This window comes from Caloenas nicobarica, chromosome 2, assembly GCF_036013445.1.
Source record: "Caloenas nicobarica isolate bCalNic1 chromosome 2, bCalNic1.hap1, whole genome shotgun sequence".
NCBI lineage: Eukaryota > Metazoa > Chordata > Aves > Columbiformes > Columbidae > Caloenas > Caloenas nicobarica.
The window spans coordinates 49,979,019-50,122,417 of record NC_088246.1 but is presented as its reverse complement, the minus strand read 5'-3'; the positions used below and the strand labels follow the sequence as shown (position 1 = coordinate 50,122,417).

At 41.0% G+C, this 143,399-nt stretch overlaps 1 protein-coding gene across 1 annotated transcript; it reads right to left on the bottom strand.

Moving 5' to 3' along the window:
- Window positions 1–27,833: 27,833 nt before the first annotated feature.
- On the bottom strand, window positions 27,834–89,450 carry NPSR1 (neuropeptide S receptor 1). Its single transcript, XM_065629515.1, has 9 exons — window positions 89,187–89,450; window positions 76,279–76,411; window positions 47,642–47,745; window positions 47,192–47,285; window positions 42,221–42,422; window positions 32,376–32,452; window positions 30,318–30,407; window positions 28,038–28,218; window positions 27,834–27,927 (listed from the first exon to the last, which is right to left on the bottom strand). Exons 1-9 carry the CDS (start codon window positions 89,331–89,333, stop codon window positions 27,834–27,836), a joined length of 1,122 nt encoding a protein of 373 aa, XP_065485587.1. The 5' UTR covers window positions 89,334–89,450.
- Between the last annotated feature and the right edge of the window lie 53,949 nt (window positions 89,451–143,399).

The window sequence follows — 143,399 nt, the reverse complement described above, 5'->3', positions numbered from 1 at the left end:
AAGGTGTTTTACCCTTTGCAAGATCATAATCAACAATAAATCTGTAAATCAAGTAAGTTCATTTTTTTAATATGTGCTGGCCTTGACAGTTTAGGTACAGGATTGGAATACTTCCGTACCTGAAAACAGTTTATATTACATTCTAGTAATATTGGATCATATAGATTTGTCTGTTGGAATGTGAAATAATGCTTGCTTTGAGTGCAATAAATTCCTTCAGTACCATGGGCACAATTATTATACAATTCAGTATTTACCTTTTGATAATTGTGCAAACTAGTATTCAGTATGGAGACCAAATGAGGCACCTCTGTGAAACAAAGATGCTAAGTCCTATCCAGTCGTGCCTTGCGCTTCGTCGTTCTCATCTACCATTTAATAAATACAATTCAGCTTAAATATGAAACTAAATCCATTGGTATCTCCTGGATGTTTATGATAAAGACATGGAGTTCCACTACACAGGACTTGCTCCAAGTGAGGTAAAGAAAACTCCTTCAGCAAAAGCAAATATGTGAGGAAGAGTGTAAACATAGGGTTGTCAGAAATTAGCATTGTTGAACACAATTACAAGATGCAAATTATGTTTTCAGACTGCATTGTGTTGTTTCTATAAATGCTGTTGTCTCACTTAAGTTACATAATGTGAAGGACTTCAGTAGACCAATGTGATATTTTTAAACCCAAAAGAATAAGGTGCTGCTGAGTTGTTTCAGTGGCTGGACAAAGGAATCCAAATCCTAACTGATCGTTGTGCTTTTTTATATAAGCTTTATTGATGTACTGTGAGGAAAGAGTAGGATGGCAGATGTGGTGTGAAAGACTTTACTGTTTGAATATGAATAGTATTCAAATGTTAAAGAATAACTGTACTTTGGGTGAAGTTAAGACAGGGGACATAAAATGGCATGTGGAACTCCTAAATCTGAGAACTGGTCAGTGGTGCAGGAATTGCACATTTCAGTGCTACAATGACCAAATTCTCAACTGTAGCCATACAACATAAGCACTTTTATTTCAGTACAAAGTCAAACATGATAAAATGTACATATCAGAGCTTTAAGTTGACCTGTTGGGTTGGTGTAAAAGGATTTACAGGATTAGGCAGAATCTCCTTCCTTCTCAGCAGGTTGGCTTGTTTCGGATCTTGTGATGTAATTCTCCATATTGTGATGAAATTCATATAGTGGATGAAATTGTCAGTTGTTCAAGTGAGTTCATCATGTACTAGCTCGACAACTTTATTACTTCCTGTTACAGTGTGTATAGAACATTTACTGCCAATAGATCATGAGATAATAGATATCTACAGATTGAATGAATGAATAATACTGCTTCTGTATCTCTCTGGGGACTCAAGCAGGGTAGCCTGCATTTCAGCAGCGATTAGTGATTTCATAAGATAGATACCATACGATGCTAGCTGAGCCTTTGTAAGAATGTCGGGTCAGTTTCCCTGGACGGTGGATCAGGCGTTACAGCTACATGCCGTAAAGACCTCCCCGGCCATGTCAGAAGTGCACGGGAATTCATTTTTTGTAAAATTTCTCATTTTCCTGTTGGGAGTGAAGATATTGATTGATCACTGTGTAAAATGAGTGCAACTGATGGATCCCTGTGGCCGGTCTTCTACTCCATCAAGATTATCAATGTATAAATTGATTCTCGAGTGCAAGCAGCACATGTTTTGCCTATTTGGTGGGAAGGATGTGATCTAGCTTTTAGCTTGAAGAATCTGGAAATGCTTATTGGATCTCATTTAAAGATAATACTGAGCCTGAAAGAGGACAACTTCTAAACGGAAAACTTAACGTCCTTTTGATCTTCATCTGGAAGGAAACAAATCGCTCAAGTTCATTCTTCAGGCTTGACCAAGCTTATTTTCAAAGCCAGTGCCCAAAATTCTTACTTTCACTACTAATTATCACTGTGTTTAGACACCTGAGCAGTATCATCTTTATGTTACTGAGCAACTGGTTGCTCAGCTTCTCTGACTACAAGTCTCTAGGGTGTCTTAGGATGCGGTTAACAAACACTATTTGCAGGCAGTTAATGTTTTGCTGTAAGTATCTCTGCCTGAGTTCTGGAAAAAAAATTCTAGCCTCTTCTGAAGTATTGGCTTTTATAGTTTAACTAATTCTAAAGATTCAACCTTTTTTTTTTTTTTTTGGTCTAAAGGCAGGCAGCAAAGACTGAAAGTACTACAGAACAGGATGCCTCCTGTTTTACCCTGAATTAGCTTTATGATCATGCTTGACTTACTGCTTTGCTTTCTTTTTATGACTACGGAAATAATAAAAATCAAGTTTAGTAGCTGAGTAGAGTAGGAATTCTCGTATTCCTGAAGTATTTTAAAGGCCATTCAACTCAAAACATAAATTGTATTAAAGTGTTAGGAGTAGATGTTTTCCTTAACCTTTGTACCCTTTGGTCTAGATCCTTGCTGGATTTAGCTGCAGCTATCAGGCTACCGGCTGCTGCATACAAGATCTTTGCTTTGATACTTTTTGGCCATTTTCATGTTATCATGTAATTTTAAAGGGTGAAGTATTTTGAGAAGGGAGAAATGGTAACAAGATGGTCAAAAGTAAGCTGAATTCCGCAACTTCTTTATCCAGCATTTTAGTCTTAAGAGCTTACTACCCTCAACACTTAAAATCAATCCAATGTTACTCAGCAAGTGGTGCTGTCAGAATCTGTAACTAATTTTTCAACTAACAAGGTCTTGGCTATTTACTTGAAAAGTTGCAGAGTTCTTTCATCCATTTGGGTTTTGCCTGAAATAAAAAGAGACTGTAAAGACGCATTTGAATTAGGAGCCTGTGACATGTATTGCCTTCCTTTGAACCCTCAATGTGCAACCCAATTGATAATTGAATTTAGAAAGAAAACTGTCAGCACTGATGGTTTGTTTTGTAGGATTGTCCTTACACATGAGGAAGTAACAAAGTAATAAAGTTCTAATTGAAATAAATTGAAAAACTTAAATATTTGTAATGTCTAGATACAGCAGGATTGCCAAAAGGAAACATTGTTTCAATAGAATCAGACTGTATTTGGAATGTGCTTTTTCTGGTGTTTTGGTTTGGTTTTGTTTGTTTTCCTTGTTTTTTCCTGTGTTCTATTTCATCTTACACTGTTTCACTTCAATACTGGGAAATGTGATAAAACTGAACAGAATAGAATTGAGCAAAATTGAATAGCTGAAACTTAGAAGTTGTTCGTGTCTTCCAAATGTGACTTTTTTCTAAATACTATCAAAATTCTTGGTTATGCCAATGAACTAGGTGATGGAAACTGTCCATATTAGCTGGTGTTCCTGTACCAGGGTAGTCTTGTCATCATTCTCTATTGCTCTGCAATTCATTCATTAATGAGTTTAAAAGAACCTGGACTTATTACAAGGTTAAACCTGGACTACATAGCGTCATCAGGACCTCACAGGGTAACAGGACAGTTGGAGAAAAAAAACCCCGCATCATTTGTGTTTGTTTATATGGTCTGCAAATAACTTTCTTGGCTACAAATTCTATTTGTAGCAGATCGTATCTCATTTCTGTGGCACACATGCTCACCACAGTAAGCTACCAAGCGCATGCGATACTGTGCGGTAATGGTGGGAACCGAAGTGGAGATATTGCTGCTGTCATCACATCATGTTGTCTTCTGTGTGGTCTTGAACGAGTGACCTGGTAGCTTCCTCCAGACTATCTGCCTAACAGTAGTTACAGTAAATCTTGGAAGTGTTTCAGGAAAGGAATTTTTAGTTTTAAAAAGATTATCTGATCCTCAATGAGCACTTTTTCAAGCTGCTCTTTTGCTTTGAATGTAGGACTAGAGCTTGCTCATTGTTTTTCACTGCCATGATCCTGCTCTGAGGCTCTTTTTTTTTTTTTTCTTCTTCCTAAGGCTGTTGTTAAAGCACATTGAGACAAGTCACAGAAGAAGAAGCAGGAGGATATTATTCTGCTATGCTAAGTAGTTCAGTTGGAAAACTTTAGTGAAAGCTGTGCTTAGTGAACATGTAACCTGTGCAATCACCCCTACTGGTCTCAGAGTTTTTGAAACAGAAGATGACAGGCGTGGGGTGTTCAAAACCACAAAATTTGAATTGTTTGTGGTTGGGGATGTTATTTCATGGTATTGTTGCTTGCCAGCTTAACTGTTTCGTTTATCTTTGTACTGGTATGCTTTCTGAATTGTTTCAGATCATTTAGACCCTCCCAGGCAGCACATGGGTGTTGTCATCTTTGCTGTCAGTGTGGTGAGGCACAGGACCTCAGTGTTCCCTATTACCTCACACTGTTTCCCCCCTTTTTTTGTTACCACTGTGCTTCATCCAATGCTTTTGTGTTATAGCTAACACCCCACTCTGTGCAACTGAAGGGATTTAAACACCACCTGTGCAGGGCAGGCAACTACAAGGAAAGTTATCTGCTCTGTGCTCCTCTCTTTATATTTCACAAATAAATAACAACAGTGATGTATTTTTTGATGCTGCTGCCACTCTGTAAATGCCTACATTCCCTTCTGAAACTTGCTCCTGCAAATCTGTGACAAGCCAATACAGAAAATATACATCCAAGTTTTACTGAAAGCTTCGCAAATCAAGGCCTCTGATATCCTCTGATAAAGTCACCAAAAAGCCAAAAAGTGTTTTCTGACAATGTTACAGAATCATAGTGATCTGTTTTTGATGGGCCAGATTGCATTCAGTAAGAACCAAGGATGAGGGAAACACAAATTCTGGAAATGCAACTGTGGGTGAGCAGTATAGACACCATCAGTTTCTGGTCTCTTGATACCTTTTCATATTTTCTTCCTTAGGGCACAGTGTGACCACAGGCTGCCCCTCGCTATTGGCATCTGAGCTGATAGAATAAGTGAGCAGCCAGACTGTTTTAAGGGAGAAGGCAAATGAGACAAACTCCCTTGCTGGCTCACACTTACTGCATTTGCTGTAGCTGTTATTTCTGCACAGTCAGTGACAGATGTCTATTGCAGCAAATCCTTCTGAACGTTGCTTGTATCCTAGGAAGCAGACTTTGTAAATGAACTTCATTGATTCCTGTGTGACTACCTGATTCCCAACTGTGATTGAAAGGTGGGTGGCAGTGGGAGACCAATAAGGTCCATCCGAAAGACACACTCAAAGGCTGGGAAGGTCACATACTGTGCCGTGGGCTGTCCCCATGGAGCATGCTGACCTGCATAGCTGACATGCCAAATGTTCAATCAGATTTTATCTATCGCAGGTGTCACCGCCAGGTCAGGTGCCATTCGAGCGCCACTCCAGTGACTTTGGGGGGTTGCCCTCGGTTTTAGTCTACTTTTCCAGCACCCAGGAGCCCATTTTCCTCAGGCTTTGTTTCATTAGCAGTTGGATTCGGTCTCTTCACTGGATGAAACTTTGTTGGCTAATGCAAAATACAGGTATGAGAATTTAAAATACAATCTTCTAAAGGTTTTCTCAGCTCAGTGATTTTTAAATGGTCGAAAAATTTAGTTTGGCTCAAGCTGTAATTCCACATTTGTCAGACCAGTGTAATCTAGAGCATTACTGAAGCATTCTCCCCCAGCCTGCTAGCATGAACTTTCATGCAGTCAGTGCAGTAAACCAGATCAGGAATTGGTCCAGATGAAACTTACCTGGAAAATTATTTTTTTTTATGTCAGCTGAGTACATAATCTGATTCATCACACAGCTACAGGAAACCTTAGACCAATCAAGGAGAAAAAGCACCATGGAGGAAGACAGAGACAGTCAACACCAACTTTTTTCAGTGGCTGGATCACCTTACACTGGTTTAAAGTGTCTATGATGCTGGACATTCAGGATGTCTCCTCTCTGTCAGTCCTTACCAAAAAACTTTTGAGCTTCTGCCTAAGTTCGATGAAATTTGCTGGGGAGGTAGAGCTCAAAGAAACTAGGAGACAGCAGGAAGAAGGCAAGAGAGATCAACATCACTTCCCCCACTGCAAAACCAGCGGAACCCCAGCTGCCTGAATAGCCCTGACCCAACCACAACACTATTGTCCCTTGCCTGTGCAGATGTAGGAAGGATATAGTGTAAATGGGTTTTTTGTGGTAAAGGTAAGGGGAGGGGAATCTTAGGAGGACAGACTTCACTGTTCATAAGGTTACCCATTTTCCCTTGGGCAAGTACTTATATTTCAGAGCTTTTTCCCACAGCTCTGCACATAGGAGGGAGAGAGACCTTTAATTAGAGGGTATCAAGATGCCTACAAGGAATCCATAAGGTATAATGGTTGCATCTGCCTGAATTTGAGATATTACCCCCTCCAGGAAAAAAAGCCTTTCTCCTGCCTTATATCCGCAGGCTGTGCTCAAGGAGTGGAGCATCTCCCTGCCCCTTTCATGGCACCCACCATGCCTCAGGGGCTCAGAGGTGACCACTGCAGCTGCATCCCTTGCAGAGCACACCCATCCCTTGCTGAGCAGCACTGAGTCAGCACAGGTGGGATGAGCACCTGTTTTGATATGGTTTGAATGTCACTTGAAGAGCTATGGAAACTCCGGCAAGTCATCCTCTGGGCTGCAGTTCTCTTTCCAAGGGCACAGCAGGAAGACAGAAGGAGCTGCAAGATAGGTCCAGCCCTAGGTACTGCAGTAGGTGGCTCTCCCCTGGACTGGCTGAGGGTGAGGTTCAAGGGGGCAGGAGGCACTGGAAGGGGGATGTGAGGTTTGGAGCTATGTGTCAAGCCATAGGCCTTGGTGCAAGAATGAAAGGCAAGCTGTGGAGCCCAGAGGTTTCTGTGGGTCTTGTGCAGTGCACAGTTCAAGGGGGGACTGGGTGAGGACGTGAAGTGTGGGGCTGTGTCTTTATTTCTGTCTCTGTTTGACCTGAAGAGTCCCACAGTTCTGGGGGAGACAGTTACGTGTGTTTCTGTAACACAGTGGGTTATTTCCTAAGATGTGGTTGAGCCATATCTCACCCCCTTTATTCTTTGCTGATAGTTTAACGAAGTCAACCAAACTAAAGGACAAGCAAGACTTCTCCAGCCTCAACCCCTCCACTGATGCAAGTGGAATCTGCTGCAAGGAGTGCTGAGCATTCACAGCTGCCCATGAAGCCATTAGGAGGTTTGATTTGAAAATATAAATTTAGATCAGCTAATACAAAACTCCTGTGTCTGTAGGGCTGGAAGGATGGGCTTCTTCACAAGGGTGTCAGGAGATAATTTCATGGGTGCAGCTAGTGCAAGCTCATGGTGCAATGATGGGTACAAAATAAAAACCTAAGGCAGCACATCTGAAAAACATGGAGTAAAGAAGGTGTGTGGCCATACAGTGAACACTTGAGATAAGGTAAACTAATGAAAAATAATTAATCAGGGTAGTCTATTCCATGTACTATCTAAAACAAATATGCTTTGTGGTAGTAATTCTGTTCTATATTGTATTATGTTCGCAAGCAAGAAGAGTAGACTAACTGTCACAACCAATCTTAATTTTGGCTTGTGCTGGTTTTGGAGGGACTAACTGACACATTTGTGGGTTTTCTAGTGTCTGGACATGCATACCACTTCATTTGCGTGCTCTGCAGTCAGAGGACTCGTGTATCTGAATAACATGTCACTGTCAGATGTGACACTGGCTCACACTTTTCATCCATGGTACCCTTGCCTGCTTTGTCCTCAGAGTATATTTTACCAGACAATGATTTTGGAAAGCTTCGACAATTTGAAAGGCTGCCTGCTTTCTGGGTACAAAGTCAACGTCAGGGATCCTCAAGCAGCTCCACAAGCTGCTGTTGCTGCCAGAAAGTGTGGTCTGCTGGCTCTCACCCCCAACCACCCTTTTCTTGGGTTAGCTGAGGTGTTCGTGCAGCCATACAGGGAACTGTATATAGGAACTTGTTGATATAATATTTACTGTGTTGCTGAAATTAAAGCTAATTTATAGTGCTTGTGCAACGTAAGCACAGGAGTGGGCACATGCAGCCGCAAGCTGGAGATGAGGGAAACTAACGTGCTGGAAACCCTTGGCAAGCCTTCTAATAAACTTGCTCTACTTGCAAAGTCACAGCCTGAAGTGTTAGGCTTGTTTGTCATGAGGTATGAGGTCTGGTTTTGGTGTGGAAGTTAAGCATTTGTGAGACTAAGCAGTGTCAGGTTTGGATTGTGTCCTGGGTAGAGAACTGACCGTGGGTGAATACCTGCTCCCTACCAGCACCTGGGAGCTCTCCTGTTGCAGAGAGAGAAACTCCACATTAAATCTGCAGAATTTTTTTCTCCATCACTTAAAAAATGATGAATATTTCATGACAACTGTTCAAGCTTATACTCAGACTTCTTATTAAGAGAGGAAGGGGAAGTACGTGCTAAACGTGATAAAGACAGGTACACATGATAAGTATAGGTCATCATCTGAGTAGTCACCATCTTTATGTGTGCATGCACAGGAGGAGGGAAGTGTATGACATGAGCCTGTTTTGTAGAGTGAAGCTAAAATCATGTCTGAGATACCCTGCATACTGTAAAAGTTTTGTTAATCTCAGTCTCCTCCCACACTCTTCCTCAGAAATGAAGAGAATATAACAATTGTATGATATGTTTAGGAAAACCTCAGAGTGAACAAATGTCTCAAAAGAGTGAGGAAAAAAAAGTATCCAATCACATGTGTTGCCAACAGTTAACGCTGACACAGCTCTGAATATCCAGGAAGAAAAGCAAAGTGGTTGAGCCATGCCAAGCACAAGAGAACCAAAGTTCTCTTCTTGAGTTTGCTCATCTTCAGCTTGAACTGCCAGAGATTTGGAGAGTTCAGGATAAGATTGGTAGGAAGTATGAGAAAGTCTTTTGATTCCAGTACCTGGTTCTATTGGGCTGCTGTAGCAAGCACTGCTGTAGGTAGATGCCACCTTTGTGACAGAGGACAGGTACTGGATCCAGACTGTCCTTCCTGGCACTGGTCGGCAATGCCTATCCTGAGTAAAGAGTGTTTTAACTCAGTCCCAGAGTTCTGTAGTCCTTTAGCTGTTATTGTACCAGGCATTGAAGTGCTGAAAAAATAATGACCGATGCGCTGAACATGACCCAGTACCCAGTAGCAGCCCATACGGAGTGGGCCAGACCCAGTACCCTCCTGTTTCACTGGAGGGGACACACAAGGGCTTGAAGGAACCTTGTACACCCAGGACACTCAGCACCTCAAAATCCTGAATTACAGTGGTCTGGCCGAAAGAGCATGTAGATGTTGAGGTCAGTTTGCTGTCTGGTAGCACAGCACAATACCTGCTAATCATAGAATTGTTTTGGTTGGAAAAGACCTTTAAGATCACTGAGTCCAACCATTAACCTAACACTGCCAGGTCCACCACTAAACCATGTTCATAAGAACCTCATCTACACATCTTTCAAACACCTTCAGGGATGGTGACTCCACCATTCCCTGAACAGCCTGTTCCAATGCCTGAGAATTCATTTCTGTGAAGAAGTTTCACAGAATCACAAAATCACAGAATGTTAGGGATTGGAAGGGACCTCAAAAGATCATCTAGTCCAATCCCCCTGCCAGGGCAGGAACACCTAGGTGAGGTTACACAGGAAGGCGTCCAGGCGGGTTTTGAATGTCTCCAGAGAAGGAGACTCCACAACCTCCCTGGGCAGCCTGTTCCAGTGCTCTGTCAACCTCACTGAGAAGAAGTTTCTTCTCAAATTTAAGTGGAACCTCTTGTGTTCCAGCTTGAACCCATTACCCCTTGTCTTACTGTTGGTTGTCACCGAGAAGAGCCTGGCTCCATCCTCGTGACATCCACCCTTTATATATTTTTAAACATTGATGAGGTCACCCCTCAGTCTCCTCTTCTCCAAGCTAAAGAGACCCAGCTCCCTCAGCCTTTCCTCATAAGGGAGATGCTCCACTCCCTTCATCATCTTTGTTGCCCTGCACTGGACTCTCTCCAGCAGTTCCCTGTCCTTCTTGAACTGAGGGGCCCAGAACTGGACACAATATTCCAGATTTGGAAGTTTGTCCCAATATCCAACCTAAACCACCCCTGGCACAACTTGAGGCCATTTCCTCTCATTGTAATCAATTGGGAATGAAGCTCAGCCCATTGAGGAATTTGGAAATACAGAATTGACTGAACACACATTGTCAGTTTTAATCAAAGGGTAGTCAGTCACAATCCAAAATGTCTGGGGTTTGCTTTCAGTTCAATGTTTAATATGCTGTTATCTCTATAAATTGTGCATGCTCTAGCTCTAGAAAATTATGCTCAGCTTTTCTCGACTTTTCATATTCTCTAAATGTTTTCCTCAGGTAACTTCAGAAACTTAGCTCATTTCAGTGTAAAAGGTCCTATGTCAAAACACTGTCCTTTGTAGGCTGCATAACTAAATGAGATGCTAATATACAACCCAGAGAAGAATTCTCACTTTAAATAGAAATGCAAAAATAATGGAATTTCACCATTCTGGAAATAGTCTACTTTGTTTCTCCTTGGATTTAGGCTTATTTTAACCCCCCTCTTTTCTCCAGCACTGGTTTACAGCTAGGGAGCATTCAGGACCAAGCTTGAAACCTGCAGCACCGTGATGGTCCTTGACATGATGTTGCTGCCTGTGTACAAATGAGGATGGGATGGTTAAAGGCTTGAGAGCGTATCGACTCTGCAGTCAGGGATTTAAAGATCGCAGCCGGCATAAAAGCAGAGGCATAAAGCTTTTATCTCAGTGGCTCAGATGTCAAAAGCGAAGTAGCTGCAGCAGCACTGGTCCTGAATGTTCAGGCAGATATGTCTCCAAGTTGGGGTGGTCTTGGGAACCTGCTCGGTCAGATGAAAAGCCACCTTGTGTGCATCTGCACAGCCATGCTTGCATCCATAATATTGCACTGTCAGTGTGCTGGAGAGCAGACAGACACCCAGGGATGGCTCAGCTCTGCCATGACCTCCTGCAGCATTGAAAATGGCTGGGAATGTCTCAGGTCCACAGGGCTCTTGTTTGAATTGTGATAGGGCTGCGAAGTGCAGCACTGACTCTTACCTCTGGACAAGTTCACTTCAAAGAAGGTAAAGAAATGGTCTCAGAGTCCCGCAGCAAGCTCAATGCAGTGTGAAGTCTTCAAGCGATACAATTAAAGCGGAATTCAAAGTGTAGTCAAAGGTTATGCACTTTGCTTTCAGTACTATAGTAAAATAGAATTAAAAAGAGGCATATAAATAAAAAATCTGTGTGTCTTGAATTTAACAGCATTTTGAAAAGGACAAAGGATTCCACCGAATAATATTTAAGGTTTAGTATTGAAAATTGCTTGAATGAATAAAAATGACATTTTTAAAAGGTCAGAAATTGCTTCAGAAAGGTATCTAGTATTTAAAGTTGAGTAAAGGAACTCACTTTTTACAGCCATGCTTCTGCCAGTGTTGCCTGGGACTCACTTTCAGCTGAGGTGGGAACAGTGGTACCAACCCTCTTGCTCTGTGGGTTAAGATGCATCAACATGGATAATGGCCCTTTCTGTACCCTTTTACTTAACGCAAGTGACTGTGTGAGCTACTTGGTGAGCTCGACAAGCCTCTGGGAAAATCCATCGCTGCCCTAAGGAAAAGTGAGGGGGAAAATCTGAGCAGCCCTTGTAAACTGCAGTCTATGTGGCAAACCAAAAAAATCTGCTGTGGCTGGCAGATGTAGACAATAGCGTTTTCTGTAGGTGTCTGGTTGTCATCCTTTTCCTTCAGCCCTGCACGGAGCTTCTTAGTGAGGTGTCTGGAGCCTCCCTGCCTTTATGCTCATGGTCTTGGATTAGTGTTCCCTTTGCTTTCTGGAGGCTGTTTTGCTGTGGGTACAGGACGCGCTGTGGCTGTGGGGCTGGCAGGGTGCAGGACAAGCAGAGGATCCCCTGGCACAGGCAGCTTGACCTCCTGTACCTGGAACTGATGGGCTGAACTGGCATCTCAGTGCTCAGCCTGACTCCATTCAAATATACACTTAAACACGTTTTCGGTATCAATGGTGTTACAGACAGCTCAGTTAATCACATTTCGCCATGTTAAGGTAGCTTCCCTGCATGCCTCTTAAACCTTACCCTCTTGAAGCAAATGTCTTAGGGAGTGCATGAGGATGAGGTCTGCCAGATGGTAGCACGACCTTTAGTAGAAAGGGTAATTGGTGGGATAAAGTCATATTTTGAAGTACCCCTCTGAATTAGAGCTGTGCTGGTGGTGGAGATCGATCTGCTGCATGGAGGGGCTGTGTTTGGCTTACTTTGAAAAATGCAGGCAGCGAGAAGCAACGTGGTCCTCTTGGAAATGTGCTCATGCTCCTTCCTCCTCTCTCTTACTGCCTGGCAGCTGAGGAGAGCAAGTGAGCAGGGTGTAAACCATGCTGCCATGATTTCTACTGAGTTTAAAAAGGGCCATTGGAGTTCTGAGTTGTCAAACTCAAGAGTTTTCCACCTGGAAGAGGAGCGACTGAGTGGTTGTGGAACAGATCCATGTCCTCTGAGGTCTAACCTCCCCATGGCAAATTCTTCATCTTTCTTAGCTCATCTTATTAGCTTTTTGCATGGTAAGGGACTATGTTGTGTGGAAACTGCATATGTCGCAATGACCCTTTAATGGGTGTTTTCTTTCTATCAGTTTTGTGAAATTCCAAGGCACAGTTACAGTGAGGGATGAATAATTATGTTGCTGCTTTAAATGCCTATTTAAGTAATTATCATTACAGAGACACTATCAGCCTCTTTTCCCCTAAAGCTCTTATCCTGGTAAGGCTGTTTTATCACTATCATATTTTTGTGAATATATTTGGTCTTCTTAGCACTGACTTTAAAAAAAAAAAGGTTGTTTCTTTGCCATCACAAGCACAGAGCAGGCATCATCGGCATGCTTATCCTTGGGCGGAGAGTCCCTGGGAAACACCAGTGGATACCACAAGCTACAGGGATACATGTGGTTAACACTAGACCAAGGAACTGAGAGAACAGAAAGGCTTTGCCTGAGCTCATTGGCGAATTAGATGAGTCTTTGCAGGCTGATTGAAACACTAGTTGGTCACAGTGTCAATGAAACCTTGTTCATGAGCTGATTGGAAAATTGCAGTTTCCCTTCCTGTAACATTGAATGCCTTCCCTCCTTTCTACCCTTCTCCTGCTATTGTTTCACTCTGGTATTTCAGAGCTCGCTCACTGTGCCTGGTATTTCCAAATAAAGCAAAGTCATGTTCAGCAACAAAAGAAATATTGTTTGGAAATTCACTGTGGGAAGAGTTTTCAGAATCAAGTTTTTCTGGCAAATGTGTAAATAACTGAAACTTGGAGTTTGATAGACTGTCCTCATCTGTTTCAGGTGGGCTGACTTGGGTACAACCTTGGATGGATGCTGACAATGTGTTTTCTCCCCACTCTGTGCTGAGGAAGAAGTCAGCTCAAGGTCACTGTGTATCCTGGTAAGGCTGATGTTTTTCTTGTAATGGTGATGACCTGTTGTTGTTCAACTACTGAAAGGTGTAAAATGGCAAGCATGGTAACAGTTGCATAGCAGGGCACAGAAGTTTCACAAATCTCTGGACCAAACCTCTCCATCCTCAGTTCATCAGCAGTGAATTCATTCTTCAGAATTCATGGTGGGAAGTTTTGGTTAGGTCAAAGCAGTAAACCCATCAGCTAATTCGATGGCTGGTGCACTGGTCTGGTGACAGATGTACACTGTGCAAAGTGGGATGGCTCACTGTGGGGAAGTACGAAGTGGCATTGGGGCCTAACTCTGTTTTGGAGATTAGCCAGAGCTGGGTGTCAGTTCATTTTGTCTGTCTACAGGGTTGAGACTTTGGCGGCATACCCACTGCGTGTGAGAGAGGCAGGAACTTGCGTGTCATGAGGAGGTTGCTCCTGGTGCTTACAGTTTTGTGTTAGGTAGTGGTGCCTCATTGGGCTTGCCAGGGTGCAGGCAATTTTGCACGTGGATTTGTGCACCTTTGCAGTGATCCTGGTACAGATTCGATCTGTCGCAGCTGCTGCAGTTTGGACTCCCACCATCCTCCACACTATGCCCCCACCACCTCCCTGCATGCTAACACTACTGGTTCTCGGAAATGATCTGGCTAGAAACAACACTAAAAAAAATAAATGGTTATCTTTCTGGTGACTGTGGCACCTCAGATTCAGATTGGCTTCAGTAGCTGTGAGAAAATCCATTGGTTTCAGACCCCATGGAGGGTTGTTACCCAAATGACCTAACAAGATGTTGGCCTAAAAGCTGTGTTACATGATGCCAATGTTTCTCAGTATCCTTGCTTAGTAAGTACATGGAGGTGTGGGTGGAATTGGCTGCCCTGTTGCTATCTTCTGTGGAAATAATGAAGCTGAAGAAACCAAAGAAACTCAAGTAAGTGGGATTTATTCTAGCATGACCAAGAGCGTGGCTCATGCTTTCAGATGCTTTCCATTTGTAGAGATTATGGCCCAGAGAATTGTTAAGTGAGTACATTACTAACAGTTTGTTGTGATGGAGGATGGAAAAGAAATTAGATAAACCTTATCGTGCAGAGTTTGGGTGACATTTGAGAAATGCTAAATTAACTTTCAAAATGTCTCCAAATGTCTTGTTTAGGAAAAAAAAAAAAAAAGAGGAAAGTCAAAGACATTTAGTCTGCTTAACACTGACAATGAATGAGTACATGTAAACAAATTCCCTCAAGCATTAATGAATGCATTTCCTCAGCCACCAGTATTTCATCAGGTAATGAATCATCTCCACATCTGTCTTATTGAACAAAAAATACCATCGTCTGAGCTTGAAGGTGAGGAGGGAGCAATATATTTAAACTAAACCTGGATGCACAGAGAAGTTAATAAAAAATACCCTGAACACCCACAATATTACTTTTCTATTCCAATTAGAAGAAAATAAAACAGGCTTAACTTTGCCATTAGTTTGTGGATTCCAATTTCAGACCTTAAAATAGTGACATGAAAATTGAATGCAAAATTGGTATCGGTTAACTGTTGTGAAGACCCTTACCAGTCTGCCTTATTCCTGTAGGTGCTGTACTTGCAATCCCACGCAGGAGACGCTGATGCATGTATTTGTCCTTTCAAAGACAGGCTGTCTCTTGAGGACGGGTCAAACATGTTGGAGCTTCAGCATCGCTGGGAGAGCCATGGATGGAACAGATTTTTTCCTTCCTTCCCTGGGTCCAAGGGTCCCACTTGCTATGGTTCTCCCAGGGGGCAGCCTGGCCCATCGCTGCTTGGCTACGGGCATCCTGGCATTTAGACAAGGGCAGTTGTCAAGTTTTTCTGAAGCAGAACATCTCAATAGCCACAGCAGACTATGGTCCCCATGGGAATCTGTTGAATATACTGCCTTCAGGAAGGATTAATGCCCACTAATCCTCCATTCAGGAGAAGAAGACTCGGGTGTCTGCCAAGCACCAATGAGGCAGTTTAGTCCTTTTATTTATTTATTTATTTTTTCCATTCCCGCTGCCTTTTTTTTTCTCCAATAAAACCTTCTCAAAATTACAAAAGCAGATCCAAGCCATCACAGTGACTCAGCTGTAGAGCTATACACAGTCCATATTGCAGATTAAACTTGCAATTGGTAATATCGTTGTGCTGAACTGTGAAAGTGAAAAATTACTCTCTTCCTACTTGCTACATGCAAAGTACCATATGAATAGATTTACATCAAGCCAGAACAGCTGCTAGAAGAGGAAAGGGGGGAACTGACACCCTCAAATGGGTTAGAAACCATCTCCCGCAGTGTCTTGTTTTACCAGCAGAGTGATCTTGGCTGGCTTTATCAGCAGAAGAAAAAGGAGAGAGGACCAAAAGCAAGATATGACAGGGCATTCATTCACAGATGTATGTTGCAGGGAATGGAAATTTATTTCTGATCCCACCAGTGATATTTTTTATCTGCAAATATAGCAATCATGATATTTTAAATCTGAAACGCACCCAGAGCTACAGTAACTGCAGGTACTGCTCTTTTCAGTCAAGCGTTGAAGAGTTTATAAAGATTTAAACTGATTAAAAGTTAGCATGGAGTAATGAATTCCAAATGCTGATATGCTAATTATAATATTGCATTTACAGTGATTGCTACAAGTGGGATTGCCTTTCTAATTGAATCTAATGCTCTCTTTTCTTTGGTTTTAATGCAAAATCGATAGGAGTGTCCAGTCTGTTCTATATCCCTGTTTTAGATACCTTATTCCTGTCCTTTTAAGACAACTGTCCCAGCAGTGCATAAATGATATCACAACATTGTCCAGATTCTGACTTTTCCCAGAAAAAACTGAACAGTGTTTGTGTGAAATCCTGGTTCATTTTGAACTCAAAGGCAGAATTTCAACTGCCTGCAGCAGGGCCAGGATATCTCCTTCACAGTCCTGCACATCCCTTTTTGCTACCCAGCTATGGTCTTGTTTACCCCTTGCTCTGTTTCTCCTCTGTCCTGCTGGGATGAGGTTAGGAGGCTGCTTTGCTCAATCTGAAAGTCCCTTCTGCTGATTTCCCTGTGCCACTTCAATGTGTCCTAAAAGATAGCTGGGTGTTTTGTTCCTTTTGACTAGATATAAACAATCAATATTTTGAGTTTGTTTCTATCCAAAACCAAGGATGCAAAAGTCAGGTTGGAAGCTGGTCAATCATTTTACCTTTGGTTCTTACATTGCCCAGTACAGTTAACTATTGGTAGAAGATGTAAAGACATGCAGAATATAACTTTACTTTTCAAATATTTTAAACTGTGGAAGGATTGTTGAATTGTGTTTACAGATTAGAAACTTCTCAACTTTTGTTAGGAGACATCAAAGATGAAGAATCCAGTATTCCTCTTGGTAATTCCCTCTCCTAGTTAAAAATTTTCGGTGTTAAAATGTGATCCTAGTGTCTGACTTGATTTGTAGTCTTCAGCTTTATACCACTGATGTGTAATGCCTTGCTCCACTAAACTTAATTTTTTGGCTCTATGCTTTTTCTCCCTGTGAAAGTTCTTAGGTGCTGTTATTGTTAATCTTGTTCTAAGCAAAAGAGATTGATCCTGACATTTCTTACTGTGGGAGATTTCCTTCCATCCTCAGATTGGTATATGGTTCTTCTCTGGCGGCCTAGCCCAGTTTTGTGAAAGCTTTTTGAAAAGATGTGATTTCCACATCTGTCCTTCCCATTGTGTGTGGAAGGATGTCAAACAACCCTTTCTTTCCTTTCCCTGATCTCTTTTGATCCCCTGATCACACTGGGAGCTCATGCTATGTTGTTCATCCATTATTATTCTCTCTAGCTCCTTTCTAGTCTCAGGTTTTCCAGCCACAGAACCACTTTCCCTAGATAGAGGGGACATTTTTTTCCCCTTGATGCATAGCTCAGTGTTTGACTGTACTAACACACCTTTTGTATAAGGCTAATTTACTGAATGTCCTTGTCCTGCTTTTGCAAACACTCAACCCTCATCTGTGTTTATCTGTTTGACATCTGCATAGCTTAGCAGAAGTGATTTCCTTTATATTTCCAAATCAGTGATAAGCATCCTGAATCAGATCAATATGATATTTCTCCGCGCTCTTTTTGGTCAGAGTGCATAATGCTTGGTAGCAAAGTGATTGCCAGAGTCCCAGTGAAAGGACCTTTGGTGGGAGGAGATGACTTCTTTGCCTGCACTGTGCTGGCAGCGGGCACTTACTGTCAGCCCTGCCTGTCCCTCGCTAACCCCCACGTTTCCTCCTGTCCCTTGTCTGCATAGCAAGTGGGGCTGGAGGATTAGATGGAAAGAGGATCTATGCCATCAGTAGGCTGTCGTGTGCTCCTGGTTTCCAACATACTGCAACATGGCAATGGAAGGATTTCTGATGCTCCATAAGGGTTTTATGGTGCTGCAATGGGGAGGTAGGAGAAAGCCCTAAATGCAGGGGTTCGATATGCCAAAATGTCATGCTGCTGTTCTGATTTTAGCTGTGGGTTGCAGTAAGCAAACTTTCCTGAGAGTTACTCTCTAATAGAAAAGTCTTCCCTCCTCCCGCCACTTTCTTTTCAGCAATGTTTTAAAGATCTTAAAAGCAGCTTTAGAGAAAAAGTGTCACTTCTGTCTCTGCTTGCAGTTATGCCACCTGAAATAGGAGGAACTATAAATCACTTTAATAGACAGCAGCAGAAGCTTCACAAATCCTTGTGATTCAAACTTCAGAGGAGGCTAATGTAGTAATTCAGAAGAGAAGGAAGAAGGACTGAGAAACTGCAGTCATACCTTTTGTGCTGGTGACTGATTGAAAAGATCATGAACTGAATTCAGTTAATCACATAAAGATTGTCAGTCAACAGAGCAATGGTTATATGTTTAAAGGGTTTAATGAATCCACTGCTGAGTGTCCTGTAGCTTGATAATCATTTGTCCTTGAGTTAATTATCTGAGTCATATTAGCTTTATGAAGCAGAAATGGAGTGGTGGGTGGCTTTTATACACTATAGAAATATTAAAATCACATTGCTATATCATGAATCTTAAAAAAAGGATGTCTTGGCGGTGGAAACACTTTTACTCTGAAGCTCACCTTTTGCTTGTGTCGCTCAGACAAACAGCAAAGCAAGCATGCATGCTGAGTCTTTTTTTCCAAAAGCCTTTACTTTATTAAAAAGACAGACGTCAGACTTGGTGTGACTGTGGCCTAGACATAAGGGTGGCAGAGGCAGTGTCCAAGGATGCATCTGGGTGCAGCAGCATGCAGAGGTATCCAAACCAGCTCTGAATATGAAGTAAAATCATCAGGGTACTGTGGCCCCTGACTTCTTGCGTGTAATCCTACACATGCACTACAGTGCTACCCAAATGATGGGCTTGGATGTGGCTTTTGACCATGAGTAAATCTTTTCTGGACTTCTTTCCACCTGATTCCTTCTCTCTCCAGACTGGAGTTCAGGATGCAGCCTCCAGCCTGTGTTACCAGTTACCCCACAGTAACCAGAGTTTCTTCTGGGTGCAAAGAGAAGATGACAGTGACTCCCAAACTCTTCATGAAGACCCCAGCACCTGTGAAAAACTCCAGACCCACTTTTGAAAGTCTATAACTTTTTCGTCACATGCTGAAAGCAGGGTAGCAAATTTTATTTGGTTTAAGACTTTTTGTCTATCAGGACGTTTGAAATGGGTCCCATGGATTTTGTGCTTCTTAATCCCAGTTTCATGTGGGAAGGAGTGAAATCTGGCACAGTTCTGATCTTGAATAGGGAGAGGCTTATGGGAGAGGCTTACATTATCCCTTAGATTGCCATGGGTGTGACTCTAAGCATCCTCAGTGATCCACGAGTTGCATTATACCACTGCTGAGCCCATAAAAATATCAAGATGTTTGAGGTTTGTGCAATGTTCTTGGAGAAATTTGTGGCCCACAGTGTCATCAAATACACTCTGTTTCAAGACTGTTGGCATTCTATGATTTTCCTGTCTGTGGTATAATTTGAATCCACTGAAGTTCAGCTGGATATCAGGGCAGTCTTTCAAAAAACAGGAATGACCTGTGCTTCTAGGAAGTGTGTGTTACATTTTCCTCCTCTGTCACCATTGAAGCGATTCCTCCCATTCTATTTCTTAGGTTTTTCTTAGATAGTTCTGTGTCAATGTGCACTATTTTCTCTTAGCATTTTGCCTGGCCAACATGAAAAAGTCTCTGCAACTGTTTTTTAAATGTCAGTCTGATTTGGGGTGGTAGTTAAATCAGTTCAGTCCTGCCCAAAATAGTAAATGTAAGCGTGTTACACAGGTCTTGTGTTCTCCTTGAAAAGAGCCCGATCAACTCCTACTGATACCAGCAAGAAGAATCTTCCTGACTTGTGATAGGACTGGGTCCTACCTGGGATCCTGGGTCCTGGAATCTACCACTAACATTGATTCATCACCCAAAAGACCTCTGACTGTGAACTGAAGTTCATGCTGCCTTATCTAAGAAAATTAAATTGATTAGATACTTTCAAAATATAGCAGCTTAATCGCCTTCAGGCTCTTTCAAAGTCTCCAGCTGGGTAGACTACTAATCTTCTGCAATTATTCTCATAATTATAGAATTATAATTATGCCTGTTTTCTGACGATTGATCATGGTTCAGAATGGCTCATCCTTGGTACGTGAATGTAGGCGTGTTCTGAAAAACACTGTATTATGGTTTTTTAGTGATAAACAGAAGGTGATAAAGCCCTGCTGAGATACATGAACGGAGAATCTGGCGCAGAATATTAAACATGTTCAGCTATGTAATGCTGGGTTCCCAACAGGCCCCTTGTGTTGTCGTACTGAGCCCCTCTGTGAGCTATACCAACAGTGTGCCTCTGAACATATTTAATTAGGTATCTCACCCACAAGTTCAGGATTTGAAAAGAGCATTTCATGTAGTCGTGTCGCATGATATGCTGCAATAATTCTTGCCGACCAAGCAATGCTCTTTAAGAATACTTTTTTTTTCTCAAGAATGCAGACATTTTTCCAGATTTCATAAGAAGTCCCAAATAATGAAAATCTCAGTGTGGGAGAGAAGACAGACTGAGAAAGAGGGGAGCAACTGCAGAGGTGTGCAAAAGCAGAGGTAGCTCCAGGGTACTCTTCTGAGGGGGTCTTCCTCCTTGAACAGGGAGTCGTGAGACGAGTCCAAGGGGTTCACCACCACAGGTGGTGGGCACCATGTGGGAGAAGTCACCAGGAAGCCTCTCCTTACCTCTCTTGCTGGAGCTATTCTCATTCAAATGAGCGAATATTTATTTAGTACCTGACTGTATAGCCCTGGATATTTCAGATCTTGATAAACCTTGCTTAAGCACATTTCCCAACCCCATGGCTGTGGCCATGGTCGTGCTGAGGTGCATCCCTCTTCTGTTTGATCCAGAAAATGTTCTCTGCATGCAGAACTCTTCAAAATCAAAGTTTTCTCAAAAATAATCATTTTCTGCAGGAGTTTATTTGGCAATAAATATTCCCAAATGATGCTATGCTCTATCCCATGGGAACAACCACATTAACAGCCCATTCTCTGGGGGATGTTCATGGAATTGCCAAGTATTCCTGAATGAGTAACTGCATTCAACTTTCCTCTGTGAATTATCCTGCAGCCGTGGCATCTTACAAAGAGCGCAAAGCAGAGTCACCTTTAAACTGTTATTTTGGCACCATATCAAAACTTAGCACAGTTCTTCCACCTACCTGATGTCTACGTAAATCAGTAATTCCCCTGTCTAGGTTTTTAAAAACTCTCTTAGAATAATCCTTCTTCCCCAAATGAGGATATTAAGCAATGGGCTCCAAATGGAGTTTATTGATGTTTTTCCTACTTGACCACTTAAAATACTTTTCTCACTCTATGGTAGCTTCATAAAGTACCTTTTAGCTTTTAGCGTGATCAAGGGAGTCTGACTTCTGTTTAACTTTCTGTGTGATGCATTTAAGTAACCCAAATCCTTTAAGTCAAGGGCACTTTATTAATTTACTGCTACAAGACTTTTTCCCTTTGGCATTAGTCTGTACTGCCCAGGAGGTGCATTTTTCCAGTCACGCTATGCATAAATCTATGCCAGATTACAGGCTCTTAATCGCTGCTTTGTAAAACCATGAACACGTGTGAAGGTAATCGAGTGACAACCCAGCTGCCAGGTGAGTAGATCCAGGTTGTCTGCAAGCTGCCAGCATGGCTCTGGGCTGCTGCTCCAACATGAGATTGTCGTGTGAGACCAAAGAGTGTGAGCCACGGTGCCTTTTGGGCAAAGAGGAGAGAGGATTATACTTCAAAGAGTAATGCTTGTATAACTCTGCCCTCACCAGTATTGGTCTCGCTCTGAGCACAAGCAAAAAGGCCAGCTGCTGCCTTGCACTTTTCTGAAACCTGTGATCTAAGCTGGTAGGGCAGGGATCATAGAATCGATAGTTTGGGTTGGACCCAAGGGACCTGCAAAGGTCATCTAGTCCAGCCCCCTGCAATGAGCAGGGACATCTTCAACTAGATCAGATTGCTCAGAGCCTTGTCCAGCCTGGCCTTGAATGTGTCTGGATGGGGAGGGCGTGTTCGTGCCTGAAAGTTCATTTGCTTTTCCAGCTCCACCACTTTGATTAAAGAAGAAATTTAATCTCCAAATAAATGTTCCTCACTGATATTCTTCATATCAGATCTCCTTGCTGCACGATTGCAAGGGCATGGCCATTAGCACAATTCAAAATGAGAGGAAACCACCCCTGGTCCCCTTGAAAATCTTGCAGACAAAGTCTTACCTTGCCTTGCATTTAGATCTTGATAAACAGCCATAGCACAAACTAGGAGGACTCTCTTATTCCCAAAAACCTTGTTCCTGACCCATGCAATAAGATCTGAGTAGCCTGATCTTTGTGTCTGCTGAATTTATTCAAATTTATTCATGGTGAGATTATTCCAGGGGCCAGGGTTTGTTGCAGATTTATCACGTATTTTAAGTAGTTCTCTCTTCTCCCTCCTTTCCCTGTTGACATCCTTGTATTACCAGGCAGCAGAAATACTCATTTTCAGCTTTCCATTTTACCAGTCCCAACAAGCCAAAATCTCAGGTGGTTCTTTTCCACGCCCTTTCTTTTTCTTGTTTTGTATAGAGTGGCCTCCACAGAGGGCAACAGTGATACCAGCACTAGCACCCGAGCTCTTCTGACAAATATTTCACCTAATATATGTTGGGATCGTATGAGCCACCTGATCCCACCAGCCACATTGTTGTCAGTAACCAGGCGTTGTCTGGCTGATGAACACACTCAAGGCTTTCTTCTCTTCAGATATTTCCAGCTGATGAGCTACCAATTTATAACAGAATTTCTGGTAATTGATGTAATTGATTATTAGCACACAGCGTGGTACATTTCACCACATTTCTGCTTACTCGGCTTCTGAAAATCAGAAAAATCAGAAAAATCTTTCCATGTGATGCCTCAGACTGTTCATTTTTATTGAATTAATTAAAGCTGCTGAATTTTAGCCCATTTTTATTTGCCTCGCTTGAGTCTAAATTAACAGCTAAGCTTCTAATTACGTACCACTATAACCAACTCAGTCTGAGGAATCAGCGATGTCTATTTGTAAATTCATGCCTGTGTTTGTATGCATAACCCTCTACTTCCATATTTTATGCGTACTAAGAATAAGATGCTATCAAACATGACAAAAGATTATCTGATGAACCATTCAACTATAATGCTTATTTAAATTGAACGCTGTGTAAAATAAATTACAGTTTGCTAAAGAAAATGAAGCATATTTTACCTTACACTAAAAATTGCATTTACTTCCCAAATCAATCATGTTACCCAAGGCTGATAAATAAACTAAAATATCTGCTCCTGTAAGCACCAGGCTCTGGATTGGAAGATAGAGACGGATAGCTTCTGCACTTGTTTATTTTTGTCTGTGGAATGATTCTTCTCTTGGAAAAAAAAAAAACGCTTGTGCCCACGGCGTGTATATACTTTTTTTGCTGTGCTTTCTGCAATTTCTTTCTTTTGTAGTTCCGTTTTCATCAAGCATTTCTGAAGAGTACATGCAGTCCTTGTGAAGGGTAAGGTGAAGAGGCAGGTAGCACGATGCCTTCTGGGTTCTTGTCTGAAACAAATCTGCACAAGCAGCGAGGTAGGGCCTTCTGAAGAGACATGTAACTCGAGGCATCTTGCCAGCAAGTGTATTCCTTGTAGAGAGCATACCAAGAGACTATTCTTAGTTATCTCAGGTCAGTGTTAACCCAAAGTGCTCAGCTCTTGAGAAATTCTCTGCCAAAGTCATTTGGAAGATGTTTGGGGTTTTTTTCTTGTTGTTTTGTGTGTGCGTGGTGTTGTGTCATTTGTTCCTATGTTTTGAGTAGGGGTCTGTGGTTTGAGAGAGGATTTTCCTTATTTCCTGCATCTTGTAGTGTCAAGAAACAGTGAAATCCTAATAGACACAAGGCTTTCTGGTATTCAAATGCCAGGGCTTGAACTAAAATAAGTATTGGTCTTGCTTTTACTTCTGTTGCCTATGTGTCCTTCTTAGAGGCTGCTATCAGCAAGGATTTGATGTTTGCAATAGCTAGTATGCTAAAAACATATTGTGAGAGTCCACTTCTGTAATGGCATTTATGTGCCTGATTCCCACTAAAACAATTAATATTTACATGTCTAGGTAACTTGTAGAATATGGACCTTCATTCATTATTCGTGCCTTGCAAGTCTTAGAGGTGGGTAAATGTTTGGGTTTTTTTGTTTTGTGGAATACAAATTATCCTGTATCATATCCAAATATCTAACTATTTTTTCCATTAAAAATATTTTTAAAGAAAAACCCCAAACCTACAAATACCTAGGCAGAGGCTACCTTTTTTTTTTTTTTTTTTAAACCGATAATGTCTGCATATATAAGCGCTTGGTCAGCAGCATGCAGGAGGATGCAAAATGCTTCTAGATAGGCTTTTATTTTGCTATTCTTCCATGGTTACAATGTGGAATATTGCACTCCATTATTAGAGTATACCTACCCAGTGATTGAGATGCTAAATTTTGCTTTTCAAAAAAAAAAGGAGACACACATTTCAAAGGCAAGACCAAGATGAAAGACAAAATATTGCTTTAAACTTTCAGCAACAGATGGAAATCTGCACTAAGAGAAGTGAACTTTAAATTATATCAAAAAATGTCCATGAGAAAGTTAAATAGCTTTCTCAGTCAGGTTTTATTTGAACCTGTCACAGAAAGCACACATTTTCTGTTCTCTTGAATTAATGTATTAGTTTGAAAAGTATCCTAGTTCAATGCTGTTTGATGTGACTTTCTGTGAGGGATGAGTACCTGATTTTTCATTCTTCCTGGGAATCTATAATCATACAGGACTTTATCATCATACAGGATTTTATGTCCTAACAGTCACGCACACAAGTATTTCTTGTTGCTGTGGGAATGTCAGAAGGATCTCAGAGATGTATCTTGAAGCATTAAAGCTAATGAAAAACACAGATCCTCGTTGGCTGTCGTGGAAAAACCGGCTGGGTGCTCTCTTCTTCTTGTCTTCAGACTCTCTCTGGGCATTTAGACCTTGACATTGGCTTTTGCCGCCTCTCCTCATAGGCCTGAGGTCTTTCATAACATCTCACGGTTAAGCAACTAAAGAGTCAACAGACGTAGAGCAAATTGCAGACATGGAATAAGTCAGAAACCTACTGGAGCCAGATGAAACTCCCTAGATCACCTTCCCAGGAGACAAAGGAAAGCCATGCAAGTGTTTTCCAGACTAATGGAAAAACTCAGCTTTTTCTCAGTTTCTTTACCAAAAAATATTGGAGAATATAAAAAGGTAATAAAATGCCATCTCTTGTACAGTGAGAAAGCAGGATAGAAAACAAGATAAATTTTTTCTGTATTAAGTGCTTAGAAGCTATGCAGACAAAAGTGGTGTGATGCCATTTAAACTGAAAGGTCCTCAGATGAGTAAGGGCATCACAATTGTGTCCAGGGGAAAACAGATAGGAACAACACATACATGGTACAAAATATTATACAATAATGAATGAAACAAAAAGGCTGTTTCTTTGAAAATAAATGGGTAATGACTTCATTTAGGGCCAGAGTCTTACATTTACTCATGCATATGTTTAATTTAGATAGTGTAATTCATTTGGTGACCTTCAGTGAATAATATGTAAATTGTAGAGGGATTGAGGCATGTTAAATTTGCAAATCAAAGTACTGCTCAGAAATGTTATCAGATTTCCAGGTATTAAGTCTATGAACTCCATTAGTTGTTCAAAAATAGGTAGCCAGTGGATATATACCAAATGAAAAATTTAAAAAAATAAAATCTGTACCACCATGAGGTTTAAACTGAGCAGTCCACTTTTGGGAATGTTATAACATGCCCACAAGAACAAATGTTGTCTGGTTATATACAATCTATCCAAGGTAGCTGCTGTAAAGGCTGGTGTAGATTCATGGTTTTAATTAAGCTGTTAGCAAAATTTAGACATAACAGAACTTCATAATAACAAAAAGAGAAACCTTATTTATTTTCCTGAGAACATAAAGCCCCAAGATTTTATGTATCTCCTACTTAGGAAAATTTTTTTTGTAATATAGGTAATTATAAATAAATTTTATTCAGTTCTTGTTTTACAGGGAACAAACTCATTGTAAAGGATCATAATAATAAAAAACCCCTGTTTAAACTGACTCCACTTAAAGTAAGAATGCTTTTTTTTTACCCAGAGAAAACAAACACACTTGGCATACAGTTGATTACAGCATATTATCATACACACACTTTAAGCTACCTTGCAGTAAAATGAACTTTTAAGTCAATATCATCCACCCACCTGCTAAAGCTGCATGAGAAGGTTTCTCCTTAAAGTTGAAAACAGTATGTTGTGAGGGGGATGGGGAAGGGGATGCCCAGCTGCTTGGGGCGCTGTGCAGCTCTGCCCAACAGCCAATGTTCTGGGGACCCTACAATGAGTTTACAAGACTGGACCATCAACACATAGGGCCTATGAGAAAGATGGGGACAGACTTTTTAGTAGCGCCTGTCGCAATAGGGCAAGTGATAATGGTTTCAAACTAAAAGAGGGGAGATTCAGGTTAGACATGAGGAAGAAATTTTTACAGTGAGGGTGGTAAAACACTGGCACAGGTTGCCCAGAGAGGTGGTAGATGCCCCATCCCTGGAAATATTCAAGACTAGACTGGATGGGGCTCTGAGCAACCTGATCTAGTTGAGGATGTCCCTGCCCATTACAGGGGGTTGGACTAGATGACATTTGAAGGTCCCTTCCAACCCCAATCATTCTATGATTCCATGATTTTTTTTTTTTTCTAAATGCAATTTGTGTTTTATGGTTTCGCCTGGGTCTTTTGCCAGCTCTGAGATTGTCTAAATATGTGTACAGTTCTCTGCATGATTTAAGCAACATGGGTGATTTACGCAGTGCACGAACCAGGGAAATGCTCCTGCATGATGGTGAGATTAATCTGTGCTGATGAAGTGCCCTGGATGGTGGAGCTACTGCAGGGTTCCCAAAAGGCTGCTCAGGGCCTTTGCCACAGAAGCATGTGAGGATCAGCACACCTGATGCACTGTGGGGTCTGGGAAGGGCTGGCAGATGCTTCGTTAATACAGTATCCCAGAGCTAAATGACTGTCCGGACCTGTCACATGGCAGACCTGTGGGGAACCTCCGGTGCCACCAACATGCCAAGGTAGGACAGCAGGGAAAGCTTGCGGGAAGGTGAGGATGAACTGCAGGGAAGGTGCAGCTGGGAGGACTTGTGTGAGCTGAGGAGGTGGGCCAGTAGAAGTGGGAGACAGTAACCCAGCCTTTCAGTCCCCTCCTTTCTGGGTATCACTTTGTAGGTGGCTGTGTAAAAAAAATCAGATATAATTACATAGCATGACAATGGCATGTTCTTGTTGGAAAGGTGCCAGTGTTTTCATTTTAAGTAGGGTGCATGCTCTGTAATTACTTGTGAATACTCTTCATCAGTTATGTGAGCCATACAGTAGAGTAGATGGCTTTTGGTGACCCCTGAAAAATAGAGAGAAGGCTCTGACTAGATACCACTTACATTTTTTTTTTTTTCGCTATTTGGAATACATTTATGTTACAGCTTGCTTGAAAACAGAGGGCCAAGATGAGCCCTCACAACAGTGGCATGCAAACCCCTTGGACTGAGTTTGGTCCCATCAGTATGTGATTGCTGAAGCTGAAGTGCCAATCCAAAATATGTGTGCTGCTCAACAGCAGAGAGGTGCAGTCTCTTTCCAGTCGGTGTCTATCTGCTCACGGTGTTTGGGGCTTGTGGGGAACCTCTGATTTCCTCGGCACATGTCCCAGCATGGCTTTGGAGGACATTGCCCATGCTAGATGTACTCTGGTTTGGACAGGACCTGCATCTCCAGCCCTCCATCACTCCTCTCCCGGAATGTTCCCCCCAGCCTTCGTGTTCTTCTTTCCCTAAAGAAAATAAGGAATGATCAGAATTAAAACAGGTGAAAATGGGGGCTGTGTTTATGTATTCCCTCCCTTCTTAGGGGGTAGTCAGAGTGACAGTAAAGGAGTGATACTCGAAAGGGGGGCAGAGGCGGTTGCTGAAGAGGCAGTAGATGAGGGGGTTGATGGCACTGTTCAGGGCTGGCAGGTTCTGAATGATCACGGATGCATAGAAACGCTCTTTGGTCTCAGGGAGTATGTTGAAGTTGTCCAGGATATCAAAGAGAAAGTAAGGGCTCCAGCAGAGAACAAATGCTGGAAGAGAGAGAGAGAGGAAGAGCTTGACATTTGGTAGTTTAGCAATTTAGGGAGATAATCACACGTGCATAGAGAGACTGTCATAACACATAAATATTTTTTCATGCAAAACAGTAACTCTCCCTATTCAGGGTCTTATTTAAGCGACTAGTTATTAGATTGTGCTTTTATTTGTCTTTATTTTTATTTTAATGCCCATAAAATATATTATGCGTGCTCCTCTAAGTGTTTAGAGTGCTCCCTCTAGACATATTGAGGCACTTTTGAACACTGCACAACACATAAAGGGTAAATAGGTAGCCAGTTAAAGCATCATATGTTATAGTGAAGTGCTCTTTTAATGGTCCCCTGAGTGAGCAGCCAATCTAAATGTACGCATCACCAAAGTGCCGCTCCATGACAGCGCCGCCTGTCACAGCCACCTATTAAAAAGGGCTCATAGGCACCCAGGAGCACGGAATAACACCCTTTCACACCACATCACGGCAGGCCAACATGTCATTTGGCATACTGTTCGGAGGTGCTGTGTATATGGAGTATGCAGGAAGAATCTCTAATTCCTCTACTGTAATTTGAGAGGTGAATTTAGGGAAGGGAAGACTGCATTGTTCATAGCCCCTGTTTTTTTTTCAGAGGTGGTAGAAATAAAAAGGCCACAGGTTTACCTTTATTTGCAGACATAGGGAATTAATCTGTCCCTCACAAATTTTTATGTCATCTCCTTTCGCAAAAGCTTCTGATTAAAGATTTACATACAAACACTGGAACAGGCAGTTCACTCAACTAACCCTTGAGTATATACAGGTGCCTGTGAAATCAGACACACAATCTCTCCCTGAGTCTAATGAGACAGCAAAGTGACCCCAGGCTTGCTTTCTTGTTACAATAATCAGTATTTCTTAGTTGGCAGTTAGCTGAGCACTCACTGAATGTGCAAGGAAGAGGTAAACTCCTGTCCTGTTTTCTAGAGTAACCAAACCATCAGTGTCTATGCACAGATACCAGCAAAATAGCAGTATGCACTGTCAGTGTATAGATAATAGTGCTGACTATACAGAACTTTAAGTGGCTTTGAAGAAATCCATGAATGTTAGGTGCCTTCATCTGCATGTCAAGAGGTGCTGGATGCCTAATATTATCAAGGTCCTTTGAAATACTGAGCATCCAGGTGAGCTCTTGACATCTGATGGTGTTGTGATAGCAGTCGTTTCTGACAAAAGCTCTCTCTGATTGCCACACGGAAAAGTTCAGACACAGAGAAGCTGTTCTTGAACTTCTGAAACACATGAATGACACCAGCCTCTCTCATGTCTGCAGGCGCTACTGCTAAACAGTGAGCTAAGCACATCAGCAGTAGCTATTATCACAATATCATCCAATCTGAATTTTTGTAGTGTTGGAAGGAGAAGTGATTTCTTTTTCAGTGGTAGGGGGATGGCTGTCAGCACTTGGGAGTAAATAGCTTCAGTTGCCTTCCTGCCGGTCTCTGGCAGCTAATCACAAGCCCTGTGGTGATGCTGCCTTTATTTATTGAGATAAAATTTCAGCCTTCTACTTCCGTCAGGATAATATAATCTCCCCAGGAGATGTAGGACACCTGCACTGAGTCATCTGCTGCCTAATTGGGAAAGGAGAGCTTGTTCTTCCCACCTCAGCAGACAACACACTTCTGACATCAAATTCAGTTGCTCTGCATCCCTCACCTCTCCTTCCTCTCCCTTGTACCACCCCAGCAGCTAACATGGCATATGTAGTCTCTAAGCCTAAAAGACAACTCAGTTGCCAAGTCTTTTGGCAGCCCAGATGGGAAGGAGATGACCCCTTCCATTGTTCCTTTTAGGTAATGTCCCTCTTTACTCTCTGTATGTGAGAGCCTGTCTTTCATTTGAGGCACATGTCAGATACCTAAAATAGGAGCCTATCAGTCAGAGGAGAGGGGATGACAAGGTCAGAAGGCAAGTCAGGGAATCTAAGTAAAGCTCCTTCTCTGAGCCATCTACTGCACTTTATCTGCTAATAACAGAGGGAGCTGAGGAAGACCAGCTTCCCAACATCAGCATCCTTCCCAGCTACCAGCTGGGGGGCTTCTCACTTACCAAGGATAATTACAATGCTGTACTTGATCGCTTTCACTTTTGCCCTGGATATGAACCCACGACTGGTGTAGCCAGCAGAGGTTTTGTCACCTGAGGAAAGAACAGTTCAGCTTGTAAAAGAGGAAGGATACTGCATGGATGTGTCAGCGCACCCCTCTGCAGGCAGGACAATGATATGTAGCCCATCCTTCCCTAATGCCAGGCAGGCGCTCAATAGTTCCTGAAAACTGGACACTTGCAAACCTGCTCAAGTTGGACACTTAAAACCTGAGCCATCCAAAATCAAAAGGGGAAATGTAAGCAGAAGAGATATTTCTGAAGCTTTGTGGCAGCTGGGTATTCCTGATCCTTGACACTTAGTCAAGAAAATCACTGCCTATGTGCCCACCTGAGTCAGTCTAATAAAAAACATGTGCCAACACAGGTACAAAAATGTGACCAGAGTGATGTTATAGGAGTCATTTTCTGAAAGGAACTGGCAGCTATATTTAAGAAAAGAGAAAAGACAACCTGGCGAAACAGACTACCTTTTCGCTTTTACCTGCTTTTCACTCAGGAGGATTTTAAAAATCTACATACTCCATTCCCTTAACCTCTCACTCTTTTTGATGCTTTGGGTAATCAGTCATGCATTTTACCCTCTGTGTTGACTCAGTAATGAGATACGAAATGCTGTTATACTAGCTTTTCAGAAATGAAGTGTGGCTTGAATTGAGAAGCAATTTCTATTCAGTCTCACACCAAGGCTGGTTGATCTCATTTCCTCTGAAGCCACACTAATGTCTCTGAGGATCAAATTCCATATTTGAATAACAGTTCCAACATGACTGGAATAATATGCCTGATTTCATTATTAGTGTCAATTTGCTGTTCATGTTACTGGGTCAGAATAATTAGGTTCACCATAGTGAATAGACAAGAAGGTCATTTTTTATGAAAACATCCTTAAACTCTTGTAGTCCAAACTTAGGACTGGAATTTTGATTAATGTAATTGGAAGTAACTGTGTACACAACTTCTTGTACCTCTTATAACAACAGAATATTGAGGCTATGTAATTTGTAAAGAAAAAATAGAAATAAATTTAATATGGTCTTGTTATCAGTGAAACATCCTGTGTGGAAGCTTGAAATTAGTCCATATATAGACTACTGGAAATCACTTGGTGACTTATAGAGCAGAATACGCCTCCTGAATGAAGAGAATGACATTTTTTCCAAGACTAGTTAATATTTATCATGTCTTGAAGGCAGGATCATTAGAAACCAGTCCTGCTCAAGCTTTTCAAAGGAATAAATCTTAGATTATAGTTGACAGATGTCAGATTATGACATAAGGATACCTAAATATGTGCAACATCACATTAGGGCACTTCCTTCTCTGCCAGACATGATCCATGCTCTTCCTTCGGGCAAGCACTAGCAATCTGGTCCCCGTGGTTTGATGTGTTTCCACTCACCACTTGGCTGCACTAACTGGTTGTGTGCTCTTACAGTTGTAAAACATATTAGCATAAATGAACATACTTTTCTTCATAACTAATAGCAAAGGCAGCTGACAAGTGAGGATACTGAAACGATTTGTACTCTTTGCCAAAGTAGCTCAGAACAGTCCAAAAATGTTTATGGTTTTGGGTTGGAAATCTTAGCTCATTTTATGGATTTCTGTAGCCAGGAATTTCTGAGCTTGACCAAAATCCAGATGTGCAAGGGCATGTGAAAGCACAGCAAAAGTGTTATCGAAGTATATGCTAGAAAAAATTACTCCGGAAATGGGCAAAGTTCTTGGAATAGGGATTCTAATTTCTAGAACAAGGATTTTTTACTTTTAAATTATTTTCTCACAGATGTTTTCTATCCTTTCTCTAAAGGCGACTTAGTGTCAAAGGAAAGAAGGTAAATAATATAGAAAAGAGTTATGAATGAACAATTACAGAAACCCCATTTCCACCACAGTGATAGAAGCCCAACACAATACTGTGTGTCCAGGTATTCCTGGATTTGGGGGGACCTGCCAGATTCAAATCATGAGACTGGAGATGTGTGTGCTGACACTCACCAGGGCAGCTGGATATGATGACAGCCTGAGCTTTGCTCTTCATCCAGATGGTTCGAATCACGATTGAGTATATGATGCTACAGAACAGAAAGAGTCATTGGTATTATGAGGCAGGGTAAATTTAACTGACATGCCAGTCATTCATGCTCTATGAACACACGTTTATGTGTAAGGAGCTCGTAGAGACCACGGGACTGCGTAAGAATAAGAACGATAATGATGACAACAACAATGATAAAATATGACTCTCCTATGATACTTTTCAGAAGCAGATATGAAGAGTTTTCACTGTGGAAGTCAGTGTCATCCTGGCTTTGCAGATGTCAAATCGGAGGCACAGAGGAATGCAATGATTTGTCCAAGATCTCATAAACAAGAGCTCATTGGACATTTTGAGCTAGCCAAGGTGAAATTTGCCTGGGTACCAGTCCCAGGACACTAGCCCTGAAATGGGGGAAGCAAAGGGAGGGACCTGGTTTTGCTGCGTGTATATTTCTGTTTTGATGTTACTTGGTGTTTTGGTGTTGCTTTGGTGTTGACCCCAGACAGTGCTACAGGCTCGGGGAAGAGTGGCTGGAAATCTGGCTGGTGGAAAAGGATCTGGGGACGTTGATTGACAGCCAGCTGAATATGAGGCAGCAGTGGCCAAAAAGCCCAACAGCATCCTGGCTTGTATCAGGAATAGTGTGGCCAGCAGGACTAGAGAAGTGATTGTGCCACTGTACTCAGCACTGGTGAGGCCCCACCTTGAACCCTGTGTTTGGTTTTGGGCCCTTCATCATAAGAAGGACATTGAGGTGCTGGAGAGAGTTCAGAGAAGCATGATGAAGCTGGTGAAGGGTCTGGAGCACCAGTCTGATGAGGAGTGGTTGAGGGAACTGAGGCTGTTTAGCCTGGAGAAAAGGAGGCTGAGGGGAGATCTTGTTGCTGTCTACAACTACCTGAGAGGAGGTTGTAGCATGGAGGGTGTTGGTCTCTTCTCCCAAGTAGCAAGTGATAGGACAAGAGGAAATGGCCTCAAATTGTGCCAGGGAAGGTTCAGATTGGATATTAGGAAAAAATTCTTCATGGAAAGGGTTGTCAGGCTTTGGAACAGGCTGCCCAGGGAAGTGGTGGAATCACCATCCCTGGAAGTGTTTAAAAGGCTTTTAGACAAGGTTCTTAGGTACATGGTTTAGTGCTAGAGCTAGGTGATGGTTGAACTCAACGATCCTGAGGGTCTCTTCCAACTGAAATGATTCTAGGATTCTACTTTGTGAGTATGAAGCTGACAAATAAAATGATACCATGGGGAATTTGATAGGGGCAGGATCCATGAGAAATGCAGTTAAATACCACGGTGCTTCCTTTCAGGTATGAAGGTCCTGAGATGGAAATTGAAGAGGATGGAAGTGTCAGGGTAGATGAGAAGAGTTAGATGTTTCAAAACTAAGTCCAGCACAATTTGCATGTTTAGAGGGCAATATATATATGCTTTTAATGGGAAAGCTGAAAAGTGCCCTAATCCACAATGACCTTGGATAGTTATGACCTTTCCCTAGGTGATAACAAATCTGGAATTCTATTTATTTAACATAGAATGGGAAAAAATAATTCCTTCAAGATGAAAAGCTGTTTGAACCCACATCCTGGATAAGGATGTTACTTTTTCAGCAATTTACATCAAAAAATAACAAGGCCTTGCTCTGTCTGTCTTTTCTCCTGCAAGCATGCATAACGTGCAGCTAAAATCACTAAGCAACAGCATACTTTTGACTGGTGTTTTCCTTTTTAGTCTGCTGAGGAAGACAAAAATATTTCAGCTAATGCAGTCAGGTTGCCGTATTTTCCTGATGTAAAAACCGAGCATCGTAATAGAAGTCATCGTGTGCTCTTTGCAATACACTGCAGTATTACAGGGGGCCTGCAGCAGCCTGATCATTAATTGCCATAAACTTTAGTGATGACTCTTGAAAAAGGCACAACTCGGGAGATTATTTCAGAGTGTTTTCTAGAGATAAAAATGTGTCTTGTTATCATGTGGTTTATTTTTATTATCAGAAAAGGCACTATTCTTATGAGGGCTTTCAGACTGATATATGAGCCTTTTCTACAGCACCCTAAATTCCTAGACACGCTTACAAAGGCAGTATTTGTGTGCCTCAGAGGTTTCTTTTGTGTGGAAGTTTGAGCCATCTGGTTTCCAGGCTCAATAGGTGAGAGCTGGAAATTCAACGTACAGTCTGGGTTGTGCAGCAGAGCAGTAATGTACTTGCCCAGTGAGTGTTTTGAACGCATCTGCCATGGACTCCATCTTGCCCTCCTTAATCTCTTCAAAGGTCCAGCATGGCTCCCAGCTGACTTGAACATTTTCCTTTTATCTCCCGGCTTTTCAAGAGCCTGTTTATTTATCAGCTGGTGCACTTGAGAGTTTCTTTGTGCTTTTTACTGACAATGGTGGAAAATGGATGTATCATTTTTCCTTTGATTGTTCTAGTGAATAAGAATGTATTATAATGATAATTGTTGTCAAGAAAATTTCTATCCAGCTTCTAAAAGTCCTGTTTCAATTTTTTCTTTTTTCTTTTTTTCCCTAGCCTGCTAGCTCTAGCCTGACCTTTTTATTTGCAGTTGAAACAATATCCCCTCTGATGCCGACCTGCCTGTGTCCAGCAGGACAGGTTCAATATTGCCTGAGCATCAGCTCTAAGGAGCTTAACTCCACAGTCAAACTACTCAGACTCCCTACTTCCAGCCAGCTGCCCCAAAGACTGAATTATGAAGTTGGGCTCCTCACTTGATTTCTGTCTGCCCCCAGAAACTCTGCGCTCCTGTCTGCGAAGTCTGGTAGGAGCATCCCTTTCCCTGGATGAAGTTATAGCTCTGTCTTCTTCATGCGCCAGCTGAGGGAGGTGAAGTCAGGCCCAGGAATACACTTGACATTTTACATATGAGGTTTCATGCTGTTCCGTTTGAATCCTTAATTTTTAGAAGGCCAGGGGAAAGTTTAATTCCTGGTTTAATCCAGTGGCTTCTAAAGTGCTGCCAACATAATAGATTGTCCTGATGTTTTTGCATCTGTTCAACAATCCTTCATTTCTCTATAGCTGGATCTACTGGAGCTTTGTTTATTGGGAGGGGACCAGAGTTGGTGTAAAGCTGCTCTGGGTGGGTGCTCAGACAAGAGGAGCCACTTGTCATGCCAGGTACACTTCTCAGCAACTGTTTTGCCAACCACAATTATGCCTTTATGCATCCTTCTCTGGAACTCCAGATCTTATTAGTGCTTAATCTTTCCTTTTTCCCCAAACTATACTGGCCTGGAGCTAAAAACCTGGAGTTTCCAGAAATGTGTCACCCAAAGCTTAAGGTCGTGAGAGGCATCTCTGTGTGTGTATGTTTCAAGCCACAATAAATAGAGAGTACTTTTGGAACAGAAGCTGCATTTTTCTTACAAGGGAAAAGCAGATTTTTTTTCAGAATGCTTTTGTAGCTTCTTTCTTTCTGTAAAAGGTGGCTGGAGAAGGATGTGGCAGTTGGTGACATCTCGAAGGGTGGGAAGAGATTCCCACCTGGTGGAAAATGAAGGGGCTGATGAGCCAAGAATAGCAAGGGACAGATGACAACTGGTATTCAGCTGGACAGGAGGGTGTTCGGCAATGGTCTGCACCATTCTGACTGTATCGTCATCTCTGTTTCCATCCTCTTGACATCAAGCTGCTCAGTCTTCACTGCCAAGATGTAAAAGCAAACTGTACACATGTGCATGGCAAGCCTATTGTTGTCACAAACCTCATATTCCAGTACACGTAGCATGCCTGCATGCTGCTAGCTTTTATCGCCTCTAAAAGCACCAGGAAATGTGATGTATAGTTCATTAGGTCCAGATGTTGCCAGGTTTCTTTGTGTCTGTAAATGCATAGCGCACTGGGCTGTCAACCCTCACTGGGGATTCTCGGGGGCTCTGTAAATATGTGCTGTAGTTATTTTAACGCATACCATGATATTATAATATTATGTAGGTTGTTGTGGCCCATTATTTCCAGGTGAAGAAAGAGAAGAAAGAGGTCAGGTGGAGTAGTCAAACCTGGACGGAAAATAATTCAAAGCTTTTTGAGAAGGAACTGCTCAGGCTGTGAAGACCACAGGATAAAAAGTGCATGCTGTTAATCTGAAAATACAGTGATTTTTCTAGCCCTGATAAGATGCATATCTTGGGACGTGGCAGGAAAATACAAGAATATGGTTCAAACTACGAATGTATTTCAGCAAATTGAATTCATGGCATGTCTAAAAGCAATTTACCTTCATCCAAATCCTGAATGACTAAGATGCATGTTCATTGTAGCATGTTATCAGTTAATGGTGTTGTTTAATATGACCTCATTGATAATTACAGCATTCTTTGTCAAAGTAAATAACTAACTTGGGGTTAGTCATACAAATGCTACTGTGAACAGTCCCACTCCATCTTTCATTCATAAATCACTTTTGTTTTGTAAAATAAAATGTCTTCTGGTAAAGCCATGTAGTGATATTAACAATTGTAAGAGTTATTGATCTGCCTACTCTTTAAACACAGATTTTTTTAAAAAATAAATGATTCCATTATGTTGGCGTCCCACCCAGCCTCAGTATTTACCAGTAAAATGAGCCTTTACACTTAAGCTCCCTGCTAATTGCTTGTATTTATCATCCAGCAATGCCTATTGTTCCTTGTACTTTATTTGTGTAAAGTGATGCAGCTGCGTTATGTTTTATGGTAGCTAATTTACAGTACTATTTATCCAAAGACAAAAGGTATATGTAACTTCATCTGAACAAATCATTGTAGGCATGTGTAATGGGTAAGTGAGAATAGACAGGCAGATATTAGAACATACGTTCAAGATCTAAGCTTTTTTATTTAGAAATGGAAATTGCAGGGAAAAATGATTGTGCTCACTGAATTAAGCTCAAAAATTACCTTTGTTATTTTTATTAATGGTATTTTTCTTCCCTTTTTTTGATCTAATTTAGACAAATACTTTTTATTTAATCTTTTTTTTTATTTAATTGCAATGCCTTGGTTTTAGTTCCGTATTTTTCCTTTTAACTGGTTCTGTTTTTTCTCTTCTAATTATTTTTCTGCTGCTCCACAGCAAATGTTCTCTTTGGAGCTTTGATTTTAAACAGCAGATGGATCTTTTTTCCTCTGTACTTCAAGAGGAATTTTGCAATTTTTTTAACCTGAATTTGGAATTATATTAGACAAATGTCAATGTATTATGTTTACCAGGTTAAAATACAGAAAACATATTTGGCAATAATGAATAACAGCTAAAAAGACTCTGAATTTCTGGATACCCAAGTGCCAGAATATAATTATGGTTTGGCACAGAGTAGTGATACAGAACAGAAACCCAGTCGCTCTCCTGTCTCCCCATCACAGGACCTGAGGGACCCAGGTGCAAATATGTTCAGGAAAGAAGTCTGCAATCTTTATTTGACCCATATTTAACCTCAGTTCAGTCATGCCCCAGAGATGTTCAGCTGTCACAGATACCGTTCGAGCTTTGCTTGGCATATCTTGGCTTAGGAGAAATGGCTTTGGTTACAGATCATGACACTTGTCTCAGAATAGGAGAGAACTAATTACTGCAGGTTGCCTAACTAATTTTTCTGGGGTTTGGTAGGTTGACAATATCAACAGCAGAAAAAGTGATAGATTAGTCTAAATTAGAAGAAAGAACAGGCCAAATTTTTTAGCGCTGTAGAGAAGAACTTGATGCAGGATCTGTGGCTCTCCCTGACCAACATTGAGATAGTGGGGAGAAGTGAAGCTTTTATATGAAAAGAACAAATATTCTCCCCTTTTCTCAGCTCTCAAAGATAAGCACACACTTGGGTTAAAAATCTAATCACAGCCCTTCATTCTCCTTTCATTATTCAGGTCTTGTTCATTTGTATTACAATCAGAAAAAAGGCTTGCCACAAAAACACAAGAAGCTGTTTGGTAACTGATTGCTGATTCTCCAGTTGTGCAGAAGTGGTGGGAACAGACCTCCCAAGTGTTTAAATCTTTCAGGGCTGTTGCAGTTTTGTTCATAGATTGCCTTTTTATATATATATATATATGTGTGTGTATATATATATATATAAAAAAGATGTTTTCTTCTTGTTTTTTTTTTCTTGAAATCTATAGGGTTTGCTCACACATCAGTGGAAGGGTTTTCCAGGTTGAGCATAAGGTTATCAGATAAATAATTCATTCCACAGGCTGTGGTGTTATGAATAACACAACATCTGTGAGTTAGTTGAGGGCTGTGTCAGGAACATAGGAAATCAGCTCTGCTGAGAGAGCTGAGGGATGGATGAGAAAAGCTTTAAAAGATGATGGAACCTGGACTGTAGCAAGTGAAAACCGCTCAGCCAAAGCAGCATATCTAGTGGGGAATTAAGTCCTGCACCTGAAAAGTAAAATTTTATCCTTTGTATGCACTTCGCATGAACTGCGCCAGAAAAAGTGCTGTCATCAGTGAACTGCTTTGCTCTAGAGGTTAGGTTTTCAGCAGATTCAGGCAGCAGAACTAATTAAGAATTAACTCCGCCAGCCAATGTTCTACGTTGTGTCAGGCACATGCCATGCAACTGAATCAGAGTGCTTCAGCAGAGAAAATAAAGTAGCTGCACAAACAAAATGAATTATTACAGAAAAGGTCTTATTCTTTCTTTGCATACACGCTGCCTCAGTTCCTCAGTAAGTGTGGCATGCGCCTTGACTTCTGGTTTATTCATATTTCCAGCTTCTTAGATACTAATCCTTGACTTTTCAGTCACACATTTATGGAGTGTCTTTCCTTTGATGTGTCGTGGCCTTTAATAGCATCTGCAGCGGAAGGCCATTCAATTTAAAAAGTCACGAAAATTCTTTCATTTACTAAATAACACCTCTCATTTTTATAATTAATCTTTTGACAGAGTAACACATAATCACATTGTACGTGATCTCTCTCACTCACCCTTCTGAAACAGCATCTTGTTTGTCATCAAACCTGGCATGAGTCTGAAAGTATTTGATGGAACAAAACTTCTGCAGAGAAATCAAGTCCCTGCAGACACTAACAGCCATTCCTGCCGTCCTTTAGCTGCAAACTGCTTACCAGAGTATTTATCTGCTGCAGCCACATTAGGTGGATTAGCTTCAAACTCCTGGACTGCCAAGAAATTTTAAAGAAATAGATGTCACTCCTCAAGGCTACGTTGACAGATGTTTTACAGATGCATCAGCTGGGAAGTTTCAACCTTCAGTTGTACGCTTGAAACTTGAAAAAGTTCTAAAAAAAATAGCCAGTTCTTTCTAAACTGCGTGGCATTTGTTCATAATGTCTCTGCTGACCTTGCTCTGATGGTAATCCTCTTTTTATGTGGTTTCAGACAATCTTCTCTATTCTGAGGAAAACAGTTTCACTGACAACTAGAAACAAATGGGCACACAAAAAAAATCCTTCCCTGGCTCATCTCCCTTCCCTCCTCCCAGTGCCTGATACCACTTAGGATCTGTCAAGAATTTGATTTCAGCTGACAAGGACATGGGAGCATTTGTGTTAGTGCACACTGAAACCAGGAACGTGTTTGGGCAGGCAATGGGGACCGCTCTACCCCATGGCTCCAAGGCCAGTGTTTCAAGTTCCTGTCCTGCCATAAACTTCTTGTGTGAAAGTCACTTAAGGTTAAAGCCACAAAAAAATTTAGGACGCTTAATTCATGTCTCAGCTGTCAGGGCAATCTCATGAAATGCCAGTTTCACTGCCTTTCCCTTTCCCTTGTGTCTCCATCACCTTCTTGCTTCTGGGGATTTACTGTAAAGCCAGTCTCAGAGCTGATCTGGTTTGAATATCTTCCTTTGGCAGGGAGCGGGGGAGCATAATGTCAGCAGCACCAAAAAATTTCTTGCTATGTACCTTGCCTTTTCCTGCCAAACAAGTATCTACGCCACATAAAAAGGAGTGTCTGATCTGCAATAGAAAGTGTGAGAATCTGTAAGTTTGAGCATGAAGATGTTTCACACACCTGTGGAATGAGTGATAAGTGGACAGGCTATGGCCCTTTTTCTAAAACTCTTAAGATGTTGTCTAGAATTTCCTGATTACTAGCTACTTGAGAAAATCCATAACAAAACTCCTCTCGTAGTAACAGCCAGCTTCAAAGTTTTCTGGCACCATTTCTTTTGCACAGTTAAATTACATTTTGTCTCTTCTGTGTGCGTTTATTCTTTTTGCTACTAGTGCTGGGCTGCGGATCCAGCCACATCTTTATTCAGTTATTCCCAAGAATATTTTTTTGACTTATTTAAAACTAGGCTGGTTTTAAGATACACGAAAACATACAAAGAGAAATAATCCTCTCCAGGAAGGCAGTGCAATTGGACAACCTGGGAGTAGTTTTTCTCTATTGCTATGATGTCATTTCTTTAAGGAGAACATTCCATGATTTTGTTTGTTATATCTGTGCAATCTGGTACAAAAATTGAAGGTTTAGCAAACTGATGCATTATGAGCAAAGCACGAAAGCTTTCCCTTCTCTCTAGGGAGCAACACTTGTCAATGTTGAATTCGTATAAAAAAGTCAGCTAGATGAGTTCAAGCACCATGGTTTCCTTGCGCCTTGGTTCTATCAGAGATAAACTTGTTTCCATTAGAAGCTGCAGAACTTAATCTCTTCGATTAAACAGTAAGAAAGTTCATTGCACAACTCAGCTGGAAAGGAACTAAAACCATAACATGGTCTTTATCGTTTAGCTAATGTAGCCAATCCTATCATCATCTAGAAAAGATCAGCCTTCTCAGCTCTCACCTGGGCTGCTAAGGAGCAGGAAGCTAACGAAGACTTATGGCTCATCACCTGCTGGATGGGCCAAGAGAGATGTCCAAGGGACATGAAAACGTGGCTCCTCTCTCACAGCCTAAATAGCATGTCATCCAATTATTGAGAATAAATTGAGTCCCAGCAAGTTGTCTTTGCAAACGAGATGGACATCCATCAAGAAATCCTATTGTAACTGTGCTACTGAAAGAGAATAAAAGGGAAAGAAAGGAAAATAATACATCTGAGCTCGGAGAACAAGTTACTGTCCCCAGCAGCCTTTCAGGGCAGTTAAGAAGCCTCGCACCTCTTCCACATCAGTTCTTGACTGCTCCTTTGCACTGTTAGCTCCTCACAGCTAGATAATTTTTATTTAACAGTGGCTAATGGCTGCACCCCAGAGGAGGCAATAAAATTAGTCTGGGATATTGATTGACCTCAGTTTAAAAGCAGATGCTGCTGAAGATCATTTTTGTGATTCCAGGCAAATCAGTCTCAAATATTTGTAGCTCAGGTTTCCCACAAAATGGGAAGGATTTTATCTGTTCATATTTTAGGAGTGGTTGGCAGCTTCAAACACTTGGAGATTTCTTTCCAGTTCTGGTGAAGAAACAGTCTCCCAGTACTATGAAGCTTGAGAGTACTTTAAGTTGATTTTAGTTTAATTGCCATTAAGAGTGCTTTCCTTTTCTTTTATTAAAACTATGTTTTTTCTTAATAGTTAGACATCCTTACCGGATTTATAAGGATACGTTTCAAGCCTGAATCTGTGGAGATAAGTGGGTACACTTAGGGATCCAGTCCTTTATTTTCCAGAAAAAAAAATGTTCCTAGCTATTAATACTGCATGGAGAATGCCCAGGGCAAATACAGCGACCCGTGCATTATGTGATAGAAACTGAAGCATCAATAAGGCAGGTGTGGAAATGAAATCATAATGAATGAGTAGGAATTAAAGCATTAAGCTGATTGCACACTTGACAGCTTTCACCACACGCTTGCTGGCTGCGGTTCAGGCTTACCTGATAATGATCAGAGGAATGAAGTACACCAGGAAAGCCACCACTGTCATGTAGGGTATCCAGTAGGAGTCATCAGGCCAGAGAGCCCAGCACTGCACTTCCCCGTTGGAGAGCTGCCGTTTCCCAAAAATTATCAGAGTCGGTATGGAAAACAGGAAAGAGAGGCTCCAGGCCACTCCGATAAGAACTTTCGCCTGTCTTTCTGTGCAACAGAGTCAAACAGATGGTGTTAATGGGGATGCTGGTGCGACTGGCCACTTGTAGCAGTACTGACAGAAAGGCAGGGAGGAGGAGGAAACTGGGTGAAGAAAAGGAATTTTGGTCTGCAGCTGCTTCATGATGAAAAGACTGCAGGGGAGAAGGTTTAATCTCTTTCTTACGATAAAAAGTCATGTTGTTATGGGCCTGTGTTTTAAATGTTTTATTTAAAGATGCTAAGAGTCCAGTGAATCTGAAGTGCTATGAGAAAGGCACTGGTCAGGGTCAGCAAGTCAGAAACATGAGATGCAAAAGGTTTCTCTGTGTCACCAAGAAAACATCTTGAACAAATGCAAAGGACCACAGGCTTACCCTACTGCATGCTCTTACCCTCACACAGCAAAGCGCCTGTCAGCAGGAAGACACAGAGACAGAAAAGAAGAAGGAGCCTTTGTTCTATAGATAACAGAGGCAGGTTGTGACCAGGAAAGGTTAGTTAAACCATAACCTAGGTTGGAGTGTACTGGACGTACTGGAGAGTGAGAATGTCCTCCTCGTAATGGTAATTAAACAATTCTATGCATCTTGTAGTGAGAAAGCTTGCAAAACGCTTCCTATCAGGAAAGAGAAAATGCCTCTGTTCAGGATCAGGATGGAACTGCACAGATGTCCCCCTTTAACTCCAACTGCAACTCAACTGCCCCAATGAAATTTGGTCCTGGAAAGCTTGGGCATCTCCTGCAGTTCCCTGTGGTGTGACAGGGACCAAATCCAGCTCCTGATGATGGGAACATGCCCAAGCAGTGCTAAGGATGGACCACTAACCTTGAGACAGGGCAGACGATAGTGGGATGGTGCTCAAGTGCTCAGCCCTATTTTATCTGCCACAGCAGACATTGACTAGAAGATCCTGCTGGATCTCATGGTGAAGATCAGGAACTGAATAATCCTGAAACACTTGGCAGGTTTAGGCTACTGATTCCCCTTGACTTCTGGCCTCCTCTGCTGCCAAGTGGGGAAAACTAGTAGGAAACCAAATGATGTCTGATGGGGCACATGGAATTTTGTAAAAATCAATGGGTTGGAGCCAACAGTCCCAAGGCATTCGTTTTCACAAATCTGCATCTTCTGACTAAAACCTGTGTATCTCTAGCTGAGAAGTGTGGGGAAAAAAGGCTGATCTGTGAGTACCAGTGATTCTCAGCAGCAGTTATTCCTCCTGAGTCAGATTGTGAGAGGAACAGATGGGGACAGATTTTTTGATCTGGGAAGCTTTAGTGTTGAAATATTTTATTGTCCTACAAAATACCCGAGGTTGTATGTAAAACAGAAAATCACTTTAAATTATGCATATCAAGAAGAATGTCTTTCTTCCTTGAAGCTCTAAGAGCAATATGAAAGTGTGTGGGAGAAACATTCAAAAAGTAATTTTATGCTTTATAAAACATCAGTTGCAAATATTCACTTATCCTGCTCATTTTTAAATTCTACGCACGTTCAACAAAATACAGTCTTGCTAATCTAGGGCTTAAGGGAACTCTGATGACATTGACGTGCGAGAGTTAGATTAAGTCTATAAATATTGCACAGGCAGGAGAGAACCATAAAGTTTCCCAAAGCATAACAGAATAAACTTAGCAAAAGGGATATTAAAAGTAAGTTTCATAAAATATGTCCTGACAGAAAGGGCTTTTAGATTGTGAGCTCACTACTTAAACAGCATACATGCAAGCCTCAGTCGGGCCCACATGTCTGTTTCTAAGGGGAAAAGATCATACTTGGATAATATACTTTATGTTTTGCACTGTGTTGCAACACCCTTGATTTGAAGAGAAGTGGGAAATTTGCGTTGGGCAAGAGTGTTATTTTATCTTTGTGTTTTGTAAAACAGTAGCTGCAATGTTCATTTATTCTTGTTTTTAAATGTCCCACATGTTTGCTATAATATGGTCTTGCTAGCTTAAAGGGCTTTACAGGGCACTGATAGCATCTAGGTAAGAAGATTTTTGTTGTATCAGAATAATGTTAATTGGCTGCCTCATAAGCAGGGTTTTTTTATGGTTTTTGGTTGGTTGGTTGGTTTTTTGTAAATACTCTAATATGCTCTAAATGCCAGCAAATAATATAACTAGAACTATATCAATTATCTCAGTATTTTCCTTTAAAAACAATATTGCTCTTTAAACTGAGAGTTTTTCTTACTGAGATGGTCAAGACTAACACCCAGGGCTGGTGTAGGAGTCTCAGTCGTGAGCTCTGGCACTGACTCGCCTAAAAGACGTTTTCATGTCACCGTCCTCTTCACTCGGATACCACCATCTGTGCGCTGTGGCAGCGGTTTCGTGCACATCTGCCTTCTCCCAGCAACATGTGGCAGGGAGGGACCTCTTGGGAGGAGCTTTGCTCCTCGCTGCCGAGAACAGCAATGCCGTGCAACCCTTTTATAAAGCCAGTGCCATTTTAAAATTAGATTTTAAATCTGGAGAGAGAGAGCGAGCTGTTCCAGAGTCTCATTGATCTGATGGACCTTAGTGTAATTTCCAGCCCAAAGCCTTGCAAGGGGCAGTTTACACCTATTTGGGATTTGTCTTTTACTGAAGCAGTTCTGTTGTTGCTTGTTCTCTAGTTTGTATACTGCTTGCATATATCTTTTCAATATGGTAAAAAATTTATAAAATATCTTCTGCTATAACTTCTTGGTTTCTTTTCTTTTCAATCTTTATTTTATGATTTATTCATAAATGGCCCCTTTGGTTATTGCATTAAACGCCTCATACAGTAGAAGCATTAGAATTAGAATGTACAATTCTTCCACATCCTGCACTTTCTGTGGTAATATATGTATTTGCAAAGTATGTACATAATATTTAACTGTTGGCATTTGTTTTCTTAGAAGCCATGCAAAGTGCAGTTCATTACAAATGCTTTTTAACAGGATTTGAAGCAATTTTAAAAAGAAAAAAAATAAGTTGTTTGACATTTTCAAAGCAAAATGATTTTTTTTTTCTAAAATGATATTTCAAGGCTACTTGGAAACATAACTTTTAAAATTGGTAAGGAGAAACAACTCTTTTGTTTCTTGATTGAATGATTTTAAAAAGAAATTGCTACAAGGTTGACTCAGAACTCTTTCTAAGGTTTCTCTGTGTCATCACCAATGACAAAGTTTTGTAAATCTGTGTTCTCTGTCTGCAGAATAGCTAAGAGGGCATTTCAAAAGCTCCTGACACAACACCTCCCCTAGGAATAGCTGGGTGCAAAAGGTGAATATTTATGTATATTCCAGGAAGTTGCTGTGGTAAATGTACCTCTCTAGATAGTTCTTTTGAATTTACAGCTGCTTCCTTTTTTTGCCCTTTGAACATGGTCTTTGCTTGTCTGTCAGTGTCGAGCCAGCCCTTGCCAGAGACAGGTGAGCTTTGCCAGCGTTATCTCTATTCATGGCTTGTTTCCCTCCCAGAGCTGCACCCAGCTGATGGCTCTGCTGCCCCTCAGCTGGGTGCAATGTCTGCTTTTCTCCAGAAACGAAAAAACTTAGTGGTTTAAGTATATGAAATGGCACTGAGGTTTTTTTTAAAAAAAGGGTTTTTATAAAGATTTGAGGTGGTCTGGTAGGGGGTTTTTTTCAACTTCAAAGTGGCTTGCAAAGATTAGCCACCAAATTATTTGCAAACCCAGGTGGTAATTTAACAAGGTCTGCTTTTCCTGTACCACGTATGAAGACGAATTGTCAGGGACCCTGTCTCACAGCTCACTCACCTCAGCTGTCAGTCAGTGCTTCAGGTGGTTTATGAGCCCTCCCCAGCCTGGCACGATGTTGGCAGGAGCTGCAGAGCGTGCCGAGCCTCCCAAAGCCCACAGAGAAAACCTTGATATCAATCTCCCCATCCTGAAAAAGTTGATCTGCATGCTGGGGAGTACCAGGCTAGATTTCACACAAGTATTTGAAGTTTTCAGGCCTTAACATCTGCCAAAGCTGCACCACTGCCTGGGCTGTGATTGATTCATAGGTTTTTAAGGCCAGAAGGGACCATTAATCCGATCCCCTGAATAGAGCAGACTGTCAAAAGCCATCATTATGCCAAAACAAGAAAGATATTTGTGTCTCATTAAAGCACATCCTCCAGACCTCATGGTTCTTGTAACTGTTCTCCTTTCTCCCCACCTGCTATTTCTGTTTATTCACTCAGTGTAACATGCTTAATGTCCCACTTTAGGCTCTGTAGGAAAGAAATCATGTTCTTTAAATTGTACTGCTAAGCAGCCAGGATCTATTTGAGTGCTGCAAAAATAACAAATAGAAGAAATGATAAGAAACAATAGATACCCAAACTTATATGCTATAGCTTTGGAAGTTCTCTTATCAAACTATCATATGAATTCTCAGTACTGCACTCTATCCAAGTTATTTTTTAGTGTGAATAAACAGACAGTACAGCTGTTGCAGGTCCTAGAGTCAATACAGTTGTACAAGGGATAGCTTTTGCCCATAATAACCTTCTCAAAATGCTGGAAGATAATGAAAACCTCTATACTTTTAAAAATGTCATTTCATTCTTTGCTAACACAATGCTTATAAAAACTGCTGAGGGCTAAGTGCAGCTTAATAAATCTTGAAACCACAGCTTCTCTGCCATTTGGAAAACTGTAATGGAATCCAAATGTTGCTGCAGTAGGAATGAATAATTCATGGCAACAAGGTTGAGAATTTTGAAACTAAAAAACTATGCAATAATAACCACAGCAATAGCAAGGTAGCGAAAATTCTCCTACCTCCTTGCAAGAACTTCATTGGGTAAACTATGGCATGATACCGGTCTATGCTTAGTGACACAAGGACATAAGTTGAGGCATATAGAAGGACCACCTGTGGCAGAAAGTATATGAGACATCAACTGAGACACATTTATTGTAGAAAATAACATCATTGAGAACACTGAACTAAAACTATTTGAAAAATTTTACTGAAAAAAAGGAAAAAAGAAAAAAAACCAACTTGTATTTTCACCCAGACCTTTTTCCTTTATCTTGTCCACAAAATTTGAAATAAAAATATTTAATATGCTTTAATTAAAAGTGTTTCAACTTTAAGTGAACACTTTTCGCATTTAGCACTTCTGATTCTACAAAAATGTCTATACAGCATTTTTGTCAGGGTTTATTGCTGTGAGCACGCAAAGCCATGCAAGCTTGGGCATGCAGGGGAGCACAAGGTTTCTATACCTGGAAATAACGAACGACTCTGCAAACGATATCAGGAGCCATGAAATCTCCAGTGTAGCGCCAAATTATGTCCGTCATTATGTTTATGAGTCCCGTGAATGAATCTGCAAAGAAAAGTAGCTGAAGAAGCATTAAAAGAAGGAAACACGTGGCTGCAGGTGAGCCACAAAGGCAGGTATGACATTTGGGATGTACCAGCTCTCCCAGTCTTGAGGGCAGCCACGCCATGCCCGGTCAGTCAAGTGTGGATAAAATATAACATTGGAGAAGCTGTAGGTTAGTGTCTAAGTGTGTTGGCTTGATCCCAGCCTTGAACTATTTAATGTTCTTTTTTAGTTTGTCTTTTATTTCGCTGTAAAAAGACATACATCTCCTGCGAAAGCACCTGGGGTGAAATCCAAATGCTGCTGAAGTTAGTGGAAATTTTGTCAGGATTTTATTTGCAAACTTAATTATTTAATGACTAACCCTGCCCTGTCAGCTTAAAGTTAACCTACTTATGCCTGTACTTCTCCTGTAGTCTGCATTCACCAAACTAAATATACCTCAGGCTATCTTTTTTTTTTTTTTTTTTTTAAGAGAAAATCTGAGGAGATATTCCAGCCTTTATTCTGCTTCTTATTGAACAAATGAGAGCTCATAGTGATGCAAGTTTTAAAAAGAAACTGCAAAAGCTGGTACCGCTATTGTACACATGGGCAATATTAAGTTTTGTCTTTAAAACCAAGATAATAGAAAAGTTCTCTCCCTGTAGGACAGGATAAATGTTTGAAGTGCTGTCCATCGAAGAAAACGTGCGTCAATCCAGTGTTCTGCTGCTTCAAGAAACACAGCATGTTGCTCCTCTTGCACAGATTACCACAAAGGGAGAGCGGAGGTTGGGAAAACATTTTGTGCAATTTGTCAGGACAAAAACATGTAATACAAAGAAATAGCTTCAATCCATTTTTAAAGAATTTAGAATGGTGAGGTAAAATGTTTTGTTTTGATACCACCATTTTACGCATTCAAAAATCATCGCTAAAATTTATCGTGACAAAGGCATTCTTACCCCCATATCAGAAGATTCTGGGTTGAAATGTGTGCTTTTGGAAACAAGATATTTCAACAATTTCCCAACTTCTTTTTTTTTTTTTTTTTTTTAGCAATAAACAGTTTGTACCAGTATTTCCAAGCAAGCACATATGGGTTTGGCAAAATGAGTTTCTTCTAAACCCTTTGAAATTCCAGAAATTCCAGATACCCCTAGCTGGAAATTGAAATCTCAGCTTAATGCTTTAGAAGAAGCAACTTGGTTTGCTTCACTGGAAAACTAGGAATATTTTTTCTGTATCAGTAATCCTTTATCTCCTCTTTTTCTTCAAGGCTCAGTTCAAAATGAAATTAGGACAGAAATATCATTGTCATTGCATGTAACTACATTGCCTCCCTCCTCATGACTTTATCATTCAATTAATTCTAGTTTGTTCTTTCCTCTCCTGGTATTTCCCAGACTCATTTTCTCGCTTTTCTCTCTTCCCCTCCCTCCAGAGGGAGGCTGGATCAGAGGTGACATCCAGAAGGCCCCTCCAACCAGCACTTCTGCATTCTCTGCTCTCACACCTGCACAAGACAACAGAAAATCATGGTTTGAAACCTGGTGTTAAATGTTGTTCATTGATCAGAGTGATAGGGACAAAGGATGATTGTTCTTTTGATGACTATAGTGGCTTTAAGACTTTATGGAAAAGATTGCACGTGTATATAATTAAGGTGGTCTTTGAAGAAACCAGAGAGTTTAAGAGTTTCAAAAAGTGAAACACATCCTTCAGCAGTGGTTCAAAGACAGCTCTTCCCCTTTCCTTACTCCTGAATTATTGATTCATATTCTCTCTCCAGTAATGAAATATGAATTAGTTCAAAGTAATGCACATCAATAGAACTTCACCTCAGGGTATCCTCCAGCTTTTGACGGTTTGAGCATCCACCAAGCAGGTGGTAAACCAGGATCCAGCTTCCCTCCAGAGGAGGAAGGTGCGGGGGCTGCCCTCCCTCCTACATATCTAAGGTTGCCCAGAGAGGTGGTAGATGCCCCATCCCTGAAGACATTCCACGCCAGGCTGGATAGGGTTCTGAGCAACGTGATCTAGTTGAAGATGTTCCTGCTCATTGCAGGAGGATGGGACTAGATGACCTTTGAAGGTCCCTTCCAAATCAAACTGTTCCATGATTCTATGATTCTTAGTGCTGTCTAGAGGAAAGGGAAGAAGAAGGGAATGCACCTCTGTTGTCTCCTCGTGTTTCTTTTCTCACCACCATTTTGCCATCTGTTTCCAATGCATGAGGAGATTGCTCTGGAGGTGCATCCTGCAGGTGAGGTGAGAGAACGGCCAGTGTCCTGGTGGTCTCCACCAGGTCCAGAGCTGCTTACTGGTTGTAAGCAATTTGGGCGGGCCCAGAAACACACTTCTAGCGTAACCCACACCAGCTTTTTAGTTTGCATCTGGAGTGCATTTTTTAACCTGTCAATGGCCTCCACTTCACTGGCTCATGTGATGGAGAAGCCGCAGGGGAATGAGCCTTCGCTTCAGCTGATGCTTGACCCAAAGGTGCTCTCCAGGGGTGCCCCTCATGCACCTCACAACATGCAGCTTCCAGCCAGCGCTCAGGCTGAGGGACCGTGGCAGGGTTTTCTTGGCTGAAGCAGATCCCACCCCTGCCAAATGCACAGTGTGGACATCACCTCTATCTTCATCATGCTACAGGTCTGTTCCTGCTGCACAGTGTTACCTACCAAGATAGAATCATAGAATCATATAGCTATAGCCTGAAGTACTTCAGGAGCTTTAAGGACAACTGGGAACAGTCTTTCCCTTGAAAGCTTTTGGGTGAGGTTTTCAGGTGACTGTGGAGGCTTTTAAGCAAGGTTTAACAGCTGCTTTGTGCTGGCAGCCACAGGTCCTCTCCCCCAGTGGTACATTTTAGGAGCTCTTTGTGCCGAGTTTCTGAGTCTCTGCGAAGAGTCCAGCACACACTGCTCCAAGCACATGCCCCCGCACACAACACACGTGTGCCCAAGCAGATGCTGTCAGCTGTGCATGTGCACCGAGTTAGCCAGATTTCTCAGTACTCTTTAATTGTAGAAACATTCTCCCACACAATGTCCTCATGCCCTCTGCAGGTTTCAGAAATCTCTCAACTTTTCGATCCTACCAAGTATCAGACCAGCTTTTCTCACTCCTTTTTTCTTGTACTGCCTGCTCCGAGGGGTGTTTCTTATCCTGTCTCTTCAAAGGACCAGACTCTCTCAGTCTGACCCAAGTGCACACATTTAAAGGATTTGTCATGCAGATGCAGGTCTTACTTTACATAGGTCCACCAAGTAAATAATGTGCTTCATGCAGGTGACCAACCAGCACACAGGAAAAATGCAGCAAACCTACATATTATGACAAAGAATTTGTGCTACTGCTCCCTACTGTATACACTCTAACCCATTGTTTCTGTGCATCATTTTCTGTTACGTGTCTATCATTCCCTCTCTAGTCAGCTAACTTGTTACCTGTGTGCTAAGCATACATGCAGCATCGTATCCACTTCTTGCCCTGAATGTCCCAACAGGCCATTTCTTACTTTGTGTCTTCCCCCCTCCAGTGTCAGAAGTACCTGGTGCAAAATATTATTAGTGATTCAGACAATGAATATACTGCTCATTATTCTATTATCTTACTGCTCATCACAGCTGCAATAATTAAACTTCATGTTTTTAATACCTTCACAACGTTGCTTTAGCCTACATGCCCCCTTTCACACAAAGTCCCAGTGTGTCAGTGCCATAAATCTGATACACAGATCCCAAACTACCAGCAGAGCTTTAGTCACCGGTAGATGAATCCTCCTAACCCACGTATCATCTCAGGTGCAATTACAGCCACTATCACAGTGTCTTGAAATTCACATTCGTCATGTAATTTGAATTTCTGTAGCAGAGGTTAGTGTTTAGAAGTCAGATGATTTCAGCAACGTGGTCTCAGCAGATCACACATTCCCTGGTTGTTTTTGGCAAGCCTACACTTTGATGTGTGTCACTGAATGACATCATTGACGTCCTAAGTGGTAAATGTCAAGTATAGGAAACCAATATAGCCATTTCATCGCTCTAAACCCTTGATGTACTCATTACTGCTGGTATCCTCACTGCTACTTACTAAGCTGGTGGCTTGCACATTAGATACGTGTGTTCTTTCACTGATGAATGTTCCTGGGCCAAATGGCACCAAGCTTGTTCCCGAAAACAGTGCTAATCTGCCTTCACTTGTAACTGTGTGCAAGCTTGTCATTGCCACTGCTTTCTTAACATTACTCATTTTTGTTTTTACCAAGAAGTGGTGAGTGTACTGTGGTTCTGTGTCTGCATTGCTAGGCAACTGTGGGGTTATAGGCTTATTTAATTCCTCAGAAAAATAGGCAGAAAATCAATTAATGGCATATATTCTCTTTCGATAGAAAATAAAAATACCAGGAAGTGATAGTTTATGACTTTCAACATAAGCCAAATGCATATTCACTAAATGATGCAGACAAAACTATTACTTTTTGAAGAGAAGACAACAACACTAGTGTGATGGGGATGTTGCAGCTTGCTCTTGAGGGGAGGTGGAGTTTCTATAAATGAATCTAAAAGAAAAATTCCATGAGACTTCGATAATAAGAAAAAGTAGAGGGAGGTAGGTAGGAAAGAGGGCTTTGCCTGGGGTGCTGAGGGAAGGAAAATGTTGGGGTTTGCATGACTGGGAACATGAAGCAGGCAGTTCTACAACCCTTCAGCTGCCTGTTGCCACCACGGCTGCAGCCAGTTCTTATAGGCAGAACTAACACCTGCCTTTACAAACCTGTCAGCATTTCAAAATGCAGCATTTTTAAACAGCATTTATCAAAAAGACCAAGACGATGACTGAGAAGAAGCAGCATCCTGTTCCTAGAGGAGACTGAAACATGCTGAATATACTGCTACAGCATCTGTGGCTGGGAAATACGGCAGGTTTGGAAACAACCTGTGAAAATCCTGGGCCCTAAAGATCAGTTTTACCCCAATCTCCATCGTGCTCAGCAAAATCCTTTTGGATTTTCTATGGGCATGACTGAGTGCAGGCATTGCCTCTGCGCATTTGAGCACAGGAACCATTCAGTTCAGGAGATGATTGCAGCAGCTTTGGGTGGTGGGCGCTGCCTCGTATGACTGACGAGCACAAAAATGTGAAAAAGAAAACACTGTCCTTAGTGGGACAAATCTGAACACGAGCTCACTGTTGCTGTGAGAAAAATTTTCATGGCAAAATACGTTCCACAAAGATGGAAGTCCATTATAGAAAACAAATGGAGGTAATTAGTGATCTGTCATGGAAATAGAGACAGGTTACAACTGTCTCAGTTAATGTGTTCATAGAAATTCATTGACTTGATGGCATTGCCAAAGGGATGTACCTTGTTCAGACTTTAGGATATTTCTTTTGTTACAACTAAGGAGGTTAAGGCAAAAATCTGTGCATAGTCCACAAGAGAATATCTTTATTATTTGATTATTAGTACTGACACCATTCTTCCCTTAAGACATTTACCCTAAAGATGCTGAAAATGTTTTGTGTCAGAAGTGGAGAGCAGATTGCTGGTAAGCTGCGGTGGGTTAAAAAGCTCCACATGTCATCTCAGCTGCAGTTTGATATTTTTTTCCCTGCTGAGAGCAGTCCTATTAAGTTGGATGTAGTGAGCCATGACTTTTTGGTGAAGCTGTGCCTCTTACTGAAATTGCATCCCTCTTTCCATGTCACTTACAGAATGATTCTGTTTTAATGAGGGATGTTTTGTTCTTCTTTGTCGATGGCACCAAGCTGCACAAGGCACCCCAGTGGCGGCAACATTTTGTAAGGCAAGACAGGGGGTGCGAGTTCCTCCTCAGGGCTGAGCATTTCACGTGGCTCATTTTTTTTGGACCTCATGATGTTCCTTCCCATCACTCACCACTCCCCAAAGAGCATATCCTCTGGCAGCATCAGAAGCAGCAGTTTACTGACACCTGCCTGCGGAGGAGTGATACACCCTTAAAAACAAAAATGGCATTTCTCCATTACGGGAATAAGGTTTTGTTCTTGATTTTTGAAGTGATGAGGCTGCCATCACTGCTCTGCCATTGCCGCTCTGTATCAGTCTCAATGTGCTGTCAACTAATAAGAGTCAGTGCCATGAACTTGCCTTGCAAATTGGTAAAACCCCTAGCTGGTTTTGTTACAGACCTGAGGGTACAAGCAATTTGAATTAAAGTTTATTTAGGGCTCCTGAAGTGGCAGGTTGGCTCAAGGACAGGCACAAGGGAGAGAAAGCAGGAGAAACTGCCCTGCCTCCCACAGACACCCCTGCAGCTCATTTCATTACATCCTTACTCTCATTCTTCCCTTAGTTTGTGTTTTTGACTGAGAACACCGCATGTGGCTTTGCAAGTATACGCTCCACTGAAATAATTTTGTGACCATGTTAGCTAGAAAATGTACCCGGCCCTCTTCTTTCATTCAGCAGCTGATGATGAAGTAGGTACCTGCTATGGGCACCTGTAAGACAAGATACTCGCAAGATACCTAGAAGATGCCTTTAAAAATGATTGCATTTTAGTTCTTAAAACACTGAGCCCCCAGGAGCCCCATGCAGTGCCTGTCCATGCAGTTGCGGTGCCGCGTGGGGCTGCATGTGGGGCATGGATGGGTGCCAAGGGCCCAGGAGCCAGAGCCACCCTCACACTTTCACCCTTTGACAGCCCGTTCGTCCTCTTTGCAACCCCTCCCGGTGCGTTTGTCTGAGTTTGTGGTTGTTTCCGCCATTGCAGAGCATCTGGGCGTGTTGTTGGAGACGGGGTCAATGGGGGGGACGGCTGGCACCCCCAGGAGCTGCTGTGAACCCACTCACCCTGAATTTAACTCTTTTAAAAGTGCTGATGTGGAGCAGATGTGGTTGTGCTTAGGCGGTGCCAGGATGCCAGCTCTTTTCCAGAGAATCCCTGGGAGAGTGGGCAGAAGTGCGAGCCAAAATTCAGGGTGCGCTAAGCTTTCCTGGGGAACCAGCAAGCACACCCACAGGCACTTTGTTCTGCTGCTGTGCTTGTGCTGGAGCACACATGAGGCAGCAAGTTTGCCACAGGTACCAACGATGTGTACTATGCCACTCCTGTGTGTTTTCTCCTTCAGGCCTGGCAGCCTGGAGCAAAACACAAAATGTAATGGATGAAACAAAACCCACTTGAACATGTTGAGAAACCTGTTCAGTTCCCTGTTAAAGCTATGCAGATTTTTTTGCACTGCCAGAAGTAATGATGCTTTTTTTCTCTTTCTGGCTCATAGGAAGTGACAGGGGAAGTGACTGGGTGAGCATTTTATTTATTTATTGCATTTCTTACATTTCTGCTCTGAAGTCCCCACACCTTGAGATGAGGCAGGCCCTGCTAGTCTAGATGTGGTAAAGGGTGGATGTATTTAGGGTCCAGCCTCACTTCAGAGCTCATCCAGGTTAAAAGATTAAGGGCTGAGAAAAGCATGTAATGTGCAATGTTAACCTCTTAAGATACAGTGTTTACAAGAGATCTGGAGAGCAGGTCCCTAGGAATTAAAATTCAACATGCCCTGCCACTGTGAAGGGCATTAAGGTTGGGGTTTTTTTGTTTGTTTGTTTTTTAATTTGCCTTTATTAATAAATCTCTTCCTATCATTCCTTCCCACCCCACCCTTGTCATAGAAGTACAGCTGGAGGGTCACAGGAGGCTGGACTGAACTGGCAGTGCTCCAGGAGGGAGCACAGCACCCGCCAAAACTGGGCAGGACAACTGGAACAGCAGTGGCACATCAAATGCAGGAGAGAGTGTGCAAGGAGGAGGACTTGGCTTATGATACCAGGTCATCCACATCAGCAATGGCTTCAGTCATTCAGAAAAACTAGTTCCTCCCGCAAAGATGAAGAACCGATTGGAGAATTGTTTTCTTGTAAAACCGTGATATATCATGAACCAGCCAGGAAAGTAAAGGCAAATGATTTCCATTCAAATGTCCCCTTCTTCAGACCTCTGCCAATACCTTGGTTTGAGATTGGCAGTTCCTCTTAGGAGGAGTGTGTGGGGGCACATGAAGCTGATGATAATTCCGAATGTTAGGACAAAGTTCCCATCTTGCGTTACTTACACATGGATGGGAGCATGGTCTACTATATCAAACATTATTTTGTCGTATGCAGTTGCTTAGTGGGAAGTTCTGCATAAAGAGAGAAATTTTTTGAACAGATTATATAGAATCAGCTGAATAGAGTTTCACACTGGGGTTTGAAGAGTGGACAAAGAGTTTCAATACCTGCTTACACAACAAGTAATGGCAAACCTGCAAAAAACATAATTAAGATTACTGCCATATTGAGTCCTGTGGCTGTGTCCTGGTTTTGTTAAAAACAAGTTTCTCTTTTAGTGAATTTCCCTGTCAGCTAAAGTCTTCTTACTAACTGCAGTTTTCCTGAAAGTTAGGTACATGTTTTGGTAGACACAGCAATGGAATGCAAGGTCATTGATAATGATGCATCCCACGAGATGTGCAAGCAGGAGTTGAACTGAAAAATTGACCAACTAAAGTATTCCATCCCATTCACGTCATACTTCATATAAAAGTGGGAGATCACGAGGATCTCGTCCCTTTTTCCTTATGGCCGACATTGGGAGAGGACCTTGCGAGTTGTCCCTGTGAACTGAGGCCCAGTGACAGACTGAATCCAGCTCCGGTTGGCTGCAGAGTCCAGTCCAGGACTTCGGGTGCCAGCCCTACACCTACCGGAGCCATTGCCGGGACTTTCAAGATTGGTTTTGTATATTTTGTATTATTTTCTCTATTTCTATTAGTAGCGTTAGTAAAACATTTTTAATTTTTCCAACTCTCTTCTCTCTGTCCTTCTTTTTCTCCCAATCGCCTGTCCTTAGTGGGAAGTGGGGAGAGGGAGGGCTAAAGGGGGAAGATGGGGGAGAGAGGGTTAACGATACATCTGCCACGGTTTTATTGTCACCCCGCAATCAAACCATGACAGGCTGTAGGGTTCGAAATAGGAATCAAGCTTCTTCAGGTATATGAACATATGGCTTACAAATACTTGAATATCTAAGTCAAAGTTAAGCCAGCAAAGGTGTTTGATCACTATTGTTAAATTGTTGTGAAGGGATATTTCAAATGCAACTTATTAATTTAACTCCTCTCCTTCAGGCAGAACAGAAGACGTAAAAAGAATATAAGCAGTGTGCGGGGGCAAACCCTGCATAGCGGACGCCGTCCTCAGTTAGTGTAAATGCAGAAGACAAGATCTTGTGAATCAGCTTGTCATATCTACACACTGGAAAATAAATACATGCCTTCTTAAAGGACACACAAATCACACCATTTGTAACTCCTTGCCTTTTCATTTATTTCAAGTGATGCCTGTACCTCTAACATGTTCAAGAAGAAATATATCTTCTAAGGTATCAAGTACCAAACATGTCCATTTTAATTCTGTCCTTTCACATCTTTTAGAGTTTCTTTTGTTATTTCCTCTCAATCCTCTTACTCATCCTTTTCGGCAACTCTTTATCTCAAGTATTTTAAGGACTGCATGTTCATATTTTGGGCACAACAACAGCTCTACTATTTTTCTCATCTAAAAAATGTGGCCTATCCTGGGAATATTTTCTGTTGGCATAATACAGGCATCCTGGTCTTTATAGTGACCAAATACCTGCACTTCTTACAATCCTGTCTAAGTAGGTTCAGATATAGTTGATGTACATACTTAAATCTAGGTAGGAATGGTAAGAATAAAGCCTTCTTTCCCCCCTCACGGCAAATGTGAATCAGATTCCCATGGTGCTCAAGCAGTGAGACTGCATGCTGCAGTTCAATTTTTATCCAACCTTAGGCTTGCAATTACAGAACGGTAGAACAATTTTTGTACCTGCTTTGTCTCCCCTGGTATTTGCTGATAGCATGAACAAAAGCATACTGGTAAGATTCGTTGGGGAATTGCCTTGTAAAATCATCATGTGGAAAAGGTAGCTCATGCAAATGTATATTGAGCTGCTTTCGATTAAGTATACTGCAATGCCAGAATAGGCTGAATATTTCATAACGTATGGTCTAGATCTCAGTCTATAAATGGGATGAACTTGGCCAAAATGGACTTCTGAGCATTTGGTATTAATAGAATAACTAAGTCTCTGTAGTACCCTATGTGATATCTTTGACCCGAATTCCATAAATTCTGTTAAACCTTTGTAAGCATGTGGTAACCAGCTAAACCAGGGGTATCAAAATAATTTTCACCGGGGGCAACATCAGCCTGGCGGTTGCCTTCAGAAGGCTGAATGTAATTTTAGGACTGTATAAATCTAACTACTCCTACAACCCTGAGCTAGACAATGTAGTTTAAGGAAGTGACTTTTGGCAGAAAACCTGTAAAGTAGATGAATGCGGGTTGTACAGATCAACAGATGAGGAAGTGTGGCATGAAAATGCTGGGTGTTTTGTCCCACAGCCTTTTGGAAAGATGGGAAAAAGAAAAAGTCTTCTGTTGTTGGTGGCATAAAGACAATCTATCTCAGGATCATAAATAAATATCACCGCTTCAATATGCAAGAAGGGAATGGAAAAAAATCCATTCTTAATGTGCCTTTTTGTTTCAGTGCTTTTTAGTGCATGCAAAGGCTCTTTCTAGCATAATTTCTATTCAATTGCAATTAGAAATGCTGCAGTACAGATGATAGACTAAGAGGTGTTAACGATGTATTTGTACACCTAATGTCAAAAGTTTAAAGTCATGTCTTTTAACAGGAGCTAATGAGATCCTAATCGATGATTCTAAGTAAAGCATAGTCATTACAGCCACACTGCTGGCAGCACCGTGCTCGTGCAAACCTGTCTGTCAACATTTACCACCAGCATATGAAGAAGCCAAATAGAAAATTCTGCACGCCTACCTTCATTTATCAACAGAAGTCAAACTTTCACATAAAGTAACTGTAAAATAAATGTCCCTTCTGTCAGGTGACAATCCTGCCTGTAGTTTCTGCAGCAAATCAAACAGGAATCCATACAATTTAGAGGCAACATGTTTTCCAGGCAATTCAGAAAGAAATCCACTTCCCTCCTTAATGCTGAAATGTGGACCCAAAGGATTATGCAGCTTGGCTGTCAAGCACCTTTTATTAAAACAAACAACAAAAAAATGTAGCACGACTGTCATTAGGATTTGAATGTCTGAAACAGGCTGAAGGTAGGAAAACCATAATCGGTCCTTCAGGACTACAGAACAATTCTGTAGCTGTCAAAACAAGAATTCAGCTTTCCTATAAACCAGCATAAATTGACACAGCAAAAGCTGACTGCTGTCAATGTAAAAAATAAATAGTTCAGTCTGTTGGCTGCCGAGTATATCTACGAAGCATATTCAGGGCTTCCACCGGGACACAACAAAAGTTATCAAAATAACAGCCAACCTAAGGTCTGCTTTTGTTCTGGGGCCCCAAAGAAAACCCTGAGTTTACCTCTTGCCCTCCTCGTTTCCCTGTGCCGTGCTGTGTGTGCCGAGTGTGACAGGAATATAAAACCAACCATTCTTCTTGCACTCTTCTCTGTCCAAAACATGGGTTGCTTTGAAGAAAGTAATTCATGAAAATATACACTAAACAGGACCAATGTTTTGCCAGCCAGACTTAGAGATGCTGCTGTTCTGATTTCCCAAAGCATGTTACCGATATAAATAAAGGATGTGCTTATGCCACCCATGACACCATGTCTGTGGGCTGTGGCACAGCACGGACCTGGTTCATCAGGTGTTTGTTGGTGCGGCCAAGCCAGACCTCTCTGACAGTGCTGGATGTGCACACTCATTCCTGGAATCACAAAGAATTCAGCCTGAGACTGAGATGAGGGCACACGTTGCTCCTGAGACCTGCATAGAGCTTTGATAAAATGGAGTCAAAGTTTCCCACCACTGTGAAGAGTCTTTGGGTGAGATGTGATTTTTGGTTCAAGGGCTAAGCCAGCCAGCAGCTGTGTAGAGGTCGCAATCCCAGCCTAAAACTGAAACCATGGCATGCTAAAATCATAAAAGAAATTAGCTTTTTTCAAAATGTCTGACTTTTCTTCCTGACCAAGGTGGTTTGAGTATCTTTGAAAAGCATATCCAGAAATTTGGGGTTTCCCTGCAGTTAATTCAGTGAGACTGGTGAGTGTAAAGACTGTAAAAAACAACTCTCATTTAAAAGCTAAAATCAATCTCTTTGGGCCTTTTCTACATCCTCTCAGTCAGCATCCTAGCAGAGTTATTCTGAAATTGGAATTTTTTCCAAAACGATGAATGAATATGAACTTTTGTATTTATTTACAATTCACACCAAAAATGTATTATAACTCTGTGGGAAAAGCTTCATGCAGATCAAAGCATCTCTCTTCACTTCTGGTGCAATGAATGGTCAAACAAAAAAGGATGTGGATATTTTTAGTAATCTCTTAGGAGAAACTGATAACATAAGCCACATATTGTATAAATCCAGCAATGTGATGAATTTATAGCATCACTACCTTTTCAAGAACATTTTCTGCAAAGCGCAAGAAATGCATTGTGGAAACATTGTTTGCTGAAAACAATGTTAACCTGCCAAAACACTTATTTGAAAATGTATTTGATATACTAATGAGTGGGTGTTTAAGGATTTGGAAATACAAATGAGAATGCATAATGCTATCCTGCAAGAGTAGGTAGTCTGTTCGTTTGTGACATTTCAGGATGATCAAATTGGTCCTAAGCAAGAGCAAAATATTTTTTTTTGTGACATTATCTGCACACGAAGAGGTCCAATAAAAGAACTCAAAACTATTTCCTTTTCCAGATCCGTTCAAATTTACATTGACATCACAAACCATGTAACACAGAGTTATTTAAAAGCATACCTGTAAGAGGTACGGTTTGGGAAGCACTGCTTTGTTTTTTGGATGGATCTTATTGAGTCTTTTTTTTTTCAGTCTATTTGTATTATCTGGATAGAGCGTTCACAGAAATGCAATTGTGTATTGTAATTTCGCTTTGATCACAGTCATTTTCTTTCTTGTGTTTCCTAAGGAGTCTGCTAGAAAACGCAGCAGTAATAGTATGCAGCAGTGGATATTGAACTGCTTGCAAACCACTCAGGCAGCTCATAAAAACATTATTAAAAGGCAAATGCCCTTTGTGCTCGTAACTTCTAAACTACATAATCTGAAGTGCTTTAATACTTCTAATGCATTGTAATATATTGAGATGTGCTCTGCTGGAGTTAGTGCTGTGGCTTTCCAGCTGACAGCTTTTGCTCTCCTGTCAGTCACCAGTTTGATTTGACTCTGACTCTCCCTCCAGTTCAAGATGGGTGTCTGAGTGTGGTTTTCTGGGGAGCTCAATGACAGGAAGGTAGCACTTATATTCTTCCCGGATACAAAAAGATCCTTTTCAGAGTGTGCTGAAGCGTCTCCCTGGAACCCATGAGTGGCCTCCTCCCAAACCGTGGGGGCTCTGGACATGCCCAGTCCTGCAAAGGTGCTCTGGCTCACCTGCTAACGTGAGCTCTGTCCCAAAAATCAGAGCATTTGGAGAGCTGTGAAGGCCACAATAGGAAAGAGGGCTTACGGTGCACAAGTGCTGTGAGTGCTTCACTTGGTAAAATAATGATTTAGCTATTTTAAAGACATCCTTTGTGTGCACTGAAGAAGTGGCATATTGCTTTAGGTTCTGGATGCATTGAGTAGCTGTCTTCCCCTCTCCTGAGGTCATCCCTTGTTCAGTAACGTCCGTGGATGTGATGTTCAGACATTTAAGTTTACTCCTTTACCTAAAGAATTGGGAGTTCATCTGAGGATGTGCTTTCTCTCAAAATCAGACCCTGTGCACGTGGCCTGCAGCTTTCCCCAAGCAGAGGCAAGAAACAATACACGCTGCAGCTTTTAGCAGCTAAATGAGTATTGCCAAACCTCTTAGCATGCCGGGGATCCTTCCCATCATGGCAGCTGCCCTGGGTTCAGTGTAATTTTTTCCTCATTATGGATTTTGTTTGATGTAAAGTTTGCTGCAGTTCTCTTAATCTTTTGTCTATCTTGCCGATTTCTGCTGTAAACTAATTATTAACTTTATACTGTCTATAGGGTTTTGTAGCCTAAGAAATCATTCCATAAATCACAGTTATTAAGGCTGAAGAATATGTTGGAATATCTGAGACCTTCACACAGACAACAGTCACAAATCTAGCCAGTATCAAATTGTCAAAGTATTATTTCTTTTTTCAGTTGCCCTCAAGATCTTTATCCCAAATCACAATTTCTCTATTAGCATATGATTTCCCCCTAAAGGGAAATTATTTTTCCCTTTTTCATTCATTAGTGGAACATACTTTCCTGTTTGTAATGAGTAAACTGTACTGTCTTGTTTTCCTCCTCTCCACTGCTCCCTTCCTCACCACCCACTCCCACATCTAAATGTTGACATTTAATAGTTTGACAGCTTTGGTCTAGATAGGAGAGTGAGTGTTCCTTCCAGAAAGAGCACTTAAAAGTTATTTTCAGTGATGCAGTTTATGTTTTCACCATACCCAGAGGAATGTAATAGGCAACGGGCTGAAATCTAAATTTAAGCACAATAGCTGCTCCATGCTACCTGCCTTTGAAGACAGTATGCACTTACAGTAAGCTAGCTTCAGAGTGCAATACGTGTTTTTAATGTCATTGCTGACAGAAAATCCATACCTGAGGTAGCATACACCCACATCCCTGCCCCTAGAAACAGTGTAAAATGTTTTCGCGCAGTTTTCCATCAGACACCCTTTTGCTCCAAGGCCTCAGAAGATGGCCAACATTGAACATCTGGCCCACCCACACTGCAAAGAGATGACTGCCATCTGAGAGACTATATGCCCACGAAACTCAAAACTTCTGTTTGAACAAGTTTTTGCTGCAGAAGAGACAAAAAGAGCTTTTCAGAAACACCTGAAGTGTGTAAAGGGTGCAATATTTTGAACAAAACCTGGTAGCTTACTTACTGCATAGAAGGTGAAGAGGACACTTGGAAGGTATTTGGTGAAAACCATGTTTGTGGTTGTGGGGTTCCTATTCCAGTTAATTTGCCAAGCTACAAGTGCTAGCATACCCATGCAGGGAGACTTAGACAGTCTTCACTTATGCCTAGTTGCAAAGGTACAGAACTCACTAATGATTTTTTTGTTTAAGAAGCTTCAGTGTTTGAGAGAGATAAGATTTTGCAGCATAATATTATGAGAGGACCCTTCAGAGAAACTAGATTGATGTGCAGCTGATGTGGTTGACACTTATTAATATTAGATACCTTTGCAAAGAAAAGATTTCAGATGGGTGGGGTTTGGGGCTTTTTTTTGCTGTGTTTTCTTCTGTGCATTAAAATTTCATGAGAGTTTCTGACTTAGAGCAATGAGATTTGCCACTAGTAACTCTTTGACACAAAGAAATTTATTTCCTGTTTTGTAGGGAGTTTGAGTATCACAAAGCTGTTTTTACAAAGCTGTAAATACTCATCAGAGATGAATATCAGTACTGTGAGGCTTACTCCAAATGGGCTGTGCCACCTAGCGAGCCCAGTATTTAAAATGTGTCAGGCTTCCTGTGTGCCTGCATGTGCTTCTGTCAGGGAAATCCAGAAACTCAAATCTGAATTGATTTTGCAAATGAAAGATGGAAGAGGTGACATGGTATCCTCCTCCTAGAGAGATAAAAAAATACTTAGCAACTCTCACTTTTCAGGGGTTATGTACAAAGCCAGCCTCAGAAGTGGTGGTACTGGATTCCATGCCAGGGCTGGCAGAAAAAGCTACTTTTGCTTTTCAGGCCTTTTAGAGGGGATTTGCTACTGACAGCCACGGCCTTGCAGTTCTTGAGTAAAGACTTTAAATAAGAGAGAACATCCCCTTGATTTTTAAATATTTTATGTGTTTCATTAAAACAAAGAAGGCTGAGCAACAAATGATATTTATTGGATTTCAGTTGACTTACCAGATATCACTGGAGAGACAATTTCCTAAGGAGGAGTATGAAATTACCATATTTAATATACCTTAATTTGTTTTTCTGGATTTAGTAATAACAAAGCAGTAATCCAGCAATCCTATAATACATTAGAAACCCAGTGTTTATACAATCCCTATCTCTATAGCTTGGGAAAGCAATTTTCTAAGGTGGGTCTCCATTCCTCCCATATGCAGCATCAGTTCCTTGTTTTCTCCCTGCCTATGTGAGCTGGAAGTCAAAATGGATAGTAATCAGTTCTTCCATTCAAGGCTAGAAAATATCCATCCATAGAACAACACAATCTGAAAATATAGAGGTGTGGGACTCATCTCTACGGTTAAGGTTATACTAAAACCCCAGTAAATAAAGAGCTGTCCTGGTACATCCAGTGGATGCGATCTGATTTTTGCTGTTCACATTATTTCTGCAGCTCATCAATGACTTTGTAAAAATATTTACACACACAGACACATAGAATACCGTGGTGTGGTTTTTTTTTTTTTAAGGAAATAGTCAACCCTTTCCTCTTTTTGTCATATTTCTTCAGGTTCCTACAGCTTCAAAGCACACTGTTTCCTCATTCTGAAAACCACCTATTCCCCACTTCTAGTCTGTGGTCTTCTGTCATGCTTGGACAATATTTTGTCTATCTTTTTTTTTGGTAGTTTACAATAAAAGTACAAACATCTTGTAAGAAATATTGTTTCTGTTCGTTGTCAGTAACCTCTCCAGTCTAAGAAACTGGCATGATCTGTTTCTGCTTTTTAGTGCTGTTATCCCTATGCCTTAAGAAGTAGCAAAAAGTGTGACTCAGAAGTGAAATATTTGGGGGTTTGTCCAGATGTAATTTCCATCCTATTTTGTCTATTCCTATTCTTGTTAAGCAGGTCTTCACTCTTCTCTTTTTCTTATTACTGCCTGCCTAATTTAACAGCAGTGGAGAAATATATGACTTACATGCAGGTTCCTTTCGGACAAAACCTTTTTTTTTTTTTTTTTGTTCTATGTGTATATGAAATGCATCCATACTCGCATTGCATTCTTCAGGAATTTGAGATTGTTCCTCCTGCTAATGCAGCAGGGCACAGCAGTTACCTGCACTGCAAAGGTTCTCCTTTAAGATCAGTCATGCAGCTGTAGTGTGAGTGAACAGGTTTGAAATAACATTTGCCATTTAAGCTACACTTTTTTTTCCAGACCTCACTTGAATAAATTGTCTTTTGGGCAAAGCCCAGAAAAGTTTGGACAAATTCGAGATAGCCCTTTAGGAACAGTGTTGAGCACAAAAGAAATAATAATGCATTTTCTATCAGGTAATATGTTGATATGCCATGCTGCACTTAAAAGTAAATAAATAAAAAAACTACTGAGAAGTACCTTCTTTGTAAAACTTTGGGTGGGTTTTGAGTCAGAGCCTCATGAGGTCTGATGGAAATGGTGGAAGATTAAGTTCTTACTTGTCAAAGATGAATAGTAATCCTGACATATTTGGTGACGTAAGAAAACCAGAGGGATTTATATAGTCAACTTTAGGGATCTAAATTAGGAATCGAATCCCTCTGTACAAGTCAGTGAAACTTAAAGACAGCTGAGAGCGGTTTTCCTCTATTGGCTATAAATGGAGCACAGGGAAAGTCACTTTGTATCTTACATACCTACAGTGAGGCGCCTAAAATAGATGTCATGAATAATCCCTAAAATGAATAGCAGTGTGCAAGAATGCAGTCATGAAACTTAATCCAATTATCTCTATGACAGTTATGTCCCATTCTGCTTCCCGGGACTGATGTCGAGCCGTATGCTTTCTTTAGACCTACTTCTGTACACATGGCAAGAAGCTAACAGCATTTTCTGTCCACCCTCCCTGCTGACAATGATGCTGTGTAAGGCCAAAGATGTGATGCTCCCAATAACAGTAACTTCTTCAGGTGAAGAAGGTCACAGATTAAAATCCCTTTGGCTCAAAAGATCTCCAAATGCAGGTTGTCACCAAAGTACTCAACTGCCCAGTTATAAGAGAAGGAAAGTATCTGAAGATATTTGCCTAATTCACATTTTACTACACTAACTAGAAAAGTTACTAAGGTTAGAATGTCACTGTGCTTTTTGCTGTTTCTTTCAAATACCGTATGGTCTCACCAGCACATGTGCCCAGACCACATTGCATTTTTGTCTTGCAGCCCTCAAAAGTCCTGTAGTCGGCTAGGCAAACATTTATAATCTCCAGACAGCCCTACTGGTATCAGCAGAGCTGTGATGGTGCAGTAATTTAGCTGCACAGTGTGGGTCTCTGCACAGGATTAAAGAAATTACATTGACGGTAAATGGAGGGGGGAAAAGGCTACTATCAAAAGCCGACTGAAAGGAAATGCTTTCATTTTAGTCACATAGTTGTCTAGTCAGGAACAGCATGCATATGCAAAGGTCTGAAATAATGACAGCTCCTTTTAAAATAATAATGGTAAATGTGAATCTCCTATGTGGAAATCTGTAGGTGGGGAAGTGGAATCAAGTTTAGGCTTTGTGTGTCTGTTGAAATGAGAAGATGGTGCGTTTGTATAAAGACAGGGCATCTAAAGTCCATTCATCATTTTTTGATCCTTTCAGAAGTAACTTATTACCCAGGAAAAGCAAACAGACCAACTGATACCGTCTTAGTTTAAAAATGTATGATCTGGGGTGAATTTTGGAAGACAGGATTGTTACAAGGTGTTCCACTAATATTATTATTTCCATTGTGGGAATGCTCAGGCCTTAGGGATGGCATTCACAGGCACTCCTGGGTGGCTTAGGAACAGAAGTCTGGTGCCGCTTGTGATTTTAAATGTGCATGTACACTACAAAGGAATGATCATTGTGTATTACGTTGACTAAGTATAGGTGAATTTGAGCTAGTTTTTCTCTGCTTTAGAAGCAGGGGGATTTGTGGACTAAAGCCTATGAAGTCCCTAAAGACTATATAAGGAAAGTCTCAAATTCTTTGTTCGGCAATCCACACCTCTACTGAGAATATGTTATGGTTCCACAAAATAGAAGTTGAAAAAGGTTTTGGCTTGAGAGTGTTATAGTGACTGAGACGCAGATGAAATGAAGGCATCTCATCTTCGTTGCTAAATTTGCAGGGCCCCAGGTGGTCCTGTGCAATGTGGAAAAAAACCCACATCACCACATCCTACACTGAAATTGGTACTGGAGCTATCAGCAAGCTAGGAGAGTCTGTCTGCTGTATTGCAGTTGCAGATGGGATACAGTTCATATCACTCGGTACTTTTAAAATCTCACTCTGACCACCTGTGGCTGATGAACACAGAAACTGACCCCTTCTGGAACAATTTAGTACAGTATTTAGATGCTGTACCTTCAGTAAATACGAAATAAAAGAGTTTTTTTCATGAATTCTCCTTGCCTGTGGGGACCTCAGCTCTATACTTGGACCTATGCTGCAGAGTGGTTTTTTGCTACCTGTAAGGGCTCTGAAGACCACTGCTCAAAGACAACAGGCTGAAATATGCTCATTTAAGGATGTCTGCCTAGTGGGTTGTGATTGCATTGATTACAAACCATGAATCATGGACATCTTGTTCCTGCATTTGTAAGATTAAAGTAGGCTGTATAAATAACAGTCATTACAGGGTTTTTAAGTGGATGACCATTCTTGCTTCCAACAGCAAATTTGGAGAGCTCATCATTATCTTTATATGTACACTAATGGGATGGACATCGCATTCTACTGTTATAGATACAGCACTTCATCTGTTTTTTGGTTGTTCTTTTTTTTCTTTTGTGCCAGTGCTACTGTTTCCCACTGTAGTGAGCTACAATGGATAGAGTCACAGCAAACATGAATATTGTGTCCAGCCCTGGACTTTCCAGTGAGCCCTTAAGAAGGTATCTAAAATTACTTGGGCATTAGGCAAAACAGTATACAAACTTGGGTCCAGGCTGGTTAAAACCACTTTGAATTTGGTTTGGAATCGGAAACTAAAGCAGAAGTAAGTGAAGAAGAAGTGTCCCACCTCTATTAGAGCTCTCTCGTGGGGCATTAACCAGCCTGCTTTTTGGGGTACCGTATTCTAGACTAAAACTCTCTGGCTGCTGCATCAAGATGAGCTCCATTGCTGTTGCTTTGTCTTTCCTAGCATATGTCCTTGATTTCAGTTATCTTGCCTGCATATGTAGAAGGCTAAGGCAAACCAACTTCCTTAGTTTGCTGACGACACCAAGCTGGGAGGAGTGGCTGACACGCCAGAAGGCTGTGCTGCCATCCAGCGAGATCTGGACAGGCTGGAGAGTTGGGCAGGGAAAAAGTTAATGAAATATAACAAGGGAAAATGTAGAGTCTTACATCTGGGCAGGAACAACCCCAGGTTCCAGTATAGGTTGGGGAATGACCTGTTAGAGAGCAGTGTAGGGGAAAGGGACCTGGGGGTCCTGGTGGACAGCAGGATGACCAAGAGCCAGCACTGTGCCCTTGTGGCCAAGAAGGCCAGTGGCATCCTGGGGTGGATTAGAAGGGGGGTGGTTAGTAGGTCGAGAGAGGTTCTCCTTCCCCTCTACTCTGCCCTGGTGAGACCTCATCTGGAATATTGTGTCCAGTTCTGGGCCTCTCAGTTCAAGAAGGACAGGGAACTGCTGGAGAGAGTCCAGCGCAGGGCCACAACGATGATTAAGGGAGTGGAGCATCTCCCTTATGAGGAAAGGCTGAGGGAGCTGGGTCTCTTTAGCTTGGAGAAGAGGAGACTGAGGGGTGACCTCATTAATGTTTATAAATATATGAAGGGTGGGTGTCACGAGGATGGAGCCAGGCTTTTCTCGGTGACAACCAACAGTAAGACAAGGGGTAATGGGTTCAAGCTGGAACACAAGAGGTTCCACTTAAATTTGAGAAGAAACTTCTTCTCAGGCAGGGTGACGGAACACTGGAACAGGCTGCCCAGGGAGGTTGTGGAGTCTTCTTCTCTGGAGATATTCAAAACCCGCCTGGACGCCTTCCTGTGTAACCTCATCTGGGTGTTCCTGCTCTGGCAGGGGGATTGGACTAGATGATCTTTTGAGGTCCCTTCCAATCCCTAACTTTCTGTGATTCTGTGATTAGACAATAGCATTACTGCCAGTCTTTCAAAGCCACCATTCTTCTTAGAGTCCCAGTCTTGCGGGAGCATAACTTTACTTTTTCAAGGAGAGTTGATTTTGCACAAAAAGCAGTTTCTTTTACTTTAAATTTCACAAGGAAGTTGTGTAACTAGAGCAAATATTTGTGTGCTAGTCCCAGTTTCACTGCTTTTCCTACACTACTAGACTGGATTGGAGCAATATACTTTCAGGATGTCAGGTTCTCTCTGCCGGACTCCTAGCTTCATGATTTCACCTCTAAAACATAGAATCTACTTTGTTTTCCATGACCATTTTCCTTTGAGTATATGACCAAACACTGTGCAATAGAGGTCCTGATACCCACAAAAAGACTACGTCTCCTCCTTTCCATAAAGCTTATTTCTGTTGCTCAGTTTTGATGTTAATGCTCTCTCTTGGTTTCCTTGCCTAACTTCTGAGGATACTCAAGTTTTTATCCCATCTATTGGTTTTGGAGTGAATGCATTTTAAGAGAGATGCATGTATGGGTTATTTTCTGTTTTCCTTGGGAAAGATTGAGTCTTGTGTTGACTAACCATATATGCAGGCAAGAATTACATACAGACATACAGAAATATTCCTGGCTGTTCACATAAGAAATCTAAGAGTATAGTAAAACATGATTCATAATATCAAACTGGAATTGTATAGCGTCAGTGTCCAAGTTATTTATTACAATCTAGGGTATTCTGACTCATCTTCAAATCTTAGTTAAAGTTCAAAGGAGAATTTGAGTTTCTGCTAGGTGGTATTAAATAACCAGAAATTGCAACAGATATCAAATCTGGAATGCCACGTGCTACCACGTGGTATTGCAGACAGTGAACACATTTATCTTATCCTGCATTGTGTGTCAGTTGCGGGGGGGGTAGGGGGCACACTAAAACCTAACTTAAAGAAAGTCCTATGTTTTTTTTGAGTTACCAAATTAATCTTCTTAGCAGAATTGGGACGGAAAATGCTTCTTCTCCAGGCAAGTAATGCAGCCGTGCAATTAATTTTCTTATTCACTCCCAGTCCAGAGAACTCAACATAGTTTCATGGGATGCACTGCATAAGTAATGTTAATATTGCTATGTTTGCTCCTGGAGACCATTTTTGCCTTTGGTAAATTGATTCTCATTTATTCTGTGAATGCAAAATGAACAGTTGTACTAAACACTATAGTTTCTCTAGCCTGCAGAGGAAAGGTGGATATAATCTATTTATTTCCCTGGTTTTCAAGCCATGCGTACACTCAGGTGATTTGCGGAGTTGTTGGACTTCCACCTATGTGTTCAAGAATCAGGCTGCTTCCAAAACTGGGGGATATAGATGCCATTGGGTAGTCTGGCAAATTTCATTGTCTGTGCCTGAAGGAATATTAACAAATGACACTGTTCCTTCCCAATTTTGACATATCATTTTCAGTAGCGATGGGAACATATAGTGTAGAACACAGACGATCTATTAGCAGAGACTCTTTCTTTACCATAGATTAATTACACTTGCAAGACGTTTTAGAACATAACAAACATAAGAAATGCATATATATTTCTTTCAGTTTTATCAGTGAACGCTGCAGTACAATTCTAATTTCCTCCAAGTCTTCTTTTTTGCAGGTAGGGTACTGACACCTCTCACCTTTCCTCAGCCGCCTTTTTTTTTTTTTTTCCCCACAAATTAGCAGAAAATAGAGGTGTGGGAAGGGGTGAAGTCCACAGATTTCTGGGAATTGTTTAAATAAATAATATTTCAGTTGAGCATTCTGCACTAGGTTTCTGTGTCTTGTGTGGGCAATCATGTAAATCAGATGGCAGGTTCCAGCCAAGACCCAGCTGGCAAGGTGTAGGTTTTCCAGCATAACTCTATGGGCTCTTTGGCTGCCAACAGTCCGCCTCCATTAAGGTGACTTGCTGAGTTAGCTGCTAATTGGCTCTATGCAATTAATTTCCAATGCTCATAATCACTATGATGTCTAAGGTACTTGTAAAACTGATGAATTCGTATGTATGATTTCTCTGAAGTTCGGAAATATTACAAGTACCATTTTCCAGATGAAAAGCTGGAACAGAGACAATTACGTGTTAATATTGTTCTACATGTTAATTTTAGTAATGATGTTATTATATTAAGCTTTTGTACAGATCAGGGAGTAACAAATCTTCAATCCTTCAAGTTACATAGACAAGAAAAATATTGAAGGACAGGCACAGTCCATTAAAACAATCAGTGCCATAGCAGTTTTGCTGTAGGAAAAAAAAAAAGAGAAGAAAGGAAGAACAACTTGTAATGTGTTTGTTCATGTTAAGATGTTGTAGTAGTAGAGTTCAATGCACAAATTTAGTGCATTTAGCTAGCGTTTTAGTTGGCAGACTCTGCCTTCAGTCAGCTTAACCAAAGCCATCCCAGAAGTCAGTGGCTGAGCCTTGTTTGTTTTAGCACCACTATCATGCTCTGCTTGGGCAGAAGTAGCACAGAAAATAAACAGTCCTTGCTTTAGCAGGGCCCATTTCCACCTAATTGCTTACATAACCCTCCTGCAGCAAGTTTTCAGTGTATTGACTTTTCAGTAAACACTGAACAAAATGAGTGCAGTTGCTTAAGGACCAAGGCCTCCTGTGGTCCAGCTTTCTGGGAGCAACTGAAAAAGGTGGCGGTGATATAAAGAGACACTTTTAAAAATACCTCATCATCTTTTTAATGTCATTCTCAAGTCATTCCTGAGGATTTGGTGTTTATATCACAGTATAGACTGTAGCTAAATATGTTTACAGGTCATCTTTTGTTTTCCTGTTTATATGTAAGCTACCATCGAAGTTACCTGAGGTTCTTTTTACTTTTCTCTCTTCCTTGCAGCCGCAGCAATACCTAAGTGAGCATGAACTTCCAACCAAGACTGTCAGCCTATGGCTTAAAATTTGGCATGCGGTAAAGTGCCTGCCTGTACAGAGTGTTACAAAAAGATGGACGCAATTGGATTTTGAAATGACTATATCTCTGCAACTTTTTCTTGTGGGGATATGTCAAAGACCACGTTTTTCTGCCACCATGAGTGACTAATCTGGATGACCTCGAAAACAGAATCATGGCAGTGGTGACCTCAGTGGAAGAAGACATATGGCTTTGAAATTGGATCCTGTATTTCTACTCCTAACAACAGACAAAATCTAACAGTCTTCTTAAGGTATTGATTTCTGCTAAATGTTGGAATAGAAAGAGAAACTCACAGAGCTAATAGTCAGGACATTTCCAGCTTCAGATTTCCAGATGTTAATGTTGGAGAAAAAAACCTCTATGCTCTTTTGGTTTTTGAAAGGAACCTAAATATGTTCCTCTGACAGTTGTAGTTGAAGTTGGATGAAAAATAATGAGAAGGAAAATACTTTTCAGTAGAATTTTTTAATATGTTGATTGATTGGTTTTAGAATTGCCCAAATATTATAATAACAGTTTTTATTGAATAGACTGTATTGCCAAAAATGACATTCCTTGTCCGGTGTTACTCAAATAACTGTGTTTTATATATGCCCATGTCTGCTGCTTTTACATTTTGAGAGTAGAGCTAAGAAAGCCTTTATTTGGTAGAGTTGGGTAAAGTCATCTAAATGGATATAAATGTGTGGACAAACCATCTTTTCTGAAAACAACAATATTTTGCTCGAAAATTTGCAGCGTGATATGGTGCCTGTGAACTCAACCATCTGTCAGACTCCACTCTTTGATCTTGAAGCCCTTGGTGAATTCAGTCAAAGATTTTAAAGACACTGGGACTCTGCAAGTTACGTGAAATGGCATCGAGTAGGGGGGAATGTGACAGATTTCCTGGCAGGAGAAATAGCTATGCCATGAGCATAACTTCTGCTAAACTCAGAAGAAATCTACTGGGGAAAAAGTGTTTAGAAATACCCTGCTCACAGGGTAATCTTCAGAGCTTACACTTTCTGAGAAACTATATTGCCTTGGAGATAGAAATCTATAGGAAACCTAGCTTTAGTTTCAGTCTTCACAGGTGAGCTTATTTCTAAGAAAAAAATTTTTGAAAAAAAAAAAAAAGAATATGTCCAAAAGCAAACTGAACACAAGACAAACATGGCAGTATTCCTCTTTGTTAAATTAGCTGATGCTGAGTGATTAGTGCTATTGTTCAACTCAGCTGTTAACTCTTAGCTGATTTCCTAGTGCTTAATTCCCAGATAATTTCAAAGAGATTTATGCATGAGCTGAGAATTAAACATAGACTTAAATGCAGTACTGACACAGGCATTGTATAGGCATACATTTAATATCAAATATTCTGAATCCAGGCTTCAGCAACATCTTTAAGCACACTGAAGTTGAAGGGATTACTCACATTCCTACAGATCCCTGCAGCCTCGAGCACCACGTTGATATATGGTGTAGTAAGGGATTAGCAAAAGTCTTATCTCTGAATTTGCTGAGTGGCAATCTGAACGACTGAATTCTGGTGGTGTTGAAAGAAGCTTCAATCAGTTAGTTACTTCTCTCCTGCATCTGGCTTGGCAACCAGTCAAGAAGAGCAACAGTGCTCATTTCCTATTCATGTATTATGCACAATTCGCTTTGAATACCTTGTTTATTCTAACACGAAGGGGGAAGATGTGAGAATTGAGGACACTCCTCAAATATTGAGCCACAGATCAATAGACAAAAAGTTTTTAAATGGCTTTGAAATGCCTGCATTGATAAAGCTATATCCATTATTCTTCTCTCTGCTACTGGGGTAGAAATAATAAATATTTTAAGAATCCCAAAATAGATTAAAGTAGTAGTATTGACTAAGCAGAAACTGTTTGCCAGGAGATTAGGCTTTAGTTGGTAGGATTTAAATATGCCTGGCGTGTCAAAGTAATGTGACAAGCCAGTGTTTTCATAATGTTCCGTGTCTACCTCATAACTTGTTGTGAAAGGATGATGACTGTTGCCAGCTTGCTTTATTCTTATTAATATTTTTGAAGGTAAGAAAGTGAAATGGCTCCATTTCAGGAATTAAGTCATTTCTTTGTGCCAAAATACTGACAGAAACTCTTAGTGAGCGAAGATAAATTAGAGTTCTGACTCCTGCATCACAAAAAAGAAGTCAACATTGCTTGAAAGGAGCCTTGCTGTTCAAGCTGATGTTACTTCTTTTAACATTGCAGATGTGAATGTCAAGTGAGTTTTCTATGTGAATTTCTGTAATATGAAATGGAATGGACTATTGAGCTCAGACATTTTGAAGCTCTGATTTTAGAAGTCAGAGATAAATTTAGGTAAGGGGAATTCAGAAGAATCAGCAAGTGGAACACATGGACCTCAGTTAATATTGTGACATCATCTGTATAGCACTATTTGCAGCCCACATCTAATGGGATAATTGCCTTGTTGTCATTGCCACTGATAATTTCAGCCCCCTGAAAACTGCACTTGTAATGTCTTCCCTTGATGTAGATGGTGTCTGAACCCCTAGTGAATAGCTCTCTATCTACCTCCATTCTAATCCAAAAAGTCAGCCTTTCCTATGGGTCCAAAACAGCAAAACTCACACCCAGGCCCTTACTCAGCACAGCAACAGCAGTAGTCTCCTCCTAGTACATCTCCTGTGGACCAGCCTTCTCCTGAGCTGTCCTGATCCAGTCACTTCTGTCTGCTCCTTGCTTTATTCCTTTGACCTGGACACCCATGTCCTTATGCTGGTTTTCTCTGCTGCAGCAAATATTAATATGTTTGTTTTCTTACTAAGACAAGACCCTTTGCTGTTTAGTTGAGATCTTCCTATTAGGACCCATCTTCTTTTACCATGCTGATGTGTGTATTACCTGTATCTTTGCTCTGGCAGCAAGCCCAGCCCTTGTGCCCTCTGTGCCAGATGGACATACAGAGTCATTTTCCACTCTCCTCTCTCCAAAGTCCTTCTCATGACGGTTGCCTCAGTACCCTACTCACCAATGACAGTAGGTAGAAAATGGACAGTTTCCATCTGGGGCTTCAGTCGCTTTTCTGCTCTTTGCCCATACTACTCTTTGGTTTCCTGCTTTTTACCATCTTCTATATATTCATCTGGGATTGGGAGCTCTTTGAGCACGGACTGGCTATTTTGAAACTCCTGTGAATACTGTAATGTTTGATCTGCGATTGATGTTTCCAAACTGTGCTGTGAGGGTCTATCAACATGCCTTACTTGACGGAAAATACCACTGGCACATGAAGGAAATGGCATGAAAGTCACAACCAAGATAAGAAGAGAAACTCTTTATTACAGATGACTCACAGGCAAATAGGAAAACCAACCACCAGCACTTCAGAAGAGGAGTCACTGCAAACCTTCACCTCCTCACCTTGCAATAATTCTGAAAGCACCTGTAGTTATGGGCCAGTCCCTTTGCATCACTTTGCACACCACGGTCCAATTGTTTCAACTGAGAGCAGTTCTTCAAATGGGACAAGCTCCTGGTTGAGATCATAAGCAGGAGTTAATTTACTTGCAAAGAATGCATGCTGAAAACTGGGGAGTGTAGTCCTTTGCTTTTCCAGTTTAAACAGAGATACAGCAGACATCAAAGAAGGATGCAATATTGCTGGGAAATCACATATTAAATAGCGCTTTACTGGAAAAGTGCTGTAATTCCTACCATATCTTACAAAAAAGGCAATAGAAAGCATTTCAATGTATCCTACATACACAAACAATACAACATAGCTGTTTCGTAAGCAGGGATTAGTGGCAGGATACTGTTATAGAAACAGCACATATTTTCCCTTGGGAAACTTAAGTCCCCACAAATTTAGCCCATTCAAGGCCACAGAGAAACAATGTGTTGCTTGTGCTCTTGTTTCCTTTCCTAGTTGCTGAGATTGACATTTTACAAACCGGGTTTCTGTATATTTTCCATTTTGTTTAAAAACTACAGAGTTCTTGGATCAGCACCCTTTTTTCCATTCAAAAAAATTAGCTAAATGCATTCCTCTCCACATTTAAATTTTTCTATTACTCTTAAACCAGACAACATGGAGTTATTCTCACTCTTCAATGCAAGAGAGTAACTGATGGAGCAATACCATGATGAAGTACTTCAGAAAGGGTTTTAGTAGAAAAACACAAGAAATTCATCTTAAATTAGTTTAATTTAAATAGTTCCATGACAACAGCTGAGGACATAACTTCTGGGAGATGTGGATGCAAATTCAGACTGTAGGACTCATTGTGAACTCAATGAGCTGCAGCTGCTGCATCTGACACAGACACCACTACATCTAGCAACATCTTTTTAGATCAGAGACCAACTCATCCCTAAGATAAGCAGCCATCCATCTGCGTTCTGGCAAGCTGCAGCTGGACATTAGGTGGCAACTGATTTGTTCACCACTTAAATTGCATTTTCTTGTTTGGCATTTTAATAGTAATTCGTGTGCAGTACAGATGCCCTTTCCCCTCCCATACACTACCTGTGATTGCCAACTGTGTAACGAAGAAGGTCATTCGAGATTTCCGCTTCCTCCTCCAGGTAGAGAAGAGCACAATGGCATTTCCAGCAATTGTGACAATAAAGAGAATCCAAAGAGTCACCAGCTGCTCTGTCTGCATTGGAGAGAAGGAAAAAAAGCATATCTGTAGGTGGATGGGTAGTGACTTGGGTTAAGCCAGTCAGTTATCCTAGGACAAATGAGATAGGAATGGAAAACAGGAGTGAAATATGAGTTTTGCCAATTGATTTCTAATTTTTTTTAGCCTAAAAGATATTTTTCTTTCTTTCAGAAAATACTTAACATGCATCATTGCTGGTGATGTTCATCCCAGCTTGATTTGCAGTAGCTGTATATTACTTCTATCTTCATGAAGCCACTAGCTAAAATGACAGGCAGCCCTCAGTTTTCTCGTGTTGCTCCAGCAAGCTGTGAAATAACCAGCTGCCTCACTTTGCAAGGAATATTGATAGATGGGCTCCTTTGGAGAAATGGGGAAAAGAAATACTTCCCTTCTTCCCAGCACCAGTGAGTCTGAGTCATCCACAAGCCCTGGGAAATTCAGACCTCCACTCCATGATCTAGATGTGCACCAAGATTGAAAAGAAAGCATGACTCAGTGTAAGGAAAAGTAAAATTGTGTAGCGAACATTATATGATGACAAAACGTCCCCTAGTGGCAGTTTGTACAAAGAAAAGAAAGTAAGAAAAAAAGTTATTCACGCTCTCAAAGTATGAGGATCCTCTGGCCGTAAGAACAAGGCCATACGTATCCACGTTTGCTTGTTTTGTGAATGTACGCCAAATCTTCTCCCTCCTTTTGGCCTACCAAAACCCATTTGGTCCCCTCTAGATGCAGGATAGTTGTTTTTTGGTGGCCACTCTGTAGGTTTCCCCTTGCCATATGAGAGTGTGAAGTTCATGTTTTCTGCATAGGAGCCAGCCATCTCTGAGGCTGAGAAGCATGAAGTGTGGCATCAACTTGAAGAAAATACTATGCATTTCTGCAAAATTCTCACTTGTAAAACCTATCCTGTGCAAATCTGTATGTAGTGGCATGCAGGAAGATGGTTCTGTTGCTCTTCTGCAAAGACATGTAGAAGAGAGTGGATTTTTCACAGAAACAGTTAGGTTTGAAGGGCATAAAGCAGGGGAGTTCAGGAGAAAAAAAATCCTAATGTATCCAGCAGCAATAAAATTCACATTATTATTAGAGTTGAAGAGAGAAAAAAATGTACATATGGCTCAGCAGAACTGGTAGTTAGGAAGGTAAAATCAATTTCCATAAGGGAACCCTCTCCCAGAACCTGCTGCTCCTGAGCAGACCTCTGCCTTGGATGTTTCAGGAGGAGACTGTCTGTATGAATTAAATAAAGAAGAGCCTTCAATCCCTTGCTCTGCCTTCTGTGTCTTTCCAATGCTTCAGATGCATTGGTTGCCTGGATTCACGTCGTAGCGATTGAGATGAGTTTTGGGTTATGTCAATGCAATGACTTGGGATCTTCCAGTTCCTGACACCAAACCCATAATAGGGAGAGCTAGTGGAAAATGCAGAAGGCAGGTGAGGGCTGTAGTTGAAGAGGGATCCCAGCTGCTGGCCCTACAGAAGTGACCCCAAGCCTCTGTCTTGAGCAGGTTGGGGGGAAGGAGGCTGCCAGTGAGACCCGTGCCTACCTGACGGGGCTGATAGTGGAGCAGGAGGTGGGAGCACTCATTAAATGCACTTCACAGCCACTAACCCATGACTTTGTCATGGGTGAGCAGAAATGAGGGCTTCAGGTGCCTACAAAAGAGAAAACAACTCATCTGTGAGTGTGGAGAGTGAAGGTGAATTGTCAGGAAAGGAGCAGGGGCAAGGAGTTTCTTGCCCTGCCATGAGCTTTAGTGCCTCCTCAGCTGTGAGCCCCCTCCTGGCCAGGAGCCATGGTACCTCCTCTGCGGAGGAGCCACTTGTGGGAACCAGCCTCAACTTTCCTCCAGGCAGGTAGCCACATTACCCTGTGGGTTATGTGGGCATGCAGGAAAGGTTAGACAAGGTGCATGAGCGATTTGAGGCTTAAGCATACAACGAAGGCTGTGTTTCAATGGTTTCACTTTTCCAAGCATGATAACTTTTGCTAAGGCAATCTACTATTTGGGCCATCTCACCTAATTTCAAAGCTCTAAAGAGAGACTACTCTAAATTGTCATAGTGAAGTCTAAATAATAGCAGTATCTGAGATGAATCACCATTCATCTCACCTACCTTGGGATGGCCTGTCTCCACTGATTATAGAGTGACCTGGATAAGACAACTTGTGTGGGCTGGATGCTTAGCTTTCAAACAAAAAAAGCCTCTCCAGCTATTTTAGGTGTCTGCAAATCTCTTGGATTTCTTGGATACAAATTCCCTTCAAAATGTGTGGCAGAGACATGATGGAACTATTTTTATGGGGATTATTTGCTTTGTACAGGAATTGGAAGGAATTGTCTTTTTGGAAGGTGATTAAAATTTTAAAAGTAATATTTCATATCACTTTTGTCCTTGAAATAAGTAGGTTCTCCTCAGGGTTTGTCTTTTCCATTCCAGAAAAGATGTTTCACACATGAAGAAAACTGAGGGGCAAGACTCGTTACCCTTTTCTCTGGTATAAAATCAGGAGAGCATTTTCTTGAAATAAATTCTGCATTCCTATATTAAACTGATGTGGATACGAACAGAACAAGGATGTGACACTCAAACCTTATTATGATACCTACAGAAGAAATAGCTATGGAGCAACAGAGAATGTGTTAGAGGGGTGTTTCCCCACCACAGGGGCACCGCACTTACGGTTAGTTTAAATCCCCTCCTGCCAAGTTAAAAAGCAGTGCTTAACAGGTTAGCAATTTTAGGCTAAAGCTCTATGGAAATATACAATTAAACCAGACTACAAAGATAATCTAAAAGGTGCAAAACTTGAATACAGGAGAGGTACGATTGAAAGGCCATGGACAAAGGAATAAAGTTAAAGTTCCTATTAATCTATTTGTGGTAGCTGCCATTGAGAGAAAAGACAAAAAGATCTCATTCTTTGGGATTAAGGAGCTATAACAATAGGCAACTTAAATCACTGCAGTCTCTCTCAGTCTGTGTTAGCCTGCAGAATGAAAACTTCTATGGTTATTAATGGGATGCCCACTGTGATAAAGGCCTTCGTGGAGGCTAGGATCAGAATTCAAAATGATCTTGATGAATTGGAAACATGCACTGGAAAAAAAAACCAAAACCAACAATGTTGTTCAACAAAGGAGAAGTGCAGGACTGTGCAGTGCAATGGGTGTAATAACATCGGGTTGGGCAAGCCTTCAAAACATCTCTCCTGAAAGCAGCAAGTAAAGTGCCCCACAAGTGGAACATGATGTAATCATGTCGCCCTGCCATGAGATTGACAACCACCGTCATGAGATCAAAGCTAGTCTCGTGTGCCTCTGCTCTAATCCTTCCACTGTACCCAGCCGCTGTACTGTGCCCACTCCTGGGCACCGCGCTTCCAAAGAGACATAGAACAATGAGTTGACAGCAATCTAGAGGATATAGCCAGGCAAAAAGATAGAATGAATTATGTTGCTTAGTCTAACAAAAGGCACTCCACAAGCCAATATGAACAGAGCCTTGAAGACAATAATAGGATGATGTAAAAAAGGAAAGAAATAATCTCTTCTTCAGATCTGCTGCAAATTGGCAAAAAAATCAGTGAACCAAACCTGCAGCACGAAATTCAGGTTGATAATTTAAAAAAAAATTACTTTGAAAAATCTAGAGATTGACTTAGTGAAATCTCCATCTAGCTATTAGATTAGAGGGACAGCTGACTGATCCCTGAACTTCAGCCCAGCTGCATTTTTCTATAATTCTGGCTTATTCGTCACCTTAAGGTTGCTTAGACATAGAGGTGTTTCATTTCATGTCTTCTTTGTTTATCAAGCAGAAATCCTCTTTTTGCAACAACCTTCAGCAAGGTGATTTACAAAAACATTGTTTAGTAATATGCTGCACTGACATCAGAGGCATTTTGGATAAAAAGAAAAACAATAACATCTCCCAAACCCCTGTGTAGAAGCTTTTGGCAAGGGCTGCTTTTGCAATGGGCATTGCTGACTACATTACATGAGAATGCTGTGAGGGAGATTGGTGAGAGACATAAAGAGAACACAGAGGTCTCCTTGCTAAATTGGTGAACTGTCATGCTCATGATCAGGTTCAATGCTAGTAGATTGCATTGCACTTTCTTAAAGGAAAAAAAAAGAAGAAAAATCTTTTCTCATCATCTAAAATAATCACTTTAATTGCAGGCCATGTCAGAAAATGAAGGAGTCTAGATTTTGCTTTTTTTTGACCCTGTTGTAGAAGATCTGAGAAGACCTGGAGTCTTGAAATTTCAATACTGAAAATGTTCAGGACAGATTTGCTATTTTAACAGTGCCCATTTAGGATGGAACAACAATAACAAAAAAACAAACCAAACAAAACAAAAAACACAACAGGAAGATTAGTTTCCCAAGGCAGACAGGTGCCACGCAGCTTGACTGATTCCAGTCAGACATTTATAGTCAGTTTACCTCAAAGGCAAATTGCGCTTAAGACTGCAACACTGAAAGAAATCAAAGACAGAAACTCATCAGCACAATTTAACTGAGGAATCTTAAAGGTACTGTCACAACCTCTGACATAATTCACAAAGGTTTTTTTTAAATAAATAAAACAAAAATAAATAGAAAACTTTCTGTCTCATACTGCCATATTTCTCCACAGCAGAAACCCTAGAGGAGCCTTGTGGGGTCTAACTGCTGCCTAAAATTATCTAATGGGAGGATGCAGAGAAGATTGAGCCAGGTTCTTCTCAAAAGTGCGCAATAAAAGGACAAGAGGCCACAAGTAAGAGTTGTAACCCAGGGCGTTTTGATTAGGTATTAGGAAAAAAAAAAAAGTGAGGGTGGTCAAACACTGGGATGGGAGCCAACAGAGGCTGCAAGATTTCCATTCTTGAAGATATTAAAAACTTGAGTGGACACTGCACTGAACATCTGGCATAGCTTGAATTTGCTTTTGAATGGTTGGCACAGGTGACCTCCAGAAGTCCTCCCGTACCTGAATTACTACGTACACACAAGTATGCCTGAGGAATGTGCTTAAAACTAAAATACACTTACACAGACATAATCTGATGAGTGCTTTGCACAAGTTATATATTATTTATTGTATCACAGAAAAATGAACAACTCAGATATTTGTGGGAATCTTTATGTAAATTAAAATTCACCCTGCAAGTAAAGAGTACAGTTGTAAATGCTAGTGGCATGGAAATGCCACAAACATTAGTTTTAGGAAAAGGGCCTTTAAAAGTATAAGATGGCATTTGTCTTATGATTACATGGAGGCCTGAGATGATGAATTTCTGCCAGGGTGTGTCCAACTTAAACACTGAGCTGTCAGAAGTAAAGTGTGATGCCACGGAAGGGATCATGGCTATTGTTATTTTTACCAGCTACGAAATAAATTTTCTTTAATACATAAACAAAGAACAAACTTGGTTAAAGTGCCAACTGGAAACATCCATGTTTCTGCTTGTGTTGAAACTTCCAACACAAGTTGGGTTTTGAAAAAAAAAACCAAACCAAACCAAACCAAAAGACACAACTAACAGAAATCTGCTTGAATATAAGCTGTAGGTACATTACACATACTTTAGTTGTAGAAAGCAGTTCTGACTGTCAAGAGGGAACAGAGTAAAGGGCACCAAATATCTTATGAAAAGAGGGATAGTGGTCGGAATTCTTAGGCTAACAGTAATCTTTATACAGTAAATGGTAGTCACCTGAATGTGAAAGTTCAGCTGATTAATTCAAGTCACCTCTTAATGCTCAAGAAAAGCTGCAAAAATGGCTGGATCACTCTTGATTAATACGCTGTTGGGTCTTGTCTCAGTAAGAAAGAAACACACTAACAACTGAGAAGATCCCTCAAATCTTATGCCCTATTTGTTACAAGCAGCAGAAATTGTGCTGGTCATCCTTGTAATAGAAGCGTGTTTTGAGAGAACCTTCTCTATCTAGCAAGGCAAAACTGAGATGTTTCTATACAGAGTTCACAAAAGATGTTTCTGAAAATTTGAGGAAAGCAATTTGAATGGCACTGAAGAGCTCTGGGAAAACTCATGTGGAGATAAGAAAGACTGAGAAAAGAGAAAGTTCAAAGCTAAGTTTTTTATTTTATGTTTGAATGTACTTTCACTATGATTGAATTTGAGAGGAACATATTTGGGCAGGCAACAAGCCCTCCAAGGGTTATTTGGTTTTGGTAGAGTGGCCTGGAAATGAGCCTGATTCAAACTGCATAAATGCTAGTGCAGCCCCAGGTTTGGTTCTGGGACTGTTGCTTTCCTGTTTCATAGAATCATAGACTAGTTTGGTTTGGAAGGGTCTTTCAAGGGTCACTAGTCCAATCCCCCTACCGTGATCAGGGACATCTTCAGTTGGACCAAGTTCAACATCAGTGGTCATGACTGATAGCTTTCTTGTCTACTTCTGCGCAGTGACTGCTTTACTGAGATGGTTTCTCACAGACTGGCCATGTTATCCTCCCCGCACATGGCTACAGGTCATTCTGGTGATCCTGGGATGCATTGCTTCATGAGGTCTTCACAACACGTCAGAGATGCTGGCAAGAGTCACTTCTTCATGAGTCCTTATGGTTGGAAGAAGAGCATAGATGGAAGGGACCCGAGCTTATGTTTTCTATTCTGCCAAATCTGAGAATCAGTTTTGTTTGAGTTTGTGTCTATATGGTATTGCATTTGAAGTCTGTGAATGTTAATGTGTCATATAGAGGAAAAATCTAGAATATTTTCTTCCTTTTAGACTTAGGGAAACAGACAAGCTGAGGAAGCCTATTAATTAAATCAGGATACCTTCTCATGGAAATAGGTAATTATGTTATTAATTTCACTTCTTTTTGAAATGCAGCAAAACTGTATCTTTTTTTCTGAATCTCTAGTTTTTAAAAAATGTGTTTCTTAGCTCTTGACTTCATCATCACAAGTGAGGTAGGGGCCTTTCAGTGCACAACATTTAATGCATGTGAATTGCTGTGATCTTTCCAGGCTTAAATAACAGGTAAACAAACTACCTTCCACCTTGCTGCAAAATCCTCCATAGGTGTGACTGGGACAGAGGGGAAGACTTTCAGTCAATAACAAATTGTAACAATTCAATTTTACCAGCAGATAGATCACATTTGCCATTCTACTGTGTTTCGGTACAAGATAGATAGTGGAGATAGTACTGTTCAGTTATTGCAGGACTTTTTTTACCCATTGCACCCTAGGAAACTTCCACAGAAGAAGGCAAAGAGATATCTCTGATTTTAATGTAATCATGAAAGACGTTTTTTCATGGTGTACTTATCTATTTTTTCCTAAAACATTTTCAACGTGAAGAGATAATATTAAGTCACTCAATGGTCCATCCATAATTGTATGATTTTGATAGCCGTATTAGAAAATGTGAAATGCTGGGTTTATTTCTGAATCATGAAAAGGGATAAAATAATGAAGTATGCCTAATCTGTACAATTGAAACATCTCAAAAAATGGGAGAAATTAATACTTTCTGGGCATATTTATACAGGACAGTCAGATAGACACAAACCCTGTGGCTGTGTGGACCATGGAGGCAAACATATGAGGGATGCTTGGATAAAACCGTCCAAATCATTTGGCTCAAAGCTACCCTCAGTCAGGCTGTCATGCAGTCAGATCACTTCTCTGTTGCATTTAAGCTACTAGATGAAGCCAGCCTGGACAATAGCACTGCAGATTTGTTTCGCAAGCAGTTCATAGGATGATAGAATGGTTTGGGTTGGGAAGGACCTTAAAGATCATCTAGTTCCACCCTCCACTAGAACAGGTTGCCCAAAGCCTCCTCCATCCTGGCCTTGAAAGCTTCCAGGGATGGAGCATCCACAGCTCCTCTGGGCAGCCTATTCCAGTGCCTCACCACCCTCATGCTGAAGAATTTCTTCCTTATATCTCATCTAAATCTACCCTCACTCAGTTTAAAGCCATTAGCTCTTGTCCTGTCACCATATGCCCTTGTAAACAGTCCCTCTTCAGCTTTCTTCTAGGTCCCCTTTAGGGGGAAGCCTAGGGAAGGCTGCAATAAGGTCTCTCTGGAGCCTTCTCTTCCCCAGGCTGAACAATCCCAACTTTCTCAGCCTGTCTTCATAGGAGAGGTGTTCAAGCCCTCTAATAATCTCAGCGTCCCTTCTCTGGACTTGCCCCATGTCCAGCTCTGGGCCTCCCCCAGAACTGAACACCGTACTCCAGCTATTACATTCCCTTCTACACTCCAGCTATTGCACTTTATATCCAGCTATTACATTACTCAGCTATTACATTCTCAGTGCAGCATCTCAGGAACAGCAACAGTCACGATGGCATATTGCAGAGGCTGCGTTCAGGAGTACCTGACACCTTATTTATGTGGACTTAATTCTCCTCTTCTGCCCCCACGAAAAGATTGCAAAGTTACTTACGAATTATTTGATATGCTTATTTTTCTGAAATGTATGATTGCATTTGCAGAGATTACTCCAGAAATTTGACAGCATCCATTATTATTTTTCTATTATGTATTCAATGATGGGATGCCCTGTAAGCTTTGCTTGAAAAATCAGAATGAGCAATAGCATAGGCAAATGCTTTCCAGGTGATAAAGAGACTCCTGCATTTGGATGAAATGAGAGAGACAACAGATTCTGACTTAAAGAGGCTCTGAGGATACCTGAAGCCCAGTCCTTGCTACCTGGACATCCTACAAAACAAGTATATGCAAACCTAGTCTGCATGCATTGGTGTCCTCAGCTCTGTGCTGGAGATGGTAAGCCCTAACCTTTGTAAAGACCATTAGGCTCTATGGATAAGCAGCACATGGTCTTAGAATCGTGTTTACTGTGGCATGGCTATATAGTCTTATTTAATATCTGAGCTATGTGGGCTAAAACATGCAAGTACAGGGAATGCTACAGTGTAGGGAGAGGACAGTCACAGGCAGAGAGTCGAACAGTCCTTCCTGAAACAAACTGGGAATTTAGATCATATGTGCAAAATCAGTTCTGGTGGATTTGATACGCACATTGTTCCTCCTGAGAACTCTAGCACTTCAGCGTCACTGCTGTGGCAATGCTGCATGGCACAGTGACCAGTGCTCATGGGGCCAGAGGGAGCGGGACATCAACAAGTGGCCCAATGGCTGGGGTTCACGCATGGCAGGAGAGAGACTGGGGTTCCTAAACAACCTTGCGTGTAAATAACAAAACTTTGTGTCCTGCTGCACGGGTGAGGACTCAACTCTACATGTCAGAAAACAAAATAAGAAAATGAACTAGATGATGGAAGTCAGCCCACTCTCCCGGGAAGCAGGAGGTGGTGGTGGGAACCCAGTCCCACTGAAAAAGGAACATTGGCTGGGCTTTTTCTCCTTTTGAGCACTCCAACATTTATTGTACAAAAGTAGCGCATCCCATTTCTCAGCAGACCTCTCGAAAAAGAAGCAAGCCCTACTCAGTCCTCTCTGACACTGAGCACATGCTCCTACCATTGGGGAAGCTTTGAGGCTGTTGTGGGCCTGGAATGGGGAGGTACTTTCTCCAGCCCTGATGAAGCCTCCCAACCCTGCAGACAACCAGGGGGAACCTATTCTGAGATTTCAGCTTCTCTCCAGACAGGTTTCTGGTTTGCACCTTCTCAGATTCATAGAGAGAAAAAGGTCCTAAAGTAGAAGAAGGCCACGGGTGTTCAGATAATCTCTGTCCTTTTCAGATTACTGTATTTGGCAGAGGGCAGTTGGCATTCAGAGCCCTTTTAGAGATCGATTAAATGCACATGGGGGAAATTGTAAAGGGGTATGATAAACTCTCCTTTGGCCTGGGAGGTTGGAACTGTAGTTAATACTGATTTGCACATCTGTTCTGAATTTGGTGCTGACCCAGCCAGCAGGACTTCTTGTGGTTTAAGACAGTAACCAACCTGGATACCTCATGTAAAGGCACCCAGGAAGAAATACGATCTGGGTTTTCAGAGACCATTTGTGATAAAACAGGAGCAAGGCCTGAAGGCAGGTGGGATGAGCCAGTGCCTTTCCCATGGGAAGCACCAGCTCATCTTCCATGCTGCGCGGGTGCACCAAGTCCTGTCACAAAGGCTGTGACTCTGTGCCTCAAGAGCCAGCCTAGTTAGCACGCATGGCTATGGCCCCAAAGCAGACTTTATGGGCAAAGCCTTGGTGAGCAGCTGGCCAAAGAGCTATGGTAAAGACAACCAGAAGGAAAACATGTATTCCTCCAAGTGGATGAGATGCTCCATTTCCCAGCCAAAAAAAAAAAAAAGGCAATCTAATTTAACAGGCAAAATGCTTTCTAATCCGAAGCGGTGCAGGATTTCATTGTTAAGCTCTGAAGAGGAATAGGCAGAAACTCAAATGCTTCTGAAAGGGAAGCACTCATGGCTCAGCCTGTAACAGAACTTTTCGGCACTGAAATGCTCTAAGGCATATTATTTTACTTTTGTCATGTTGCCACCACAATATAACACAGACACTACCTTAGGTGGGTCCAGGCTGTTCTTCTGAAACACAGGAAGATAAGAAGAAACCAGCGAATACTCCCATAGTTTGAGCAGCATGTGGGGTACCCTACATAGTTGTCATTGGGTAAAATAATCAAGTAATTAACACAGGACCTGCTCCAGGTACTGGGTAAGTGTCACTCCCTTGTCTCCGTTTATTGGCTTAGATCATGTTTTCGTATAACTGCTTTGGTGAGTAGTTTACACCTGATTATCCCAAGCAGATATATATTGTGTGCCCTGTGTTGGAGTTCTGCATCCCAGCACAAAGGCTCTGGTGTCAACCTGTGCAGTGGGTGTTTGTCCAGCCTGCCTTTACTGTCAGCCATGGGCTACCATGTGTTTGAAAATACCAATAAAAGGCCAAAACCTCATTTGTAGCTACATTTTGAACACTGAGCTCTGGTTTTTAATCCATTCAGCCTATTCCAAGTTGAAACTTTTATTGCTTTGGTTGCTTAACCACAGGCTTGTGAAGAGGAAAGAGATGCTGCTCAGCTTGCTAGAAGGGGCAAGGACACAACCACAATGTGGGCGGCACTGGTGGAGGACAGCTAACCAAGTCAGCAGATAGCAGCAGCACCTTCCACACGTGAGCTGAAATTGCTGTCAGGGAACCCTGTCTCCCCTGCACCGTAGTCATCAGAGCAGGTGATTTATCCTTCTTTCTTGCAGCAGCACCAGCTGTCACTTATCTCCGGAGTAAAAATATTTCCATGCCTATCAACAGCTAGTAATTGATGTGAAATCAGTGAACCTCCTTGCAGAGTTCAGGCTATACGTGCCAGAGCTAGACATCCAACAGGGGAGTGTAAGCCTAATGAGAAGCTCTCAGCTAACAGAATTAAGTTTCCTTTTGCAATGGACGAGCATGCATGACTATCCATGATTTCCTAATGATTGTAATTTACTCAATCTTCCCTATTAAGGAGCATTTTTCTGCCTGAGGACTTTCTAATAATGGAATTAATTGTCACTTTTGCCATTATAAAATACTGCTCTCATGACATTGTTCAGATTTACAGCCCTAAGTGTGGAGAGAAGAAAGGAGATAAAGAGAAAGTTATTAAAAATATTTTGCTTGCCAATTTTGCTTTTTTTCGCGAGCATTTTAGGAGTCTAACATGGAGAGGAAAAATAGAAGAAAAATATTTTCATCCTCGAAATCTCAGATAAGAAAGTCTGTCTTATCAAGGAAAAAAATGTATCAGCAGCATGTTAAAAGAGACCCTTATTAATTAATAGTAGAACTACAGATCAAGTTTCTCCTTAGCAGGGGTGGAAACCTGTTGTAATTCCATTGATTCCACTGATATTGTATCAGAGCGCTAACGATATCACAGAAATCAAAATTGCCTCTGATCATATGCCCTTTTGCCCAACATATTTTCAAATGATGTAAGTGCCTATATCTTTCCAGCTGAGAGTGATCTCTTTGGTCCTGAGCTCCAGAAGGAATGGCAGGGTGCTCCTTGTCAGACTTTTTAATGACTTAACTTGTACAATGTGCCACAACAGTAATACATGGCATGCAGCATGAAATTAAACAATAACAACAGACACAGAAATCTGAAGGAAAGATGAATTTCAGTATCTCTTTCATCTTTTTCCTACATTCAGACATTGCAAGGGTGATGTTTGTTTGAGGAGATGAATGAATACATTTCCCATATCACTCAACAGCATTCACTACTGAATGATTCATCTGGAGCATTCTTAACAGCAGCCTTCAACAGACACTGCATCCCCCGTTCAAGTTAAAAACAAACAAACAAACCGACTAATTAGAACCTGTCTCTCATGATTAAAAAACAAACAAACAAAACCAACCAACAGAAACCCCTCTCACTTGTCTACAATGTTTGTTGCAGCTGGAAAATTGGAAAGAAATCCCTTATGTCAAAATGATGGTTATAAGAAAAGACATAAAAGATGTATTAAGCTAATACAAGCTTTTGATTGAAGATGCATGTATAATTACAATACCTCTATAGAAGAACAGTACCATCCCCTCTTGGAAGGGGATACAATAGGCTAAGACCTGAAAGTCTGAACTCCTGTTCTTATAACTATTCTGTTTTTCAGTAAATGCCTCATACATGCTGTTTGCTGCCTTTGCAGGGGAAAAAAACCACAAACATCCGGGCAAGAAAGTTTAGTAATCCTAGTTGCCTACCTGCAGAGGTGCTGAAAATGCACCCATACTGCAAGCATGTGAGAAAAGTAACGCACGCCTTAAAAGAATACCTTAAAAGAATAGTAAAAGGATCCCCACTCCTCTTCTGGCACCACTTCAGTGAAAGTCACTGTTTCAGTGCAGGTGACAAAGGTAAGATCCAGCCAGCCGGTGCCTCCCTGGGAGCTGCTGCTGGCTTCTGTGGAGCCGACCTCCATCACTGGATTTTGTTCGAGTTGTCTAGGTGCTTGTTTTTGTAAGAATTAACACAGCCAGGCTTCTCCCGTAAAGGCACAGCAACAAAACCAGCTTCTCACTGCTCCACCACTGGCTACCAGAGGTGTCGGGCTTCAATGCAGCTGAGTGATAGAAAAAAAAAAAAAAGCAAGCCAAGCTGGCATCGTCCCTTTGAGCTTTCCTTCGGTACAACTCTGACGACAGCCATCCACATGCTCTTTCCAGCAGCAGAAGCTGCAGCCAGTAAGAAAGTCAGCACATGGACCCAGCCATGTGCCTTGTGGACTCTGGATTGTCTTGCACCCCAAGTTGCCGGTCAGGCACACCTGTAAAAGCATGGATCTCCCCCTGTATTAAGCTCGGCAGCCTGGTTATTCCACTCAGCAGCTTTGCTTACTTACCCTAGCTCAGCCAGCTTTGATTTTGATTACCTGCAGAATTATGGTATATCCAAGTACAAGTACCGACACACTCTCCTGTATTAGCAAAACCTATTAAGTTTTTAGGCTTAAGCCATCACAGTTTCCCTGTCAATATCTACCTGACTTCCGAAGTTTTTACCAAGAAAAAAAAAAAAAATCATAAACAGGCCTTCGCATTTGCCTTTGCAAAGAGCTCAAACCTGCTGCGTGCCCAGTACAAGCAGTGCTTTCCTAACCATATGGAGAGCCTGTCTGGAAAGGTGTGGCTCCTAGAGATTGCTAGTGTCGCTTAGAGGCTCAAGGACTCTTATGAACGAGGTAATCAATTACCTTTCTACTCACCGATTTTCTGGGCACTGAACTCACTTTTCCCTCCGCTGATTCAGATGTTTTTCCCCATCTCGAGCAGTGTTACTCTGGGTTTACACCAAGTCGGCAGATGGAGTCGTGCACACCTTCCCTGCCCAGAGAGCAAAACCACATGTAAATCCAGAACTCGTTCAGCTTTTTGGAGATGGTCTCCTTGATACCAACACAATCCTAAGCAAAATGCAATGCATGTTCACAGCTATTTCCCATCAACTCAAATTCCCTTTACCTGCTCGTGGCATAACCCGGTCCTGTCTTCACAACGTTCCCACAAGATCTGTGCCCACGTGCCAGAGGGGACTGTGCTCACTCCTGCCTACATGAGCAGCAAGAGGGGGTTGTCTGCAGTGCCCTCCGCCTCCCAGGGCCAGTAGTCACAAGGGAAGGAGTCACAAGCTATGAATGTTTTGATGCTGAACTCTCCCAAGCTGAGACATGTCTGGACCTGGGGCTTTGGACCAGGCTATTCTAGGAACTGGAGAAACTGCTGAGTGTCTGAGTAGTATTCAGACATCTCCAGGAGATGCTAGAGTCATTCAGAGGAGGGAATGGGTCCAGGGCCATACAGATAATTAGTACCAGTCATGATGAGCAAGGATCAGCACTGATCCATATGCACTAATGATCAATATTTAACAGCAGCAAATGGTGCATAGGTTGAATGTGATTGGATAAAAATAAATGTTCTAGAACTCCTATGTTTTGCTGAAAACCATTGGGTAAATGTTCATTAATATATTATCCAAAAGACAGGAGTTAATCTTTTTGAAGTTTTTTCCGACTGATCATACAGGTTGACTCTGAACCTCTGTTATGAAGTAATTAGGTAGCATCCAAGCTTCTTGAAAGCATCCTATAGTTTTGGGTTTGTTTGTTTGTTTGTTTTAATCTTCTTCCTTCTTCTTAGCTTGCTTTCTTATATTTACAGAATTTTCTTTTTTAGAGTTAAAAGTTATTACACTGAATGTCGGGGGGTTTTTTGGCACTCTCATTCCTACAGAGCCATTCTGCTCAAGCGTATTACAGGCATTAAGAGGCTTTACAGTAGTTACATCGCACACCAGGTTGTGCACAGCTCTCAGGACTAACCAAGAGTGACTTCTCCTATGGCTTTGATAATGAGTGCTTATGGTGCTATAAAAGAATATACTGTGCCCCGCTACACCACTTCCCAGTCTACACAGGGCTAATTCAGATCTTCCATTTACTATTAGCTTTTCTGTGTTTGAGTATTTCTCAGTCACTGTCACTGTCACTGCCCCGGTTTGTTGATGGCTCGTTTTGCTGAAATGCTGTTTTCTTTCCATTTAGTCACAGAATTTGAAGGCATGGGTTGTCTATGGTACCACATCTAGAATTAACCTGATTCTGCGGGATGCAACACTTTGTTTTTAGATCGCTATGAAGTCATACTAACTCTTTGAAATTTGGTGTTTGGGGTTTGTTCCCCCACGCCTCTCCCCACCCAGTAAACTGAATATCTCTGCAATGAATGGCAAAATAAAATAATGACTGAATCTCAAAAGCCTATGAAAGGCAAGATCAAATCCTAGCAATTCCTCTATGGAGAAGGAATAGCTGATTGATTCCTACAACTGACTCGGCTGTTTTCCTCAGGCGAGATGTTGAAAGATCTCTGAGAACTTTCAGTGCTTGAAGAGATTTAGACAGTTTTACAGACAGAGAAATTGAATCTTCCCTCTGCTTTAATATAAAATGCTCTCAAATTATTATTCTAAGACCTTTTTTTTTTAATATGTAATAAAATGTGATACTTCTTTCTTAACCTTTTTGAATGGCTTTTTAAGAAGTCACACTTCGGTATTATACTACAGGAAAGAATAAGCAATTTTGAAAACAATCTTCAAAGAGAATGGATTAATTGGAAGAAGAATAGGGAGGACTTGTCTCAGAGGCCATTTCACTGACAATTCTTACTATCTTGGTCTCAAAAGATACACAAGTTTAGTTTTCTTAAATATAGCCTTGAAACAGAGGACCAGAAAACTAAAGAGCGTAAATGGTTTTAGTGAAAGCTGAAGAGAATACTACTCTGCAGTTGCAGCATCTAACAACACTGATAGTCTCCCTGTGCAGACACAGGGAGGGACAGCAGTAACATATATCTTGTATTTCCCCCAGTGGCAAGATTTCCCTTCCTGGCAAGAGAAGGAAACCTTGCACAACTGCAGAAAGTGAAATCCAGAGGTGGACACGATAAGATGAAGGCAGATGCTTCTGGGGGGGAAAAAAAAAAAAAAAAATTAAAAAGGAAACACAATGAGTCAAAGCTTTTAAAGACCAGTTACAAAATAGTGGTTTTGATTATTGAAGCCAGAAATTCCTCATGCAGAGACTCTGGTCTCTCCTGCACAGCAGGTCATTTGTGCCCCACAGTGTGGACACTCTGCGCCAGGCAGGGGTGCTGTCACAGCCACAATGGACATTGCTGTATAAAACCCAGCAGCAGTCGGAGGGGGGACTGTGCAGGAATGTGTTGCTCCTCCTATGCTATGCATTTCACTATTCTGTCTTCCTTGATATTAACGGCTGTGCGGCAATATTTGTTGTGCATGACATTGATAATTTGTGAAAGGTCAAGCAATCTAACTGTTCCGATGTGTTCAATTACTAAAAAAATTAGGCATATCTGAAATGGACAGAAAACAACATCTGCTCAAGTCTACATTACTTGTTACAGAGAATTTATAGTAGGTTTCTCTTTGCTGCATTTAGGCACTGTTCGAGTAAACCGAAAAAAATATTTGGATTTTTGCTATTTGGAGTTTCCTGTACCGTGGAGTAGCCAGACATAATCATATTAAATGCAAAGAAGAAATAATGCTATCAGATTGCAGGAAGAAACAGAATGATGTGTTTCTTGCCTCTAAAAGAATGGCGAGTTAATTACTTACCTATAAAAAAACCCCAGGCTTATCCAAATCTGTATATACAGGCCTGGGAAGAGGAAGGTTTGACTGCTTTTCCCAGTGCACAGCCCCTCTCTCCAGCAGCCAAACATCTGGGGCAGCACAGAGGGACTCAGCTGCCGACTCTGGAGATCTGCATCCCCACATCCCTGCTGCACAGGAGAGGAGCAGAAATAACACCTTAGCGACACAATTCCTGTTGTCTGGTATAAGTTCATTTTGCTTTAGTTTACAAGCTGCTGAGCATGCATGTTGTTTTCTGTTGGTGCTGTGCCTCCTGCTGTTCATCGTGGGCAGGAGATACCCGAACAGGCTGAAGTGCTGACCTCAGAGCTGGGACTGATGAAGGCTGCAAGTGTCCCCGCAGCCTGGGCTGTGGCTGAGAAGGGATGCCTGTATTTCTGGACGACATCAAGTTTCTAAATCTCTAAAGACTTAAAATAGCAACAGTCTTTTTTGAGCTAAATATACAGTCACTAGGTTTTCTTGACAGAAGCCTCTCACTCCAGTTCTCTACCTTTCTCAGTGAAATGGCTGTAATTTAGGATTTGAAGATTTGGGGAACACAGCAAGATTTTGGAAGCTGGTTTCAGTCTCACTCCCAAGCATTTTATTTCAGGATCTGTAATGCCTGGCAGCAGCATGCTAACACTGCCAATCCCAGCCATTCCCAAGCTGCTCTTTGCGAGTGTGTGAATCTCAGCTCTGTCCCAGCTGCACCACATGGGTCACCTCAGGTCATGGGGCCAACCACCCACTGCATTCACTGGTTCCCCAAATTTCTGAGTTCTGGAGCTGGGGGCTGGCAGCTGGAGCTGAAGAGCCTTTCCCTTCTACAGAGAAATTTATGTTTGATTTTCGTCTAGAATCTGAAAAAATTCAATTTTGAAATATTAAAAACCTTCGCAGAATGAGATGACTGCTCTCTGCTGGGCTCCAGCCTGGTCTCCGACCTGTCAGTGTCTATCTAGCTTTGAATCAGACCACCAGAATGCCAGCAAGTGGATTCTTCCTATTGATTTAAGTTTTGGATCAGATCTGTTGCAAAAGTCTGAATTTCACTCATAGTAAAGAATTGGAGACATAGCAATCATAGAGCATTTTTATAATAAGAATGATAAAATATAAGCATGTTGTTTCTCTTCTGTAGATAACTTAAACAAATTTTAAAAAGAGATCTTTTCATGTTTTCATTACTGTTTGTAGTCTTAATTAAGATTAGTCCATTTCACAAAAAGAATACACAGTCACTTATGTGTTTTGCTAAGAAACTTTTGCAGAAGAATAAGCAATCCTTAAAGAATTATCTTTGAAAAGAGCAAACAGCTGAAGAAAACATGTAGAAGAATGCCATTAAATATGAATATCAGGTTAGTGGAACTGTCAAGACACCCTGAAATGTCAAATCACTTTGCTGTGTTCCCCTCAATATAACCATCAAGAAAATCATATATTTTGCAAGGGCTTGTTTCTCCATTCACTCAGTCTGCTGTAGAGCAGGATTGCTTCTTGTTCAGTGACTGGAATCACAAGTAGCTTTAGTGAAAAAAGAGCCAAGCCCCATGAACTGAAACAGATGCCTGATAAATGTGCATTCCTATAAAATATTGAGGCAGTCAACACAGTCACTTGGAGCTGAGCGGGTAGCCAATATGTATGGCATCCATCCGGTCCTGGCAAGTAGCTATGCGTAGGGATGCCGGTAGGTCAGTAGAATAAATTCACAACTCAGATCAAAAGATTTTTTCCTTCAAAATCTTCCGCTTCCAGTTGCCAAGGCACCGTCTGCCCTTCTCAAAGTGCTGCCATGCCTGCTGCAGCTGGAAAGGGAAAGTGGCTCAGAAATAAAGCTGCGCTGCCAAGTGGGAAAGGTGACTGCAGGTGATCCTTGGCTGGCTCCCAGTTCGCCCTCCCGACGCACAGCCAGCCTGCCTGACCGCATCGCACGGCACACCATATGTTCATCAACAGCGCGACCACCGAGAACAAAACACCAGCCATATGGATGTCCTCTCTCTGCTTGAGGTCCCGGTTAACTACAGTGAGCAGTAATGCACATTGAGAGGTGGGCAGAGAGACTGTGCAGGCACAGGTACAAGTTCCCATTTTGTCTAAAACTGGCATCAGCCAGTTGTGCATTTAAAGTCTTCTGAGTTATGAGCCAGAGACTCAACAGAGCCAAAGCTGTGTTTCGTGCTGTACAGGAAGTCCAGTGGAGGAAAATTGAGTTCAAGGTTTCCAGAAGCCAACTTCTTGCAGTGTTTTAAACGGCCATCACTGACTCATGTTGCCTTGAACACATATAAATAGGAATTATTTTCAATACAGTTTTCATATTGTTGCTTAAAAGCATTTTCCTTCCCTTTAGTTGAAATAAAACCAATTTAACAGGCAGTTGTACTAAATGATCACTGTAGGTCCCTTCCAGCTGTAAAGCATTATTCTATTCTATTCTATTCTATTCTATTCTATTCTATTCTATTCTATTCTATTCTATTCTATTCTATTCTATTCTTAATCCATCTTAGACTGATTACGGAATATGGATATCACATCATATTTGCTTTGGGAGAGAAATGCTTCTCTCCTCCCACTCCTTACCCAGCCTGTCTGCTACCTCTGGTGATTGCACAAAAGGTGTTGTATCCTTTATTTCCATTCAAGCCTGCACTGATTTAGGAGTTGCTCCCCTGCTAAAGTGCAGAGGATGCCTGGAACTGATAAACTTCTGTCTTCCTCTGCAGGGGATGAAGAATAATCCAACAGATAAAGTACAATCTTGGAGTTCAGGGAATATTTTAAGTTCCTTGCTCCTCTGCAAATTCCCATTCTGAGGTCACCTTGGCCAAGTGACCTCCCTTCCCATAGGCAAGAACTTTCTAAAGAGAAGGTGTGACACAAACTCACACCCTTCTACCTGTCACTCTTCATCCACCTGGACTCTGCTGTCTGCGTAGTTATCCCCAACTCTGCGGGCACACAGAGAACTTGGAGTATCCACCTGAGTGTTCTACTCTGATTTTTGAGAGACCCTCTACAAACAGGGACCTAGTCCTCTGTTCAAAGAATGGTGCGCCCTTGCAGTGCCATGGTCTTCGAGTATTGAATCTGAACAGATGAAGTCAACAGTGAGTTAAAATTGTGCTAAGCCCCCTTTGCAATGCAGGGGTTGGCAAACCCATGCAGTAAGTGAGATGTTCTTTTCAGAGCAAACTGAACTTTAGCTATGAATTTCTGTTGGGCAGGAGATTTAAAAAAGTATAGTTCAAGGAAAAGTTTAAAGTTCAAAACATGGCAAAAAGCAACAATTAATACATTAGAACTTGCTTTAAGACTATAACACCAGCATTAGTCTCCGATCAAATAGTACTACAGATGCTAGAGAGAGACAAGAGTGTGAGCTAGAGAATTTACTCTAATCCGTCAACACTAAAGCTTGGGAAAAGACCAGCGCAAACCATGATGTAGGGCAAAAAGAAGAAAAAAAATGGAGGAACCATGCACATGGGGACGTAGGACAATAAAAGAAAGTCCAGGAAGAAAGAATTTAAAATGCCTGTATCCCAGTTCTCCTTTCTATGGAAGAAGTTGTATCTGAAGTAATGAATACACTCTGTCTTGTGGCGATGAGCAGCAGAGTGGAAGTACAGATTTACAATGGAGGTGGAAAGCCATTAGATGAATTGCAGGACTTTTTATTGCCAATTACAATTTCATGGCAGGGTTATTATTTATTAAATATAGAAGCAGCCAGTTGAATTTGAACTGCTCTTAGGCTTAATTCCACTTATAAAAAGGCTGAAGAAATTATACAGAGCTAAAGGAAAAACCCTTTGCAGTAGCAGTTGTGAGTCTGACTGTCTGCACAGGAACACACACACACACACACACATAGAGAAATTAAAGAAAAAAACCCCACTGTTGAAAGGGGAACAAATTACATCCAGTTTCCCTTTAATAAAGCCTAAGGTAGAGTAAAATAAATGTACTGCACTGTTACCACTAACAGGCACTTGAAGAACAGTTTGGACAGTGGAACTTCCTCAATTATTGAAACTCAGTTTTTGAGGATCTCCAGAAAAAGACACACTTCACCCACCGCTCTCCCCTCCAAAAGCAGTCAGAAAAAATCCTGTTAGCAGGTGAAATCTGTCCCAGGTGAGAACTGGTATGTGGGGAGTCAGAAGATAATATCAGCCATAATAAGCAGTTGCATCCCAGGTCATTTCCCTAGAGGAGGATGATGTATATTTTCAGGCAGGAAGATGGATGAGTTATTCAAACCCCACCAGCTCTGTGCAGCACTTACTTTGAACTCACTAGATTGCAGAGCAGGGGAAAGGGAGAGGGACCAGAGATAAGTGAAGAAATACTCACAAAGAAACTGTCTCGGCTTCATCAGAGAGCTCATATGGATAAAGCTTTAATTCCTTTGTTCATGCTGGTATGCGTCACTGCATATTTCCATGAGCAGTGTGATTAATAACACATATCAGCCAGAAGAGCAATCTAGATCTGGTAAACGATATAATAACTTTTGTTGTTGTTGTTGTTCTAGTGTTAGACAAATAACACAGAAAAAAAGTCTTCTGCAGGCCAGTTCTTCCAAGACTGGAATGTAAATTCCAGTAAATTACTTAGTCCTCTGTGATTCAAAATTTCATTTCCAAAATGTCAGTCTTTTGGTAATACATTTTTCTGGCATACTTCTCTGGATATTACCTGGAATTGTTTAGAATATCAAAGGCAGTACATTAATGTTCCTGAACACATTATGAAACATATTTTCATTAAAAAATGGGGAAATGGACTGCTATCATTTCAGTTTCTGAACGAACAAAATTATTTGATTATGGTTCTGATCCAATGAAGAAAGAGGAGTAAAACAGGACTGCTCCACATGCTGACTTGGAAGCAGAAATGGCAATTCAAAGAAACAATGCTGTCTAAAGAAAAAATACAAAATTTAGCAACCAACATAAAGTTTTGCATATACTTGATGTATTTCACATCCTCTAGTGATTGAACACGCAGCAAGTGTCTTACGTTAATGATTCTTTGTTCACCATGGTAAGTGTGAGTATTATGATACAAATGCTCAGAGAAATGTGAAATAGTTTGTTGTTTTCAGAATGGGTATTATTACCCAGTTGATCACATTTCACCTAGGCAGCATTTGGCAGCTAGGCTGGGTTGACTGTTTTATTTGCAGTAAGCTATAGACGGGTGGTGCCAGATCTTGATGGAAATAAATTGGCTCAACTCTCTTCAGCTCACAGGTTGTGCCCAAGCATGTGAGCTGATCATCTGACTTGTTGACTTCACATGGGAGGAGGTTATTTATTTCTTCATGTTAGTGGTTATATGCTTTCATGTATAAGCAGAGCTGATTCACTCTTTATACAGATGAAACAACATCTCCATTAGTTAGGCAAGAAATTTCCAGTTCTTGTCCAAACATACCTCTGAAACAGGACATATTGTTCTTGTAATAAAGGTATGCAGGATAAAATAATAAGTATCATTTAGGAAACAGGAGTGCAAAAAATTTTCAGTGCATAACAGTGGTGTGAGCAGAATACATAAAATAGCAAATACAATATCTAATTTAAAGCCATTAGAAACAAACCTGAAATCGGTGGAGGAGATATTTGTTGTTCCTGCTTGCCCAGAGCCAAATTTTCAGAACTTTTAAAAATACCAAAATTGTTGAAGAGTTCCTTAGTTTTTCTCTTTGGAACAGAAAGAAAATTTGGAGAAAAAAATTATTGTTGTGCATCCATATGCGTATCAAATCAGGGTGGCATTAAATGAATGAAAAGCAAAAGATCTCTGCACTTAAGTATTCATAGTCTTTGTAGCACAATTTGCTTTAGGAGAAAATAATGTTTTCTGTGGTTATGAACATGCAAATGATTCTAGACTTCATGTGAACTGCTGCTTAGGGATTAGATGAGGATTTAATGTCTTTCTCAGAGAAAGGATTAAAGTCTCTCTTCTTTGGGAAGGTGATGAGCAAAATAATTTCATATCTATATAGAAGTTTTGATTTATTTCTCTACAGAAATAAAAAGTGTATGATGTTTTCTCATTTCATATCTTGCTCTTTAAAAAAGGAATAATTTTAGAATTTTTTTATAGGAGTTGCTGAAGGGATTTTGTCATGCTTTCAAAATGTCAAAAGAAACTGCATCATGGGAGTTTCCTTTAGAAAACTTTGAAAATCTGTGTTAGATGCTAAGCAAATACTGCTTAAATGTCACTAAAATTCTGTGCTTTTGTTTCATTTTTCCCATGCTTAACCATGAAATTAGGTAGGAAGTCTACTGGCTACTTGATAGACCTTGCTGGGTTTCTCATTTCCATGATCACCTTGCGAAAAGTTTTGCTACTTTTTTTGTTTGATTGTCATGAAAAAGCTGAAGAGTGCACACACACAATCATTTTTTGTTGGTAAAAATTTTCAGCTTTTGACTTTTGCGATGCAATTTTTTTCTTATGCAAACAGATGTTTACCATGAACAATACATGTTTTCAACAACATTCCAATGCTATACCAAGATAATGCTCAGTAGGTTTTTTTCTTCTGTCCATCTTTACTTGCTAATTCTAGGAGTCCTCTGCTGGATTCTTTCAGACTCAGGTGCAATTTGGAATGTTCCATCATTAATGTATAGCTGTTATTTACAGAGTAGATTATTTGCTGAATCTGCTAAGAATGATGATGTAAGAACAATGTGATGGCTTTGGACATGGCGGTGATTTCTTTTCACCTTTAATAATATGTGGGATTAATGACGTCCTATATTTAATAAACTCTGGAACAAGATTAGTGCCTAACTTTATTTAACTCATCTATGTGCCCTGTACCTTTATTTTCTCTTCAGCAAACTAAAGACAAGAGAAGCTCCTGATATTTGGACCGTGACATTTGCAAAAAAAAAAATAATTAAACTTTTATCCAAATGCAGGTACATTATTAGTGTCTGCTTTAAAGCACAGCTCACAGGTGAATTGGTATCTCCATTGTTTGACGGTTCACGGTTTTGTGCTTATTTTTTAAGTAAACATCCTGGAAGGATCATCCAAAGTCAGATATTTGATATAGCTAGAGCTCATTTTCTGATGCTCAGATTTGGTCCATGTATTGATATTCAACTGCAGTAACAACATATTTATCATCAGTCAGAGCCCTGAGCAATTACAAGAAGCGTATCCACCTCTCATTTTCGCAGTAAGATTTGTCTTAGCAAAGTACTGTTTACACACTCTCTCTAGCTGAATTATATCCCTATTTTCATGTTAACTGGAATGCTTTTATATGAATTGCTGTAGCTGCTCTGAATGCACAGCTGCAATGTGCCAGCGTCCAACATGTTTCAGTTAACTGAAGGCATATGCAAAGGATGCTTCTCCTGAAATAATCACAGTTTAAGGGAATGGAAAAAAGTAGGGATAGACACTGATAGGCTGCCGAGAGGAGATGCTTACTAACTTGCACTGATTTTGAGCATTTGTTGACTGTTCTTGTGGCACTCATGGAAGAAAAAAGCAAGAATCTATTTCTGTGTTTACTTTGTACAGTTTTGGCTGCCCACACCTCTGCTGTTTAAATGACTGAATGAATGAAAGAATGAAAGAAAATCAGTCTTTTTAGTAATAATGGGGAAATAATATGGAAAATCTTCTTTCCTTAATCTGCATTTTCCTTTCCAAAGACCTTAATAGATGGTTTTCTAAGATGCATTTCTTGTTATCAGTCATCTTTCTATCAACCATCTGGCACCACAGCTAGCAGCAGGCACTACAAATAGCATCTGAACTTTAGTGAAATCTGCTCAGGTAAAAAGCCTTTCACCAATTTCTGTTTAATTTACACAAAGATGTGAATCTAGGAATCCATGCTAAGTCACAGAAGAGTATAAAATTATATTTGCAGACCTTAGCAGCTGGTGTTTTAGAGAACTCGGATGAAATTCCAACTAATCTGGCCCTGCCTCGGGGTCTGAAAGTCTGGAAATGGCTTTCACCACCTTGTGTCAGGAATGACACAAATTAGAACATCTCATGGGAAACTTGCTGGTGCCTGGCCCCTGCCATTCTCTCTCTCTCCACAGAGCAGCAATCCATGACAGTTGCTGTGGAAAAAAAGAAGAAGAAAAAAATATATATATAAATCATCCATTATTTGTTTCATGATAAAAACACCAGCAGCCGTGTCTGAATTCCCTCCAGCACTGATATGAAAGTCTAAAAAAAAAAGATTTTTACTGAACAAATGGTATTTTTAAATGAACTACAAATATCCATTTAAAACCATCAAGACAAAAAATTCTGATTCTTAATTTTTTTGTCAAAATTATTTTACCTCGAACTAATTAATCTTACTCAAACCAAACAAGTATTTTTTTGTGAAAGTTATTTTACAAGAACATTCTTTTATTATGTTTGTAAATATTATTCTTTTTATTACTCTTGTAACACCTTCCTTTTTATGAGGAGTTCAACACCAACAATCCTTAAACTCTATCCATATTTTGGATGAAATATCTGGCAAATGTTATACATAAATTTATATTATACATAGATATGTGTATGTATAAAATGAGTAGATATTTAAATGGCTCAGGCTGAATTTCAGACCTTCCTGCATATTCATTTCACATCCAAGAAATGTATATGGGAAAACAGAGTTAGTTTACAAAAGAAAAAAGTCTGTGTAATCAATGCATTTCCCATACCAGAGGGGTAAGAAGTGATCAATGGCAAATTAAGATCTAAAGAAGCAATCAAGAATGGAGGCTCTAATGAAGAATTTTGCAAACTTTCCTTTACAGCTTCTCCCCATGAAAACCCAGGACCTCAACTGGATTTTCATGCCTTGCATCTGGCTCTTTTCCTCAATTCCAAAATGTAAGATGTCTAAGGCAAAGGCTTGTCAACTTCTGCTGCCCTTTTGACAAGCATCTCTGTCCCTTGCTGAGGAGGCCGAGATCTCTGTCCTGCAGCACAGGACAAGAAAGAAGAAAAAAAAAATTCAGGCAATATTCCTACTGATGACCACAGTCGAGGAATTACCAAACAGTTAACATACCAGGGACCAACGTCTCTTGGACAGAGTGGAGCACAGTATTGGATGATCTAGTCTACTGATTTAAACACCACTCAACGTCAAGAAGTATTTGCCTGAACTTTATAAGGCAATCTTAGCCCATAATTTTATTATAGATCTTTTCCAAGGATTTCAAGAAAGGATCGATGGCCTGCAATTTTACAGTCACTGCCATGGTTCCATGAGATAAATATGGATTAGCTGTCCTGGATTAAATATTTAATGTAATAAAATGTTTTTTTAAAGGTATGGAAGTGTGATTTGGTCATGCATTTTAATTATACTTTAAAAAAGTCATGCCAGCATCTAATTTGTTCTGTTCAAATCTTAATATGCTCTAAAGATAAATCTTTTCTGTTTGAAGAAGGTTAAGGTAGTCAGGGGAGCAGATAAAATAATTAGGAGTAGGTGAATTTAAAATCACTGTTCCGGGCTGTCAAATATATTAGAGTTCAAAAACTGAACAGTAAATTATACATACATATAACACATTTGTACAATTTCTCATACCATTTTTGTAATTGGAAAAAAAAAAGGATGAATGTATATTTTATTAATTCATTCCAGACTCTCTAGATACTCAGTCTTAGGTCAGCAATTACATTAAATAAGCTGGAGTGAAATCTTTGGGGTATCTGTACAAAATTAACATGAAACTATCACATTATAGCACACCCATAGCTTAGTCTAGCTGAGACTGGGTACGCCTATCACCTTTAATAAGCCCTCTCCTATGATACTTCTTGGAACTATGCTAATAAACAATGAAGAAGAGAGCTGTGAACTCACCAATGCAATGAAATGAAAATAAAAAATTTGCACTTTGTTGCTTCAGGTCGGGTAACAGCCTTTTTAGTTTAATAAAGCATAGATAAAGCTATAATGTTTCAAGGCTTTCAAAATGAAGAAAATGAAATATTCCGCAAGGAAAGTGCTGAAGCTGTAATTTCTCTGACCTTTTATTTTAGCTGAAACTAAGTTGCTAAGTTGCACGCTACTTGTGAAGGCAAAAAGCCATATGGCTTTGCTGTGCTGGCCTCTTACTGGTTCTTAGTATCTTGCCTGCAGTTGAACTCAGATCTTAGCTACGAGGCACTATTTAGTATCAGCCTAACTGGTGGGTAAGAAGAGCTGGAAAACGGAGAGGGGAGCCTCCTCCCACCTTCCCCACTTGGGCTCAGCTCCTTTGCTCACAGTGTAAAAGGGCTCATGTCCAGTCCCAGGTGTCCCCTGACAGGGTCAGGTTTTCCAGCTTAGGTGACATAGCCGTGTAGGGTTAGGGACGCACTTTGAGTCACAGGTAGGTTAAGGCTTTGACCACCACCTGTGGCATAAGCATAGTGTCTGGGTTTTTAAACACTTTTTTACAGCACAGACCATTACAACACATTGTACTGTCCCTCCTGAATGCTAAAAAGTGGATAAATAATGCATTTGACTGTCTATGATTTCTGCACCTTTATTGCTGCCTTTCAAATGGAAGAGCTGACCTGACAATTTAACACCAACGATTAAAATGAAAGAGGTGAGCAACAGTTAATTTCACAGTACTGAGCACCCTGAAGGCCACCCAAGGTAATACACGCTAGAGCAGCCAGCTTATGAAGTGATCGCGTTGCCCAAGTGGCCATGTCCTGATGAGGTACTTACCTCCTTAATGACACCTTATTAATGAAGATGCTGCGTTTGATTGCAGCTGAAAGAGTTTCCATTGCAGCAGGGCAGACTCTCTTGAGATGGGGAACTTGCTTGTGGTTCTGAGCAAATCCGAAACCAAATCCCCTCGTGGAGGTGAATTGCCAGGCTCGTGCTGGTGTATCCCGTTTATCTGTGCAGTGGAGAAAAGGCAGCACTGCATGACTTTAAAATGAAGCATTGTGGCCCTTGACACCTGACTTTCTTCTGGATATAAAAGTAAAGGTGAATTTTTTTCCCCAGCTCACAGTGAAAGCTCAGTTTGATCCCCCGCCTGACGAGACAAGACTAAATTTTATCTGCACGCAATCATTGTCCCATAACTATATTAAAAAAAATCAATAGCACAGCTGTTCTGTGGCATGCCTTTTTCATAAGGAACATTGATGCTACCAAAATCAGTGACTTTCCCAGAAGCACACTGCCACAATCAAGTATAAGAAACTTGAATACAGCAGCTTGCAAGCAGCTGATCAGATTCTAGCATTTTGCAGTACTGTGACACTTTTTTCACCCCAAATATCTTTTTGAAGACCACTTAAATGCCATGCATTCTCTGAAAATATGGCACACAGTACAGGGCCTAGGCTTTTAAAAGACAGGAATCGGCTGCTGCCTGTGTGTGAGGCATCATGCTTGTTTCCAAACTCAGGTGGAAATTTGAGGTCAAAGCCAGCATTTAAAACCCAGCTAAACTTCTATGAGTTATCTTGCAAAGTTAGCAGGGCCTTGACAGAGCATTGGTGACAGCAGGGAGGATGTGGAGGAAGAGCTGGTACTCCATGACTCTTACCATAGGAACCAGTGAAAAAGAGAAATTAAAACTGACTATGCTGATGTTTAAAAGTCAGCAACAGTGTTCATTTAGCCAGACCCCAGCATCTCCAGCAGGAGCCCCACGTGCTGCCCATTGGAACAAGCAGGAAATTCTCTACAGATGCAGGAGGCATCAGGATGGGTTTCTCAGGGTGATTACAGGTGATTAATACACCAGTTCTGCCCACATATTCTGGCAAAAAGTTATAGGAAGGGCACAACTGACAAATTATATAAAACTCACCACAGTATTAGCCACACTAGCGCACAGTTCTCCCATAGCATTGAATTCTCCACCCTCTCATATCCATAAGCATACCTACACCTTCAAGTATTCCCAGATGCTGCACAGACAGATTTCATTATTGTACCTTCAAATGGAGGAAGTTAAAAAGCAGGATTCTGAGCTCATGAAAACTTTCTTCCCTTCACTCACACAATCCCTATTCTTCCACTTTGCCTTTCCAAACTTTTGTACAAATTGACTAGCCAAAGGTCTGAAAGGGCTCTTCTCTGAGTAGCTGTCCACTGAGAGCCAAAAATTTGTGAGCTTTTAGTTTCTTAAACTTAAACAGAGATGCTGCAAGCTCTGGTGTGGTGCCTGGAATTCAGAAAAAACACACTAACCCTGACATGTTTGGTATCTAGTACTTCAAATAAATCACTTCTTTTTGATAAAAGAGGATCCCGCCTCCTCCTTTAACAGCAGCTGGTTTTGCAAGTTCTGCCTCTGAGCCAGTAATGATCTGTCTTACTGTCCGTAACATCTCAATGCCATAAAAAGCAGACTCCTAAATCAGATGTTTACTGGTAATTTCTGCTCATCTATAGATACAACTCAGTGCAGTGATAAACCAGCTTTGTCGGTGCAGTTATGAATTCACAAGAGAACGTAGGTTTCGCATCGCTGTTCTCCACCACCCTATATGATATCCAGCTAGTGCAGCAGATAGCACTGATTTAGACAGGTAGGCTCCATATGTAGTATGCCAGAAGAGTTCATAGAATAGAATCATAGAATGTCCTGAAGTTGGAAGGGATCCACAAGGATCATCAAGTCCAACTCCTGTCCCTGCATATGACAACCCCACAGTTCACACCATGTGTCTGAGGGCATTGTCCAGTCTCTTCTTGAACACTCTCAGGCTTGGGGCCATGACTACCTGTGCTTAGAGCAAAGATCTTACAAGTCGACAAGTAGAATGAGGTAACACTTGAGCTAAGAAAAAACACAGTGCTGCTTAAACCCCGACTACATTTAGAAATTCAGTATTCTCAGCTGCAAGAAACTTAAAATTTACAGTCTGTCCTTTAGGTGTAGGTGGGCATCACAGCATTTCCACATAGCAAGATGAGTGTTCCATCCAGAGAAGCTACGTAATAGACAGGAGCAAAACAAGACAAGCCTACCACCTCTTCAGAAAAAGGTCCAAACTTTGAAAGCATTTGCAGCTATAAAGCAACTGCCCTCTTCAGTGTTTTCAAATAGCTATTGCAGTCATTCTTATTCAGTTGCACCTCTTGCCTTAGCAAAAGAGAAAAAATAATGCCAGCAAATAGAAGATATATGATATATAATGTGGACATTATTAAGTACCTTATTTAAGCATTAATCTTTAACCTTCACAAATGTAGTGACAACACACAATGATATTTGCTAGAGGCGACTGTTCTTTCATACGCACACAACAGCATTATTTATAGCAACAGTGCACATCTGAACAACAAAGGAGCATGAAATGTAGTGATGAAAGATGCATTGTAACAAGCAATAAATCAGACAGCACTGAATTGTTGAATATTAAAGAAAAGGAAGCCACCTGAAAATAACATTGTGATATAGTAAAAATGCTTTAAAATGTGCTTAATGCTAAGCACATATTTGTTTCTTACTGAAGTAGTGAAATGGAAGCTTTTATTCAGAAATAAGTATGTTCTTAACTGCTCTGCTGAGTCAGGATCTAAAGCAGGATGACATTTATGATGATTTCCATCCAAGTCTACAGGATAAACAGTGTTTTCAGGGAAATTCATAAAGCCATCAAACGCATAGGTGCATCTGAGTTGATAACAACAAATATCGCTGTCAGAATAAACTCTATTAGTATTCATTTCAGATTGAATTAGTGGCATTCCTGTAAGCATTCATTTTTCACCTTCCACTAAAGTGCTTTTACTCATGAAAAACTGCTTTAGGAGGCTTAAATACATCTCAGAGCTGTTACAGGTAAACCTTTCTTCTTTACCCATCATTTTCATGCAGCACCAGGGCAACAATTCAAGAAACTCAGGAATGAAACATTGAATTAATACCTTTGATCTCAATCTTTGCATATGATTTTCATATATGTGGGATTCTTTAATATATGTATATACTTGTTTGTATGCATATGTATTACCTTAAATAACAATTTAAACATTTATCTAAAGTAATCTCCATATTCCACAATTTCATTAAAAAAGTGCTGTTCATCAAGCCATTAGGATTTGGTCTTTCCAATATTTAGCGTTATTATTTTATTCAAATAATTACTTTTGCATTGATTTAAAATAAAAAACCTGTCAGAGTAAAAATGATCAACATCTTAGGGTATGTGGCCTGTGCAAAGACATGAAAGAACTGTTTAACCAGGAAAGGAAATGAGTGAAGAAAGACATGGAACTAGTCTTCAAATCCATCAACATAGGATGGGACAAGACACGATGGACATAAATTGCAGCAAAGATTTTAAGGTGGATATCAGGAACAAAAAAAATTCTCTAATTGTAAGGCAAGGGAAATCTCTGAGACAGATTGCCTGGGGATGTAATGGAAGCCCATCCCAGGGGCTTTTCTGGTTTGCTTAATGAAACATCCATCAAAAATGTTTCGGAATAAATTTTTCTTACCACGAGGGTAGGAAACAGATCTCTTGACATGCCTGCCATTCATCCGTATTTTTTCTAATTTTTTAGGTAAAAGCTGAATAGAAAGTACTAAAAAAAGGAGAGCAGAGGAGAAATCATTCTAGGTTGCCCTGTGCCAGACTGGAGAATCAGATGCTACATGGTCCTTGTGTCTTCTCACAGTACTGCTCTATGATGCACGTTTTTATCACCTCAGCAGTAGGAATCAGCTGCCTCGATGCCCTAAAGTCTGCAAAACACCCCACAGGGCTGGCATAGGCTGAGTCATTGCCCAGGTAACTTAACAGACCTCTATAGCCACTAGGTAATTTCCATTTATTAAGACAAATACAAATGCATCTGCTGTCTCTTAATGGAAGTTTGCTCTTTGCTCAAGAGACACCGTAGACTTCACTCGAATTTTCATATACATACATGCTTTGGCCTAGCAAAACCAGGTCCTGCTATTGGTCTTTGGTGACACAAGGTAATATATGTAACCACTGGAAGCAATCTTTGATACAGAGAACGTCCTCATTCATTAAAATAGTTTCAACCTGTGTCTATAATAATGTGACAGTGTCTTCACAATGAAAGCCATTTGACTCATATTCTCTCTTTAAATACTGAGAATCTGAGCAGCTGCAGAGGTCATCATCAAAGTATGAGTCATAAAATGAGTTTCAAACTCAGTCGTGTAATGAATCTGAACTTATCGCCTCCTTTGCACAGAAATAAAGCAGAACTTTATAAATTAAATGAGAAATGGCCAGAAGGAGAAAACAGGTTTCTAGTCTTTGATGTAAGTCACTGGTATTTTTCAGCTTGAAGACCCCATAAAAGTTTTCCAGTGAAGCTGTGTGTTGTCTTCTGTGAATTTAAGCCTCTGCTGATAGCTTTGCTTTGCTTGGTACTCCCACTGATCCTTTAGAAGTTGAAAAACACAGGCATACGTGAATTCCATGAATCTGGTGAAGTTTAAAAAGGGAATAAAAATGATGTTCTTCACAAGCCTGCCTGAAATATTTATAATTACCTAGCTGTTCTATGTTGCAACTGAGGACAGTGCATCCTGCTTTGTGTAAATAATCTAAAATGAATAACCTTTTCCCCTCAAAGACATGACACCAAAGGATGTAAGAACATTAGTATTTCAGAGCAGAAACAGGCTCCAAATAAGTTTTCTGTTGATGAGTTTTCCAATGTCTTCATGCTGTATTAATTTCAAAAGTTTTTTAGGCTACCGTTCCAAAATCAACTGAAGTCAATGATATTGATATTAACAAAGATTAAAGACCAACTTGTTGGAGTTTTAGCATATTTTCAGTTTTCTGTGAACAAATAACAAAAGACCGATAAATACTGGCCAATTTTGTACATCTGCTCTACACTAGGTACTTCTCTAGTTAACTCATTCCTGCTGCAATTGCAACTAGCCCAATTTTAAAATTATTTCAGCAAAGTTTGCTTAATTCAGTGTGCAAATCTGCAGGATTTTGGCCACCTGGAACCTTGTCTGGAATTCTGGAAATAATCCAAGGGAGCATCCAGAAGGGATTTTGCAACAAACATAAAAGTCTGCAGTTCAAGTATCAGCCATTATCTCTCCACCAGTTGGTGCTTTGATCAGTCCATTACACTGATGCTCCAGAAGTGACGTAGAACATAGCCAGGACCACATGGTAGCGATGAATTACATGCTCTGAACAGCTGCACAAAACAACATGCTGCAAAGAGAAGACAATGAGATTTTGCTGTAGCCTCACCTTGGGCTTTTAACCACCCATTTATTATTTATGCCAAGCTGTTAAAATGACCTGTGCTTAGCAGGATTGAAATTATCTATGTGAAGTGACACAGTTCTCAGCAGTTGACCTTCCTGCAAGTAGGGCATACCTGATGCAACCTGATTTTTATTTCATAATTTTTCCAGTAGGAAAAACACTATAATAAATCTCTCCAGCTTTATCTCACAATATACTTTATATGTGGTGTCATTTTATTTAAATGTCGCAAACTGTGACCATATTTAACTTTTTCACCTAGAAGCAGCACAGAAATATTAGAGATCATTATCAAAGCATTTAACTTTTAGAGAGAATGTCTTTGATAGCGAAAATATGATGGGCTACTAATCCTTATTTATTGAATTTCTCTGTCTTGCACTGAAGGGGACATGCTTTCCTAACTCTTTTTCCCTCTTTAGGGATTCATTTCAAATTCACTCAATTTAGAGCTTTTTCCATTCATATAATGGGTCAGAATCTAAATGGAACATACCTACAGGTTTATATCCAAGCCATAAATTCTACTCTTAAGTCCTTCATATTTCAATCTTTCAGCACATCACCTTTATAACCACTTCCTTTCATCCTTTAAAAAAAAAAAAAGAAAAAGAAAAAGAAAAAAAAAGCTGTATTAATCCATGGCACCATCTAGGTCTTTTCTTTTTAAGTAAATCTTTCTTCTGGGACTTTTCATTAGTAAGGTTTGGGGGCTTTTTTTTGCTCTTCCTTTCTACATCTCTTGGGAGATCTAGAATAAAACCATGAGTTATCTTCTAACAACAACAAAAAATTAAAGGGCCTGCTGAAATCTATGGGAAACCTCCCACCAAATTCAGTAAGGTTACAGTTTCATCCTCCAAGAGAACAGTAGTTTTTCTGATATTCGTTCATGTTCGTGAACAGTCCCAGCTTTTAGGCAATCATATCCTTTTGCATGTACGTATTACTTTAACTTAAAGCAGTAACAGGCACTAGTCAGAAAAATGTTATTTTCCCATGCCAAAAACCAAACAAAAATCAACCATTAAAATATCTGGAACCGCTATTTAATACTAACTAATGCATTGCCTACAGCCATGACTGTGCATGTCGCAGTTTCCCTCTTCTACCTCCACCTGATACAGTTACTGCACAGTAATAACATGGTGCCTTCTCTGATGATACAGGGAATTCCTTCTTTCTGTACCTGGACAGCTGTAAAAGGCATCCTCGTTGACAGACCTGCTACTACACTTTTATTTTAATAGGGGTGACCACATAGTCTTGGCCCTCTTAAAGACCTTCGTATACATCTACTGCTGCACTGGCATCCGTTATCCTTACTGTGGACACATTCCACACCAAAACATCTTGGCACAGACATCAGAAACCCCTAACTTCTAACCCTTGCCCTGCTATAATGTCATTATTATACAGTTGCTAGTGGCCAAAGACAGTTTTCCGCAAGAGCAGTACAAGCAGGCAGGTACAGTTTTTTGACTGGGAAAAAGACAGCTTCGGTAGCATTTTGGTTTCCCCAGAACTCACATCAATTTTAGAAGCTCTTCATCAAAGACCTTTCATTTGTCATATAACCCAATAACAATACTGTTACACCATCAGTATTTCACATAATATAATTAATTAAAAAACAATAAAATTTTGAGTATTTTTATATAATTTCTTAAATTGTTTTTATTTTACAATAAATTTTTGCACATTCCTGACAAATTTTCTCTGCTTATCTTTGTTCCCAAAGAACAACAGATACCATTATTCAGTTTCCATTTTCCTATTTTTTTCTACTTTCCTTTCTGAAAAGTCAGAGAGTGAGAAAGAGCACAATGAAAGCAGTATTGACAGAAAAAAAGCATTGTATTTTAAAAACAGAACTGCATTTCTGCCATTAATTTAAAAGCCATCTAGTCATAATTTTAAAATTGAATCTAAATCTAACATTGTGTAGCACCATCTTTTCAGTTATTATAAATTCCTGACTGGTTCCTTTTAATGAGTTTCTTCAGAAGCTCACAACTAGAAACCAATATTAAGGTAAACTTCTATAGCAATACCTTTCTGCAGTAAAAAACCAAAAAATAACCACATGGATTCTGCCTAATCACATTATATTTTCAGTATTTTTTCAAACAAAGGCTTGTTGCACCAGCTGTTTCAGGTTAAGAACATAGTTAAGAAGCACCTTTTACTTTCACGTTTTTACTGTTACATCAGTTTTGGAGGAATTTTATTTTCCTATTCTTTTCTTTTTCTCACTATACTTCTGGTTCACCTAGGGGAAAAAAGCCACATTTTTTAAAACTGGTGTTTCACAACAGTTGTCTTCTTCCTATTATATTATTTACTGAGCACTTTCATAAAGTCAAACACCCAGAACTTAATTGCAAACATTTCTTCTCTCTAAAAAACCAAACCAAACCAAAACAAAAAAAAGAAGTCAAATTTCTCGAACTGATGTACCCAACTAACCCTGGAGCAAACGAAGAAAAACTCAGGAAATTCTCAGAATTCAGTGTCTCAGATTGAAAAATCAGATTTCTGGTTTCTTAAGTGCTTTGGTCAGTCTTCCTTCTAATGAAAGCAAATGCTTTTTAATGAATGAGCAATGGGAATGGCATTCAGAAAACTTCCACTGAGTAGCCTTGGTATCATAGCTTTGGCTCGGTGTAATTGCAGAGCTCTAGACCGTAGCTGCTTAAAAGTTGATCTTCTCATGAAATGTTTAAGACATACGCAGAGCATTCAAGTTGCACTGTATTGTCATGCAAATTTAGCTTGGTTAATTATAACTGAAACAATGTTTTATTAAATTGTTATATATTTTTCTCATTTTGTAAACAAAATGCAAATAAATGTTTTGTCATTATTCTCTCCTTTTCCATTTCCTCTAAATTCACTGATATAAGCAAATCAATCAGTAGGTAGTTTATTTATATATTCATGTAACGGTATAAGAGAGGGAAATACTAATGCTCTGTAGTCCTTGCTACATTGCAGTTTCAGTTTTCCTCCTCTTTTAGCTCGCAACTCAACCAAATAGTTTTCAAAACTTTTCAAATGAGGACTGCTTGAGAAGAAGCCAGGTGCCCCTTCTCTACCTCTCAGGGAAGCTTTCCGAGTATTTATTCCCTCTGTCCACTCATTTTAAACCTCTGACACAGATGCCATCAGCTGCTGAAACTGTCACCACTTAAAGTTCCTGAATTTTATCTCTTCTGTTCAAGAAGCTGTTTTTAATACAGCCCTAAATGTCACACTGAACTAATCCGAAGTGACAGATGTAAATCATTTGTCCTTTCAAGCGGTGCATTCCCACCAATAGCAGAGAGACAGAAGGGCGCATCGTTCCAACAACTTTCCAAGGGCTGTTTGTAAATACTCTGCTCGCTGAGTATTCTGGCAGGATTTGCAGACCATGGGGGACACGCTACGCTGAAGCAGTCCCAGTCCTGAGGAACTGGACCCGGTGGGAAAGACCCACACTGGAGCAGCTCAGGAAGGACTGTCTCCCATGGGTGGGACTCCATGCTGGAACAGGATAAATGTGTGAGGAGGAAGGGGCAGCAGAGATGAAGGGTTATCAGCTGACCACAACCCCCATTCCTCATCCTCATGTGCCACTTGGGGAGTGAAGGGGAGGTGGAAGAGTCAGGAGTGAAGCTGACCCTGGGAAAATTGGGTGTGGAGTGGTGGGAAGGTGGGTGTAGTTTATTTCTCGCTATCCTCCTCTGTTGTAAAGTGGCAATTATTTAAACTACTGTTCCCTGAGTTGAGTCTGTTTTACCCATAAGAACGACTGGTAAGTGATCTCCTTGTCTTTATCTCAAGCCATGAGCTCTATCATTGTATTTTCTCCTCCTGTTCTGCTGGGGATATGGAATAAGGGAGAGGTTGGTGGGCAATTGGTAGCCAGCCAAGGTCAACCCATCACCTGTAGAGAGAGGAGTGGTGGTGGGATCCAGCTTTACCTGGAGACACATCTAGAGATGTGTGGGGCTCCTTTTCTTGTTTCTTATTCCAAGAAGTCCCTGGTAAAGCTGCAAATGTGCTGGTGAGTCTTTTACAGCTTTGCTTGCTTGCTGTTCATTTCTTTAAACAGTGAATTTTAAAACATATAATCTAAGCAAATTGGTCTGAAACAACAATGGACAAGTCCATTGAACAAACCTTTTGAACAAACTGGTAAGATCAGCTATTCCTGGTTGGCGTTCTTTATTTTTATTTTATGTGACTTTCTTTATACACATATGAGTGTCCCTTAACACCAAGAGAAACATTTAGCTTCTCACCTGCAGTGGAAAGGGCAAATTCCTGGAAGGCAGCAACAGCACATCAAACCCCAACTCCATCCTGACAGAGTTTGTGTAACACAGTGCCTTATGCCCTGCAGAGAGGCATAATGAAACCAGATGTGCTAAGCATTTCAGAGCCTTGAAAGAGAGACAAGAGTCCTCCCTGTGTTATGACAAGTATTTTTGGAAAAGAAATATGGTTAATATAGCCTTTAATTTTGTGAGAAGCATTTGCGCTTAAATTTTACAAGGAATTTGTTAGAGGCCACAGATATGACCTCTGCCTCACACATTGGTCTGCATGATTGAATGGATGCAGGCTGGACCAGCTGGGAGCTGTGCTGCACTCTTAGTTAATGTGTGTTACCGTTGCCAAGTAACATAAATTCAGTGCAATAGTCAACTACTGCCATAAGTCAACAGCTTCCCTCCAGCTAGTCATCAATCTTGAAATAAGTTGCTGAGATGCAAACACAACCTTTTCATCATTTCTCTACAATGGAATATTGCTTTTTTCCTCCTATTTTCTCCCCTCCATTTCTTTCTCCTCCCACCCTACTATGGGCAAAAGAGTGTGACAAAAATGTTTGCTGCTCTGTCACCATTTCTTTAACACTAAAGTCAAGAGCTACTACTCTCCATCCAATGTTTTGGCATGTTGTTCCCTAATCAGCCGGAAGAACCCAGAGTCAGACCTTCCAAGAGTTTCCTTCCTTCTCCTGCCACAGTCTACCCAACCAGCTGTGCTTACATGATCCAGGGGCTGTGCAGGTTTTCAGTCACTTGTCTCAGGTATTCAAAGTGAACGTGTCTCTGTGCTCCACAATGCACAATGAAGTTGGAGGGAAGAGGACAGGATATCCTCGTGGACTGCAGAGCTCAGCAGTTTTCCAACCCAAGGGCCATAAGCAAGCCCAGATTAAAACAAACAAACAAAGAAACCCTTTCAACCTTTCACATACAGAGGTATGTATGGAATCTCAAAATACATGACATCCTATTGGATTCAATGAAAATGAAAAGACATCTTTACATATCCTGACAGGGCAAGGCCTCTGTGAAAGTTATGCAAGGTTTGTTAAGTGTTCTGAGAGCTTTGTATGGTGGCACTACGTAAGGAGGCAGGAGACATCTTACCTCTACTGAAGTCAGCGATGCAAACCGTTTCCACTGGAGAGCGACAGATGTCAGGATGTCTTGAGCCAGGACATCCAGAGGCTGGTCTTATAAAATGTGGCTTAGCCTCTCAGAGGGAGGAAAGAGTTCAATCACTATTTACTTAGGTTCAACTCAGGCTTTAGTTTGTTCGCAGCTAATGGGTTCAGGTTCAGTCCCCATTTAACCCACCAACAAGGAGAGATGGAACTTAAAATGGCAATATTAGAGATCTTTTGACTATTTTTAAATTTTGCCAGTTCTAAGACCTTTGCAAATAAATGTATTTGAAAAACTCATAGATGAATTAGGTAGCCTGAAACAACATAATTTTTATTTGCTTAGTTGCTTATGACCTCAGAAAGACTAATAACACCAGATGCCAGCAACATGCACTGACATTGCTGGACTAACTAGTTGATACAGCTGAGTCACATCACAGAGAGTTAGCATGGTTCCTTGCTTATTGATATATGGTCCATGTGCAAAGTATTGGTCAGGTTCTTCTTCAGAGCATTCTTCCATCCAGATTTCCATAGAGTTCATGAAATCTTCAAATTGGAAGAAAGAAATTCCAGTTCTTCATATGCACTTCCAAGGTCAGGTATATTTAACATTGATTCTGTGATGTCATTATTTTTGCTGAGTAAAGCATGTCTCCGTTTATGTATGTATTAGACAAAACTTCATGTCACTATTGCCAAAATTTGAGAGTAAGACTACTGTCTGTGACCACTGTGCACATCTGATGAAATACGTATGTTCATACAGTGTTTGCTCTTCATCTTTTTCTTCAATGACATTTATAAAGCTTCAGGAGAAGAAACAACCCAATGATTAGAGATGACCTTTTAATAAAATACCACGAGGTTCCCTACAGCACTGTTCATATTGGAGAGTCTTTGGTTTTGTCTTAGCAGGCTTTAGCATTGTCATAATTCTTGCAGTGGTACCCCATGCCCATTTCTGTTTCAGGATAAGTACTTCAGATCATTTTATGTGGTAGTCAGGTGTTTTATGTGGTGGCAGAAACCCATGGGCTGAAAGAGTTGCTTAAACATACTTTAATTTGAATGTAATTTGATAGGACGAACTAGCCTGCTTTCTAAAAAAACCCCACAACTTATGTAATCACGCTTTCTTTCCAATTTCCCTTAACTTTTGAGTCCACTGGCAACTTGCAGGCACACAACAGCACTGGATGTGTCCAAGATGTTAAGATCTACAACTTCATGCACATCAGCTGTAGAAAGCATGGGTGTCAGTACAAAGAAGAATGCTTTTTTTCTGCTGGAAAGATTTTCCATGTTCCTGAGCAACAACAGGCCACCCAACATATACACACAGAAGCCACCAAAATGCATGGTACAGCCACCAAAATACATGAACAATCCATCGCACATTGTTGCTTCTGCCCAGCCAAAGATGCACAAAGACAGAAGGGAACATAGGGGACTCTTGTAGCAAATACAGTATGGTCTTTCACTATTATTTTTTAAGGAGACATACATATGATGCCTTAAGAATTATAAGAGAGATTGCATTAATTTTACTTAGAAAATAAAGGAAAAACACCTCCCTTTTATTTTAAGTGCATAATTTGTAATGCTCACAGAACATTCTGTCCTGCAACAACACATTTATGGTATCTTATTCCTTCTGGTCTTGAGGTAAAATGCTCAATCAGTAAAATTTGTCTTCCCTTGATTTTTATTGATGCTAATAACCTTTGTCACTATTCTCCTACATCTCAAGTCTTAGTAATTTTCAGCATTTAGTCGAGCTTCAAGTCCTAACAGTACAGGGTCAATTATTTTGCAGATTTGTAAACACTTAGAGCGACCAAATTTAGGAGAGAACACAGAAGGTCATTTGCTGCACTTCTTGTAGTAGTGACTATGAAAAACAAAGAAGCAATCAAGAAATACAAACCTTGTGTTGCAGTAGCCTTCTTGGATATGGAGTTAACTGAGAATGTGTTGTTGAAGGAAGAAGTTAGGATTTGAAAGAAAGGCAAGTGCAGCAGATTTCTCAGGTGGATGTATTTGAGTGAGTCTTCATGCTGGCAGACTACTGTTCCAGTTCTCACACTTAGCCACTAAATTTGTTTCTTTACTCTAGCACTGTCATATCTCAAAGAACATTCCCAGGGAAAGTTTTCTTCCATTCTCTCCCTGACTGCAGCTCAACTGTTGCTGTAACATACACTGCAAGCATCGCTTAATGAATTAACTAGAGGCAGGAGAGATGTCTGCCTATATCTTCCCAGAACTGAATTAAGGACAGCAACACGTTTTTTGAAAAATAACAGTAACAGGTCTGAGACACCGCACTGTGGCCTTGATCTGTGCGTGGTCCTTCCAGTTCAAAACCCAGTGCTGCATACAAGATTTCTCCTACCTTTGCACGACCAAGGAAGTGGATTGAGTGAAAAATGCCCCATCACACGCCTGATGAGTGGCAAAGGGTGGCTGTGTGCTTTTCTACATCAGCCTTACTCCGTTGGTCACTCCTAGCACAGCTGTATAATTAATGAAAAAAACTGAATAAGACACAAAGGCAACCAACCAAAAAAACCCAACAAAAACGAAAAACAAACAAAAAAACCCAACAAAACAAAAAACACACTTTCAAGCATTAAATAGTTCTGAGTGTTTTTTTCAATAAATCTGAGAGGTTCTTCCCTGAACAGATACACACTGTTTCTTTCTGGTTTGGATTTGGTAGATCTGCTCTGGTTCAAACGGAAGCATGTGTTCCCAGTGAATTTCCGCTTTAACCCCTTGCTGGACAATAAGCTCAGGAGCAGTCAATAATGACTTCTAATGCCATGACTCACTGAGCCCTGGATCAAGGGTTGGTCTTTACTTCCAGCAGCCTTACTAAGGTTATCTCAGGTGAGCAATCGCCTCCTCTCCAGGTGTGCAGGAGCCCTGCAGGCAGCTTGCTCCGTGCCACATTAAACTGTGGCACCTCAAAATAATCCTTTGCTAAGCCATACACCATCCTACCTGCTCTGCTGGTAGTGTGTATCTAGGTTTGCTGCCTACACAGCCCTCATTTTCACTTTCCTCAAAGGATAGCCTGGGCCCACTTCAACATCTGCTCACACAGAAAAGCAGCTCTAGAGCACAGCAATTGCCCAAAGGGACCTGGGGTCCCCTACACAGGATGGAAAGAGATGCAGCACTGCACTTTTGCCCTGCTGAGGACCCACAAACACCCACCGTCACCTGTCCCGCTGCCCTTGGCAAGCCCGAAGAGCGGGCTAAGCAGCCAGCACACCCTTTGTGTGTGCTCGCAGAAGCCTCCCCAGCCAATGCACTTGACAGCTCAGCTGCAATGTTCCTCCTGGCCCAGAGCCTCTTGGCACAGCCCGACCTGTTCCATAGCCGGACCTTTCTCCCACTGCTTTCTCCCCTCTCTGGCTTCTCCAGCAGCCTTCTGGAAATACACTCCCTCAGGGGACTTTTGCCCCCTCACCTCAGGGATTGTCCCCCCAGGTGGAAAACCACTTCAGTATAATGCTGATATTGCAAGTTGTAGAGCTGCATTGGCCTTACTGGGACAACACCACCACATTCAAACTTGTACCTGTCTGAAACCAATATTGGGCAAAATCTTTGCGTCTTTTTGTTTGCTTTTTAAAAGCCATGCTGCCTGTTAACGTTTCTACATGATCACTTTACTGAGCAATTTTAATCAAAGAAGTGCTTTCATTAACAAGTTTACTGAGTTGGTTTGTGTTGTAGTTAAATCACTCAAGTCTTATCTGTGAACAATGTAACATGCTAGACTGTATTTCCTGTAATGTCAGAGGTAAAGGCTAGTATCCTGCTTCGAATGGTTAGTTTTTAATTCTTTAGATTGTATTGATCATGGAAAGACCTCTGCAATACTGATTTTCTACAACTTTCTCTGCACTGTACATGTGTTTTGAGTTACTCTTCCCTTAAGATACTAAGAGTGCAAGACACTGCAGGTATCTTAACGGGGCAAGAAAAGCCGTATTTTACGGTAATCTACTCTTATTAAACTAAATGTGTATTAAGCTGTGCTTTTAAATGTATATGTCCGTTCCACAGTGTGTCTTGGTTCTCTGGAGTCCTTGGAGCCACAGAAGCTGCATAACAGAGGCTGTTTCACAAGTGCTTACCCACTAGTCACTATCAGTAGACTAATTATCTGTCTGCCTGATATGGGATCCTACATCGTCAGTCCCCATTTTCCACATGCATCCCTGAAGAACATCTTCACCTGTAAGACTTTGACTGGACAACATCTAGCATGTCTGGTTGATCAAACAGCACGTAGGAGAGTCCACCTGTAGCTACCCAAGAGAGAAGCAGCCAGGTCATAGCTCCCGTCTGCATATATTTAATCAACTCTTCAAACACGGCATCCTGTACTTTCCTATTAGTTGAAAGGCCTCATTTCATTAAGCACACAGTTGAGCCTCAGTCATTACCAGCAGCATGTGTTCAACTTAAACCACAGGCCTTTGATTGCTATATTGGGCCATTTGCAGCCTTCACGTCCCCAGCACACAATACTGCAGGCATCTCATGTAGAACTCTTGATGTTCTGACAGGCTACAAAATCTCACATGTTAGTCTGTTACCTGACGGTTCACCAGTCATGCTCCATTACCTCACCCACGTCGCAATAATAATTAGACTTTGTGTTTACAGGCACACGTAGCACTGCTACAGCATGTACATATCTCAAGCAGAATTCCAGGCAAATAAAAACAGGTGCAATATATCCAAACCTAATGCACAGGCAAGAACATAATCATTTGACCTCTGTATTGGATAATGCACTTCTATCAGTAAAGAATATAACGTTGCCTTTATTTAGATGGTACTTGACATTTACAACATGATCCTAAGGAAGAACACAAATTTGGTTACTGATTTATTTATAAGAATATCTGCTTTTACAAGGGTTGGATTTTCCCTTTGCTTTCTTTAGTGTGTTCCAGCAGCTCTGTATCAGAACACAGAAGCTGAAGGGACATCCTTACGTGTCATTGTATCCTGTCCCCTCCTCTTGCAGCCACAATGTCATACTATTTATTTCACAAAATATTATTCAGCTCTGTCTTGGACATAGTGGTTTTTTACCCCCACTACTGTCAGAATGCCACTCCAGAAACTCACACTTCTGATGGCTGGGAATCCAATTTGCATGTTAAGTTTATTCATAGCTTTTTAATATCTATTTGTTCATGTGCCATTGTTGTCACTTCTCTTAGATTTGTCTTTTTGACTCAGAATTTGTCACTTTTGAGTATTTACAGTTGTCATGTTCCACCCAGTTTTTGTTTCATTTGCCTAACCAAACCATGCTTTTTTAACGTTCTCTGCATGGACATTAGGCTCCCGCTCCCCTCATCACCCCTCTGTGACTGTTCCACGCTGACTTTGTCTTCAAGAGGAAAGACTGGAAGTTTACACAGTTGTTCAGATAAGGTCTTACAGCATCTCATCCCATGACCGCTGTCTTTGCTGAAAAGTCATCCCTGAAACTTGATTAATTATCTCAGCTGCTTTTCTTCCCAGCTAACTTCATCTTTTTCAAGTCACCATACGGTGACCGAACCATCTACATTTTCCACATGAGATCCCGGCTTTACAGATGTCATTAGCAAAACTTGCTGAACTTCCAGTAGCGAAATGATTTCACATTCTGAATCCTGATCGGTGGCTTCAGCTTCCTCCCACCACCTGGGCCATGACACACAAGGATCACAGCTTCTATAATCATGCACAAAACTCCAGCAAGCTCAGCACAAAAACATTCATTCTTCCTTGCATTCTATTCACCTCCCTCAGTTCTTACATGTTTGAAAGACTGTTCTTCACATCTATTCACTTTCAGCTGAGGGGAAAAAAATACCCAAACAAACCCACAACCAAACACAGTATAACATAGACGAAAGCTTCACTCAAGAATTGCTGGTAGCTGTTTGAGCTTGTGCTTCTGCTCCACAGGAATTAAAAATTGCTCCACACAATTAAAGCTGACCCATTTGCTTGTGGATCACAGTTCCATAAGACCCCCTTGGCAATTTCATTGCTGAAACAGTGCCACAGAAAACATAAACCATAATTTTCTTTCTCTGGTAAATTTAATTAAATGCAGATTCTTAAGAAATATCGTAAGAAATTCCTTCAGTTTTCACGTGCCCTTAATGATACTTGAATAAAAACAGTAAGTTTGCTTTCAAGCAACCTGTCTGTGTAGGCTGCTAGACTGCAGCAAATAGGCCTTTGTTAATACTCCAACACACACAATGGGTTTTATCACCAGCTAAATAAATTACTTGAGCCACAACTGGACATTTATTTTGGGAAAAATATTACCTTTGCCAGCACTGTGATAAGAAAGAAATGTGAGACCTCTGTAGAGCTTTCAGATTTGTGGAGCAGCTTCCTAAACTATTTACTAGAAATCCAGGACAGGCTGGGAAAGATTATGGGTGTATCTATGTTAGCTTTTTCATTCAGATCAAGAGTGCCCTTTTGAAGTGAACCTCCCAACTGTCTCTACTTACCATGTTTTGGTTCACATGGCTGTGCGGTCCTGGAGAACACAAACTGGATGTCTTTCAAATGAAACTTATTTCAAGAAGATTTCCATGACTGCCCCTAAGGCACTCTAGCTGCTGATGGATGTAGACTCCACAGGACCAGACTACACTAATTCAAAGTAACTCTCCCTGAAATGCATGCATCTTGGATGTCAGGTCTTCAGTGCCAGCTGTTTTGCTCTGCAGATCCACTCCTACCGGTTCACTGTACTTACTGATGCAGGGGGACACCCCAGGTCAACCCAGATGTGGTGCTTCTTGGGCACCTCCTTCTGCTGCTTAATTTCACGGCTGTGGACTTTCAGAATTTTTAGGGCTGGAATTCAGTTATGCCTCAAAACATTTGGATGTTTCTTCAAGCACATCTCTGCCTCTTAAGGCAGCAGAATGGGGCTAAAAATATTGTATGTATTTACTTACTTGCCAGAAATGTGGTGTTTCTGCTGGAGGTAACATAACGCAGACTCTTCTGCAGTTTAAGCAATTCTTCTTCCATGCCTGGCTGGAAAACAGTGATGAAAAGGAATAAACACAAAGCAATAAAACAGAAAAAACTAACATCCCTCAGTCAACTAAAACATGTCTCTTTGGCTAGAATGAATCATAATACACAGTGGAGTTAGAAATGCCTGCTCATGTTCTGTCCTTAGCTGAAAATTATGTGGCCATGAACTGACAAAGATCAACCTGGAGTCCTCAAATACATAAAATACAGAACACCATCTATTTAAATCAGCCAATTTACTTATGGACAACTCTGAGCATCCTTTCGGGTTGTGCTGTGTCACTTTTTGGATCACAAGGCTCAGAGGGATGAATGTACAGCCTGGTGGGTGTAATGCCATGGCAGGGACATTTGTGTCAAAGACAGATGTGCAGCAGTTTCTGGGGTGAAGCAGTGCAGCAGCTTAGTAGTGTATGGCAAAAAGCAACAGCTGGGAGCAAGCAGTACAGCCTGAAAATCCTTACTCAGATAGGCAGCATTATAAGGGGCTTTTAGTACCATCAATGTGCCAAATTCAAAGCAGAAGTAAGGGCTTATTCATTTAAGGAAGGGAATACAAATATAACCACATACAAGAAGCACACCGCTATTTTTTCGTCCTGTCCTGTCATACACACAGAGCTTACAACTACATGCATCCACCGCCTGCCAAGAATGGTCTCCAAGGAGAGATTACCATGTGCTGTCATCCTGAAATGCATTCATTTGATCAAGGGAAGTTATTAATAGAGGCCAAATTCTTTTGCAAATTTCAACCTTGTTTACTGCCAGTATGTCACCCACAAATGTCCATAAATCCCAAACTGTTGGTGGCTCTGTGAGTCTTGCTAACATTAGAGCTGGTGCCAGGGCCCTGAGGGCATGAACAGCCCTTTCGGTCTCATCCTGACCTCTCCTGGGGACAACCCTACTCATGCCTATGGTCCAGGACCCCATTCTGTCCCGTGCCCCAGTGTGCAGCAGTGCCAGTGTCCAGCTCCACACAGCCCTGCCCTGCCCGGCCATGAGAGCCACTGATCCTGTCTCTTACTCGTGGGCTGATGTCCCAGCCTGGCCTCAGGCCATTCCAATCCTCACAGAGGTGCCCGATGCCCTAGGCTGGAGCCCCCCATGATACTCCAGCCCCAGCAAGCAGCTGCCCTGGCAGCACATTGGGACCACTGTTGCATCTAACACCCATCACTCACTGTCAAGGACTCGCTCCAGATGGTTCACACTGATGAATTCTGCTCCCTGGCACAGCTCTCAAGGTCCTCCATGAATACCGCTGCTATAAATGCATTTGCTAGTACAACTTCGCAATACTACTTGCACAGCAGGGCCATGTGTCTCTTTGTGCAGCATGCGATGAACTTTCTTAAAATAGCCACGCGAAAAAGAAATGCATGGGGTATTTGCAAAACACTGAAAACACAAATCCAAACACAACAAGTCAAATTTAAGGCACTGGGTCCAGCCAAACATCATACATCTGAAAATAAGTATCCAAAAGACTGAAAAAATAAAACCATCTCTTCCACATCTCAGAAGTCACTGTATAAGGACAACAGAGAGAAGAAAGCTTTCCACAAATGAAATTTGGATGTCAGTCTGAGAAACCTGTAGGGAACTGGATACTTCTGGTTTCCCTGTTCAGCCTGAGCTACCTGGGAACAGATTCGTTCTACAAGAAGCACTGCCAAATGTCAGGAATTAGGTCATCCTAAATGCAATCCACATCATTCAGAAAGCACTCATCTTTTCCGAAAAACCTGGTTTTTATCTATGAACTTAACAACAGTAACACATAGGGGACACAAGCAGAGCTACTCTCTGGATGGCGGAACCATTAATTTAGTGAAATTCTTATGGATGTATAACCTTCTTTCAGCTAATGACATAAAAGTGACCATGCCAGGTCATGCCAAAAGTCCACCTAGCCTCATACTCTGCTTCTGAGCATGGTCAAAACTGAAAAAAGAAACAAATTGGTCAAGCACAAAACTATATTTCTCCAAAGCTCTCTTCCAGCTTGCAGCAATTTGTAGTTCAGGACTTGGTGAGATGCAGATAGGGTCACCAACTAAGACTACCAAAATGGTAGCCCAGTAAAGGTTGTCCATTTGTACATATTTTGAATAAAAAGAAGGATGTCTGCCAGAATGCTGCATGCAAGCTTTGTAACAAAGCAAAGCTTTCTACAAAGTCTGCGGTAGGATGCACTCCAAGAAAACATATAGCTTGGGACCAAATTATCAGGTTCAGTAAGTGGTGAAACAGATGAACATATTACATTAAAAGACCTTTAGGGAATCAAAGCTCAGCTAGCCTGTATTTTATTTCCTCTCAAAACTTATATTTAGCCAATGCTGTTCACAACTCTGCTGTCATAATTAGTGTATGTAATCAGGAAAAAAAATATTATATGTAGGTCTTCATCAGAAGACATTTCTAAACTGCTGAGTATCAATGGTGATTGGGTGAAAGAAACAAGGGGACTTTTCCATGCCAAATTTGCAGCCTCAGCACAGACACAGCCAAATGCCCATGGACAGCTAGAATCTGTTGGAGAGACCATCTTTGACATTCCACTTGGCTTTCTGCTCCATCGCTCCCCCCATGCCCTGCCTCCTGGTTTTCTCAGGGAGTTCCTAGCAATGTCCTCGAAGGAAATATCCATCAGCCCATTCTGAAGGCAAGAAAATAAGCTGTCCTTTGAACTGCCAGTATCTGGCAGGATTATAGCAGCTGAAAAGGAGCCTTTCAACAGAAAGCTGAGACACCTTTCCTGAAAGAGTTGTCTCCAAATTAATAACATGTGTACTAAAAAGTAGACAAGAAAGAGAGAAAGTTAGCTTAAACCAGACCTATATCCTGGGGAAAGTATGCCAGTCTCCCATTTAATAACCCTGTGCAGCTCCCATGAATCCATTCCCAACTGGATAAAGAACAGACAGGCAATTGGAGAAACATTTCTTTTCCCACATCCCTCCTCATCCCTGCCCAACTTCCAAGTCAACCCACAGGAGTGCAGAGAGACCTGCACAGCCCCCATCAACCTGGTCCCCACCTGTCCTGGAGGTGAGGAGGGAACAGGGTCACACCAGTGCCCCCTTTCCCTTGCATCCCCTTTGGCAGCGAGTACCGATGCTTTTGTGCTCAGGAGATGTAGGAAGCCCCATCCTATGGGGCCCGTCCTGCAGGCTCTGGGTGTCAGCAGGGTGTGCAAACCGTTGCTCGGGAAGGGGGACATCAGTCAAACAAGAAGAATACTGTCCTTACGGCATTCAGTTCATCCACATGAAAGTAAACAAATAATTCAGGGTTTACAGAAGGTGAAACCACTCACCCAAGGCAGGATACCACAGACTCCACACCTAATCTTTGAATCAAGGAGTGGAAAGTAACAGTTTTTCAGGGATTAGCAATCTGACCCTTTCCCTGATTGATTCATTATTTTTAAAGCCACTGTGAGGAGAGATCTTAAAAATATATATCTCAGTCTTTGTCACAAGCCCCCACAGTGAAATGACTACAGAGTGAGAGTATTTCCACTTCCTATACAAAGTGTCATTAGCAAAGAAGTAAAATCTGCAAAGATTTAGTGTGCCAAATACAACATACTCTGTCCAAGAAGAGAGTTGTATAAGAGTCTAAAAATTAACAATGATGTTACCTTGGGCAATAATCATAACCAAGATATTTTATAGAGAGCCATATAATCATCCAGCTTATGTTCTCTGTGTGCAAGGATGAATTGCGTTTGCAGAAGTTTGATGAACAGGGGTATACATGGAGATATACAACTTCCTTGTTCGTATTCTCCTTAATCACTTAGTGCCCTCTCATAACCAAGTCCATAAACTTAATAAACTGACAGAAGGACTGATTTAACATAATATAATTTTGCAGTCAACCAACAATATATTGCCGTTGGGATGCATTTTCAGTGGAAGTTGCGGTCATTTCACAATGAAGCTAGATGAAACAAAATACAAAATATTATAGCTTCAGGCTTGTCCTCACTGCTGTATTAACATCAGGAACAATCCTGCCATTACTGCTACAGGAACTCCAACTTCTGCCCACGCACCAAGATCCCAGATCTCCACTTAAACTCTGCCTCACAAATCCTTCAGACAGGTAGAGGAAAAGCAAGCTGATAAACTTGCAGGGCTAGAGGCACAGGCCATGGCTTGTGTTAGACTAAATAATCAGCCGCTAATACAAAAATTCTGTCTTTCAAACATTCCCACAAAATGTAGCCCTTCTTTCTCAAGTGAGAGCACCTCAAGTACAGCAAGTGTAAGATCAGGTCCCAAGTACCGCAGTCAGACAAGCCCTGTTCTGCACTTCTCCAGATGTAGGGACTGCAACCAAATCTCGCCTTGAATGAGACGAAAAAACATCAAATAGGTTACCCGTTCCTACTTCAAGCTCTGGTAAATGTACCTGACTGGAAGGCAGATAACCAGTTTGTACGTATTCTTTCTGTTAAAAGACATTTTTAAGCTAATAAGCAAGATTTTAAGACAAATCTTTAGGCTTACAGTACCAAGGAAAGAAAAGACAATATATGCAAATGCAGGGTTTAAATCTGTCATATTAACTCAAGCCTTTAAATATTAATCTACCTAGCTCAGTGTAAGTTTTATTAGTACAACAGTCGTCTCTATCCCCAAATTGGTATTTATGAGTCAGTAGGTAACCAAGGGATACCATCCAAAGGAATCTGTTTCAAGGAGGTGAATACATTGTTGGTTCCTAATCTTGATTACCCGTGATGTGCTTCTGCGAGACTGCATTCATACATGGGAGGAAGAGCCGGTTTGCTTTCCATTGGGTAGTTTCATCTGTTTGCCTAAAGATAGGATAAACACTCTGTAGAAGAGTAAAAGTGATCAAGATGAATGCAAAGATATTACAAGGGCAAAGTAAAGCTTCATGAAGGTATGATCTACCTACACTGCCCCTTCAGACAGCCAGGAAACAGGGGCAGGTAGCTAAGCTGACATCTGCAATAGCAAGTAACGTGAACCATGGGGGTGGACACGCAGAGTGAAACACTTGGTGCCGAGGACCTAATTTCTAGACTGTACTGTGCTTGTTTTTATTTCAGACTATTTCTAGTCTGGCCTCTTGGTCAGGATGACCTTTTGTGACTGAAGCGCTGCACTCCAGCACATCATCCACCTTAATTTCCCCTTAACACAGCTCATGAGCTCTGAGACCACTCCATGGTACAAAATGAAACACAGTAAGTGTGGGCAACCAGGAGGTTCACTTCAAAACGGCACTCTGATCCAAATGAAAACATTAATCTAAGTGCATCCTCAGTGTTTAATTGATGCTACCAAAATGCAGCTTTAGTCTATGATACACAGTGTGATGGGGAGAAAGGGTAGAGGAGAGAGATGATGGAAAAGATGAATCCACTTAGAAGTCTGGCCAACTTGAAAATCCTTCTGCCAAGAACAGAAGAACTAATCAAACAGGTCATAACAGTACCACATATCTTTTTTTCCGCTGAGCTGTCCAACATTTTTTCCTTGTCATTTATTACGTTGACTATTGGTTGTGCTTTATATAGAAAAATCACACCTGATTTCAGGCATTTGAAGACTGTTAGGGCACAGCTGGGAGGGAATAAGATTACTTTTGGTAATCACACTGGAAGAAAGGGGCATCTAATTCTCCACCAGAAAGAAGAGATTTTAAAGTACAAGATGACACTGGAACAAGAACAAAAGGACATGAAACAGCAGCGAGTAAATAGAGTCTGGAAAAACAAGAGATTTATAATCATCAGGAAAATGGAAATGTGGAACTAGTTTCCAGCAGAACCCAGAAGACAGATTTTCAGGTGAAATTTGATCATTTTCTAGAGGAAATTGCTGGATGTATCTGCCTACAATGCTGGACCACCACCAGAACATCTCACTATGTTCCATAGGACTGCTTCAAAGCCCAAAGTCAGTAACAGCCACCAGGAACCATTCACTCCCATGCAAAAGGAAGCCAACTTTCTGCTCCCACAGCAGGAAGGTGGTGGGTTTGCATCCTGTCAGGAGGAATGCTAAGGACAGTCAAAGTGGCAACTTTAGACAGAAGTCTCCATATCTCAAAATTCATTGCTTGCTCTCTTCTTTGGCATATAGATACATGATCATGCGTTCAACTCTAATTTTGGACGTACATCTCTTACTACACAGTTTATTGCTCTGGCTAGCCAAGCAGCAGAGAATACTGTCTTCGGAAAAGATATTGTTATCCTGTAAACATGCAACTGACTTTCCTTATAAGCTGTAAACTATGAAGTTTTAGACCAGCCTCAGAGTAATATGAATATACAGAATCATAGAATTGTTTCAGTTGGAAGAGATCCTCAGGATCATTGAGTCCAACCATAACCTAACTCTGGCTCTAAACCATGTCCCTAAGAACCTCATCTAAATGCCTTTTAAACACCTCCAGGGATGGTGACTCAACCACTTCCCTGGGCAGCCTGTTCCAATGCCTGAAAACACTTTCCACGAATTTTTTCCTAATATCCAGTCTGAACCTCCCCTGGTGCAACTTGAGGCCATTTCCTCTTGTCCTGTCACTTGCTACTCGGGAAAAGATGCCAGATCAGTGATCTACAGCATTATGTGCACTACCTCACAGTGCATTCAAGCAACATTGCCTAAAGATCAACTCATTTCCAGTGTCCTACTTGCTTTCAAATGCCCAGATTCTTGAGTTTTAACTATATGGAAAACTACTAACTACTGCATATGTACACATAAAAACCAAAATCTTTCATTAATGCTTTGGAAATGGAAGGAGATTTGTTCTTGTGCTTGGAATTAAAGAGATGCACTGGACTGTTGTTATGGAAATGTTTTGCACTTCTTGTGAATGCCAATTATATGAAAACAAAAAGCAAGCCAAAGAAGTAGAAAACTATTTTCTGCATTGTAGTATTTCAAAGGGATATATTGACAGACCCTGTGAGATAACAGACAAAAAGAGCAAACCAGGAATAGCTAATTGCTAGGTTTGGTCTGTAGTAAATGTCAAAAAGTAATCAAAACACAAAAGGCATCAGCTAAGCCATCACGAGCTTCTACTGTTGTTATCTTCCTTTTCAAAACTGCTCCTCTTAATTATCTTGGTTTAATTCAGCATTGCATACACACACACACTGGCTCACAGAACCCCAATTTCTGTCCTTCGGTCAAGACAGAAAATTGTAAAAAATATATTAATATTACTCATATTTTGTTTTATACAAAAAAAGAAAAAAGTTTCACTAACAATGGGGCGGGGGGGTGGGTCTTGCACTGTTTTTCAAGTGCACACTAGGTCAGGCTTTGAAGAAAAACATAAATTTGAAACAAAGTATTGCAATGCTTTGATTTGAAAAGATCCACAGTTCTTCTGCTCTCATTTTTCTTTTTGCTTATGGCTAAAACTATTCATTGACTTTTACACAAATTCTCTCAGTCAGTCTGAAAATACATTTCTTTTAAAAAGAAAAGGCTATTTGTTCCAAAATTTTCACCAAACTCCATATGGACACATGCAGTGCTAATACACTAATACCACAGACCTTGCCACCTCTTTGGGAGCACATCTTGCACTCTTGGCAACCTAGCAACTGTGTAATTAGCTACAGTGATGCAATATTACAGTCCCTCTCCTTCTATTTTAGGGAAAAAGGAGATTTTTGAGGTCAAAACCTGGCAAATGGCTTCAGAGTCACATCAGAACAACATTAGTAATCACAGAAATCATTGCCGTCCTGGCTATGATCTCATTAATCACAACTATCAACATGCTTTTTGTAACCATTGGCATTGGTATTGAGCTGTATGTTTGTCTCAGTTTTGAATTTCAGTTACTTTCTTTTTCTGCATCTCCTTCTTCCAAAAGAATTAAAACCAAACTAATGCACAACATTTCCTATGTATGCTCACGTTTTAATCTTCTTTCAGTACAGTTTGCTTTTAACTACCTTTCCTTCCCACTTCCATAACTGCTTATCATTTATCATTTGAAAAAAACACTTATGCTTTTAAGAAGCCATAGCATTTACTGGCATCATTACCAGCACAGCTTTTTGTCTAGCATTAAAATTCATATTTACAGCCCAACATTTGTTTTACTCCCTGCGGTAGCAGAAATACCATATGCAAGGGAGCTCCCTCGGGAGAGAAAAAAGATATGTGTGTGTGTGTGTGTGAGCGTAAAATGAACCACAAATATGGGTGAGCACATGCAAACTTCTTAGAGCACCTGGTTATGGGGACATCCAGACATTTCTGCTCTCTTTGGTTGGCAATGTGCCTATTTTCATTGACTGTTCTTCCTTCTGACCCGTACACAGCTGGGCCCATACATTTGTGACACACAGCTCACCACATAAAGGTGACTCTTTGCTAGTAGCTTCATGCACTGGGAGATCTCAAAACACCTTCCAAGGGAGGCAAGAGTGTACCAGCAAAGAGGAGTAGGATACCTGAGGTCTTGTGCCAGCTCAGGTGCTTGGGCATAACCCTGGTTCTCCTGGTGCCAAGTTCTGTGCCCCATGTACTGGGCCATGCTACCCAGTGGTACCTTCAGGCCACCGAGACTCTTCAAATCTGAGGTCCACTTTTCATCTAACAGTAGCACAAAAGCATGGGTGGTTCCCGCAGAATAAACTCTGGTGTTTGCTGTTAAATGCTATGATATGCGTTTCCCTTCCTGCTCCCTCACACTTATGCAGTTGTGTAATTCCAGCCCATATCTGTAAAATGATTATTCTTCTGATGAACTAGAAAATCTTGGTTTTTTCCACATTGGCTACTCAATGTGAATGCCATAAGCCTACTGAAAGGCCAAAGGCATTGATACAATCTACAGATCATTTTAACATCAAATCAGTCTTGTAATGCTTAAATAATGAAGTGTCATTTTCAATAGTGACATCATATCAGATTTGTAAAGGTTCTCCTGTGCTTTCAACCTCACATATGTTCCTATCTGGTGTATTTGAAACTAGGAGGTACATAAGTCTCATTAAAAATAATTGGCATTGAGTACGTAGCTACTTTGGAAAAAATGTCCAACTGCCCACCTGTATCTTTAAGCACCTAAATACCTTTAAAATCTGAGCTGAAGTGAACATAAGTCATTTGCATTTCCTGCCAAGCACTTTTTTTATTTTTAATTAAAGTGGTGCTACTTCCGTTGATCCCATTGGTCCTTTCAGTGACCAACTGCCAGGAACAGCAAGTTCTAAATTGTCATAGTGCTGTGAAGGTGGGATGGAGCAGCACCAAAAACTTGCATAATGAAAGCTTGCTGCACAATGCCCTTAGGGCATGCTGCAATCAGCAAAGGCAGAGAGATCAGACCTTTCCCCCTGCTTCATTATCCTGCTTGCAGCAGCTCTGCAATATTCTGGGGTGCCATCTAAACCCAAACCCATGGGCCACCGTCTTATAACCTGCTGGTGGTCTACTTCTAATGTCAGAAGCGGGGCAGATTGCCTGGGCTCCATGCATAATCTTATTAATTGTGCCTATGTATCTAATTATCAGTACTCACACCTTCAGGTTTTTGGATCAGATGACAAAAGGATAATTTGAGAAAGGTAGTTTACTTCTAATTTGCCTATGCTCAATTACACCAGCATGTAGCCTTGAAAAAGGAACAGGAAAATCTTTTTCAGGGAGCAGATTTGCATTTATTTCTAATGAACAACAAACACACTGCTATAAGGACATTTCAGTGGTGTTGCTGCTAACACCTACGTGGTGCTAACACACCTTTTCCCAGGGTTATGCTGATTTCTCAAGGCCCATCTTTCTAGGTTGACCCAGAAGCATACAAATAGTGCACAACACTCATATTAGCTCATTTGAAAAGACCCTGAGTACAAATTCATTAAGAGAAAGAAATACTAATAGGTTGTTTGATGCTAATAAGCTAATCGCATTGTTTAGGAAGGAAAGAGAAGAAAGTTTTAATTTTTAAGAAGGAGCTGAGAGCTCAGCTTGGAGATGTCTGCTGCCCGTGGCAGCTACTGCTCTGACAGAGCACAGTACTGCTTCTGCACAGCAGCTCCACGTATGCCATCATGACCTATAGGCAATGTAATTTTTTGAGGCACCTGGTCTTGTAAAACTTCAGCTTACCTTCCTGAGCTGTTGCCAAAATGTCATCACTTTCCTCCCTGCCCCTGACACCAAGAGAACTACCATTTCTCGTAAGCAAAGAGTTCAGCACCAAACAATTCCATGTGGCTCAAAAACCTGGCAAATGCAAGAACAGCTCACACAAACAGCCACCATGTTCTTACTTCAGAACAGTTACCAACAACGTACTGCTGTGATGAGTAGATGCACATACCCAGGTTAAAGCTTAGCTTTCTCACTGCAGAACTGTTCAGGACAGCCTAGCTGGGAAAGAATCAGCCCAGAGAGTCCTGCCTAGAAGCATTAAGTGTCTGTTTGTAGAGCTCCACTTGCTAATGAAGAGCTTTGAGGTTGGACTCTTAAAACAATTATTATGTCAGCCTTTGGAAGTGCATTTTCTAATAAGTAGGTTCAGATTTTTCTCTGAACTTCAGAATCAACTTAATCTTCTTGCAGTGAGATAAATTTAAAACTAACCTGGAATCTACCCCTTCATCCTAGTTTTCTTACCTCTGCTGCAAATATCCTTCCCCCTTAGGTAATGAATTTTGCAGGCTCAGCTTCCTGTAATCAGTAAAGCATATGCCACAGCGTAAGCTGCAATGCAAAACAAAGCATGAATTCAGCACATTCAGGAAAACAAATACATAAAATGAACATATGCTTCCTTTCAGAGACTTAGCAGTTTACTTGACTGCCTCTGCATTTACCTTGGCTTTTAAAACCCATCCATCCGAGACATTCCAGTGGATACAGCTCACAGCCTCTAGTGAGTCCAAATTCACACCTCTTGGACACATGTATAAACTATCACCCTTTCACAAATGGGAGACCAACATGAAGGCAGATTAATTATTCTTATGCTGCACAACAGAAATGTGCAGCATATCAGGGAACCAAATGAAAACCTTCATTGTGCCATGCAACTACCCGTTCCACTATGGCGCATCTGCACCTCTGCTTGTACAGATCTATGCTTAAAAACTCTTCGTCTCTTCTTTCACATCACTGGCCTTGAGACTTCCCCTCTTCCACTGCTAACACTCCTGCTTTACACTAGTGCCAGCTATGTCCACAGTCCTCTTGCCATGAGTAAATAATTCCCAAAGTAACTTCTCCTATAATGGGCTAGCTTGAAAGTGAAAGAAGGGCTTATGTGCCCAAAAGTCCTTTCCATTTTTTTTCTCTTCACCTGTTCATGTAAACCTTTCTTAGGACCTTCACAACTGCAACACAACCACTAATCACTACAGTATCCTCTACTAGGAGAAAAAAATTAGGCTGAAACCAAGTATTGAGTGCAAAAAATGAACTGCAGAAAGAAAACTAAGTCTAGAGTTGAACTTAGCATTTGCTCCCTCACTTCTGAGGTGGCCCAGACCCAAACCTCCACCATGAAACCATTTAGCTGCCAGAGAGATGAAGGTTGAATAAGCACTCTTTCCATATCAGTTTTCTATTTTAAATCCGCCCCTGTTTTCCAGTCTTATAGCCCTGCATCATCATAAAGAAAGATGCTGATTTGACTGAACTACTTATTTTTGTGTCTTCTTGGCCAAGTCCTTTGTGTGTCAGGATGAAATTGTCAACACAGCTCTGTAAAGCAGCTTATTAGACTTACTATTTTCGTCTCTTATGTATTGTTGTTTAGTAGTTTCTCAGCCTCAAATAACCTATCTACTTTCTTGCTGGTATCCCGGTCAGGAAATTCAATCCTTACACTGTTTTAAAGTAGCACTTTAAATAACATATCAACGATACCTTAAAATGGTTTCTATTGTACAGTAAGAAAATTTCTGAAAAAAAAAACACCTTACCCTGTGGATTTATCACCTCTATTGGTCTGTGTTTGAAAGTACAAGCTTTGTTGAATTGTATTAACCACAAAAAATAGTGATAATAATTGAATACTAATGCCTCCATTTAGATAAGGAGAGGGCAAGCCTAAGAGCATTGAGTTGCAGGGTTTTTTGTGATGGTGTTGCTGATGAGTTTATACAAACTCCTGTTTTGATTACACTGATGAACGTAGTGGTGCAAGTTCAAGAGAAACCTGAACTGCAAATCACAAACATTCCTCTGTTCTATCACTCTTTGATGTAATGCTGTTTTTTCTACTAATGCGGTAAATGAAGTAGTCTCACTTGTTTCTCTTTTTCATTCAGCTAGGACAGATCTAGCCTAACAAATCATCACTTGAGAACTGAAGGAACTGAATAAGGGTCACATTTCCATTTCCAGGAGTTGCTGGCTCCTGAGCAGAACACACATTCATCCTGCTTAATTCTAGCCTGATAAGTGAATGAAACCTCTAGACTAAGAAATCAAGTAATTCAGCTGGTTTTCAGTAAAGAGAAATGAAGTTTTATAGAAAATTTTTCCCCCTCTTTTAGGATGTACTGGATCACCCTTGAAATTGCCTTTCTCTGCCTAGCCAAGAGAAAGAATCTACATGACAACTTGAAGTGGTCACCTAGCTTTTAAATACTAAGCTGAAGTAGATCAGTCTGTTGTTTGGATTCACAGCAACTCATTGCTGCCAGAACACCTAAGAAAAAATAGCTACTGGGCACATTTCTCAGCTGCAGTGCTGGAAAAAACAGGAGTGAAACTACCTACTAGAAGGAAAGCCACTTGACAGCTTGACTGCTTCCTTGTTTCCTGATTATTCCGTGACAGTATTGATAGAGGGAGAGAAAAAAAACCACAGTAAGCCAGAGAAAGAGCAGATATTTCACTGTTGTCAAAAAGAGAGCATGAAATAAAGAGAGTGCTGAAATAAAGAAACTGATGACAGACTACATGCAAGCAGAGTTCATAAAAAATACACTTTTTAAAAACTTTAAAATTAAATCTGAACATTAAATATGCACACATTTCTGTTAATCTTTTCTTTCCCACGGAATTATGCAGCTGTTCCACTGAAGCAAATCATCTGCCAAAGGAAACAGGCTGTGGAAACTCTCTCCCAAAAGGCAGGTTTAAAATCGGGGAAATAAAGATGATGTCTGGCTGAAGTCTCCTATTAGGGATCCACTACCGTAGTCGGAAGCAACCACGGAGATCCAAGCGCTAAGCCCAGACACAACGGGTGCCCACGGCACGGCAGCTGTCAGCATCCCTGAACTGCTCTGACAGCATGACTCCTTTTCCCCCATGCACACAGCAAGAGCAAGTGCCACCAGAGAAGAGCTCGGCCAAAAAAATACTGGGTTGAGTGGCTTGCTTACCTCCTCCTGTGATTTTAATCTCACGTTTTTGCAAATTAAGCAGAATCCTCTCGATTCCAGCAGAGACCAGATGAACCCCATTCAAGAGAACAGTATATGAATATTAAACATCTGGCTTTCCCAAGTTAGTTTGATAAAATATAGAAGAGCATACGGGCCATTTATTCAAGTAAGGAGTGTTTCTTTGGTTATAGATGTTGCAGCTGCCTTGAGACTACCTAGAAATTAACTCTTCAGAATTTGGATGACATTAATTAGCCCTCGAGAAAGGAAATGTGTAATCTACCATGAATGAGAGACTTCAAGAAAAAGCCTTTTACACAGGGCTGCAGCTGCAAACATAAAAGTATGAGTGTGTGTACAACACATGTGTTCTCCTACAACAAACAAACATTTGGGTTTCATATTTTAAGCCTTTGAACTTCGTGAAAACACATGGGAAGCAGAGGGAGACATCAAAACACCTTAGATAGCTGAAATTGTTGCAGCTACTTAGATTGATTTCAAGTGTCTATTAAATATGTTCTGAAATTACCTAATAATGCATTGCATACTCAAAAATCACAGCTGAAGATGGGTCATCTCCTTCTCCTGATGTACATGGGGCCAATCAGGGGCACTGAACTATTTTTAAAAGTCCCCGTGGACTTTCAGAAGAGCCTTGTGGCAGGCAGAGACAGGGAAGAGAGAAGGACAGGGAAGAGAGAAGGACAGGGAAGAGAGAAGGACAGGGAAGAGAGAAGGACAGGAGTTCCGAGGGACCATGGGCCACAGACAGGCTCCTTTCACATTTTTGTTTCCTTTTGGACATTCAGTGTTTCTGAGCTTTTGGTCAGGTGGGCATTTTAGTGCATTTATCTTTGTGCCTTAATGAACCAGGTAGGGGTGGGGAACACGAACCTACATATGTTTGGGAGCCACCATGATTTGGGTGAGATAAAGTCAGTAGCACTGCTAAACTCTCATTATTTTTCAAGACTCATCATGATTTTTTTCAGCATAAAACTTCATAGAGCTCTGGAAAGCGGGAACATTTGGAAATGGTAAGAACTGAAAAAAAGTGTAGTTATTAGTCTCTGGTTCAGGTAATGATTTTAGGTCCTGGTCTCATTTTCAGACTTCAAATTTTAGCTCAGTTCTTAAAATTAGCATTTTACTTCATGAGTAATTGTGATTTTCATGTAATAACATGAATTCAGGTGCTAGGACTTCAAAAATAGCATCACGAAATGCTATACCAAATACCACAAGACTAAAGATTTTTAAAAAGAGACCCAAGTGTGTTCTCCATGGGCTACATTGGTTGGGTTCCTGACAGGACTGTATACAGCACTGCTACCGCATCCAGGGACCCCTCTGCCCTTCAGTCCCCAGGCCTGGCAAGGAGGAGAGGTTTCTTGGTACAAATGTGCCAGATGAAATTTCCTCATCAAAAGAGATGTCTCTGGTGGATATTAACAACAGTTTCATGACAGATCCACCAGAAAAATGTTTAATTAAGTTCCTTTACCAGACTCTGAATTGTTATCTAGTCCAGGAAGGACATTAAGATTGCATTATAATGAGCTGTCACAAAAGCCTTTTTTCCTGAACTGACAAACTCCTGGCAGTTGTCGATCTTAAATCTAGTTTCACAGAGGAGTTTCAGAACATCTATATTTGACTTAGACTGTTCAACACACCAAATCCCCCCACCAGCATTTAAAATAGATTTAATGTAAAAATTAATGAAATGTGGCATCTTTATCTTGTTCATATAGAAGCCATGTCAAGGAAGGTATTTAAATCAGCCTGAATACAAATCAGTTTAGGACTGATCCTTCCCATGATGTTATTATTGCACCTATGCAAACTGTTGGACTTCAGCAGAGTTAAATTAGTCTGTGACTGATAATGCAAATTCCTTTCCAGAAGCTCCTAATATAAACAGTCCAGTGTCTACCTTCCTATTCTCTATGGGTCCAGGTCACTCCTTATCAGACACTGCTAACCTGAATTGCTTTACTGCAAGGATTCAAGGTCCAAAGTGATAACGCTGAGCACAGGCAGATATTCAAATCCACCTGGGAGCTGAGCATTTGACTCCTGTTAGTCCTCTTGCTTCCTCAAACATTCAGGGCTGTGTTTCCTTCTTTTCAGAGTTCAAGGCAGAAGTTAACTTAGTAAGAAACCAAAGCATTACGTTACCTACCTGCTACAAGCTAGAGTGGTCCGAGGCTGCTCTGACTTGCATGGAGCTTGTCGAAGGTGCCCAGAGCCGATTCTGCATCGCTGCCCATCACGTGCCAACATGTGTGTGCTGGCGTGTCTCTGTCACACTCTCCAACTGATGCACCAGTGATTATTGCTCACTCAGATGCTGAAGTTTCTCCCACCACATTTTCAGTCAAAGGTGATTCAAGAGGAGGGGGCTTCATTCCTCTGATGTATTTCCCCAAGAAGTAGCAAAAGCTGTTAGCACTTCTGTGCCATCTGGAAAAGTCTTCTGGAGACTGAGCATGACCTCGTACATTAATGATGGTTTGTAAGAACACTGAGCTGTGAAGTGTAAAAAGCAAGCACACGCATGCAAAACCATGCTTGCTTCAAAAAGATGGAGAGCGTTTAATGATTGACAGAGGGAACTTCTAAGATTAAACTGCATTTCTTTAAAGAATTAGCAAAAGAAGGAAATAGCAGATAATAAGTAGTGAAATTTTTCCAACTGTCCAATTGCTCTCCAGCATTGTCTCTTTGCATGACATTGTACAACCCAATATTTACAAGCACTTCCAAAAACCTGGAGACACAGCCTTTGAGGCAGCAAACCTGGAAATACTACCAAACACTGTTTACCTCCTACTTTCCGCCTAGTTCAATCTCCTCAGTTTTCTGATTACCAAAACCATATTTGAGGCTTGATGCATTTTGCATGCACAGAAAGCCTCGCTGGAGCTGGAAGCATGTTCACTTAATTGAATCTGCCTGACAGATGTGATGCAGTGAGATAATGAATATGCAGTTGACAGACGTCTACGCTATGTACACACACATGGTAGGAACCAGGGACACAGATTTCCTGCTATGGAAAACAGAGGGAGAGATGCTCAGTGGAGTTGAGCTCAGAGTTTTTGCAGATCTGTTTTATTTAAGATAATGACATGGTCTGAGCCTAGTCAGAATCTGGGGGAAGCTCCAGACCACCAGCTGAATGAATTAATGCTGTTATACACTCACCACCGCTGGAAAGGGCCTTTGCTTCCCACTTTGGCCACACAACCCCCTGCCTGCTTTGCCGGGGTCCCGGCACTCGCTGCACCAGAGCAGGGCTCGCCAGGCAGCGGAGCTGGGGCAGGGGCTCACTGCTGCCAAAAGGAACGATGTTGCATCCCCTTTATTGCACTCCGTCTCATCATCTCCCATGCCTGCCCATACGGTCCTGCTTCCTCCCCAGCCTCAGCTCTGCCACTCCTCAGGCTCTTCCAGGAGCAAATTCAGCTCTTTACAAGGGTCTGCTTTACAACAGTGTGGCGCCTGGAATATGCCAGTCTGGCCGCAAACAGCAGCGATCATTTTATCACTCTTACTCTGAGGCAATGAACACTGATGGGGTGTTCTGCAATTAACACCAGAGACAACAGAACAGTACAAAGAGAGACTTGACAGGGGGTGTCATTATAGGTGACAGTGGCAATGGGATTTTGACCAGCAAGTGTTGCAAAATCAGCGTACCAGTCCCATATATCATTGTGGAAACTCAAATTCTGCAGGAACCAGGCTCAGTCAAGGATTGCAGATGAAGGCAGTATTTTAAACTTCACCACAATGCAGTAGGGTCCCCACTAATTTCATACATATTTAAAAGCCTAGATGAAAACTACCAAAGGGAGTATGATTATCACAGTACCTAGCAATAACTTCGCCATCTGATTTCTAAACAGTGGCACTTTGATTCTTGCTGTGCAAAAATTATGTCCACAGATTGGAAGTCCATACACCCTTTGGCTGTATGCCAGTCTAGGATTTCCTCTGGGACTTTTCACAGGATTCAGAGCCTGCACCAGATTCTTGTGCCAATGCCAAAGGCATGAGAAACTTTGAGCTTCTCCTGAGGTGCTGATATTCAATTGAGATTGGAAACTAATAAGAAATTCAAAGTGGAAAAAAAAAAAAAACCCACACAACAATTTTGGTCTGTGTGTGCAGCAATCAATGCTGAAGATTATGTGAACAGAGGCTGCGATGGGCCTGCCTCTTTCCCATACGCTTCATGAAGTGGATCTAACTTGATGCCACCCATGTCTCAGTACTTCCAAGAGCTCACAGCATCCATCAGCATCACAAGGATCAGAAGGTGCTCGGCACCTTGCAGAACAGCACAGCCTCTGTTTGAGAAGACACTGGAGAAAATGGGTGGCAAGTTTCCTTTCATCCCAGACTGGATGCTTGCCAGCTACCTTGCAGAAGTCACGCAGAAAGCATTGGAGACTCTGGGGCCATTTGCCATGTGGTTGGAAGTCCCCCAGTGGTGAAGGCAGTGAGGTGTAACGCAGCCAGGGAACAGCAAAACTGGGACTTCAGAGGCTTCTTGTGAGTCATATAACCAACTCTACCACATGCAGGCAGGTAGCTGTGTGTTTCTCAAATAATAAAAATCAGGCACATAATTATGTAAGGACATATAAATCCCCCTAAACCAAGCAAATAAACAAAAGAGCAAAAGCAAGAGAAGACTACAGTCTCCCTTTTTTAGATGGGAAACTGCAGCAGAAAGGCATTAGACCTGTACCAGGCCTTTTTGTGTTCAAAACTGAATCTGTATCTCAGCCTCCTGGGACAATGAAATCCTTCCTCACAGCTGTCTGTTTTGGAAGCTATGAATCCCAAGGAAAACCAAAGAAGAGAGCTGTCAGTGGGCAAGCAAGAGGTACAGCAGTAGTCCATGGATTTTACTGCTTTCCCCATCTGGAGCACAAGTGGAGGTTGCTAATACATGGCTCCAAGAGAGGTGGATGAGAAAAGCAGCCTGCCCTTGATAATGACCCACTGTCTGTGTCTTTTTATCCTTTTGCATTTGCGGGTTAGAGGGAGATGTTGCTTTGTGGGTTTATGGTCTTAGAATATCTTTCTCTGTGGAGAACTCCCATGGGACATCATGTTATCTGGAGGACCCACATTAAGGAGACATGGAGAAGCGTACCCTTACTTCACGGTACCAGAGTAGGAACACGAGTTAACACAGGACAAGGTACTGAGAAACCTGTATCTGTATCCACACTTATATACAAACATTTACATACATGTATAGCTACATAGATAGACATATTTATATCACAAAATTGGCCTAAACCCTTAATGTTTGTAAATTAATTATGAATCTCAGTCATGATCTGAATAATGGATTATCAATTATTCAGTCATTAACATCTTCAGCTGCCAACTTTTTTCTATGGTTTTCGAGTTGAAGTCAATACGAAGAGCTAATGCAAAAGATTGATCAAAGTTTCATCATGTTTGGTCAAAAATGGTTCTGTGTCAAGTTCAAGCTTTGTCAAATCTATGCAAGACACAGATCCAATGCAGGTTTTTGTCCAGAATGTTGTACTGGACCAGTAAGGCAATTAAAATGGTACGGCTACATAAAATGAAATAGAAGCTCAAGCAAACTGGCACACTCAGTTCAAATCAAAGAAATGCTCAGTTACACAAGCCCAGATCTACTTATTGAATGGCTGCATAGCATCACTTTGTGTTGTGTAATGATAGCATCACAGCACAATTTCATGAAGGCCAAGGAGTTTCTTCATCCCCAAAGATCTCAGTTTGGCATGTCAGACACTTTAATACTGTAAATACGAGTAGGACACTAATGACAGTAAAATGCACAGACCCTGACTGTAGTAGTTAATCAATATTTGCATATATAACTGCCATCTAAAATATTTTTGGATGTATTCTGTGATTAGTAGAATGGAAAGATATAAACTTGCACTTCACATAAATGTTTTCAAAGCTTGGCAGCATCAGGAATTAACATCCTGCAAAACTGCATGTTATTAACAGTTTCTCAAGCTAAAATATGATGGTAAAATGATACTATATGTTAACATGCCATGGTAAAACAATACTATATGTTAAAATGTAGATACCGTAATAAAACATAGATGGGCCTTCCCTGATGGATTTCTTGAAGTTACTCCAATCATTTTGCCATATTAGCAATATGTAATAGGGTTTTGTTTTGGTTTTTAATTTGCCAAGGATCATTAGAATTCTTTCTATGAGCAGAGGATTTGCACTAAAACATTTCTAATTAAATGTTTGATGAACGTGTGCAATGTTAGAATAGCTGCTGAGTGTTAAAAGCCTTATAATTATGATTTTGCAGGTGATAAGCAGACATGCCTTGGGGCTTTCTGGAGAAGTCAAATGATAGTGAAGCATAGATAGATGACATAGTTTCTCTCAGAACTGTCCCATTCTGACAAGAACCTGAGTCTTAAAACGGATGAGCCTAACTCATTGCTCATTGAATGTGACAGGCAATAGGCAACCAAGACACCAACAAAGAGAAGAAAAAAAGTGGAATTGGCAGTAGTCAGACTTGCAAACAGCAAGATGCCACCCAGAAGTTGCCTGTGGTGGCTAGCAGTAAATAACGAGTGGCCTAAGAGACACTCATTTCCAAAAGCACGTCTCCATCTGTTTTAGCACATGCAGCACTGTAACAGCAGGTACCTTCCAGCTGTATTTCTTGGCAACCATTCAACTTGTCAACTGCAGGCTGTGCACCTGGTGCTAGAAGATCAATTAAAAATGCCGACAGGCTGTCAACTGTCAAATTTCTGTTGTCAGTTGTGGAAAAATTCACTCAACACAATTGTTGTCCTATTTAAAATTCTATATTTAAAAAAAAAAAAACAACAACAAACCCACACACACAAAAACAACAGCAGTGGTGAATGAAAGGCAAGAATTTGTAGTCCAACAGCTACAGCATCCTTCCCCCTCTCCCAATGCCTGCCTCTCCAATAGGCACAGGCTTCCTACAGTTTAGGGTTTCTTATATTTCAGATGAAATATCCAATTACAGATCTATGAAAGCAATAATTATCACTACAGTTTTGCTACTCAGAGTACACGTTTATATGTGCTGATCACCCACTTCATAGATAATAATATAAAACACTCAAGTAGCTGATTGAAGGATACTACTATATAAGCCAGATGCTGCTGGGCTTGCTGCTGCCACAGCCTGGGAGATGCTTTGAGGCAGCTGCCTATTTTATCTACGCCAAATGGCCTTCTGTGTTTGTGGACACACACTGAAGTGACCTTGCTAATCATCTTTGGCATGGTATCCTTTCAGTGTCCCATGTTAGACCTTTGGCATGTAACACCATAAGTATGACAGAGATCTCATTTCTATGTCCCAGAGCCAATAGCGGAAGGAACATATGCATTTTTGGTGATGGTATGAGAGTTTGGCTGAGGTTATGGATGAGAGGAAACGTCAGAAAAAGGAATATCTTACAAAGTTCTCACAATAAGGAGAGCAACAGGTAGAAATGTTCTTGCTATAAAAATGCTACAGCTCTGATAAGCAATAATTTCTCACCTAAAAAAACGCATTCCATGCATACATTTTTTTGCCTGGATATTATTATTGTTTCTGTCTGTCTCTCAGATAACTTTCAAGTTGCACAAAACCCAAAATATGTGGAAACTATGTAGACAAACTTTCACATCATACATTTTTCCAAAGAACATCAGTCAAGCATACCAGTCTAGTAAGGGTCTAGTAAGGCAGACTAGAAGTCATCACCACCTTAACTGCCAGTTAATAATCATCCACATGATATTTTCATCATGAAGGCATCCTACAATCTATTTAATCCTCACAGATACCAGAAAACATAAAATGCACAAAAACATTTGCTTAAAGAGTAAGGAAATTACAGGAAGAATAAAGAATTCACTCTAAAGTCAGAAGAAAATCCACATAGAGTTTCTTATAAGTGCCCTCTATTAAATTGATTTCTGGATATGAAAAGTTGGTACATTACAGACAGCTGGGCTACTTAAGTTTAGCAAAACACACAGAAACTTTTAACAGCTAGAGACATGAGAGA

Bases quoted from the DNA above. Each gene is read 5' to 3' on its own strand.
- NPSR1 (XM_065629515.1), bottom strand. From the start codon at position 89,333: ATGGAGGTCGGCTCCACAGAAGCCAGCAGCAGCTCCCAGGGAGGCACC. The intron at 42,423-47,191 runs GTAGGAGAATTT...TCTGTTGCACAG, and splicing joins AATGAAGTTCTTGCAAGGAG to AAAGACAGGCGAAAGTTCTT. The intron at 27,928-28,037 runs GTATCACTCCTT...TATTTTCTTTAG, and splicing joins CGCCTCTGCCCCCCTTTCGA to GGAAAGAAGAACACGAAGGC.